Source organism: Dromiciops gliroides, chromosome 3, assembly GCF_019393635.1.
Source record: "Dromiciops gliroides isolate mDroGli1 chromosome 3, mDroGli1.pri, whole genome shotgun sequence".
Lineage (NCBI taxonomy): Eukaryota > Metazoa > Chordata > Mammalia > Microbiotheria > Microbiotheriidae > Dromiciops > Dromiciops gliroides.
In genome coordinates, this window is record NC_057863.1 from 399,416,866 (window position 1) to 399,561,044 (window position 144,179).

At 37.5% G+C, this 144,179-nt stretch overlaps 1 protein-coding gene across 2 annotated transcripts; it reads left to right on the forward strand.

Moving 5' to 3' along the window:
- The first annotated feature begins 2,263 nt into the window (after window positions 1–2,263).
- UGGT1 (UDP-glucose glycoprotein glucosyltransferase 1) lies at window positions 2,264–110,114 on the forward strand. Of its 2 annotated transcripts, XM_043991840.1 has the most exons (41): window positions 2,264–2,684; window positions 15,725–15,854; window positions 27,083–27,165; window positions 30,682–30,812; window positions 31,808–31,920; window positions 35,055–35,229; window positions 36,331–36,427; window positions 37,445–37,523; window positions 40,600–40,700; window positions 41,368–41,467; window positions 42,969–43,029; window positions 43,986–44,077; window positions 45,517–45,667; window positions 48,788–48,907; window positions 51,158–51,243; window positions 56,742–56,877; window positions 58,720–58,851; window positions 61,307–61,471; window positions 63,419–63,539; window positions 67,227–67,325; window positions 68,032–68,055; window positions 68,553–68,647; window positions 71,170–71,376; window positions 72,165–72,296; window positions 74,384–74,514; window positions 77,037–77,132; window positions 80,176–80,278; window positions 81,468–81,547; window positions 82,212–82,401; window positions 85,732–85,890; window positions 87,113–87,198; window positions 91,687–91,771; window positions 92,960–93,048; window positions 93,487–93,591; window positions 96,299–96,383; window positions 97,669–97,851; window positions 99,424–99,584; window positions 100,366–100,480; window positions 102,825–102,941; window positions 103,528–103,696; window positions 104,757–110,114. In XM_043991840.1, exons 1-41 carry the CDS (start codon window positions 2,384–2,386, stop codon window positions 104,780–104,782), a joined length of 4,911 nt encoding a protein of 1,636 aa, XP_043847775.1. In that variant the 5' UTR covers window positions 2,264–2,383; the 3' UTR covers window positions 104,783–110,114. The 2 variants fall into 2 exon arrangements, with proteins under 2 accessions (XP_043847775.1, XP_043847776.1); XM_043991841.1 differs by lacking the exon at window positions 68,032–68,055.
- Window positions 110,115–144,179: the final 34,065 nt, after the last annotated feature.

The window sequence follows — 144,179 nt, forward strand, 5'->3', positions numbered from 1 at the left end:
ATGGGCAGAACTAAGGGAAAAGGGGAACTAAAGCAAAACAATATTGTGGAGAATAAAAGCCATAGTGTTTTTTGACAGTTCTCAGCCTTATCTACTTATTATATTTTAAAATCATCTTTGGCTTTATCTACTCCTTTTTTCCATTAAGTTGTCTCCCTCTTTAACTCTGCAGTACTTCACCTCCTCCTTTTCTTTTGTCATCACTTTTTTTCATGGATAGAAGGTCTAAAGTTAGTTCTACCCCTTAGTCAATAAACATGAAGTGCCTACTGTGCTTCAGAACCCAAAAGAATAATTTAAATTCACTGAATAGGATGTCTCTCTGTAGAGTATCCCATATTCTCATAATTATTTTTCATAAGTTAATGATCAAGTTTTCTTCACTATTCCTCTTCCATTTTATTATACAATGCAGATGACTACTCAATTTTCCTCATGTTCCCACAGGGTTTCCATAGGAAAAAATTGCTTGCTCGGATAAGTTGCTTTTTCAGCTTAGATTGTTTTGATTCTGTCATTTAATCAGATCCCAACCATCTTCCACAATTATTTCCTTAAGCATCTGTGGAGAGAGAATTGGCTCATAAGTCAGGAGACCTGAATTCTGGTCCTAGTTCTATTAAAAACTTACAAGTTTAGGATTAAAAAAAAAACAACCCTTCAAACGAACCAGGTTCATCTTTTGGGAGGGAACTATAGAATGTGGGAAGGGCAGCTGGGTGGTGTGGTGGATAGAGTGCTGGCCTTGGAGTCAGAACCTCAGTTTAAATTTGGCCTTAGACACTTAATAGCTATTTGACCCTGGGAAAGTCACTTAACCATTTGCCTCAGTTCCTCATCTGTAAAATGAGCTGTAGAAGGAAATGGGTAAACCACTCCAGTATGTTTGCCAAGTAGGACACAACTGAAATGACTCAACAGCAATGTAGAATGTGGTTCTTATACCAAGTTATTTTAGTTTCTTTCCAGTCCCAACATTTTTTGCTGTGTCCCAACCCCAAAGGACCAAACCCTTCTCTTAACCTTTATTACTTATTCCTACTCTGTCACAGCCATTTCCTATTAGTGAACCCCCTTAGTCTTAGCTTTCTTGCTAGGCTTATTAAGCTTTTAAAATGCTAGGTAAAAGGAAATGGGAGTATACTTAGCCCTGGCTCTGGGCAAATACATTCTTATCTCTGGCCCTCAGTTTTATTTGTAAGATGAGAATCTGTGATATTATTTAACATGACTATTTTATCATTCCCCAGCTGTTCCTGACTTAGCAGGAGGCTGGGAAGAGTAGCTCAAGTTTGGCTGTATTTAACTAGCTTTTATTTTTTTTTTCACCTAAAAGAGGCACAGTATCTACCTTGTTCACGACATAGCTTTCAGAAGAACGTCACTTCATCTCCCTTTTGTGGCTCAGAAATACTTATTTCATCCTATAATGGCTGTGAGAAAGCACCACCAAATTAAAAACAAAGCCGTGTCATTGTTATGTGACTTTGGCCAAGATACTTCACCTAGTCTGAAATCCAGGCAGTTAGGGGTGGAAGCTTTCTCCCACCTTAATGATAATAATGACATTTATATAGTGCTTTAAGGTTTGCAAAGGGCCTTGCAAATACCTGTCTCCCGATACCCTGCATTTTCACTGGCTGACCCTCATGCTTCTTTCTCCCCACTTCTCCTTCTTGTCTTCTAAAAAGTCTCTGCGGAAGCCCCACCTTCCGCATGATGCCTTTCCCAGTCCTCCTTCAATCTTGGTCTCTTCTTTCTGAAACCACCCCTGATTTATCTCGCCTACATCTAGTTTGCACATAGCCGTTTGCATGTGGTCTCCCCCATTAGACTGCGAGCTCCTCGAGAGCAGGGATCCTGTTTTTGCCTCGCTTTGTATCCCAAGCGTTTAGCACTGTGCCTGGCACCGATGCTTTGCAAGCCGCCTTATTTCATTTTATCCTCAACAACTCTGGGAAGCAGGTGCTTTTATTATTTCAATTTTACAGATGAAGAAACTATAAAGCCTAGGAAACTCGGGTGGGGGCTGGGGTTTGCCGAGGCAGAGACGAGAGGAGGCAGTCGGCTGGGATGAGCTCTGGCACCCGCCTCCAGGCAGCCTCATCTCGGTGGTCCAGCTCCGGCCAGAAAACGAGGCGAAATCTTGTAACCTGAACTCGACTCCCCCCCCCCCCAAAAAAAAAAAAAAAAAAAAGGCTTGTGGGGGTAAGTGAGGCCAAGGCCACTCAGCCGGCAACAAGAACTAAACACGCGAGCACGTCCGTAGCCAGAATCAAGACTCCTTCAGGGCCGAGAAGCCGATCGAGCGCGCGAAAATTCCCGGATTGAAGATGGCGGTTGAGCGACGCTCTGGCAATTTTGGGCCCCGCGCTTCCACTCGATGGTCGGAAGTCCTCCGGACATGCGGAAGCGGAAGTTAAGGTGGTCGGCGACCCGGGTTGTTTGCTGCTGTCTCAGGCTAGCCTTGGAGAGGAGCCGGTGCCGCTGGACGGGGCAGAGTGGGGCGGGACAGGACGGGAGCGGAGGGCAGCGTGTCGGCTGCTCACTGGAGCGGCAGCCACAGCAGCTCCCGCCCCCCCGAGCGCCGTCGTTGTCGCGGGCGGAGCGTGAGTCCGGCTCCGGGATGAGCCGGAGGAGGGAAGGAGGCGGCGGTTGTGCCGCAGTTGCGCGACTGGTGACAGGTACTTGGATGGGGGGGGGGGTTGGAGGGGGAGGTGTTAAGTGAAGGCTGGGGAAGATCGGGACCGGGACGGGACGGGGCGGGGCGGGGCGGGGTGGGAGGGAACGGGGACTGCAGTGCCGGAGCTGGGGCTAGAGATTTAGGCGGCCTGGTTCCTGGCCTCAGTTTATTCCCTCTGTAGAATGGGCGTCTCAGAGGGTGAATCAAGTGGCCGCTTGATAGTGGAAGCGAACGAGATTGGTGTTTGCACGTGCTCCCAAGGCTGGGGGTAGAAGGAGTGAGAGGGTTAGGGGACTCTGCTTTCTGGGTCACCTTGAGCGTGTCCTGTCTCACTGTGCCTCAGTTTCTTAAGCTGTGAGGTGGAATTAGTAAGGACTTTCTACTTCTTACCCAATTCTGACAGGAAGGAATGGTTTCCAGGCAAAACTCTGGGGAAATGTTTTGAACCACTTAAGTGCTGTATAAGTAAGTTGGTAACTGTTAACGTTTTATGTTTAATAATGCAACTCCTTTTAAGCAGCTTTGATATCCACAGTTGAAAGTACAATAGAAGTTCAAAAGTGGGGAAAGCCGTATTAGCTAACATTTCTATGGCAAAGCTTATGCTGTTGCCTTTGAACTTCATAACAAGTCTGTGAAGTAGGTGCTTTACTCTCCCCATTTTACCAATGAGTAAACTGAGGCTGAGATCGGTTAAGTGACTTTTCTGGTGTCACACAGATAAGAAGTGTCCTGAGTCACAGTATGAATTCAGATCTTCCTGACTCCAGGTCCATCACTTCCGTACCTGATTTTAGACCCAACTTTATATAAGCAGATGGTGAGTTCCAGGGGTTTGAGGGCTGTACTTGAAAAGGTCTCTATCCTTTGGAAATGATGAGGCTTTAAATAAAACTGGGGATGCATACTGCTTCTTTAATCCCATAGTTCGTTAGCCAGATGTTGGATAATGAGGTTTCATTTTCATATTGCAAAGAGCTGGCAGAGGCTCAAGGTTTACACTGCTAAAGAGAGTCATTTCTGTGATCTGGACTTGTCTGTTGGCTCAGATATAAACTTCATAGTGTTTTGCATCTTTTGCCAAGTTTGGAAGTTAGCATATCTTTTCTGCGTATTTCAAGTTCCGTATTATTATTTCATTAAGTACAGACACAAAAGGAGATTTTCATTCTGATAACAGTGAGTGGTGTAGTTTTGATCCCAGAATGGCCTTGTAAAAAGTGTTAATTTTTCATGAAGAATTTTTGAAAGCCTACATCTTGTTATAGTGATTGTACTTCCCATTCTACTTGCTTGTAGTCTTTAGAATTAGTCTTAGTGATCTGTAGTACTACCAGTAATCAGTCTTTTTACAGCAATTGAATATCTTATTTTCAGTTTCCTTCAATACATGTTTGTAGAAATGCTGTGCATGGGGGCAGCTAAGTGGTTCAGTGGATAGAGCACTGGCCCTGGATTCAGGAGGACCTGAGTTCAAATCCAGCCTCAAACACTTGACACTTACTAGCTGTGTGACTCTGGGCAAGTCACTTAACCCCAATTGCCTCACCAAAAAAAAAAAAAATGCTGTGCATGTAACTTTTCACTTTTCATTGAAATTGTAAGGCATTTTAATAAATGTTTTTTGCCCATTATTCCAACCCCTCCCCCAACACCACCAAATTTACCAATTAAATAACACTTTTAATTTTTATTTTCAGAAAACCAAAATTATGACTTAAGAAATAACATGCACTATAGTGTTCTCTTTCTTCGTTTTTGTCGAAACCCAGTTAATAAAACAAATCTAAGTTGTATCTGCATGGTTTAGCATTACTGTTTAAATAAAAAGTCTGCGATAATTGTAATATTAAATTTTTATACTTCTATTCTTCAAGGAATTCAAAGCACTCCACCTATTTTTTTTTTTAAATTTTTTTTTTTGGTGGGGCAATGGGGGTCAAGTGACTTGCCCAGGGTCACACAGCTAGTAAGTGCCAAGTGTCTGAGGCCGGATTTGAACCCAGGTACTCCTGAATCCAGAGCTGATGCCCTATCCACTGCACCATCTAGCTGCCCCCCCACCTATTATTATTAATGATAAAAAATAGCTATTTATATAACAGTGGCCTACAAAGTCACTTGTAGCTCTGAATTCTATGATTATAAGATGTCTTAAGGTTCAAAAAGGTGACAGGGCAAATAAGTGTCAGAGCCAAAATTCAACTTCAGGTCTTCTAATTCCATATCTAATGCACTTTCTATTCCACCAGGATAAATCTCTGTCCTCACAGTATCTCCCTGTACATTAATAGTGGGAAGATACTACTTTCATTTTCCAGATGAAATAATTGAACTGTAGACCTGTATTCTAGAGAATGTGATCTGTTTATGCCCAGAGTTTGTCAGTGCTTTTCATTTACTAGGCCATACCACTGTAGCATTCTCAATCCTGTTATGCCAAGTTGCAAGTTATTGATTGATGAGAAAGCTTTATGTTTCTAAGATTGCACATGTTGCCACCCACACTTATGAGAGGACAAAAAACTACTTAGTAGGCTGTGTTTTTTTCCGCCAACTTTTTACTGTTATTTGTGATAGTAGGAACCTCCTCTTTCCATCCCTCTTCCCTTCTAAGACGTTTTTACTGTCTTTTTGTTGGAGAATCAAAAGAGTGGGACAATGTCTCCTCTGAGAACCATTACTCTGTAATTCATACCTTTTCTATTCATTTCTTTTCCCCCTCTCCTTTCTTCCTATCTTAGTTTATTAAAGTACATGGACTATTTATTATAGTGTCAGGGAATCTCAGGGTAAAAACTCTATATAAAATAGATACATTATAGATACATAGTATGGCACAGGTTTAAATCATTAATGAAGTTTTATTCCAAAAATCTGTCCATTTTCCACTACTTTCATTTTTTCCCCTAACCCTAGCCCCAGTCCTTTCTTGATAGTTTTTCCCATTTCCATTCCTTCTACTCCTGCTGTACCAAGTCCTCACTTGAACTTCCTTTTTAAAATGTTCTTAGATTGTCTGTCTCATTTGACCCCTTGAGGAGGTCATAATTGCTTATCTCTTAGGTCCTTCTAGTCCAAACTTGTTTCCCCCATTTTCTCCAACTATTTTTTCAGTTAGCACAACCTGGGCTTCTCTTATTCTTTCTGAACCCATAAGTACCTTAAAAGAATTTGAATGTCAGTGGTAGTAACTATCTCATGGCTCTCAATTTCCTCATTAGTATGTATTGACTTTTAAAAAATTCAGTTTTATAACCCTTACTAGCTGTGTGATCCTGGGCAAGTCACTTAACCCCAATTACCTCACTAAAAAAAAAAATTTAAATTCAGTTTTATTTTTAGTTCCAAATTCTCTCCCTCCCTCCACACACCCTTACTCAACCACTAAGAATGCAAGAAGTACAATACCCATTCTACATACAAAATCATGCAAATGCATTTTTGCATTAACTATGCTCTGAAGAAAGAAAAAAAGAAAAAGGAAGAGAAAAAAATATATACTTAATTCTGTACTGAGTCGACCAAATCTCTATCTGGGGGTGGATAGCATTTTTTTATCCTGAGTCCTCTGGAATTGTTGTGGATCATTGTATCGCTCAGAGTAGCTAAATCTTTTACAAATGATTATCTTTGGGGCAGCTAGGTGGCACAGTGGATAGAGCACTGGCCCTAGATTCAGAAGGACCTGAGTTCAAATCCGGCCTCAGACACAACACTTACTAGCTTTGTGACCCTGGGCAAGTCACTTAACCCCAATCACCTCACCAAAACCCTCCCAAAAAACCCCATAAAAAACAAATGATTATCTTTACAGTATTGCTGTTACTATATAAATTGTTCTCATTCTGCTCACTTCACTTTGGATCAGTTCCAGGTTTTTCTGAAACTATCCCCATAATTCCATCACATTTCCATTCCATAACGTGTGTGTGTGTGTGTGTGTGTGTGTGTGAGAGAGGCAGTTGGGGTTAAGTGACTTGCCCAGGGTCACACAGCCAGTAAGTGTTAAATGTCTGAGGCCGGATTTGAACTCAGGTACTCCTGAATCCAGGGCTGGTGCTCTATCCATTGCACCATCTAGCTGCCCCTCTATTTCATAACTTGTTCAACTATTCCGATAGATGGACATTGCTTCAGTTTTCAGTTCTTTGCCACTATAAATATTTTTCTAAATATAGGTAGGCCCTTTTTTCTTTGATCTCTTTGGAGTATTGTTATAGGAATATTATGTGCCCAGGTTACCCCAGAAGTTGTCTGGGGAGGTCAAGGAACCTTCTCCTTGAAACTAAACCAAAGGATAGACACACCTAGAGGATAAGCAGTACTGAATCTAGACTGCGATAACCACCATCACCCCCCCTTCCCTCCCCCCCCCCCCCCCCCCCCCCCCCCCCGTGGCTGCACCAGGAGGGGATAGAACAACCACCCCTCACCAGACTGCTTTCAATCCATCGCCCAATAAGGGACATTTCACCCTCACTTGGATGGTAACACCATCTTAGCCCTATAAAAGGGCGCTCCCCAGTTTAGTCAGTGAGGAGTTTTAAGCTTTCCTCCCGGCCAGTTTCTCTTGTATCAAATAAAACTGTTCTTTTATTTCTAAGTAGGACATGTGCAGGAGTGTAATTCTTTACGGAGGAATCCTAAGGACCCACATGCTTTCCCCATAACAGTACCAACTTTTTAAGGTTACATATCCAGGTTTTCATTTTTGGGCTATTGTTTCTTCCCCATTATTTCAGGCCTAGCACAAAGCTTTGTATATATTAAGTACCTTGTTCTTTCCTGAATTGAATCTTCACGAGAATGGCATAATATTAATATCTACAATTTAATTATAGTATAATCTTTCTGGTTTCAGCTAAGCTAGTTATGTTTTTATTTAAGGAAATATAAATTTGTTGCATGGTAATGACATAATTGACTATATAACAGGCAACAAAAATTATGATTGTATCAGTAGATGCAGAAAAACTTTTGACAAAATATAGCATGTATTTCTGCTAGAAATTTTATGAAACAGAAATAAATGGACCTTTCTATAACATGGTAAATAATATATATCTAAAACCAAGAACTACCAGATCAGCCATTTACAAATCTGTACTAGCTCAAGGCAGAATCTTCTACCTCCTGCTACTAGCCCAGTTTCCCAATGGAATGTGGAGACTCTCCAGTGCAAAGAAGAGCAATCCTCACTTTGACTTGAGGCTTTCCATCTCCTGCTGTCCCTGTCCTTTGAGGCTCTCCAATTAATGATGACCATTTTCACACCTGGTCATGCCCTTTACATGCTAGTAACTCTGAACTCCGGTAGATCATCATCCAAACCCCACTTGTGGAGTCATACTCCTTACAACCTGATTTTCTCATTCCCAGCCCCTTCAGTCCTTCTGCCCCAAAGTTTTATCCTAACTCCACCTGGCCCTTCCACTGTGCCCTCTGGAATGCCTGTTCATAGGCAGCAAACTTCCTTTCATCTTAAATCTATTCCTTTCTCACTCATTCCATCTACTAGCTCTTACTGATACCTGGCTTTCCCTGATGATACAGCTTCCCTCATCCTTTCCAGTACTGATTGCACCTTCCCTCATTCTCGTTTTCTCTGTGGCTCATCAGTCAGTTGTAGTTAGAGTAGTCCTGTTCCTCATTTCCACTTTCAGGTTCTTTCCATACTTCTATCACTCAGTAACCTCTCTCCTTCCCAACTCCTGCCCTCATAATCGGGGTCTTGAACATACATATTGATTCTCCTTCAAATATTCTAACCACTTGGTTTCTCAACCTATTCATCTCTCATGAGCTAATCTTCCACCTCATTTCAACCACACACAAAGATGGCCATACCTTCCCTTGATCTTTCCATCACTCAGTCCATGTTCAATACTGAAATTCCTTATCTTGCCACAATCTATTGACTTTTCACCTCTCCCTCTGTCTTCCTTTACATAACCCTACTCTTCATCTACACTGTGACCTCTAGTTCTTTGACCTCTCAATTCTTTCCCACTCCATCTCTCCTGCTAGCCACTCTCTCTTCTTTTCCCCATCTTGACCCCTTGGTAAACGAATTCAATTCTACACTGTCCTGTTCTCTTGAGTCCCTTGCCCCCTTATCATATCTCAGATTATACCCAGCCAAGCCTTCACCTTGGATCACTCCCACTGTTGCCTTCTTTCCTACACACATGCTACTAAATGAAAGTGGATTAAATCACATACTCTTCTGACTAGATCCACTCTAAATTTATGTTCTATGATCCCAACTGGGGCCTCATTGTTGCTAGGCAAGCCTTGTGCCTCCTTCTCTCCTTTGACACTGCCACCATTCTAGTACAGGCCCATATCATCTCATGCATTGATTACTGCTATAGCCCACTGGTGAGTCTGCCTGCCTCAAGTTTCTCTCCATTTCAATCCATCCTCCATTCAGCTACTAAAGTGATTATCCTAAAGAGAAGGTCTGGTCATGTCACTCATACACACACACACACACACACACACACACACACACACACACACACACATCCCTTTATACCCCCCTGTCCCTCCATAAACTTCACTGGCTTCCTATTGCTTTCAGGGGTACATATGGTAGAATACTCTGTTTGGTATTCAAAGTCCTTTATAACCTAGCCCCTTTCCTATCTTTCTAGTCTTCTTTTTTAAAAAATAAAGTATTTTATTTATTTATTTTTCCCGTTACATGTAAAGATAGTTCTCAACTTTTGTTTATGCAAGCTTTCCAATTCCAAATTTTTCTCCCTCCCTCCCCTCCCTCCCCTCCATCCCCCCTCCCCTAGACAGCAGGTAATCTGATATAGGTTTTATAAATATATATAAAATAACATTAAACATTTCTGCATTAGTCATGTTATAAGAGAAAAATCAGAGCAATGAGGGAAAACCTCAAAATAGAAAAACAACATCACCAAAAACAAAAGAAACAGTATGGTTCATTCAGCATCTATACTCCACAGTTCTTTTTTCTTTCTAGTCTTCTCATACCTTACTCTTCAACACTTACTCTTCAATCTAGTGACACAGACCTCTTGGCTGTTCTACAAACAAGACACTCCATCTCTAAGTTCTGGGGATTCTCTCTGGCTGTCTCCCATGTCTGGAATGCTCTCCTTCTTCCACTCCAACTCCTGACCTCTCTGGCTCTCTTGAAGGCCCAACTAAAATCCTACCTTCTACAGGAAACCTTTCCAGACCCTTCTTAATTCCAGTGCTTTCATTTTTTTACATTATTTCGTATTTATCCTGTATATAGCTTTGTTGTTATTCAGTCATATATCGTGTCCAATTCTTTGTGGCTGCATTTGTGGTTTTCTTGGCAATGATACTGAAGTGGTTTGCCATTTTCTTCTCAAGTTCATTTTACAGATATGGAAACTAAGGCAAACAGGGTTAAGTGACTTGCCCAGAGTCACACAGCTAGAAAGTTTCTGAGGACAGATTTGATCTCAGGTCTTCCTGACTCCAGGCCTAGTGCTCTACTGTATCACCCAGCTGCTCCAAAGTATATAACTTACTTAGTATATATTTGTTTGAATGTCAGTTCTCCTGTTAGATTGTAAGCTCCTTGAAGGCAGGAACAACCTTTTCCCTTTTTTTTTTAATCCCCAGGGTTTAGCACAGTGCCTGGCACATAGTAGGTGCTTAGTTAATGTTTATTGAATTGGATTGAATTGATTAGAATGTGTAATAGGTCTAAACTAGAGTTCTTTCCAATAAGATCAGGGTAAAATATGTCTATTGTCATTGCTCTTTTACATAGTGCTAATAATGCTAGCCATAGTAATACAAGAAAAATCATTCGAGAGAATAAGCATACGTGAAGAATAAAAAAAATTATCACTTTTTTGCAGATGATATGATAGTGTACTTTAAGAACCCTAGAGAGTCAACTGAAATTCATTGAAACAATGATTTTAGCAAAATTACAGAAGCAAGTGAACCTAATAGCTTAATGTTTGATAAATCACAAAACTCCAACTGCAGGGGTAAGGACTCTTTATTTGCTAAAATCTCCTGGGAAAACTGAATTGTAGTATGGTAGAAATTAGGTTTAGACTAGCAACTCTCACTATATACTAAGGTAAGCTCCAAAAGGATGAATGAACTAGCTGTTGCTTTTAAATTCATAGTTACATCTGGGAAGTTTTTATTTTTTGTCATAAGTAGCATATTTTGAAATGATGATATCTATAGCTGTCTGAAGAGATATCAGTGGAAAAATACACTTTGGAGGAGATAGATATTTTGAGTTCTATAAAGTAAGTAAAATTGATAAAGCATTTCATTTAAACAGTTTTTTGTAGTTTTTTCATTCTTTCACTTTCTCATGGGTTTTGTTTTCAAAGAGCTAGTTCTGTCAGTACTATCCTTTTTCAGTTTCTTTTGTGTATTTGTGTGTGTGTGTGTGTGTGTGTGGCAGATTCTGTCTGTAATAGTGAGATTTCTAGCCTAGATTTTTCAACATCTCAGAATATCTACAGCCATTTCAAGGGGTGTTATGAAATTATTTAGAAAGAAAAAATAATAAAAATATAACATTCACCACTTTAAAAAATAGGGTGATGAATGCTGGGAAATTATATTAAACTCTTAATGAAAAAAATAATTTTGAATATATTGCATTGCGTTATTAAAGTTTTAATTTAAGCATCCCTCTCTTCATTTTGAAGAATTTGGTTTTGTTTTTATAGAATTTAATTTTTTTACAAGTTAATATTTATTAGATAGATGCCACTTGAAGTTGAATGTTAACACATTATAATATAACCCTTGAGAGAGTGAGTCCATAACCAGTGTTTCTCTGAAATCATGTCATCCATGTGTAAAAAAAATTTTGGTTTGTGTACCCTAATCACGTAGCTGGGTTGGGAGGGTAGTTCTGACCATACTTATTTCATGCTAGATCAAGAAAGCATGTCATAATGCTTCTCATATATAGTGATGACTGTTGACTAGCTTTCCTCCAAAGTTTTGTCATGGCTGAATTATTTTATGACCATGAAGATAGACACTGCATGGGAATGTTGATTAGAGTGCTGTTTGTTATTTTAGTTTTAGTTTTTGGTGGGGCAATGAGGGTTAAGTGACTTGCCTAGGGTCACACAGCTAGGAAGTGCCAAGTGTCTGAGGCCGGATTTGAACTCAGGTCCTCCTGAATCCAGGACCAGTGCTTTATCCACGGCACCACCTAGCTGCCCCCCAATTTTTTTTTTTTTTCCTATCTCAGTCTTGTTTTTCTGTAATCGTCAAAATGAAAGTAATGGATAAGGTGGCCTTACTTCATTATGCTACTGATAATCCTTTTCATATTCATAGCTGGTATTTCATAGTATCCCTTTGAAATTAAGTGATGTATAGCAGGAAAAAAGTACTTTTATTAATGACTACAGCACATAAATGAAAACATTAGGGAAAAAACCTTATTAGTTTCCTTGCCTCAAGTTTCTCCCTACTCCTCCACCCACCCGCCTTCTACCCATCTGTCAAAGTGATCTTCCTTAAGTAGATTTGACCATGTCACTTCCCTTTTTTCTTCCCCCCATCCTAATAAGTTTTATTGGCTTCCTATTACTTCCGGAATTGAACAAAATCCTCTGGATTTTATTGTTTTGTTTTGTTTTTTGATTGGGCAACGAGGGTTAAGTGACTTGCCCAAGGTCACACAGCTAGTAAGTGTCAAGTGTCTGAGGCTGGATTTGAACTCAGGTACTCCTGAATCCAGGGCCAGTGCTCTATCCACTGCGCCACCTAGCTGTCCTCAATCCTTGGATTTTAAAGCCCTTCAATTCAATTTAATAAATTTGTATTAAGTGCCACTGAACAGAGCAGGGGCTATAAAACACACAGGGGGATGTATTCAGCCACCCCTTAGAAATCAAAGAACTCTCCCTTCCCTGATGATCACCAAGTGGGACCAGTCTAGAAGGGTCTTTTGTGAAAGCAAAAGCAAATGCAAAAGTAAACACGATCCCAACCTCTCAGATCCATTTTTCTTGGGTCAGGGAGGAAACATCCAAACAAGACTTTCATGATGCATTAAATGACCACCTGGGTTATAGGCAGCTTCCTACAACAGCCCCTGAGAAGGCCGCCCTACTGGCAGGACTGGCTCATAGGAATAACTGGAACAATTGCTTCTTTCAACTCCCCACATTGGTCACTTTTTACTATGTCCTCATCCCTAACCCCTAAGCAGGTCCTTATTGGACCAAACCACCCAGGAGGCATTTTGGCTAATGTGGCTGAGGGCAGGGGCAACAGGAGAAAAATAAATTGCTCTGAAATAGAGAGGAAGAAATGAGAAAAGGAACCATCAGTCCCCACCTGCAGCTATGTGTTGTGATCCCTAAGGCGATGGTCAGTGTGTGGAGCAGGCATGGGAGAGATGTGGAGAGAGTGAGAAGAGAAGGACCTGGCTACTGCTGGCACAGGCTGGTAGCCTGCTTTCACTTCTTGGCCTTGTGTCGGGCTGCCATATCCTCCATGGCTTTGTGAACAGTCTCTTTATGGGTTTTATGGGTTTCAGATTAGTATTAATTTTTAAAAAATTAAATTAAAAATTTCTGTGGGGCAATGAGGGTTAAGTGACTTGCCCAGGGTCACACAGCTAGCAAGTGTCAAGTGTCTGAGGTCAGATTTGAACTCAGGTCCTCCTGAATCCAGGGCTGGTGCTTTATCCACTGTGCCACCTACCTGCCCCCTGCATTTCAGATTCTTGTCCAACTCATACACAGTGGAAATGCCAGGGGGCAGATTGAGCTCCATGATTGCTTCTTCAGATAGACCCTCAAGATGTTTGACAATACCTCCAAGACTTATTGCCTTGGGCTGCAATCCCTGATCTGGGAGATGATTTCCTCATTCCAGAAGGCTAGAGCCCGGGCTATGGTGTCTTTCAGGCTCTCACTGGAGGGTAGCTGATCCTCAGTAAGATCTGCATAGTGATGGCTATGCAGTAGAAGGGGCGCTTAGCTCCACTGGAGATGGTAGGATGTTGTAGGATCAGCGCTAGATCTTTACCTGGGCCTCATCATGCTTAGCAGCTATCTCAGCTTTGTTGAGGCCTGTCAGACCTCCATAGAGCCGCTCATTCAGGCTCCAAGTCCTCACTACAGGCAACCACATCTGGTCAATGGCATCCAGTGCTGTCCGAAGGTTACGAATTGCTCTCTTCTGGACAGATGTGAAGCAGATATCAAATTCATAGCCAGCATCTCGCAGTGCTTGGCTGCCAAGCTTGGCCTCCTCATGCCCAGTGGGGCTCAGGTCTGTGTTGTACCAACCGCTGAAGCGGTTCTAAAGGTTCCAGGTGCTCTCTCTCCATGCTGGGTCAGCACTAACTTGTAGGCGGCCATGGTGGGGCAGAGGCTCGGGGCAGCCCTGCAGACAGGTGAGTGCGCACTGAGATTCAGGAGGAGCTCGTGGCCAGCCAGCTCCTCAGTCCAGGGTTCCAAGGAATTTACATTTTTATGAGAAAAGACAACACATAAAGGGAAGCTGAAAAGGGGAGGGCCACCAGGCAGTACCCTAGTGCTTAGGCAGACTGGTCCTGAAACCAAATAGTGTTGCTGATGGAAAACCCGAGAATTAACTGGAAAGTTCTGGAACTTCAGAGCCTTATATAGAGGAAGGCTTTGGAAGAAGTTTATTGTTCTATCTTCCAGCCCTACTATATGAGGGAGAGAGGCAACTGAGTGAGTTGGAAAAGGTAGGGACTATCAAAAACTGAGTCATTTAGTGTGGTGATGGGATTTCTATTGATCAACTGTTCTTGGGTGAGACATGCTGGTAGCTGCTGATGGAAAATAGAGAGTTACTTGGGAAGTTCTGAGAGAGAACCTGGCCCCTTCCTATTTTTCTTATATTTTAACTCCTCCTCCCCATAATTCTTTGATATGGTAACACTTGCCTTTTTGCTATTTCTTGCAGAGGACATATCATGTCCTGAGTCTGGGCATTTTCACTGGTTGTCCCAGCTTCCTTCTTCACATCTCACTTAATATAATCCCATGTTCTATAACAGGCCTCTTCCAGGCCCCATCCTCCATGCTTGTTCCTTCCCTCTGATATTATCTCCAATTTGTGTATATATTTTGTATATATATGTCATCTCCATTAGGATGTGACCTCTTTGAGGACAAGGACTATTTTTGCCTTCTTTTGTATCACTTTAAGACTTGGTGCAGTGCATGGTCCATAGTAGGTACTTAATAAATGCTTGTGTACTTGACTTAAAGGTTTCTGAACTAAAATTAATTGCAGTTATTAATTTTGGTTCAAGCAAACAGTGTGAACAGTACTCTACTTCTTGGTAGAAAGATGGGAGACTGCCATTGTTAAAGGTTCATGTTGGGTCAGACATGATTATTTTGGTTGGCTTTGCTTAATTGTTTGCTATTTGGAAGTGTCTTGTGGGGTAGGGAGTGAGGAAGTTATATTAGGAAATGACTGCATTATTTAAAAAGTTATTTAAAAAGGGGCGGCTAGGTGGCGCAGTGGATAAAGCACCAGCCCTGGATTCAGGAGTACCTGAGTTCAAATCCGGTCTCAGACACTTGACATTTACTAGCTGTGTGACCCTGGGCAAGTCACTTAACCCCCATTGCCCCACCAAAAAAAAAAAAAGCTATTAAGAAAACCACATAAGAAATATTTTAGATTTGATTGTGGGGGCAGCTACATGGCGCAGTGGATAGAGCACCGGCCCTGGATTCAGGAGGACCTGAGTTCAAATCTGGCCTCAGACACTTAACACTTAACTAGCTGTGTGATCCTGGGCAAGTCACTTAACCCCAATTGCCCAGGGAAAAAGAAAAAAAATTTGACTGTGTCAATTATTGGTCAAGCATTTGTTAACCATCTTATAGATGCTAAACACTATACTGTATTGCATGCCGTCCTTCACACCCATTCCCTTTTTTTGGCTTCATTTTTGTTACTTTTTCCTTCTTAAAATACTTACCATTCAAAACATGTGATTTTAAAATTAAATCTGATGCTTCTTTTTCCACTCAGGGATTAACTGCAGAATGGAAGTTCTGATTGCATTGTGCCTGTTCATCTCCTTAATAAAGGCAGATTCTAAAGCAATTACAACATCTCTTACTACAAAATGGTTTTCTACTCCATTATTAATAGAAGCAAGGTAAGATACATGGTTAGTTCTTTAACATGTTTGAGTGAAACAGAAAACAAATTTGACAATGAATGGACAGTAAACTATTCTAGAATTAGCAGCATCAAAAGCATTTATTAAGTACTTTCTCAGTGTGGAGCATGCTATATATATTATACAAAGGCAGTTGGTTATTGTCTTATGGAAGAAGTGATTACAGTGATGTGGCAGAGATATTAATAAAATATGTTTAAATGTACCAAATATATTGTTAAATTAATTACATTCTAACAAAAGTTTAGAAAAAATTGTATGCCACTGATTCCTATTTGGAAAAAATTTTTCTGAGAAAATAGTTGATTGATAAAGAAGGTTTGGAAGATGGACAAGGAAGTGTCCTGTAGCATAAATACTTGAAAGTCATAATGAACAAAGGAAAATTTTGTAAATTCCCAATTCTTGATTTATGCTTAATTCCACTGCTTTCTGGGTCCCTATGCTCTGCTCTCTGTGTGCTTAGTATTAAGTAATATCATTAAGTCTTACAGAAAGCCCTTTTTGGTGGGAGTAAGATAACTGGAAAGAGAAATGTAGGCATGTTGCCTCTTTAGAGGGGCTCACTGTGGTAGAGGGAAGATTATGAATTGTGAATGTCACAGTCACTTTATTTCATTCAAAGCATGGGATTTTTATTGTTGGATATAGTTTGATGTGATCATTATATTTTTTCTCAACTTAAACTCTTTTATTATTTCTATGTTTCCCCTCAGTCCCCAGAAAAATATGACTCACTGTGAAATACTGTGTTTATTTTATACACAGATACTTTCCTTGATAAAGGAGAAAGCACAATTTGGCTTTTTTGAGAGTCCTTCAGATTTGCTATGTGGTCCCAAGTCAGTCACTTGCTTAACTCTCTTGCCCCTCACCCTCCTCAGTTATAATATGATAATGCATACTCATTCTCTCCATGTCATAGTGATTCTATGACATTTCTTTTTTGTTTGTTTTTTTGAGGCAATTGGGGTTAAGTGACTTGCCCAGGGTCACACAGCTAGTAAGTGTTAAGTGTTTGAGGTCGGATTTTAACTCAGGTCCTCCTGAATCCAAGGCCGGTGCTCTATCCACCTCTCCACCTAGCTGCCTCAATATTTCTTTTTTCTTTTTGTTTGTTTTTTTGAGGCAATTTATGACATTTCAATGAAAAATCTCATTATATATACACACAAATCATGACCTATCCATGTTTTGTCATCTTATGTGATTCTTGGTCATGCTTCCCATAAACAAATCTTCCAGAGTTTTGGCCCAAGATACCTGAGGTCTTCTTCCAACTCTTTTAGTATTTGATGGTAGATAGTTCCTCCATCAATCCTCTTTTGTGAGACAAAGGTCTCATATTTAGATCTCTACCATTAAACTAGTATTTATATTTAGTCCAAAAATTGTGTTATTTTTTTTAATAGCCCTATCCCTCTCCTACCCCCTAACACCTTCTGCTTTCCTTTTCACCATTCTGCCAATGCCAGTGAAGAAGCTGAAGGAGGGATCGTATCAGACAACTAATTTTTATTTTTGTTTCATGAATTGAAAATTAAGAATTAATCACCTGCTGACTGCCTGGCTGGTGGTTGGTCTTACTAAATTTATCCAGGTCTTTAGACAGCAAGCATAGTACTTCCCAGACACTGTTCTTGATACCCCTCCAGTTGGGTGGAATCTGGCAGAAGTCATATTTAATTGGCATAGCCTTCAAAAAGCCAGAGCTCTTTCCATGCCTTGATGGTATAAAAGGAGACAACTTGTATGCAGTATAGAATAGTGATGAGAGAACTAATGGATAAAATATTTGGAGGGGTTTGAGCCCTTCAAGAACAGGAGGTATATTAGATATAAAGTATTCTTACAAACATTTTCCAAATAGTGCTATATGTTGTTCTGTGCCATATGAATAGGGTGTTTTGTGAGCAAATTTTGATGCTGACATTTTTCCCTCTATAAAATAATTATTGTGAAATTGTGTATATGTTAAAAATGGTTGCTATAATTTTTCTTTATAAAAAAGCTTAATTTCCTTTACTTTGCTTTAAAATTTTCCCACCATCCTTTAGTCCATGGCATATTATAACCCTCAAGTTTCCTAGAACAGCATTTTTGTCTTCTGTTGGTAGAGTTATAGGCAGGAAGTGTTCTTTGGGGTTTTTTTTGTTTGTTTTTTGCTTTTTTTGGTGAGGCAATTGGGGTTAAGTGACTTGCCCAGGGTCACACAGCTAGTAAATGTTAAGTGTCTGAGGCTGGATTTGAACTCAGGTCCTCCTGACTCCAGGGCCGGTGCTTTATCCCCTGTGCCACCTAGCTGCTCCTCACGGAGTGTTCTTTGGACGAATTAGTTTGAAAAATACTCTTAATAGAGTTTTTATGTAAGTGACTTAACTTAAGATCCCTGGATATCCTTGACATAACTAGATTACTTCTTCTTTCTTTCTTTTTTTTTTTTTAGTGAGGCAGTTGGGGTTAAGTGACTTGCCCAGGGTCACACAGCTAGTAAGTGTTAAGTGTCTGAGGCCGGATTTGAACTCAGGTACTTCTGAGTCCAGGGCTGGTGCTCTATCCACTGCACCACCTAGCTGCCCCTAGATTACTTCTTTCCTTTCTTTCCTTCTTTCCTTCTTTCCTTCTTTCCTTCTTTCCTTCTTTCCTTCCTTTCTTCCTTTCTTTCTTCCTTCCTTCCTTCCTTCCTTCCTTTCTTTCTTTCTTTCTTTCTTTCTTTCTTTCTTTCTTTCTTTCTTTCTTTCTTTCTTTCTTTCTTTCTTTCTTTCTTTCTTTCTTTCTTTCTTTCTTTCTTTCTTTCTTTCTTTCTTTCTTTCTTTCTTTCTTTCTTCCTTCCTTCCTTCCTTCCTTCCTTCCTTCCTTCCTTCCTTCCTTCCTTCCTTCCTTCTTTCTTTCTGTGAGGCAATTGGGGTTAAGTGACTTGCCCAGGGTCACACAGCTAGTAAGTGTTAAGTGTCCGAGGCTGGATTTGAACTCAGGTCCTCCTGACTCCAGGGCCAGTTCTCTATCCACTGTGCCACCTAGCTGCCCCTACTTCTTTTCTTAATTCCTTATATTATAATTTTAAGGACTTTGCCTAGTTTACTTCCAAATGAGTGAAATTTGCCAACATCTTGTTGATAATTCTTTATTGCTATTCAGTTATCCAATGTTTCTTTATAATTTGCTGGAAAATTATGCCAAAACCTGTATTTCATTACTCATATTTTGACTCAGTGTAACCTCCAGATACTAAATAGTATCTTGTTAGCCATTTTTTCTTAGAAACTTGGGGTGGGAGGGGAGCTTATTTATAAAATACTGTGTTCCTGACTTAAGACATTTTTGCTTCTGAAGTGAAATCAAAAGCCTTTTTACATTTTTTGAAATGCCTTAAATTAATTAAATTTAAGAACATAACCTGCTGAATAGCTTCAAACCACTTGGTACCCATTGTTCATAGACTGTGCCCAGCCTGACTAGAAATTTTTTATTTTCATATTGTCATCAATTTTTGGGCTTTTCTTTTAGGGTATTAAGAAGGGAGTATATATGTTGTGGTTGTCATTCTTGGTATGTGTGTGTGCGTGTGTGTGTGTGTGTGTGTGTGTGTGTGTGTGTGTGTGGGTGTGTGGGTGTGCACGCGCGTGTGTGTGTGTGTGTGTATACACAAAGGCATAAAGAATATTTGTGATGGCAAAAGAAATAAAGGAGAAAATATAGATATGTATTTTATATCTATATTGATATAATATATATCTATTATATATATTTTTTTCTAATGTCTAGAAATCGATATTTTCACAAATATTCTTTGGCCTTTTTCTCCTCCCTTCTCCCCACAGTAATTTCTTCAGTTATCTTTACTCTTTGGCATCCCGTATTCCATCCCTATTCCAAACTACCACTTCACCCATTTGTAAACTGAGATATTGGTCAAGCTGGTTGAGTTTGAAAGCTCAGTGGATGAACTCTGTTCACTCAAAGTTATCCCATCTCTAGAGGCTGGTCCTAGGTTTTTGAAACTGAAAACACTGACCCCCTCCCCCCCCCCCCCCCAGGTTGCTGGCTGGGCTTGGCCCAGAGTCTTTAAAGCAGACTTTAGTGATTATTAGTCTCTCCAAGAACTTGTGTTCTTGCTTGATTGAATTACAACTCTGGATATGTTTTGAGAGACTTTTGCCTTTACTATAGAAGAAGAACCGTATTGGTTAGGAGCATGAAATAATAAGTTCTTTTTAACATCCTTGTAAGAAAAGATAGTTTTCATGCTAATTAGTCTCTTAACTGACATTTCAAATCCTAAGAAAATGTGTTCTCTTAAGGTAGAGCCTTGTCCCTCTTTTTAATTTGACTTAAAAGAATTACTTATAAAGGATGCCAAACAGTTTTCATTGGTTTTTTTGTTTGTTTGTTGCAAAATAAGTATCATGGAGTCATAGTTTGGGCTAGGTTGTATTAAAATTTCTCAGCTATAACTTAAAGCTTAATTGAAAACTTCCATTTTCTATGATTAACCATGTAGAAAACTTCTTGTCAGTTTTTATGTCCATATCTGTGTACAAGTTAATTATTACAACGTATACAACATAAAAGATAGTTAGGTTCCGGGGAAACTAATTTATTATACTAGGAACAATGTTAAAAGCAGGTTGTAAAAGTAATACTTTAGGTTTATGCTTGCATATCTTTTAATGAGTGGCTATAGATAGCCATATTACTTTAATTGGATAGCTATAAACATTAGAGATCCCTTTTAAAAGATTTATTATAAATATGAAATATCAATACAACCAATTAAGTTTGCTTTGCATCCACTTAAATTTAAACAAATTAATTTCACTATATTAATATGCCACTTCTTAAGTCTCTCAAGAATTTCCTTTTTTGCCTTTCCCATTTGTTTTTCCTTATTATGATTGTGAGTATTCTGTTCTTTTGTTTCTGCTTTTTTCCTTTGTATTATCATAAAGGTTCTTAAAGATTACTTTTTATTCCTCATAGAATTCCATTATATCAGTGTATCAGAATTTATTTAACTATTCTATTGTTGGACACTGAGTATACTTCCAGTTTTAGAAATATATTTTTATTGATATATTTTGTTTATACTTCACCTTTATTTCCTAATTTAGGTACTTTTCCCCCTTATATCAGCCAATAAAAACATTGCAAAGGTAGCTTAGCCAAACTAATCAACATGCCAAAAAATGCTTCCAGTTGGGTTTTTGTTGTTGCAATTACAAATAATGCTATTTTTTAAATCTTTGAAGAAGTAGGCCCCTTTTTTTCCTTTTCGATAACATTCTCAAGGTATATTACCAACAATGTCAGAGGATGCATTAATTTTTTTTAACTTAATTTTTTTTTTTTTAGTGAGGCAATTGGAGTTAAGTGACTTGCCCAGGGTCACACAGCTAGTAAGTGTTAAATGTCTGAGGCTGGATTTGAACTCAGGTACTCCTGACTCCAGGGCCAGTGCTCTATCCACTGTGCCACCTAGCTGCCCCAAGAGGATGCATTAAAAGGATATTTTTGTAACTTTTTAGGGTACACTGTCAGGTTACATTCTCAAAAGATTCTAATAATTTATAATTTCATTAGTAATAAATGAATGAATCAATGTATCCACAATCCCACCAAATTAGAGTTTTGTTGTTCTCATTTATTTTTGCCAATTTTGAAGGTATCTCAAAGTTATTCTAATTTTCATCTCTGAAGTTGAAAACTTTTCCAAGTACTAACAATTTGTATTCCTATCCCATAACTGTTTAATGGGGAGTGGGAACTGCCTTTGTAAATTTTTTAATAGTTCCTCCTGTGTTTTAGATAATTTAATCTTTATTTCTATTTTTAGATTTTTATTACTGTTGTAGAAAAATTTAATATATTCAATCATCTTATCTCTACTAATGTTCTCTGTTTAAAGGGGGAAGGAGTTACCTGATTCTACAATTGAGATAATCACATTGCTCTTTTTAACAAAAAATTTTTAAAATCCTTTTCTTATACTTAAGTCTCTCATTTATCTGGAATTCAATGAGGTATATGCTGTGAGATGTAGAAATTTCCTTTCAAATTGTAAGCAGTCTTTCTAAAAGTATACCAGTTTCTATTTTCTATATATGGAAAAATGTAATACTAATCTCCTATATGTATTCAGCTCCCTGATATCTCTGTTCTGTGTCATTGATCTATTTCTCTGTTTTTTGACTGATAGCAAATAGTGTTGATGATGGTAATGCTTTGTAATATATTTTAAAGTCTTGGAAGGGTTCCTTATAATCATGTATTGGTCTCTTCTACCTAAACAACTCTAGACTGAACTTTTGGAAAGTTCTGGACCAGAGTACATGGAAGCTAATTTTCTTAGGCCTACTTGACATTCAGTACTCATAAAACTTTACAATACATAAGCCATACTTGTTTGGTGAGGTGAATGAAAAATCAAATTATCAGAGAATATCTTCTGTAATTGTATGAAAGACAGATATTTGTTCTTTATCTTGATTGCATCCTGCCAACCTACAGGCCTTATATTTCTTAATTTTAATTTTATTTTTTTTTGCAGGGCAATGAGGGTTAAGTGACAAGTGTCTGAGGCTGGATTTGAACTCAGGTCCTCCTGAATCCAGGGCTGGTGCTTTATCCACTGCACCACCTAGCTGCCCTCAGGCCTTATATTTCTTGTTATTATGCCCTCTTTCTGAATTGGTACTTTATACTCTCTTTGCTTGTGCATAGAGTAAATACTTATATACTTGATCTGTATAGTTAATATTTATAGGTCCTTCCTGTGTCTGAATCCCTGTTATTTTGGATGATAGGGATTATGTTAAACTTGTTTGATGCAATGGTTAAAATGGTTCTGTGCTCAAGGAGGCTCTTAGTAAACGAATTTTTATGATGGTTACCATCAAAACCTTTTTTTATAGAGAAACTATGTGAATTACCAGACAGAAAATGTTCTTTATTTTTCTCATATATTTGGATGTAGTGGTGGAGTAGATGAGAGTTGTACTCTCACAGTTATGGCACGTAGTGGGAAAGTATTCTTTTTGCAAGGTAAAATGAGATTAAGACTTGAAGCTTGCTGTAAAACTGCATTAAGAAAGTGACAGATTGGGGCAGCTAGGTGGTGTCAGGAGGAACTGAGTTCAAATCCTACCTCAGACACTTGACACTTACTAGCTGTGTGACTCTGGACAAGTCACTTAACCTTCATTGTCCCACCCCCCCAAAAAAGTGACAGATCACTATAATGTGAATAATATTCTGCCTTGGTAGGAGAAAAAAGTCAATTAGCTTTAAACTGGTTAATCCACAACAAGATATTGTCTTTAAAAGTGAGTATTGCTTCAAATAAAATTTGATTAAAACCCAAGTTTTGCACTCTTTTAGTGAGTTTAAATTGCTTTATTAATATGAAGGAGATTTTGAAAACTATTTTAGGTGAGTTTAAAGTTGGGACAAATGTAAAGAATATATTGAATTCTACAAATAAATTACCTTTTAGATCAATATCAATTTAAGATTTATGCTTGAAAATTTGTATTGAAACTTCAACCTTTAGATAATCTGTGTTATTGGTGATATAAATTATTCTCTCCACCTGTTCAGATTGTAATCCAGTCACCATTCCTCCCCATCCTGTGCAACTCTTGTCCTCCTATACATCCTTCACTGGGGAGCCTAGTCTGCTGAGGCCAATCTTCTAGGAAGGATAAAGAGAGATATTATTTGGAAAGTGCTTAGTATAGTGCCTGCTATGTAGAAGGTGCTATATAAATATTCACTATTATTATCTCTTGACAGCTATTAATAGGGGAACTTCCCTTCTTCTCTCTCTGACTGGCCAGCTCTTCTCTTTTTCCATGAATACATTATCTAACAATTTTTTTTCCTGCACGTCTTAATTTATAATCTATTACAACTCATTGTATAATTCTCTTTTGCTCCTTGGGTGACCCTCAGTTTGAATTCTTTAGGGTCTATGGAATTCTATGACATAGCAATACTGCATAACCACAATAGTGTTGTTTAAAAAAAACCAAACCAAAACAACAAAACCCCAAGTTGAATGTGAGCTCCTTGAGAGGAGGTACAGTTTTTCTTTTGTCTTTGAGTCCTTGGTACCAAGGACAGTGCCTTGCACAGAAGTAATACTTAACAAATGTTTGTTGAATTGGTTTGGATAGAAATATATGGACTTTTGCTTCAGGGAGAACCTTGCCATCATTAAAAACACTTCAGTTTCCCAAAGTCTTTCCAGTCCACTGTCTTCCACTTATTCAACTCTGGATCCAATTTATTGTCTATTTTCAGTGTTTGTTCTAGATCAACCAGCAAATATTTGTTAAGCATGTATTATAAACTAGACACTGTGGTAGGGACCAGGGCTATAAAGACAAAAATGAAACATCATCTGCCCTCAAAAACCTTAATATTCCCCTCTTCTTCTCATTACTCTCTTCTCTTTTTCCCACCCCCTTTCTCTCCTTCCCTTCTATCTCTATTTTCCTCTGTTCCTCTGTCTCCTCTTTATCTTGTACACCAACTCTCTGGATTGACCTGCACATCACAGCCTAGGGGAAAAGCATTCTTCATCTTGAAGCAGCTAAGTGACACACTGGATAAATCACTGGGCCTGGAATCATACCTGAATTAAAATGCAGCTGTAGATGCTTATTAGCACTGTAATCCTGGCCAGGTCACCTACTTCTTCCTGTCTCAGTTTCCTCATCTGTAAAATGGGGAATAGTACCTACCTTCCATGGTGGTTGAGATAATGAGATAGTATTTGTAAAGTGCTTACCAGAGTGCCTTGCACTTAATGAATACTTATCCTCCTTCATTCTCTTGGTTTTTTCTCTTTGGAAAATAGACCAAATTCTTTTGAGTAATAATGAATTTCATTTAGTATACTTGGGCAGTTTTCTCGGCCTTAATACAATTAGCCTAATGCATCCACAAACCATGAGCATCTTGTGGGCCTCACCATCTATGGGTTATCCCATACATTTGGCCTTTTTCCTTACATCCTCTGTAATGGTGGCAGAGACCTTTGGCAAGGTTACATGTCCTATTATATATCATTTACATTTAATAATCAGAAGGTTAATGGACAAAATTAATCCTGTTGTATCTTTCTACAGATTTTGTAGGATTCTGACATTTGCATGGGAGACACCTTGTTGGAAGAATCTTTAAGGCAACATTTGTCTCTCTCTCTTCAAATTCTGTTTTATATTCCAGTAAATACAGAAGGATCTTGTAATTTCTACACTTTTCATTCGTTTGTAGAATATAGTTTGTGAAAGATTGTCCGGGCCCTTTGCAAATCTTCTTGCTTTCAATCCATGTATATTATTTTCCCAAAGTTTTTATATGGTTGGGAAAGTAGGCACATAGTTTTGTAGTTAGTTATTGATTTTCTCTTGGTCTCTTCCTGTTTTTTGGTTTTAAGGTTCTAGTTTATTTCCATCTTTTCCTCCCCTTTGTCACATACTTGGAGAATTGATCCGTCAATGCCCTCAAATTTTTGTCTTGTCCCTCTTTGATTTGATCTGATTTAGTTCTATGTATCCTTGTTTTCTTCATTGCTATTTTCACTTTAACATATAGTGCATCTAGAACTGTGATATTAGAGTCCAAATGTCGTGACACTACTGTCATTGATATTTTTAGAAGTTTATTATAAAAGCTTTATCATTATTCATGGCTGCCACATTTCTAGTCTTGGCAAGGAGTTACTAAATTTTAAAAGTATATCTTGATTCAGTGTTGAGGCTTTTAAAAAAAATGATTAATACCCCATTATCTTCCACAAGGAATATTAGGACATTTACTGTAATTATTTTCATGGTGGTTTTCTTGCTATTACTTATCATGAATCTTGCAAAACAAGATGACCAAATGTCCTATGAAATGATATTTCTTGTTGCTTTTTGTTGCATGATAAAACCAGCTATGTCAACTCCCTTATTTCTTCCTTCAGGGAGAACCTATGAATTCTCCTTCCTTTTGGGTACAAATTCCCTTTCTGGATTCATTTATAGCAAGAATATTATGTGATCTAGGTCTTGAAGTGATATGCCTGGTCTTTGGTTATTAGGCAGTCATTTGATAATATCTAAAAATATTTATAAACGATCTAACAAGTGTGATTTTTAATATCATAAATCTTATTTCCCACTGCTTTGTCAGCTTCATTGCAAAAACAGAAGGGGGTTACATAAGACTGAGTATTTTTAAAGTTATTTTTGGTTTTATGGGTTGTCATGACCAAAGGATTTATGGAATATGATGCTTTCTGTACTTTAGACAGATCTTGGAAAAGCATACCTGGTCTGTTGCTTATATTTAACTACATACACATATGCATACATATATACATATGTCTGTATGTACACATGCATATATACTTCATATTATGTGTATAGATATATATACACATGTTTTTACATGTATTTTTTGTCTTTTTGTTAGAAGGTAAGCTTATTGTGAGTAGATTCTTTTTTGTTTGTTTGTTTGTTTGTTTTTTTGCTGGACAATGAGGGTTAAATGACTTGCCTAGGGTCACACAGCTAGTGTCAAGTGTCTGAGGCTGGATTTGAACTCAGGTCTTCCTGAATCCAAGGCCAGTGCTTTATCGACTGCGCCACCTAGCTGCCCCTGTGAGTAGATTCTTAATAAATGCTTGCTGATATATTGGGTTATACTTAAAGCCTCATCCAGCATGGTAGAAGCTGTTAGAGGCTGCCTTCTGCTAGTGTTGTCTGGTGTTCACGATGAGACATTCAAGTAGGATTTTAAAAACATGAAGCAAAATACTGACTTGAGAAGTTCTCATAGCTTACTATAGTTCTCCATTGGAGAAATTTAAGAAATGTAGATGCTTATCTTGTCTCAGATCTCTCAGCAAATTCAGTACACAGAGCCAATACCAGAATTGAGTATTTCTTATTCTTTACCTCATGTTCCTACTGTATAATGTTTTGACTCTCTGGAGTTCTTTTTTAATGAGCTTCTCTACTAACTTCAATCATTTCTACTCTTATTCCAAACTTTACAATTATTGACTATTCAGTGCATTTACTTGCATTAGAATTGGAATTAGGAAACTATCAACTTTAACTGTTTTGTTTTCTTTATTACTGCAATTTTGGGTGGTTGATATTAAAGGGTTTTTTTTCCTCTCCTTTTGACATTTCTTCCTTTTCTCCCAGTGAATTTTTAGCAGAAGAAAGTCAAGAGAAATTTTGGAATTTTGTAGAAGCCAGTGAAAATATTGGATCAACGGATCATGATGGTAAAATTGCAGTAAATGCTGCTTTGACTTTTTTTTGTCTGTTCTTTCTTTCCTATATTATGGTTTCCTTTGTTGTATATGAAACATAGAAGATAAAGAAAAAATACTTTTTTGGTTAAATGACTTAAGTTGAGAAGTAGTAGTCAGGACAGAGTAATCTTAGATACCATTCATAGCAATTGTGTTAGAAGTGATTTCTTTGTCTTTGTACTTTTGTGCTGAATGGCTAAAGCAAATGAATGTTTAAATATACCCTGGTGATGAAATTTATTGTAGATTATTCAGTAAATAACAAATAAGTTTTTGACTTGAATATGATTCAGCCCTTAATCTGGGAAATGTAGTAAGAGAAAATGCACTTTAATTTGTTAACTAACTATTTAGTTAGTCACTCATCACCATTGTTGTGTGCCATTATGTATATTTATGAACATGAGTATTCTTTGTACACAGCCAAAAAGCTCATGTAGAACTTGAGTAGCAGAATATCAGATTCAGCCCTGAAGGTATATGGTCTAAGCATTGACAGTCTTTAGGGATATTAAAATATACTCAAATGTTTGAAACCTGCACCATCAAATTTTACTTTTATGACTGAGAACTAGCTAGAATTGTTTGAATTCTCAAAAATCAGTTTGCTTTTTATTAGGACAAGTTTTATATAATTGTGCTTTATAATGAAATTTGTGCTCTTTTGTGTTGTAATGAACAGTTGTAGTAGGCATATATTATTACTTGAGGCATTTTTGACTGGTAGAAATTGGTTATGAAAATATTTCATTTCCTTGAACAAATCAAGAAAACTTTTTTAAGGAATAGCTCTTTTTTATCAAATACTGAGGCCCTGTGGGTTTTTTAATGTTTCTTATTACTTTTTTTATTTAGTATTTTATTTTTTACCTGATTACATGTAACAACAATTTTCAACATTTACTTTTAAATTTTCGAGTTCCAAATACTCTACCTCCCTCTTTGCCCCCCTCGTTGAGAAGGCAAGAAGTTTGATATAGATTATAACTTGTGTAGTTATGCAAAATATATTTCTATATTAGTCATGTAAATTGTCTTTTTCCATTGCACAGCTCTCCCCAAAACTTTAAAAGTAGCCAATACCCTTTTGTACTTTTCCACTTTCATTTATTATGTCCATTATTCCTTTCTTCCACTCTCCACTAAGGACTTTCTTAGAATAGAGACCATTTTCTATGAGCTCCTCCTTCTCCCCTTTTCTATTTCTCTTATACTCCCTAAACACCCTATTCTCTCTTCTTTTGCCTTCTTAAAGAGGTGACCTTTCTTCCTTCTAAGGATAGCTGCTCTTCATGTAACCTTGATTCCATTCATTTCCTTTTTCTTCATTAGGTAACTGACAATTTATTCCCCCTCTCTAATTTTTTATCCTTTCCTGAAAGTAACTAGGAACCTAGGAACCCACCCAAACTTCAGTCCTGGGGAAAAACAAACAAACAAGCTGTTTGTTTCAAGCTGTTATCCCATATAGATCTTTTCTTTTGCAATTAAACTCCTAGAAAATGCAGTGTGACTTCTGACCCTCTTTGTTAACTGAAGAGTTTCTCTCCAAAGTTATTGATGATTTTTTAATCGCCACATCTGTTTTCCTTTTCTCAATCCTGCTGCCTTTGACACTATGGAACCCTATCTTCCTGGATACTTTCTCTTCTGTGGGTTTTTATGATACTACTGTCTCTTGGTTTTCCTCCTACCTGTCTGACTCTGACTTCTACTAGATCTTTATCCACACCATGCTCCCAAACTGTGGACTCTGTCCTTTTCTCTTCTTTTTCATCTAATGACATCAGCTTTCATGGCTTTATAATTATTGTCTCTCTGCAGATGACTTTTAGCATCTTTGGATTCAGCTCTAGTCTTCCTCTCTGGCTCTAGTCACACATCCTCAAATGCTTTTTGGGTATTCCAAGCTTGGGCAGCTAGGTGGCACAATGGATAGAGCACCAAACCTGAATTCAGAAGGACCTGAGTTCAAATCTGGCCTCAGACTCTTGATACTTACTAGCTGTGTGACCCTGGGGAAGTCACTTAACCCCCACTGCCCCGAAAAAAAACAACCAAAAACACCCCCCAAAACAGAGGGGTATTCCAAGCTTAATATCCCTGAGGCATTTCAGACTCAGTAGATTCAAAATATAACTCATTATCTTTCTCCTCAAACCCAGTCCTTTTCCAGACATTTTTTTCTGTTTAATACACTACCATCTTTCCAATAATACTGGTATTGTCTTGAACTCTTCATTTTCCCTCACATCACATATCTAACTAGTTTGCCAAATCTTGTCCTGTCCTTCTCTCTATTCAAATGACCACTACCTTAGTTCAGGTATTCATCTCTTTTTACCTAGACTGTTGTCATACCTTCCTAATTGTTTCTCTTAACTCAAGTTTCTCCCTTTTTCAGTCTGTCCTCCATACATTTGCCAATGTGGTTTGCTTCATGTAGGTTTGACCCTATCAGTCCTTTACTAAATAATCTTGATCATTTCCCTAGTGTTCCTTTGATCAAATATAAACTTCAGTTTTGGCATTTAAACCTCTTCATGACCTGGTTCCAACCTATCTTTATAACTGTGTTGTCTATTGCTTGTCTTCCTTCATACTACTGTCCATTCAAACTGGTGTTCCTACTGTTCCTCTACAGGATGCTCCTTCTCTTATCTCTGTGCTTTTGCATTGACTCTCCCCTGTGCCTCTTGGAATTCCTTGTTTATTTCGAGATTGAGCTTAAGCATCATTTTCTACATGAAAGTTTTCTTGATTCTCCCAGATGCCAGTGCCTTACTGCTCAAAATTTCCTTGAATTTATTTTGTATCTGTTTTATACACTTATTTACTTAGACATTTCCTCTGATGGAATGCGAGCTCCTCAAGAGCAGGGATTGATTCCTTTTGTCTTTGTTTCCCCAGAGTCTTACACAGTAGCTGGCACAAAGTAGGCCCTTATTAAATGCTTATTGGTTGGGGGTAGCTAGGTGGCGCAGTGGATAGAGCACCGGCCCTGGATTCAGGAGTATCTGAGTTCAAATCCGGCCTCAGACACTTGACACTTACTAGCTGTGTGACCCTGGGCAAGTCACTTAACCCCCATTGCCCTGCAAAAAAAAAAAAAAATTAAAAAAAAATGCTTATTGGTTGACATAGTGCTTAATAAATGCTTGTTGGTTGAATAACACAGCTGTAATATGTAGCTATCATGTGATAACTCCATCATTTCATTCATTCATTCATTTATTTAATTTTCTTTTTTCCATGGGGCAGTGAGGGTTAAGTGACTTGCCCAGGATCACAAAGTTAGTAAGTATCCAATGTCTGAGGCTGGATTTGAACTCAGGTCCTCTTGACTCCAGGGCTGGTGCTTTATCTACTGTGCCACCTAGCTGCCCCAATATTTTACTTTTTTTAAAGTAATTTTTACATATAGTAATTGATTTAATCATTTACAATCAAGTACAATTTTTGATTCTTTGTGTTCTTCTTTGACAGGTAGTGATTACTCCTATTATCATGAACTATTGAAGACAGCATTTCATTATCTGTCACCTCTTCAGCAGAACTTGCTGAAATTTTCTCTGTCTCTTCGCTCCTATTCAGCTACAGTTCAAGCTTTCCAACAGGTTAGTATGTCCCAGTACCTTTATACAACAACTTTCAGTAGAATCATAATATGTTTAATCTGTACATTAAGTATATACAAAATGCCTACTTGGGATCTCTTGTTTAAATTAATTTCTTGTTCATACATAATAATCCTTATTTTTAGCTGTTAAATCATAAATTCTCTTTGAGAATTCCATTTCACCCAATTTGGATAAAAAAAGCTGCAGAATATATTTCACCTAAACTATCCTTGTCCCAAAATGCCACACTCCCAAACTCCTAAGACAGAGAGCTTTGTCAGTGTGCCTTTTCCTTTGCTCACTTTATTTCCATATAGCCATGTAATTTTTCATAAACAGATTAAATTACAGAACTATAAGTGATCTTACAATACCTTTTCCTTTTCCTATCTCATTACAAACAAGCATGTGAACCTGCATTTAATTAAACTTGCAGACACGCATATCTCATTAAGCCTTTATATTTATGTCTATCATTATACATCCATTGAATTTGTGCATCTTATTTTGTCTTTCCCTTAGAACATTTCATTATACTCTTTATATAATTAAACCTTTTTCACTTAGCCTTCCCTTAGACCCTTTTCTGCTTGCTATAGTTTATTTTTTTTAGGGCATTTATCATTCTTTCCCTTTGCATTCATATTACATTTCATGGCTCATTTAACTAAAGTGAACTGCCTATACCTTCGAAGTTAAAATTAATGTTTTTAATATTTTCAAGTTATACTCCATTTTGTAGATATCTTGTTACTGCTTGAAACATTGAATCAGAGTCATAGAATGTTAGAACTGGAAGATACTTTAGAAATAATCTACCCCAATCTCCTCATTTTACAAATGAGGAAACAAACTTAGAGAGGCAGCACCTTTGAATTTAAATAATGGAGTTGGGTATTTGGAAGTAGTAGGATTTCATCCATAGTTGGACTATTTTATTTTTCCTTTGGCTAGAAATTATTTTAAAAAAATATTCTTGTTTTATCTGGCAGATAGCAGCTGATGAACCTCCACCAAAAGGTTGTCACTCATTCTTTTCAGTTCATGGAGAGAAAACTTGTGATTTTGACACACTCGGAGCACTTTTACAGACGGCATCTAAAAGGTAGAGTGTGTGTCTCTAATATTTTCCTCTGCCAATAACATGTAATCTTAGGATCTTAGATTATAGATTTCAGACCCCATCAAGTACAAGCCTCTCTCTTTATAGTTGAGGGAACTGAGCACAGAGAGGTTTAAATGATTTGTACAGAGGTCATATAGCAAGTAAATGTCTGTAATGAGATTCAAACCCAAGTCTTCCTGACTTCAAGTGCAGTGTCTTACTCATTGCACCATGTGGCATACTCATATATAAATTATGCCATAATGTGTTATTTCTCTTTTAAAATTTATTCTTTCTTATTTAATGTTTCCAGTTTCCATGGACCATTACACTATTATTTGTATCTTAGAACAGAGTACCAGGTTTTGTTAACTTCATTTTAAAATATTATGATTTCTTAAAAAGCACTACATATTAGGGATGTTTCTGATTTTATTCTTTAAAAATATGGTTTTCAAACAATTAAGAATATTTAAATAATTTAAATTAAATCTAAATAATTTAAATAAAACTTTTTAGAATATTATATCAGTAATTAAAAAGCTATTTTTCCTACAGTTAGGTTATTTGTGGAAGCTAAATGGAAGAGGTGGATATTTTACTACATCTCTAGGGCATCAAGTTTCATTATCTTCTGTTAGTTTTTGATTGTAATATTATTCATTTGTGGTGTTGTGTTTATTGTACATGCCTTAGGTATTGAAATGTCAAAATGAGTACTGGCTACATATTAGAGTTCTCTCAAATTGTTTATATGTTCAATAACAGATATTATTTTATTTGGCTTTGACATTTTTCTAAATTTAAGAGGTAACTTTGATTTCATTCTTTTCTATTGTTGACAACCTTTGACAACTTACCTAAACTCTCTGGCACCTAGTTTCCTTGCCTTTAAAATGAGAGGGTCTCCGTTTCCTTTGTGGGGGCCTCATCCATGTCCTCTTCTAGTGTATGAGAATTCTGCAGGGTTCTGTCCTGAGGTCTTTTCTCCTTCCATATTATCTTTAAGTTCCTCAGTTTTCGTGGGTTCAGCCCTGTTCTCTGTGCAGAAGGTTCCTGAATTTTTACATCTAGTCCTGTCTTCTCTCTTCTGTTCCAGTCCTGCAACATCACCAACTATTAGGCATTGATCTATATTGGACATCCCCAACTGGATATTCTATAGGCATCTCAATCTCAACAGAACTCATTCTATTTCCTTTAAAATTAAAAAAAATTATTTACTCTAATCAGCCAAAATCTGCCTTTTCACCCTCCTATCCCCACCCTCCCCTCCTGTTGAGAATAGGAGAAAAACAAAACTCATTATAAATATATTTATAGAACTCATTACATTTCTCCCCAAATTTATTCCTTTCTCAAACGTACTTATTTCTGTCCAGAGGCCCTCCATCTTTCAAATTCCCCAGGTTTGCTTCTTCAGAGTCATCATCTATTTTTTCTTTCTCATACCTCATATCCAGTCAGTTGTTAAATCCTGTGGACTTTAACTTTAAAACTTCTTAAAAATTCCTCCCTTCTCTCACCTTCATAATCACCACCCCAGTTCATGCCTGCATCACTTCCCACCTGCAGTATTGTATTAGCCTCCTTATTGCTTTTCCTGTTCCTAATCAGTCATCCTGACAGTTGCCAGATTGCTCTCTCTAAAAGGGTCTGACATGTCCCGTACCAGCCTACTGAAGAGCTGTAAATATCTGTTTGTTGTCTTCACTACAAAATACATTTTTTTTTTCTGTTTGGCATTTAAAGCCCTCATAATTTGGTTCCACTTTACCTTTCTGGGTTTATTATAGATTACTCTTCTTTGTGCTATGTTCCAGCCAAATGGTCCTTTTGTTTTCCTTTGTACATGCCAATCACCAAGCATTTCTTAAGCTCCTACTGTATATCAGGTGCTGGGCTGGCTGCTGGGGAAAAAAGAGAAAAACCAAACAGTTCTTCCCTTAAGGAGCATATCTAGCAAGAGGAAACACATATACATATGTAGGCATGTCCAAAATAGTTACCAGGTAATTATCTGGGGAAGGAGCTTGCACAAGCTGGGAGAATAGGATATTCCCAGAACTGAGCTTTGGAAGAAAATAAGGGTTCTGGGAGCTATAAGTGAGATGTGAGCACATTCTAGGGATGGGGAACATCTAGTACAAGAGTATGGGATGGAACCAGATTTTAAGGGCTTTAAATGTCAAATAGAAGAGTTTTGTATTTGTTTTATCAGGTAATAGGAAGCCATTGGAGTTTATTGAGTATAAGGGATTTACCTGGTCAGGCCTGTGTTTTAGGAAAGTCACTTTGGTAGCTGTAAAATGTCTGAAGAAGTGCTGTGTGCAGGAGGAATTAGGTTTGTCCTGTTTGGTCCCAGAGTGCAGAATCAGGAGCAGTGGAGTTGCAGAGTTAAAATTTAGGCTTGACAGGATAAACTTTCTAGTAATTGCCCCTTTCCAAAAGTGGAACGGGCTGCCCCAAAAGATGGTAGATTCCCCTTCTTTTGGGATCTTCAGACAGGTTGGATGACCACTTGTCAGGCATTATAGTAGAAATTCACTTGGTATTTAGGTTGGAATAGATAATAATAATAATAATAATAGCATTTATTTAGTGCTTACTGTGTGTCAGGCACTGTGCTAAGCACTTTATAGTTATTACCTCATTTGTTCCTTCCTCACAGCAACTCTGGGAGGTAGGTGCATTAGTATTTTCATATTACAGTTGAAGAAACTGAGGCAAACACAGGTTGTGTCTGAGGCCAAAGTTGAGCTCAGGTCTTTCTGATTTGCAGGCTTAGCACTCTATGGCAGATGGCTCTGAGGTCGCTTCCATGATTTTTGTGGTCATATAGGCTTTATGTGCCACGTAAGCCTAGTTAATATCCATAAGTAGTGTCAGTATCATACAACATATTAGAAAACCCATATGATTATAACAGTAGATTCAGAAAAAGTATGTGATAATAATCCAACAGTGATTCATGATAAAAACAAACAGTAGAAAGAATAGAAATACAGGGAATTTTTCCCTCATGTTCTTGGTATTAGAATACTTAAATAAAGTTAGTAATAGTAATTAAACTCTTTTGTAGAAATAGAGTTGATTTGAATTGTCTTATTACAACTTTTGATGTTTATTCCCAGACCCAAACCAAATTTGTTCAAAGGGGATCACAGATATCCGTCCTTAAATCCTGGAAGCCCGGTGGTGATATTCTACTCAGAGATTGGCTCTAAAGAATTTTATAATTTCCACCATCAACTTGTAGCAAAAAGCAGTGCAGGGAAAATAAATTATGTACTCAGACACTATATATCAGTAAGTATTATTTTAATTTTTAAACTTTTATTGGTTGTTAGTTTGGCCTGGCATATATATTTATGTTGTTCTTTTGCGTCATTTGATTATTTATATCATTCTTTAGTATTTTCATTTTCATCACACCTGGCTATATTTTCTTTATACATTTGTGTAGAAGGATTGCCTACCTTTCCAATAAAAATTAGAAAGAAAGTAGTGTTCAGGGTGGCCGAATGAAGTTATTACATTTTTATTCCCCAAACCCCATAGATAGCATTTTCTAAATTGGAATTAGTGAACTGATACTTCCCATAGTTCTTGATAGTTCCATATTTCCAATAATGCTTTTCCTTTCTTTTCTTTTTTGCTCCAAAGTGATGTTAAGAAATGAAGTAAAATTAAGTTTAATGATTTTAGACCATTTGTAGCATCTGGCTAATTGTTTTTAAAGCATTTTTTATATCAACACATTTGTACATGGATTTTCCAACTTACAAGCATCTCATATATAATTGACTGCCTCAGCTTGAGACTGGCCTCTTCATGACAGCTCTAAGAGATCCCTATCGATTTTCTTTATGCTCCAGCTGAGAATTCTTGGGACTTTTTTCCCCTGCTTCCACTAGAATCTTTGGAGTCTCATTACTACCTACTGCCTCAGTTGAGAGAGAGAGGAGAATATGTTCCTGGCATCCCAGGTGGAAAGTCTGAATGAATATCCTATGAAACAATATCATAAATAGTGGTTATGTTTAACTGATATATTATTGGCCAAATGGGCTATTTTGGATTATTCTAGGGATCCAATCATTATTTGTAATACTCTGATTCTGTGGCAAAATGTGTTATGCATTCCAAGCAGTCTACTTATGAACTTCTGGAACATGGCTTAATTATTAGATTGCAACTATTTCTATTTAACTCAACACATATATTTTTTAAGGTCCTATAATGTACAAGACACACACATGGTATGTATATGTATGCACATGTGTATACATTTATGTACACACATGCAGATATGTATACATGTATGTGTTGCTACATAATAACATTTCCTATTTTAGGAAACAAGTTCAAAAGATAGGATAATAATGTATGTACCTATTTTACTTTTAGAATCCTAGTAAAGAGAAAGTCTACCTTTCTGGGTATGGTGTGGAATTGGCTATCAAGAGCACCGAGTACAAGGCCAAGGATGATACTCAGGTGAAAGGTGAATTCTTAAAATAGAACAAAAGTTGTCCTGTTTCTCTTCTTTTTATAATTTTACATTTTAAACCAATCCATTTTCCCCTTTGAGAATTTTTTCTTCTAAATTCTTTGTAGAGATCTGAACCTCATTCCTTGAAATTTTGTTTCCATCCTTGTCTGAGTATTTTATGTGATAACCAACATCTTTCTGGCCAAGAATGTTAGATGAGATGCCTTTCACAGCTTATCCATATCACAGTTTAATTAGCTAATGGAAGGAGTGCTGAACAACGCAAATCCATTTTTCTTTGCCTTTCTTTTTTGTGTTTCATTTGTAAGAAAAAATGTTTTGTTTACTTTCATCCAGAATGCATGTGGATATATTTTCTTATACCACTCTCCACCCATTTAATTTTTTAGTTATTTTATGAATTTTCTTAATTGCGTGATTTAAATGAAATATTTTTTAAGAAGGAAAGGGGAAGGCTAAAAAATGGTCTTCTAAAAGGAGTTGTTATGTTGTGTGTTTTTTTCAAACACATCAGGAAATAATAAAGATGTGGTTTAGAAATCATCTAATAACTTAGTTTTATTTGGAAAATAACAGCACTTACAGTAAATAATATAAACTTTTACAGTCACTGTCAATACCCCTGTGCATTGTTTTTTTTGTTTGTCTAGTTGGTAAATTGGAGGAGCTGCCTGTTATAATATTGCTGCTTTTGATTTTGGGAGACTTCCCATACTTTTTTCATGTTTATGAATGTTTCAATTCATTTGTAAAATTTTCTAACATTTGAATAGCAAAAGCCTATTCTTACTTTATCAATAACAGAAAATATTTGAAAAAATTAAAATCCCCACCACCCCCCAAAATGTGCTAGGGCTAGCTAGAATTGAAAAATTAACAAAAAAATAACCAACTATATATTATCATTTTCATAGACTCAGGTTGACTTTTTTGGACATCAAACAAAATGGATGATAATATCAGTATTAGTGAGTGGTAATATGTATGATACTTACTGTGCTTTTGTAGGAACTGACATGAATGCTACAGTAATAGGTGAAAATGACCCTATTGATGAAGTTCAAGGATTCTTGTTTGGAAGATTAAGGTATGACTACCATGTTAAATCTGAAATGATCTCCTTGGTCAAAATTTCTTAGTTGCTTGCTTTCCAAGCATCTTAGGTTCATAGGATTATCTCTGACATATTTATCTTCCCTAAGTTTCAGGATCCTTGAATGATTGAATTTTAATAAAAATAGTAATTGTTTATTCTTTATAATGCTTTGTGCTGAGCACTAAGTGTACAGATAGAAAGAGGAGAAAGAATAAGCATCAGTATACAAAGAGACCCATGACAAGCTTTCTTGTGTTTAATCTAAAATGCAATTGCTCTTGTCCTTATTTTAATGATTGTGTTTATGATTTTAAGTAAAGGTAAAGCATAATCACTAAGGCATTATGTGTCTGCCTGATTTCTTGCTCTGGACCTATGACTTGGTTTCATATCAACATAGTAGATCTCAGATGAACATTAGGAGAAATTGGACTATTTCCCCCAATTTTTTTTGGTCTGGTAAATAGTTTATTTTAGCTTGAGGAAGTGATGGTTGATGCCCAAATTTTTTTTTAAAAGATTATTTGGGGAATTGCAGGGATAAACTATGATTTTACAAGTTTTAAATCCAAGAAAAATATTCTTTTGTAGAAATAGGCTTTATCTGTAAAAATGAAGGGATTGGATTAGATGATTATCTTTGAGGTTCCTTCTAGCTCATAGTACCATGGTTTTATAATTCTGAGTATACTCAGTATGCTGAAGCATGTTAAGGTCACATAAAGGACCTTATAGAGCAAACAAACTTTGTTACCATGTCTATCATAAATTGGTAATTATGTATAACTTTATCAGAACTCCTTGTAAAATTTTGTCTGGGCATTATTCACTTCTCATAGGATCATAGATGTAAGATCTAGAAAAGGACCGTAGCATCTGTTTTGCCCATTGTTCCATTTTATGGATGTAGAAACTGAGGCCCAGGGAGATAGTGTCTTTTTGTGTGTGTGTTTTTTTTTTTTTTTGGGTGGGAACAATGGGGGTTAAGTGACTTGCCCAGGGTCACACAGCTTGCAAGTGTCAAATGTCTGAGGGCAGATTTGAACTCAGGTCCTCCTGAATCCAGGGCTGGTGCTTTATCCACTGTGCCATCTAGCTGCCCCCAGTAGTGTCTTTTTTAAGGTCACATACCTTACTAAATGATAGAGCTAGGATCTGAGACCAAAACTTGTGCTCTTTCTACTATACCATATATCTTTTCCATTTTCTTAGGTGTGGAAAAAAGAGATGAAGTAGGAATCATCTTTGCTAATGGCTAGTATGAATGTTTTATTTACTTTAGCTTTAATACTTGATAGAGTTATATATGACTAAATCACTAACAGATGATTTCTGCCCTATCATATTATATACTTTAAAATTTTTGTTTAACCTCAGCACTGATTAAACCATTATATAGTCAAGATCAAAATTTTTTTTTTTTAAGTGAGGCAATTGGGGTCAAGTAACTTGCCCAGGGTCACACAGCTAGTAAGTGTTAAGTGTCTGAGGCCAAATTTGAACTCAGGTCCTCCTGACTCCAGGGCCGGTGCTCTATCCACTGCGCCACCTAGCTGCCCCAAGATTAAAAAAAAAATTATTTTTGCAGGGCAATGGGGGTTAAGTGACTTGCCCAGGGTCACACAGCTAGTAAGTGTCAAGTGTCTGAGGTCGGATTTGAACTCAGGTCCTCCTGACTCCAGGGCCGGTGCTCTATCCACTGCGCCACCTAGCTGCCCCAAGATAAAAAAAAAAATTATTTTTGCAGGGCAATGGGGGTTAAGTGACTTGCCCAGGGTCACACAGCTAGTAAGTGTCAAGTGTCTGAGGTCGGATTTGAACTCAGGTACTCCTGAATCCAGGGCAGGTACTTTATCCACTGTGCCACCTAGCTCCCCCAAGATCAAAATATTTAAAAAAAATTATTCATCAAGCTTCTAACATATCAGATTTTTCCTCATTGGTCTGATTATTGGTTGTTTACAATATAAAGGTACATTATGGAAATTATAGAAAACAAAAGTGACCCCTTCTTACCAAGGAGCTTATTCATTTAAAATAATTTTTAAAGTAACTAGTATAAATTTTAAGGTAACTAGTCTAAATTAAAGAGTGATTTTCTCTAGATAGTGAAGTTTCCAGAATCTTATGTTTGTGGATCATATTATGTTATTTTCCTCAAGCAATGGAGCATTTTAGAGCTTCCTAAATGAAATATTTTTTTTTATCAATTTGATTTTTCCTATGGGCTTGTCACATAGCAAGAATGAGGCATAACAGAAGGGTATTCCACATGTGGATCCATTGGATCCATATTCTGTCAAAAGATACTGAGGAATTCCCCATCATAATAGATTTTATCTTATGGATAAGAGTTGCCCATGTGGGCACATGTGGATGTGTTGCAATCTACTTTGTTAGAAAGAGATGAGATGGATGATATACAGATACAAATAGCAATTATTTGATAATTTCATTATGATGAGTAGTGGATCTACTATAGAAAATAACCCTTGGAACTGAGGGATCCAGAGTAGTACAGTAAGTACATTTTTTCAGTTCTGTATATTGGTGTACAAATTTACTTCACTTCCACTACCTGTTAATATAACCTTTTTTCTTGTAGTTAGGTAAAAAAGGAATGCTATAAGGACACGGCAAATCAATCTTGGTTTAAGGACAATTTCCCTTGCTTATATATAAACTTTAGATTATCAGATGATAATTTCTCAGAACACAAATGACACTTTACTCTGTTTAATGTCAGCCCAGTTGATGAAAATTGTCTTTGTTGTTATTGAAGTGTTTGTTGAAAGAATATTTTGGTGAGACTTGCCACTATATATCAACCATCCATCTGTTTTTGAATTTTGTGTTAACTTTTGTATTCATTTACAAATAGGAAAGAAATGGGTAAGAGGAATTATATCACTATTTGGAAACTCTTAGTCATAAAATTGAACAGAAGCTTAAAAAACAACAATCATATACCAGATGTTAACATAAATTATATTTGTATGTAAGTATGTTTTGAATAAATAAGAGGTAATCGACACTTTGAATCTGACTTTCCTCATATTTCTGTCAGAGAACTCCATCCTGATATGAAGGAACAGTTAAAGGAACTCCGGAAGCATCTTGTGGAAAGTACCAATGAAATGGCACCTCTGAAAGTTTGGCAATTGCAGGGTAATTCCTACCTGTAATTTGGTTTAATTTTATAATATAGGAAACATACACTTTGGAGCCTGTTAAATATACCTGATATTTCCTCTGTGGTATTAGAGTTCATCAGAAATTTTAATAGTTTTAATAACTGTGATAGATAATAGAAAAAGGCATTTGCAGTATGTAGCCCTGGGACCAAATAGTTGCAGAGAGGTATAGCAATAATGTAGAATTGTAGAATGTGTATAGTAGTTAGCAATTCAGATACATTCACAGTAAGTACATTTTTTAAATGTACTTATGTGTGACATATATAAATTATTTACGTTGCTAGATTTTCCACTGGCCTTTGAGTCAACTAGTAGCTCTATTCCTTAAGAAAAAAATTTTCACTTTTGGTTTAAAGAATACTATTTTCATTAGGTAGATCCTAAAAGAACCAAAAAATGCTGTGAAAAGATTAAACTTGTAATTGTGTCTTCAAAATACCATCCACTTGAATGATTTCATTTGAGGTCTTGTCTTTTACCAGTGAAAGAATATGAAAGGTTTGTCAATTGTGAAGCATTTTGTGTCTCTGTGTGTCTGTTTGCATATGTACCTGCATGTGAAAACTAGTATACTTTGTAACAATAGTTAACTTTTAGTATCTGGGTTAAACTTTATACTTTGTTTCATTTTTTTATAGATCTAAGTTTCCAGACTGCTGCCCGAGTCCTGGCTGCACCTCTTGAGGTAGCTTTGGTGGTTCTAAAGGATCTCAGTCAGAATTTTCCTACCAAAGCTAGGTAATACAGAAGAAAGCACAGGGAAATGTCCCTCTTTAACATAGTATTCAACGATAACCTGTCTTCTCATCTTGTTAAAATTCAAAGTGAGGTTTACTAAATGTAATAGAACTTAGAAAAAAAGTGCTACATCAATCAGTGCAAGGTGGCATTGTTTGAAATATCAGTTCCAGTATTTGCTTAGATTAGCATTTAAAACAGAAACACATATGAAGTGTTAGGGAAATTCATGGAATAAATCTTGTTGTGAACAATTCTTACATAATGTGTACCTACTTCCTTATAAAAGCATTAAAATAAAAAAATTGACATGAAGTGTAAAAAATAAGGATGTTTTATTTATATTAAAATGGCATTTTGATTGAAACAATACTGTGTCTTGAAAGGGAAGAAATCTCTATATAAAAAAGATCAAGACCCTTATTTTCTTGATTCCCATGTTCTCTTCTTTATTTGATAACTATACTAATAATTGTTCAACATGAGTTTTTCCTCGTTGATTCAAACCAGATACTATCCTTATACATTAATGTAGAATCAACATTTAAAAAATCTTAGTTGGTGTTCCCCAAAAGACCCTACTGTGTTTAAACTACATTATTTTTCTGCATTTAAATCAGATTATTATTGCTTATATATAGTAGTGGGTACATTTTTCTTAATTCTAAAGCTGTATGCAAGTTTGTATCAAAATTCTGAAGTCCTCATTTTTTATACTTATTAATAAGCATTAGTCTTTTGTTTCATATTCTTGCTTAAGTGTTTTACCAAGGGGTCAAAGTTAGTTCCCTTATACATTGTACGACTATTTAAAATCATAATAAGGTTAGTCTAAGTTATTTTGAGCTCTGATATATTTGTTTTTTTTTTCTTTTTAATATAGTTTAGTATAGAATTACCTGACAAAAGCTTACCATAAATCTCACAGTAGATTCTCAGTCATATCAGAGTTATTGAGTTGAGCACATAAACACTACCAGTGAGTACTTAAATATAATGCTAAATTTACTTATAGAAGTTTTTTATTCACTTTATAGGCATTAGGAATAAATTCTATTGTTGACAATAGTATTCTATTTTTAGCCAAGAGTCTGGAAGCAACAATGCTACTTTAGAATGATTTAGAATGATTGTAAGTAGAGGAAAATGTGCTATTAAGCAAGGGGCTACATACTCATTTGTTTGTTTGTTTGTTTTTTTTTTTTGCGGGGCAATGGGGGTTAAGTGACTTGCCCAAGGTCACACAGCTAGTAAGTGTCAAGTGTCTGAGGCCGGATTTGAACTCAGGAACTCCTGAATCCAGGGCCGGTGCTTTATCCACTGCACCACCTAGCCGCCCCCCTACATACTCATTTTTAAGGACTGTATGTTTTAAAAAACCCTTTTAGTAATAATTTACTTAGCACTTAGTAGTGGATTCTTCAAAATCTGGTCCCTTCCCATAAGCGAATTTTTATTTAATGTTGAGCCAAGCACCCAATTAACTTTTTTGTTTCTTTAGAGCAATAACGAAAACTGCTGTTAATCAAGAACTCAGAACTGAAGTAGAAGAGAACCAGAAGGTAACATCTGCCAGAAAACATCAGCTTTTGCTTCTTTTTTGGGGGGGTGGCGGTGGTGGTGGTGAGATGGGAAATCTCTTTAAAGTAGATAAATGTTGAATTAAGTATCTATTTAATCTTGGTGCTACACCAAGGATTTTCCAAATATCCCTTCCCCTCTCTCCCCCTTTTAAAATCCAGTGCTGTGAAATTTTTTTTCCCCTATTTTGATTTAAACTTTACCTTGACTTTAGGCCTTTCATCCAAAGAACTTAGGTGTGGCCGTTGTCCCAGCCATTTTTATAGTAGAAAAATTGATAGAACTCACTGGGGCCTTAAGTCTCTTAAATCAAAGCTTCTTAAATTGTGTGTTGTGACCCCATATGGGGCTATATAACTGAATGTGGGGGTCACAAAAAATTTGTCAACAGTAAAAGGTTATGTATACCTATTTTATTTACCTATGTACCCAGGGTCCCATAAAAATTTCTTGGGCAAAAAGGGTCTCAAATGGAAAAGCCCTATCTTAAATAAACTACATTTTATAGTTGCTTTAATTAGTAAATAATCCAGTAGTGTTTTTTGCTTGATAATTCCTCACTCAGGAATCAGTGCCTACTGATATTGTTTCACTGAGTAATTCAGATGCACCTTAGCCCTCTCTTTGTTCCACTGCTAACACTAGCTGGGCAAAATAGCCAGTGGCAGTGCAGGGAAAGCTACCACCACCACCATCTCACATCACTGCCTTTTATTAAGTACTAGAAGCTGTTGCTTCTTTCAGTTAATTTCTTATAACAAAGTAGAGACATAGTTACTGGATTCTCCCAGTTTCCTAAAAATTGTAGGAAACAAGATTCAGACTCCCGTCAGCTAAAAGGTGACGGTAGAAAAGAGAAAGATACAAAATTGGAAGAAGTTCTTCTTTCGAATGTCCTTTTGCATGTCAACAATTTTTTTTCCCTTTAAATTTTCAGTATTTCAAAGGAACTTTAGGATTACAGCCTGGAGAGTCTGCCTTGTTCATTAATGGATTACACATTGATTTAGACACACAGGACATATTTAGGTATGGATATCAACATTCTTCATTTTGTGAAAAATTTTTCTTATTTCCATGTCTTAATAGGGTTTTTGCTCAGATGTTACTATGTATTAGAAGGCTTCCAGTGTTGGATGAGGTTTATTCAAAGAATAATTGGGTATAGGCAGTTTTCTGTGTGATTTTTCCACATGAAATATTGCCTTCTTGTAACACACTATCACCTGCATCTGGTTTTCATAATTGCATTTATGGAGTCCATATTAATAAAAAGTAACCCATTGCCCTCTTACCACTGAATATTTGTGTTGGCCATCTCAGTCAAAAGGTCTACTGGGGGTAGAACTGCATTTGCCAGTGAAGGCCCTTTGTTGTGACTCTTACGGAAAAAAATGTTTGGTTTCATTCATGTCACTGGAATGCTTCCACAAATACTCCTGTTCATGTTCACTAAAGTACTGTCCAGTAATAAGCTATTATTTACCAAATTGTACAGAATTATTTCTTACAGCTATATTCTAATTTGCTTTGTTTCTAAATCGGAATTTATCCTTTGACTTATAGACTTTAACTAAAACATCTTGGGGCCTTAGTATTAAATCACAACGTTAGTAATGCTTTGTAGGAAGCAGTTATTCACAGTAAACTACCCATGTTATCAAAGTTAAACTACGAAGTCTACATAATGTTATTATAGATGGGCATAGCCAGTAAAATGTTACATATATTTCAAAGAGCTTGATATCATTAGTACTCTTTTGTCCTAGGTTGTCAATATGAAAATATATACACACAATTGAATAAATATTTAACTCAAGTTAAATGCTAACTCTTATAAACAAAGGATAAAGTACTTTGATAAAGTGGTGATTGCATTAGATTTGTATATTTTGATAGATTGACCTGAAGGCTACTTCATTAAACCCTGGCTGTCTTCTTGAAGCTGATATAACTGAAGTGAAGGTTCTGTCAGGTCTTACTAAGTAGTCGGAAAGCCTTCAAAAAGGGCCTTGACAGTGGACTGGGTTCCTGTTTGGAGTTGTTGAGAGGGATATCACCAGCTGACCAACATTTCAGTCCTGCATATCCAAAAGATTGTACATTCTTTGTCAGTAGAGGGAGGACACACACTAATGACATCACGGGCCTTGAAAAGTACTGAAATCATAAAAAGAACTAAAATTTCAGTCACTTTAAACAATTTAAACCAGCTATGCTATAGAATCTATTTTTTTTTCTTTTTTAGGGGATTTTCATTTTTATTATTAAACCCATGCTATATTCCTCTACATTTTTCTAGAACAGTGATGTCAGACTCAAATAGAAGCACATCCCTGTAGGGTACATATTGACTTAGTGGTAGAATCTATACCATATTTTCTCTCTGTTTAGTCTACTTACCAGGATCAGAACTTTAGTAGCTTTCAAGTGTTTCTAGGAATAATGAGTTCTGTAATTTATTTCAGCTTGTTTGATGTGTTGAGGAATGAAGCTCGTGTTATGGAGGGACTACACAGACTAGGAATAGAAGACTTATCTCTGCACAATATTTTAAAACTGAACATCCAGCCATCAGATGCAGACTATGCCGTGGATATCAGAAGCCCTACTATTTCTGTGAGGACTCTTTTAATTCTCAAATATTCTCAAATTCAAATATCATTAATATTTTTTTCATAATTTTCTCATAAAAATTGCTATACTCACTACTCTTATTACTATAAATTGACAATGTGTTACAACTCTTGGGGGCCAGTTTTATTTTTCATTACTCAAGTTCGTATATAAATGAAGTAGGTTATTAATGAATATATTCTAAACATGTTATGTTTGTTCTTAATCCAGTGATTTATAACTTATTTGAGGATATCTAGTATTCAGGGAATCATGTCCAAGGGCTTCTTGGAAGAGAATATAGACTTTTTGTGTTCTTATAGTTGCCTTTACGCTTTATCCCACAAACTACCCTGAAGTGTTGTCACCCAAGGACAAATGGAACAAATTATAGATAAAATAGGTAGCTCTGAGGCCACACACACACAAAAAATAACTCACATTGTGAGAAAAAGTGTGTCTGTACAAAAATATTAATAGTTGCTTTATTTATACTAGTGAAAAACTGGAAACTATCAATTTGCCCTTTGGTTGGGGAATGACTGAACAAGTTGTTAGGGGTCAGCATAATGAAATATTATTGTTCGCTTTAAAAAGGCTCAATTCAATTAAACAAATATTACTTGCCTTCTGTGTGTGCTGGATGCTTAATATATAAACACATAAAAAAGAAAATAGCTCCTGTCTTCAGGGTACTTATGTTGATTAGACAAAGATGATAAATATGAAGCAATGTAGAAGCCCTGTTTGAAGGAGGACTTATATGTTTATAACTGTATTAAAAACAACTTCAAATACCCTCAGGAGAGAAATTAAAATTTTATTCATATGAATATACATGTTGGATTATATAAACATTGGATTTGGTTTTTAAATTTGTTTTTTGTTGAGATTAAGTCTATTCTGTTTTTATTTTAACTTAATAACCATCAACAAAAGCAAATTTTTAGATACAAAAACAAATGAAAAACTTAGTATATTTTCAAAATCTATATTAAACTTGGTAGAGTATTATTAGATGCATCTTGGTTGCAAATTTCCTCTCTGAATTATTTTTTACTAAAATTTCATAGATTTTCTTCTTATATCAGCAATGTTTATATTCTGATATCTGCTTTCTTTGCATTTTTTATATCTTTATATTGTAATTTCTTATGGCACAGTAATATTTCATTATATTTGATTCATTATTTCTGGTTAACATATTCATATACTATAATTTGTTTAGTATCTGTCATTTCTTTGCTAACTATTTGCTGAGCCCAATTAGTGGTCACATGGATTATTTCAATTTTTTTTCTTTTATGTATAATATTACTGTAAATATTTTGTCAGAAATAAAACTTTTTTTCTCATTTCAGTTATATTCTTAGTAGTAGAATCACTGAGTTGGAAGATAGGACCAATTTTATAGACCTTCCTTTAAATTTAAATTATGGGCAGGATCTGTGATCCTTTTATCTTTGGCAAACTGGGAATTCCTTCCACCAATGCAGACTGTAATCTGTCTGTGACTTAGTAGGCAAGTTCTAGAAGTTGCATGAGGTACATAGAGGTTTAATGACTTGCTTTGGATCTTGAATCTAATGCATATCAGAGGCAGGATTTGAACCTGATTCTTTCTTATTCTTTAGTCCAGTAGTCTATCCACTGCCAATCTACCTCTTATATTGTCATATTACTTTTCTTTTTTTGTGTCATATTACTTTTCAAAATGATCGCACCATTTTACACCCACACTGTACCCCTTCCAGCAATAAATTTTGTTATCATTTTAATTATTTTGAACAATTTAATGAGTTTAAGGTAGCATCCAAATTGTACTTTGTATTTTCTGATTATTAGAGTATTGGAACAATTTTTCAGATTTATTAGTAAAATGTATTTTTTTCTTTTGAAGCCCAATTTTTGTATATACTTTACCACTTAATCATGAAGAAGATGAAACTTTAAAATTTGTGTCAGACATTGATTATGACAGATTTAAAAAAATATATATATATATTATACACACACACACACACACACACACACACACACACAGAGACATCACCTCTCTGTCAAGGAGGTAGGTGGCATAGAACATCATGATCATCAGTTGCATTGATCAGAGATCTTAAGTTTTTAAAAGGTTGTCTTTATAAAGTTATCATTATATAAATGTTTTCCAGCTTGTGCTATTATCTCTGAATTGCTACATAGAAACAGTCCATTTGGGCACTCCTTACAGCATAAATAGTATTCCATTGTATTCATATACCATGATTTGTTCAACCATTCTTCAATTGATGAGTACTTCTTTAGTTCCCAGTTATTTGCCATTATAAAAAGAGGTGCTATACATATTTTTTTTTTATGTAAGGGACCTTTTTCCCTTTATTTGATCTCTTCGAGGTATGGACCATTCATGATATTATTCAATCAAAGATATGCATAGTGGCTTTTTGAATTATTAATGATTTGGAGCATATGTTTTCTTTTTGACTGTTGTTAACTTGGATTTCTTTCTTTGAAAACTTCCTATTCATATATATCCTTTGTTTATCAAATGGAGATTGACTTTTATTCTTATAAATTTTATTCAGTTCCTTAACTATCTTGGAAACAAGACAGAGCAGCTTGCCACAAAATTTTTTCCCAATTGTTTCCATTCTCTCTTTTTTTTTTTTTTTGCGGGGCAATGGGGGTTAAGTGACTTGCCCAGGGTCACACAGCTAGTAAGTGTCAAGTGTCTGAGGCCGGATTTGAACTCAGGAACTCCTGAATCCAGGGCCGGTGCTTTATCCACTGCGCCACCTAGCCGCCCCCTTCCATTCTCTTTTTAGCTGAATTGGTTTTATTTGTGGTGGTGGTGAAACTTTTCAGTTTTATGTAATCAGCTTTGATGGCTGGCCAGTACTTGAGTTCTGATTTAATAGCTTGTAGGAATGACTTACCTTTCATACTTAGTTTTATATTTATATTACAAAGTTCTTCATTAGAAGGTCTTCAGGTTGCTGTTTTCCTTTTATTTCCTTTTAAATATATACATTTTTCCCTTTAAAATGATTTAAAGCTCTTGTGAAGTTTACTGCAAATTCTTATAGGTTAACATTGTAATATTTAGATTTTTATCTTTTTCAGTGGATCAACAACCTTGAAGTTGATAGTAGGTATAGTTCCTGGCCTTCCAGTCTACAGGAGCTACTTCGACCTACCTTCCCTGGAGTTATCAGACAAATCAGAAAAAATTTCCACAATTTTGTAAGCAATATGTTATTTATTTATCCTTTTATCCACCTATTTATTTATTTGTTTGTTTGTTTAGGTCACAGTATACTTAGTTGACCTTGATTTGATTTTTTTTCCCCTAACCTTCTCTGTCTTAAATATAGAGATTCTTTTTCCCTGTTCCTGCCTCTCTTTACTTGATGCTTTAAAAATATATTAATAGGGGCAGCTAGGTGGCGCAGTGGATAGAGCACCGGCCCTGGAGTCAGGAGTATCTGAGTTCAAATCTGGCCTCAGACACTTAACACCTACTAGCTGTGTGACCTTGGGCAAGTCACTTAACCCCAATTGCCTCACTAAAAAACCAAACCAAACCAAAAAAATATATTAATAAAAGATTTTGAGAAAATAGGATAACTTTCAGGGTTATAAATATTGACATAGAGTTGTTGTAGTTATTGGCTGGAGATATTGATTTAAATCAATAATATAAAGTTTGGAAATATGTGTCTTAAACCTTTTCCAGTGCCAAGAAATTAAGTAGCTTTATGTTCAGCATAGTCCCTTTTTTAAATTCAGAAAAAGCATATACATTATGAAGATTGTATTATAATCATTTTACTTGGAAAGTACTTCAAATCTTTATAATGTTTAGTTCTAGAAGAACTTGGAGATATTTCTATTCTCTTTTTTTTGGTAGAAATTACTTTTTTTGGAAAAATGAATTTTTTCCTTAAATAATTAATTTTTCCAATGGTGTGCTTCAATTTCTAATAATTATCATTTTGCATCATTTCCATGTTTGTAGGGAGATAAATCAGGAGATTTTATTAGTTTTTTCCCTTTGTTACTCTTTTTTTTTTTTTTTTTTGGGTAGAGCAATGGGGGTTATGTGACTTGCCCAGGGTCACAGAGCTAGTAATTGTCAAGTGTCTGAGTTCAGATTTGAACTCAGGTCTTCCTGAATCCAGGGCTGGTGCTTTATCCATTGCACCATCTAGTTGCCCCAATGCTGTTACTCTTTTACATTACCCTCTCCTTCCGTAGAATAGTAGCCAGAAAGCTATTTGATACCTTAGCAAATAAAACTTCCCTAAAATGTGGGGGGGAGGGGGGGTGTACAAAATCCTTTGACTAAAGTCTTCTCATTTTACATATTCCATTCCTGAAACTGCTTCTGAACTTCCTAGTGTGAGATTTAAAATTGGATACAAGAGCATTAAACTCCCTTTTAACCTTTCCTTTATTTATCTCCCAGACCAGTAAGTGGAAGAAGCCTCTGATCTCTAATTGGAGCTTTTATTGTTTGGAAATTACAAGGTGATGTTGATTAGAAAGATAGGAAGATAGAAATACAAACAAATAGTCTTAGATCTACACTTAGTCTATATTCCGTATAGAACTCACCAAAAACCCAAGGCCACCTCTGAAGCTGAGAGCTGCGTCAAGCATGTGCTGTTACGGAGAACGGGGCCGAATTGAACCTCATTCAGCGTCTGTGCGTGCAGCTCAACCAGCGGAGGAGGAGAGCAGAAAAAAAAAACCACCTCGCTTCCGTTCTCTCCTTGCCTTTTAAGCTCGCACCCCAGAAGTGGAGTGCTTAGCAGACGGACTGGAAAATTTAGCAGATGCATGGCCTTTTGTCACGGTCTCCTCCCCGAAAGGGTGGTCCTTCAAAAACTGGCATACTTTTTAACACATTAGCCAAAGTCCACTTACCTTCTTTCTATTTTTCTCTTTGTTCTCCACACTTTGGTTATTTGGTACTAGATGAATATTTAATGAATAATTAATTGCCTTTTTCTGGGCATAAAGATTATTTGTTTTTTAAGCTGAGAAAGTTGGATAAGACACTGAAATAAGACTCAACCTGGCATATGTTTGTGGCCTTGGGAAAGGGTGTAATGAAAAGAGCATGATTTAGAGACAAAGGGTTTGGGCTTAAATCTTGAATCTTCTTCTATTTATTATTTAGGTGGTATTGTTAAGTTCCCTTCTTGAACCCTCGTTTATTTATCTGTAAAATGTGGCTCTTGAACCAAATAATCTCCAAGATTCCTTGCAGTTCTGAATCCTGTGATCATTTTGCCTTACCCTTCCCCCCTACCACCATGAATGGAAAATGGAGTGATTTCTATTTAACTACTTTCTGAGATGTATGGTTTAAGAATAACTGGAGAAAGGCAATCTTTAAATATAAAATTATAATAGTATTTTCATTACACAGTCACTTAGGTATAAATGCCATTTCACGAGTTCTTTTTAATTTTTCATTGCCTACAGATTATCATCGTTGATCCAGCTCATGAAACTGCAGTAGAATTGATGAATGTAGCTGAAATGTTCCTCAGTAATCATATACCACTAAGGTAATAATACTATGTGTTGATTTTAGTATATGTATAACTGAGTTAAAATTTTGTTTCTCATTCTTAAATGATTTGATTAGAATCTAATACCTAAAGATATGAATACAGTGGGGTTAATGAATTGTGACTAATTGGTCATTGAGGAAGAGAATTCGTATCTTTTTTAGCATAGAATATTTGATACTTTTTTGAGCAAAAACTAGTTATTACTAGATGATTGAAAAATAGCCTACCTGAAAATGTTTCATAGGTTTAGCCTGCTGTCTCATAGACATTCACATCACAAAAGATATTAATATATTTGTAACAGATTGAGGACTTTGTTAGTGTCTGTAGGACCAAATATTGTTCATACCTGTTTGCAGAGACCTGTCAAATTAAGTGAAATGCGTTTATCTAGAAACTTCTACTGGAAAAAAAATGAGTTCTGTAAACAGGTAGCTTACATATCTGGTTTTTCAGTATAGTATTTTTAACTTTACACATTATTGGGGCTTCTTTTTATTAATGCATACATAGTTATGTTTGCTAAAGTTTAATTTTTTAGAAAACATGAAGGTAAAGTGAGTAATCAAGTTCTTGTTCAACCATTTATTGTGTGTCTAGCTAGCACTGGTACATAACCTTGGTGAGAACCCAGGAATAAAAGACAGTCTGTGCTTTTCAGGAATTTACCATACAGTTGGGAAAAATAGATTATACACACAAAAGAAACAGAGAACAATAAAGGATGGTTTTTAAATTATTTCCTAGCTCACACACTCCCAGGTGCTATCAGTATTCATGTTTTAAAAAACCCAACAGCAACAGCATTTTAGATTGGAGGACTTTGGAAAGGCTTTGTGGAAGAAATAAGATGTGTGTTGGCTGGGCCTTAAAGAAAATAGCAGATTTGGTGCCAAAGAGAAGGAGTAGGGCTTTGGCAGATGGATATTTAATTACTGTGTTAACACTGAAGTGAAGCAGGGTCCTATCTAAAAGGAAAAGCACGAGGGAAAGGCACAAGGGATCACTCAGTGCACTGTCCTATGCACATTCACATCTTTATTGAACTGAAGTATTCAACTAAGTTGTAGTAGTATTAGTAATAACAACAATAATAAATATCTCATTTTATCATTTTATCTTTACAACAACCCTGGCAGATAGGTACTATTATTATTTTTATTTTACAGATGAGGAAATTGAGGCTGAGAGAGATTGTGAGTAGCTCAGTGTCACACAAATTAGTGTCTGAGCCAAGGTTAGACCTCTCCTATCCTCTTGACTCCAGGTCCAACACTGTGTACTTTACCACCTAGCTACCCTTATTGTTTGAGCAAGTCAACCAATCAACAGATTTTTTAGTAAGCGATTATTAAGTGTCAGGCACTGTGGTAAGTTCTGGGGGACTCAAAGAAATGCAAAAATAGTCCCTGCCATCATGGAGTTTACAATTTAGTTGAGGAAACAGCATTGTAAATAATTAGGTACATAAAAAGTACAAGTAGAATAGATGTAACCTTTGAGGGGAAGCCTCTAGCATCTAGAGACCTGCCTGACTGTAACAAACACTTTTTATTGGGAAGTGGTTATTGATTGATTAGAGGTTTTAAATCTTTCAACATTTTTTTTCTTGTAATTTTGTATTCATTGTATAAATTATTTCCCCAATTCTTTCCACTTTTCAGTTCACAGGAGTCTCCCCATTTTCCTCTGAAATGGTCCATTTCTTCATATCTTTTAGCACTATAATATTCCATTACATTCACATATCATAATTTGTTTAGTCCTCCAATAAGAGGGTAGCTCCTTAGTTTTCCATTTTTGATTACTATGAAAAGAGCTGTTATAAATATTTTTGTGTATATATAACTCTTTTTCCACTTTTTTTTTGGATCTCTTTGGAGATATAGACTGGTAGTCTTGTATTGCTTGGCCAAAGGTTATGTGTTACCTAGTGAATTTTGGTGTATAGAGATTACAATTTAATAGGGAAAAAAGACATGCAGAAATACTTATAATGCAAGGAATAATGAGATAACTATATGGGAATGAAGAAAAGGACATTAATCATTAAGTGGTCATGATTTGCAAGCCTTGTACTAGGGCCCCAGCACTACAAAGACCATGATGAAACAGTTCCAACCTTCAAGGAGCTTACTATCTATTGGAGGAGACAGCATGTACACACATAATTATAAAGAATACAAGGTAATTTTGTGGGGAGGAGGCTCTAGGAGTTAGAGGAATCAAGAAAGCCTTGTAGGAGGTAATATTTGATCTGAACTTTTAAGAAAACTACGGATTCTTAGACATGTAACTGAGGAGCTACTGTATCGTAAGCCATGGTGTTAAATTTATACGGAGGTACCAAGTTATGAAATGGATTGGGATATCTTGTGTGAGAAACAGCAGAGTCAGCTTGGTTGGAAAGTAGAGTTTATGAAAGAGAGTAATGTATTAAAAGCCTGGAAATGGAATTGGGATCAGGTTGTGAAGTTCTTTAAATGCTGAAGTAAGGAGTTTGTATTCAATCTTAGAGTTGACAGTGAGCCACTGGTTAAATTAGATATTTTAAAACAGTGAATCAACAGGATTTTGTGAGGGATTGGGTATAAAAGATGAGTTAGAGTTTAACTTGTGAGAAATAAAGTCTGGTAAAGGTTTTAGGCATGCTAGTTTGAGGTAACAGTTGAACCATATTTCTTATTGCCAGTATATTTTTGGGCAGAATAAAGTGTGATATTTTGCATGTGTTCCTTAAGTCACTAATTGCTATACAAATTGGAGTGAGGGGGTTATTTTTCAGTGTCTCAGTATGGGAGGAATATTGTTCCACATTTTATTTTGCATAAATATGACTTCTTTGTGAGGTTTTTATTCTTCCTTATTTGGTGTGAAACTATTGACAGTCCAGTAAAATGTGTTTGTAAAGAACTTTGCCATATTATGAATTTGATTTATGCTCTAGATCAAAATAGGAGACCCACTTTGCAGTATAATGTAGGCTACATTTCTTTTACCATAATATTGAAAGCCTGTAAAGTGGGTTTTATCCTTGTTCTACAACATTCACTTTATATGATAGAGTAACGAATTGGACAAAATTATAGCGGTTTTAAGTGGACAGGAAATTGTCTCATTCTAAGCTTCGCTTCCTGATTACTTTCACTGTTCTTTTATGATTCAAGTATACTACCTTACTAGTTTTTCCCCCCCGCTGAACTACTGTGAAATGTGTGGTTTTTTGTCCGAGTTCATCCTAAAAAGTTTTTACTAGTTGAAGATAACAAAGCCATGAAATCATGATGTCAAAAGAACTTGACTATTAAAATTCCAGCAATGTCTTATTTAAGGAAATAGTTATTTTGCTTGTTGCAGATAAGAATATATTGTAATGCCAAGAGAATATTTGTCTGCTCAGCCTCTTATATAAAAGTTATCTTTAGCTAGGAACAAAAAATATATATATATATATATATATATATATATATATATATATATATAATTAGAGTTTGTTTTTCATATCTTCTGAAAGTGCTGGTTATTTCTAAAGTACCACCATTGCATATACCAATCCTAGATTAAATTGTTTTATTTGTATAAAGTATCAGATATTCCTGTTACCAGTAAAGTTATTTTGTTTGTTTGTTTTTTTGTTATTTGGTGAGACAGTTGGGGTTAAGTGACTTGCCCAGGGTCACACAGCTAGTAAGTGTTAAGTGTCTGAGGTCAGATTTGAACTCAGGTACTCCTAATTCCAGGGCCGGTGCTCTATCCACTGCACCACCTGGCTGCTCCAAAAATGTTACTGATTTTAAATGTGGTCATAAGAATGTTATTTAGGCTATGTCTGTTTTAAAAGGTTCAACAAAATATTATATAACAGAGTAAGTTAAACCTAAGATATTTCTTATTTAATCTTTTCATATTCTTTCTTAGAAATAGTTCTTTAAATTATGAAATTGCAAGCAAGATAATTTTACATTGGAATAATCTGGTACTTTATCCACTGTACCACCTAGCTGCCCCTAAAGTCATTTTTTAAAAAATAGAAATGCACAAACTTGCCTACTATTCTTTGCAAATGTTTAGGATCATAGATTCAGAGATTGTTTTAGTCCAACCTCATTTTACAGGTGAGGAAAGTATGACCTCATAGTTAAATAATTTGTCTTCCATAACACACAGGGAGTGAGTGATAGCACAAGAATTTGAGCCCAGGCCCTTTGACTCCAAGCCCAATACCCTTGCCACAGGACCACATGATCTTTTGTAGATTACTCCTTTGTTATAGGCATGGTGGTGTTTGGGAAAGTTTAGGGGACTAGGAATCTGGAAACAGGTTCTAGGGTCAGCTCTTCTACTTCCCAGCCTTAGACACGGCACAGTGTCAGTTTTCTCATCTATCAAATCGGAATGATATATTTTTCACCATGCCTGCTTCATAGAACTGTTGTGAGATTCAAATGAGATAATGCTTGAAAAAGTGCTCTGAAATGTTAAAAGCACTGTATAAATAAGGTAGTCACTATTTCTTAGTAATAGAATTGCTTTTAGAGTAGACATAACTGGGGCAGCTAGGTGGCGCAGTGGATAGAGCACCGGCCCTGGAGTCAGGAGGACCTGAGTTCAAATCTGGCCTCAGATACTTAACACTTACTAGCTGTGTGACCCTGGGCAAGTCACTTAACCCCAACTAAAAAAAAAAATAGAGTAGACATAACCAGTACAACTTTCCCCTTTATAGCTGTATTGTATAGCTTTAAGCAGGGCAGCTAGGTGGCAGAGTGAATACAATGCTTGGTAGGCCCAAATTCAGGAGAACCTGAGTTCAGATGTGGCCTGAGACAAATACCAGCTGCCTGACCCTGGGCAAGTTACTTTGTCTCAGTTTCCTTAGCTATAAAATGGGAATAATGATAGCACCTACTTCCCAGGGTTGTTATGAGGATCAAATGAGATGATAATTATAAAGTGCTTATTAGCACAATACCTGGTGTAGAGTAAGCACTATATGAATGTTAGCTATTTTTATATTATTATTAAACAATATTCCCAATATAAGATTGTTTTTTCCTGTAGAGGACTATATTCTTGCTTTTTAAATGGAAATCCTTCTTGTATTCTGTAAATTCAAAATTTAATCCCATCCTCATTCCAATGTAGCTCAATTGCTGAGCTCTCATTTTGAAATCCTTTATACCCTGGTGAAGACTCTTCAGATCTATACTTTTTGTATGTTTTCACCTTCAATAAATACTCCTTGTTCCCCCAAACTTTCACAGCCATATTTCTCCTCTCTATTCCCCTCCTTTCCAAATCTAATCCTAGCTTTGAATGTGGCATAGTATATGTTGTATGTTCATAATGGCAAATATAATTCATTCCCAGTAAGTTTTCTTAAAGAACGTATTTTCATCATTGGTTAAGTGCAGTCACTGATTAGATATAAAAGATATGCTTTACAAAATATTTGACTTCCTTGAGATAAATACTTATTTCCTTCCCCACAGAATTGGTTTAATCTTTGTGGTTAATGACTCCGAAGATGTTGATGGCATGCAAGATGCTGGAGTGGCCGTTCTTAGAGCATATAATTATGTTGCACAAGATGTGGATGATTATCACGCCTTCCAGACTTTGATATCTGTAGGTTTTCATTTAAGATGATAGAGTTTATTGTCTAATGTGTAATTTTTAAAAGTCTGTAGTATAAATGGATACTATATTTCTCAAATGAGAAAAGGAAAGTTTTGCTTTTCCTGCAATTACTTGTGAAGTAATTGTTCTCATGGAAATGCACCCATATGCCATTCCTCAGTGCAGAAATTTAAGATCATAGTTTTAGAAGTTGTCTAGTCCAATGCCCACATTTTACAGGTGTGAAAAATATAAATTGCTCTTCTTCTGGCAAAAAGGGTACCTTCCCTTTTGAAGGTTCATCCATCTGTGAGGTACCATGTTATACTTTTTTTTCTCGAGGGAGTAATCATATTTGACTGTGGCAAGTGGTGGTGGTATTTTATGGCTTTAATAGCAAAGATGTTGAGAAACATTTTTTCCCAATAGAGAATTAAGTTTTAGGCTAATAAATTATCTATTTTGAGAAATGTCAAAAAACATGATCTATAAAGATATAGCATTGCTACCATCTGATTTACCTAACTTAATCTGAATGCTTACTGAAATAATAAAATGATATGTGGTAAACAATTTTTGAATTCAACTCAGCAAGCATTTGGGTGTATATTAAGTGTTTGGGATACAAAGACAAAAATAAATAGCTTCTGCCCTCAAGAAACTTATTGCTTGGTGTCTTGTGCAAATGTTATCATTTTTCTTTATATGTTCATATTTTAGTGGCTAATTACCATATCCAAGCCAGGCTTCATTCTCTCAGACTGGCTTTCCTCAGCCAAGTGGCATTTTAGACATGATGTCAAATGTGTATACTTGCTTATTTAGAAATAAAATATTCATGATTTGTTCTCCACCTTTTCTTTTTTCATCATCTGAAGTATCAGAAAGGCATCAGTAACTATTGTTTATGGCTTAGCAGTAACTTAATTGGGAGATGTCATAGCATATAAACCATTAATTTGGCTTTATCTGTAGCTTATTTTTTTTTCCTTTTTTTTTTTTAATGTATAAGGTATTTTATTTTTTCCGTTACATGTAAAGATAGTTCTCAACTTTTGTTTATACAAGCTTTACAATTTCAGGTTTTTCTCCCTCCCTCCCCCCTCCCCTAGACAGCAGGTAATCTGATATAGGTTATATCTATATATCTCTATACATATAGATATAGATATATACACACACATATATACACATAATAACATTAATCCTATTTCTGCATTAATCCTGTTACAAGAGAAAAAATCAGAGCAGTGATACAAAACCTCAAAATAGAAAAAAAAACAACTGTAGCTTATTTTTAAGTGCCCTGGTAGTTTAATGTTCAGATAGTTATACTTTAAAGAGTCATTAAAATTGGTTTAGAAGTGCCACTTAAAAAGATTCCTGAAGTAAATAAATTTATAAATAATTTATAATAATACTTTGCTTGAAAGTTTTTTTTTAACTTTGAGTTTGGTCTTCCCTTCTTAATGGGACAAGAAACCAATTAATTAATTATTTAATTTCTAGGAAATTTAAGAAAAATTTCATAGCAGATAGCTCAATTTTTTATACCTGCATGTTTTGTTGGGGTTTTTTATAATTATACTACACAACAATTCCCATAAATTTGAAACCTGTCATTTTGGGAATTTTCAGTGTTTAGCCTAAAGAAGGAAACTTTAAGGAGATTGGGAGAAAGGAGAACTAAGTTTAATTGCTAACCTCAAAATTGATCATTTAAATGTTTATACAAAAGGGACACTTTTCTCACTTTCCTGTTGTAAAAACATTGGCCTGAGAATGACATTCACTCGTCTTTAAATGGTTATTTGTAAAGTATATATAAAGTAAGTTTTTTTTCCTCCTCAGATATATAACAAGGTAAAAACTGGAGAAAAAGTGAAGGTTGAACATGTTGTCAGTGTTCTGCAGAAGAAATATCCATATGTAGAACTGAATAGTATTTTGGGGATTGACTCTGCCTTTGATCAAAATCGGAAGGTAAAAGATTTATTTATGTTTCTCATGTAACTTATTTTATCTTTTTTTTTCATAGAAGAATTTTATAACAGCATGGAGGACAGAAAACTTGATAATGGTTTTGCATGCATCAGAATGTAAATGTTGTTTTAAATTTTTGTCTCATGAAGGAAAAAGAGACCATTCTAATTTAGGTGGCACCATCAACAATAAATACCGTTTGACTATGAAATGGGAAAATATTCAATTTTGTGCAAATCAATAGATAACTTGCTTAGTATGTGTAGATTGTAAGGCTTTCTCCACAGTTCTCTGTTGAATGTTTCAAAAAAAAATTAGAACATAAAGTTTAAATAAAACAGCGTAGAAAGATTATAGAATTTGATGTAGGACTTTAGCTGAATATGCTATTTTGGTGATTGTGTAGTCTTAGTCTAAGAATGAAATCTTAGGGATGAAGGAAGCCACTGTGTTAAGACAAGTAAACTATAAAACACTGAAAAAAATTAAGGTTACAAGGACACATTTTTTTGTTTAAAGTTACTAATTTTCATTTGGTTATTCGATAAGCATTTTAAAATCACTGCCATGTGCAAAATACTGTGCTACAGTTCAGCCCTCAGCCCTGAAGGGTTGAACATGGCACCCAGGAATGGGGTGCCACAGTGAAAGTTCCCTGGGAGTGCCAGGCAGCAGTAGCTGGAACACATCACAGGCCAATAGAGGATCACAAAGGGGAGCATGGGGTTGCTAGTCACCAGAGAAGAAGTTTGTCCCACCTCATAGGAAGTAGCCCTCCCCTTGTTAGCATCTTAAGACAAAGCCCAATTTGACCCCTCCTAGTTCCAGTTCTTTTGGTAGGAGTCTAAACCCAGAGAAGGGAACAAATTAAATTATTTTTCCCCAGATGAAGAATTAGAAGAACTTCAATAGCCATTATCTCCAGATTTGACATCTTTATGTCTAAAGAGCATGACATTCCCTCCAAATTCTTTAAAGGTAAAGAAGTTACCTAATAGTAATATGAATTTAAAATTTAATTTATTTGGGATCATTTAACCTAATTTTAATAGCCTGAAAAAAATATTGTGCTAGATGCTAGGGTTAATAGGAACTTATATAGATAGGTAGATAGATAGATAGATAGATAGATAGATAGATAGATAGATAGATAGATTGATTGATGATAGATTGATCTACATATATGTATATTATAATTTGTAGATACAAACATACATACATATATATATTTAAGGTTTGTAAGATGTTTTACATGCTTTTAATCATTTGATCTTCACATTTGGTCTTCCTGTGAACTAGGTACTACAGGTATTATTGTCCCCCTTTTACAGATGAAGGAAACTCAGGCTTAGCAAAATTAAGTGTTTTGCTCATTGACATATGGGTAGTAAAATCAGAGGGGTGGTTTGAACCCATATGTCTGCTAGTTTCAATTCTAGTACTCTATATGTTGCATCATTCTGCCTTCATATATCATGGGGTTCAAAAACAAAAGGAAAAAGAGCCCCCTCAAGGAATTTACATTTTCTTGTATATCTGTGAAATTCATTAATTTTTCAGGTAGTATAGAATGATCATAATGGCATAAGTTAGATGTCCAAGAAATAGAAAAACAAAATACTTAGGAGTAAGTGGAACAACACAAAATTGTGTAATGTAATATCAGTGTATTTTATATTGGCAAATTCCTGAATGTTCTATATAGAATATGTATGGTACATTTAAAAAAAAGTTTTAATAAAGTTTCATTAAATGAAAGAAAATTAATAGGGGCAAAGAGTTGATGTCTAGGTAGTTGTAGATTAAATTGATCTCTCTAGATTGCCTACTGAAAGCCTATACTCACACACTGTAGAGGTCTATGAATTCACTGGTTTAAGGAACACTATATATAAATTCTATCTGCTAATATCGATGAACAAGTTGTCTATAATTTGTAATCTTAGAGGGTTGCTTGAGGCACTGAAAGGTTAAATAAGCTGTTCATGGTTGCATAACTAATATATGTCAAGAGGCAGGATTTGTGCCCGGGTCTTTCCAGCTTCAAAACCAAGCCTCTTATGCACTATATCAAGCTGACTTTTAGATCTATTCTAAGAGACCACAGATACTGCCTCCAGACAAATAATGGGTACTTTCCTCAATGACGCTGTTGGGGCCAGGCTAGAAATAGCGTTGGTGGTCTGGGATGTACTTAAAGGTCATAGGCTGTCTTCATTCAAGTTGGAGGGGCAGTGGTGGTGGTTTTACTTACCTGACACATAACTAACTACCTTTTGTCTCCCTGAAAGATGATTTTAAGCAACTGGCAATATGTTTGTTTAGTACCATACGTACAGTCTGTCTTGCCTGTTTATAAATTGTTGATTGTAGATTTGTAGATTGAGGGTAAGTTTTTTTCCCCCCTTTTGCCTCACAAAAGCCTAAAGCTTTCTTGTCTTGTTAATTATCATAGGAAGGAAAAGCTTATTATGAGCAGACAGGGGTGGGTCCTCTGCCGGTTATACTGTTTAATGGCATGCCATATGAAAAAGATCAGCTGGATGCAGATGAACTGGAAACAATTACAATGCATAAAATCCTGGAGACCACAAGCATCTTCCAAAGAGCAGTGTACTTGGTATGTGAAGATTCTGAGTTGGGTTTGGGTACAGTGCGATCTCTTTTTTTTATTAAGTTCTAGTTTTTGTGGTTTGCCATAAAATTCTTCAAGCAGTAGAGTTTTACATAGCCCAGTAACAGTTGTTTTTAGACTCCCAGCAGAATGACTGTTGTTAATTGCTTCAGGAGCTTTCACTAAGAATCTTGAATTTGAAATGGCTGATGCTATGGGATTTGGCATTAGTTAGCATACTAAAAATACTAGTTTTCTCAAAGGTTATCTCAAAGATATTTTTTTCCATACTATACAAGCTTTTTTATTTAGGACAATTGCTTAAAAATTAGAAAATAATTAAAAACTAAAAGTAAAATTGATATAGTATGAGTAGTTGTCATAAGGATATTTCAGAAATGGTATAATTATTGTGTTCAGATTAAAAAATTGTTCCCAAGTAAAATCTATGGACCTCACCAAATCTGAGTAAGGTAAAATTTTGGTGAATATATTCTATCAGAATTTGCTCTTCGTGCTTACAATTCAATGTATTTCATCAAATAATTGATTTCTTATTTTTAGGAACTGTTTTTGGGTTGAGTTCATGATTCTCTGCTGAGTGATAATTGGTTTAGTTGCTCAAAGTCAGAAGTCTAAATTTGAGGAATAATCTTATCACTGCTTTAAGGAAACACAGTAAAAATAGTTGGAATTCTTCAAATATTCATTTAATTTTGTGTGTGTATATCAGTTTTGTGGAGCATGATAGTTCTGAGGAAATAAGATTTGAATTATATAGAATAATAACCTTAATATCTCTAATTGCCATTCTTTTTTTTCACCTCTTATTTCTTTTGTGAAAAGTTTGTGTCAGGCTTATTTTAATTTGGATCAGCTCATCTGCAATGATGAGCCAGAGTGTGTGTGTGTGTGTGTGTGTGTGTGTGTGTGTGTGTGTGTGTGTGTGTGTGTGTGTGTGTGTGTGTGTGTGTGTGCATACCTGCATTCTCTCCTGCAAAGGTTTATTTAGCCTTTGATGGTCAATGACTTTGAATAGGAGAGCAGGTTCAGTTTCACAGATTGTGCTTATTACTGTGCTACCTCAAGAATTTGTTCTTGGTATTGGACTAAGTAGATAGAAATAGCGCTTCACAAAGGAAAAGGCTAAACTAGAGTCTTTTTTGTACCTCTCTATATATTTGAATTATATTATTCTTTCTTTTAAAAAATGTGCTAGTAAATTTTTTTAAAACTTTCCAAACATTTCTATGACTGTGGATCCTACTTTTTGGAAATTTCCTTAGTGAACATAATTATTGTAGTGAATTAATAAAAATATATCTGGAAAGGAAGAGAAAACTATTTAGAAGAAGTTAAGTTAGCCATTTTTTTCTCTCTTAAAAATAAGACATTTACCAGAGCATCTTTTCTCCAAAAATAATACTTTAACAATTCATTTCACACCAAGTCTTTAAAAAGTTAAAGACCGGGACGGCTAGGTGGCGCAGTGGATAAAGCACCAGCCCTGGATTCAGGAGTTCCTGAGTTCAAATCTGGCCTTAGACACTTGACACTTACTAGCTGTGTGACCCTGGGCAAGTCACTTAACCCCCATTGCCCCGAAAAAACAAAACAAAACAAAAAAAAGTTAAAGACTAAGATCATAGTTCAGTAGCTTTCTGTTCTCCCCAGTTTGTCCTTTGACTCTCCTCTCCAGATAAAAGCTAAAAAATCCCCAAACTCTACTGTCTCTTAAATTCTTTTAACATCATTGTAGTGAACATGGACTTAACTAGGGCAGGGGGCAACTGCTGCTCAATAGATTTTTCTACAGTATGGAATTTTTATTCTATTACAGTCTAGAAGGAGTTTACTTATACGACAAGTTACTTATAAGGTTTTCCCATCTTTGATTTTCTTGTAAACCTCCTATAACGGCAGCACTTTAACTGGTCTTTATCTTTTCTCTAGGGTGAACTGTCTCATGATCAAGATGTGGTTGAATATATCATGAACCAACCCAATGTTGTTCCACGAATCAACTCTAGAATTTTGACATCTGAGCGGCAGTATCTGGATTTAACAGCAACTAGTAAGGGGCATTTTCTTTAACAATTGTAGAATAAGAAGAACTTTCAGAATCTTACTCTGATTAAACTGAGGACCTTTTAAGTTGAAATTCATTCTCATTTTAGTGCTGAAGTTACTGAAATTTTAAAAACAAGGAGTGGTGACTTCTCGAATACAGATCTCTGTGCTTTTGCCTATCTTTTTTTCTTTGTGAGCGAAGAAGCTTTTCTTCAGGGGCCTATAACAGGGAATGTTCCAATCTCTTACTAAAGACAGATTGCTCTACAGTATGCATGGATAAGCATTGTATCAACTAGACATAGGAATAGAATATTAGATTCAGGCCTGATTGACCATGGTTTCTGCCTTGTATTGGCTAGTCAGCTTTGCCATTATTTGAATATGACAGATTCAATGCTACTCTTCACTGAGGCAGGGATCATCAAATAGTGTTTAATGTACACTGAAGTTTTGTCCTTAAAATTTTAGTGGAGTTTGAGGCTAATTCAAGAAGCTTAGGTCCATTTTCCTCTGTGCTTCACTCAGTTCTGAGACTCGCCATTCTGAAAATGACTGACATGATGAAGTGATTTCAGATTTCTGAAGTAACAATATTACAGTAGGATTTTGTAGTATAAGAATGATCAAATTGTAAGCTGTAGTGTGATACATTAATACAATAAAACTTACTCATTTGTACAGCATAACATTCTTTTTAAAACAAGTTTTACTGATATGTTCTATTTCTTAATCATAATTATCTCAAATATTCCTCTCCCCTCTCCTTCCTTTCTTTCCCTACCCCCTCCAGCCCCCAAGAGAGCCATCACAAATATCAAATAGTATGTTTTAGAGAGGAAAAAATCAGCACCAACTGATCAGTACATTGAAAAAAGTCCAAAAATATGTGCAGTGTGTAACACCTGTGGACCTTCTACCTCCATAAAAGGGTGGGTGGGTTGGGGGTGTCTTCTCAGTCTCTTGGTCATGTTTTGTTGCCAGCCTATCGCTCTGCTAATGCAGCTTTGCCAGTAGCATGAGAGAGGTAGGGGAGGGGTGCTGAGTGAGCTCAGGATCAGTGATCGTCAGTTTATTTCTTTTGGATTCTGAGTGTCCTAATATGTGGAGACAGCTGAAATTGCATTATCTTTGGCACACAATTTCTGTTTTGGAAAGTTTTGAAGTTGTGGTGATATCTAGTCCTCTGTTCATTATCTTAGCCTATGTAAGGTAGCCTTCTGTCTTTCTCTGCATATACATATATATGTAAAATTAAAGTTTATATACAAACAGTACTATACAAATAATAATCCTTCATTTATGTTGCCCATTACTACTTACAAAGTGCTTTTATACCAATAAATTTGTATAGTAGGGAGTGCAAATAATATTATTTTCTTTTTCTTTCTTTCTTTCTTTCTTTCTTTCTTTCTTTCTTCCTTTCTTTCTTTCTGTGAGGCAGTTGGGGTTAAGTGACTTGCCCAGGGTCACACAGCTAGTAAGTGTTAAGTGTCTGGGGCCGGATTTGAACTCAGGTCTTCCTGACTCCAGGGCCGGTGCTCTATCCACTGCACCACCTAGCTGCCCCATATTATTTTCATTTTACAAATGAGGTAACAAGCTTAGTTAGGTTAAGTGACTTATCTAAGCCATACACCTGAGTGGTGAAACTGGAAAATGACCCTTCTGGATCATTCCAAGATCTTTGACAATCAACAAGCATTTATTAATCACCTACTAGGTACTGGGGGTACTAAGAACCAAGGTAGTTCCTGACCTCAAGGAACTTATATTCTATGGGGCCACTAGTAAGTACTCAATTAATCCTTGGTAAATGAATGAGTTAATAATTTTAGTTTTTCCTTAATTTAGCCTATTTCATATTTAGGAGACATGTGTTTTCTAACAGACTTCCTCATAGGGAAAGACAACTGCTGGGTACAGAAGCTTAGGGAAGAAAAGAATCTACAAAAGATTCCTAAAAAAGCTCCTAATTCCTATAGGGTGTTAAGGGGCTAAAATTCTAGCTAAACTATCTAAAATATCTAATGAGTGGTTGCCAATAAATTATAAACTTTAGCAAGAGTTAGACTTTTAAGCATTTATTAAGGAGAATAAGAATTTGGTAAAGAGAGAAGAAAAAGGCCTACATTCATCTATCTATTAAAGGGAGAGCGCATTTCTAGCTCCGCTCTCCACCAGAGTCCCCAGGAAAGAGCCCCAGTCAGAGCACCAGGCTCCTCCATTCTTCCTCCCACATGCACAAGTCACTTCCTGATGCCAAAGATAAGACTCCTGGTCTTGCCCTCAAAGACCTTCACTTCATGGGGAGCTTTTCTACAGTAAGTCTCCAGCAGGTGGCATCATTCCAATCGTTACAAGGGGAAAATTGAGCTAAGGAGTCTTCTGCGCATCATTTTGGTTTCAAAGGGGGATCTAGCTTAGGAATTCAATTCAAGTAATATAACAAGCCTTTCCGTTTTTTGTTTTGTTTTGTTTTGCAGGGCAATGAGGGTTAAGTGTCTTGCCCAGGGTCACACAGCTAGTAACTGTCAAGTGTTTGAGGCCAGATTTGAGCTCAGGTCCTCCTGAATCCAGGGCCAGTGTTTTATTATCCACTGTGCCACCTAGCTGCCCAATATACAATATAACAAGCCTTTGATATGTCTGCAGGACCTGGTTAGGTGTTGAGGAGATGTCTGGGAAAGGCTAAGCTGAATGCTGATTGGTGAAGGGTTTGGGAAAGTAGAAGGGAATGGCAGTATTTCAACTGGGATAAAAGAAATAGAACATTTGGGGGAGGGGTGCTTGATTGGATACGTTAGTGATTAGAGAAGAATTGACTAGTCTCAAGGTTTCCAGTTACCTGTCCAGTCCAACTCATTGCCTCACAACAGGATTAATTCTATAATTGCTTTTTAAATGATGTCAGCCATTCTATTCTTCTCACTCCTCTATCTATCTAATACAGGGCTTCTTAAACATTTTTCCACTCATGACCCCTTTTGGCTTGAGAAATTTTTATGTGACCCAGGGTATATAGGTATCTAAAATAGATATACATAATCTTTTACTGTTGCCAAATTTTTCACGACCCCCTCATTCAGTTACACGACCCCATGTGGGCTCACTACCCATAGTTTAGGAAGCTAGGATCTAACACACTGCAACCAAACAAATCTTGAGACACTAATTTCCTCATACTGCTACTATTCCCTTGCCAAAAATCCTTCACTGATTCCTTACTGTTTAAAGTGTCTTTCTCGGGGGCAGCTAGATGGTGCAGTGGTAAAGCACCGGCCCTGGATTCAGGAGTACCTGAGTTCAAATCCGGCCTCAGACACTTGACACTTACTAGCTGTGTGACCCTGGGCAAGTCACTTAACCCTCATTGCCCTGCAAAAAAACCCCAAAAAACCACAACAACAAAAGTGTCTTTCTCTTCTCCCTCCATGTGTGTATTTATGTGTTTGTGTATTTATAATATTATATGCTATACGTGGTTTTATTTTATCTTAAAAGAAAAGCCCTCTGAGAAGGTGGAGACCATTTTATAGGCATGTTATATACCTCTTATATCAAGTAAACACCAAATTCTTATGTTAGCTTAAGACAGTGTAAATCAAGTTACTAACTGGATATTAGCATTATAAGAAATATCTGCATGTGTCATAAGCGTGTAAATCTCTTGTTATTTCTCCCTTTTCAGATAACTTTTTTGTGGATGATTATGCTCGATTTTCTCTTTTGGATTCACAAGATAAGACTGCAGCTGTAGCTAATAGTATGACCTATTTGACAAAGAAAGGTAATCATTTTGCTTCTTATCTTTGATTCAGTATATTTTTGGTCATGGAGACAATATAGTTTTTATCATCTCCTGGGAAAAATGCTACGAAATTTCATTTGGTAACATTTCAAATAATACTTTTGAGTTCATTGCAAAAATTGATTGATGGATTGAAAATTGGTTAATTCATTCTTGTAGTATATTATCTATTTCCCAGAATTATTTAGAGAAATTCAATCCTTGAAAGCTTTATTTGTATTTATTGTTTATGGTTTTTGGGTAAGGTTATTTCTTCACTGATGCTTGACTTTATTTATAAAAATCTTCTGTTGAGGTCAGAAAATGACTGTCTTTATTTCTGGGGAAGTTTTTCTTAAGATCTTGTCATACTTTAACTGCCTTTTCACAGTACTAGATATCAGCTGGAAAAGCTAATTTTGTCTTTTCTGAATTGCTCTCAGTGAGAAAATTTAGATTTCAAAGCATGTGTATTTAAATTCAAGAATTTATGTACCATCTGGTTTCCCAAAGAAATAAATTCTTCAGATTAGGATAGTGGGGCTGTACTCCCCATACTGATACAGAAATTCTGAGGCCCTCTCCCATCATATCTTGGACCCAACGAGTTGTGTTTAAGCTTCTTTTTCTTCATTTGTGCTTTGATATTATTTCCAAAATGAAGTTTCGTTCTCTCCCACTCATTTGCTCCTTTCCTATTGTCCAGGAATGTCTTCCAAGGAGATCTATGGTAACTCATAATTTCAGAACTTCCAATTCCTTTGTTTTAAGTATCTTGTATCTTTTCTGGGACCCTCATAAATGGGAATTTACTGACACTTTATAATGAGGGCCCTGGAACCTGTGGGTAACAACAGCCTTATAGCAGTGAAATTAATTTTTGTTTAAATTGATGTAAAGTTTAATTACATGTCAACAGACTACAATTTAAAAAACAGAACAAAATGGTATGTTACTTGCAAGTTCAAAGGTTCCTTGTAAATTCAGGTGTTAATGGTGCCACTTACACACTGTAATGGAATTAATCAGTGCATGTCTGGAACTAAGCAGTTATAAACTCTTTTACCTTTTTGCATGTAAATACCAATACTTTCACTTTGTCCTTACTAAGAGCTTTGCACTTTCTAAAATCTTGCATGGGTTTCAGATGTGCTTTTCAATGCATTACCAGTACTGTACCATATGGAATTTCTTGCCCCTCCCAACACTACTTTCATTTTTCCACAGATGATTCTTTTATTAGACCAGTAACCTTTTGGATTGTTGGAGATTTTGACAGCCCTTCTGGAAGACAATTATTATATGATGCTATCAAACACCAGGCGAGTCTATGCAAGTTCTCTTCTATCTTTATTTTATTATTATTATTTTTTTCTTTGCAGGGCAAAGTGTCAGGTGTCTGAGGCTGGATTTGAACTCAGGTCCTTCTGAATCCAGAGCTGGTGCTTCATTCACTGCACCACCTGGCTGCCCCATTATCTTTGTTTAGGGCTAGAATTAAGCTCTACAAGGTATATATTTCTTCTTTTAGCAGAAACAGCACTAAATTGAGAGTCAGAGGACCTGTGTTTGAACTTTAGCTCTGATATTTAATACCTCTGTGACCTTGCACAAATCACTATTTTGTCATTGTTCAAATGAGGGGAATTGCACTAGACCATAGCTTCTTAAATGTGGATCTCGACCCCACATGGGGTCACATAACTGAATGTAGAGGTCGTGAAAAATTTGACAACAGCAAAAGTTTATGTATACCTATTTTATATGACTATATATCCAGGGTCACTTAAAAATTTCTTGGGCAAAAAGGGGTCACGAGTGGGAAAAATTTAAGAAACCCTGGACTAGGCAGTTTCTAAAGTCCCTCCCAGTTCATCTTCTAATCCTGTAATGTATCTGGGTTTGTGGGAAAACAGGTTTTTTATTTCCTTATTGGTTGAGTAAAAGGAATATAAGTATTCCAGAGAGCTGTCTGTTAGCTGGGAAAGAGAGAAAAGACTGTTGTATGCTCCATCTTACACAAAAGAATAGGTAGCTTTAAAAAAAGAAATGAGAACCTCAGTAACTTAAATGTATTTATTTAAACCCAGTGAATAATATCACTTTAGGGGATGCATTTGGTATGGTGAAGAGAGGTTTCTTACTTTTAAATAGATTAAAATAAAAGGCAGGGGCAGCTAGATGGTGCAGTGGATAGAGCACTGGCCCTGGAGTTAGGAGACCTGAATTCAAATCCGGCCTCAGACATTTGACACTTACTAACTGTGTGACCCTGGGCAAGTCACTTAACCCCAATTGCCTCACAAAAACAAAACAAAAAAATAAAAGGCAGATAAGAAAAGATAGATAAAACTATATCAATGAACCCTCTAATGAATATATAAGCATAATATTTGGCCCTTCTATCAAAATTCCTCATTTGGCATAACAAGAGATACAACTTTGTTCATTGATCCTCTTACTAATATTAAGGAAAGCACAAAAGAGGCATTCTCAATGTGTTCCCCCATTATCATGGAACATGTCTAACAGAGTGTCCAAATGGAAGAGGGAATTTACAACTGATGACGTTCTCCAGATGTTCCTGTTTGTGAAAGACATTGTGCTTATTGCCTCAAGCAGTGGTATACTGTAACCTCTTTTTTGATATGCAAAATCCCAAATAATATACACACACAAAGGTATGTGGCCTATTTCTACACGGCAAGAACCAAGTGGATGAAGAATATCTGTTTCTAGACTATGATATGTAATTGGATGTACAACCCATTGATTTGAACCATCATTACACAAATCTTAGATACAACAGGTGGACAGTTAGTCCCAGAACAGAATAGAACAGAGAGAGACTAGGTTGCATTTGGGAAATTCTGTATGGCTCTCAACAATTCCTAGAAACAGAATCACATCTTTTTAAAACAGTGTTCTTCCCATGATGCTATATGGCTGTGAACTGTGAAATATTACAAACTGGGAATAATCAAAATTGTGGTTGACCCAAATGACAATGAACAGAATTACTAAGTATAATCGAACTACAGAGTGGCTCACAAGAAATGGTGTAAGAAGATAATTGTATAGAAAATGTATATTCAGAAAAGGAGGTGGGTCAATCACGTAGTAAGAGTGAGAGAGGACCTAATACTACTCTTGTTCTTGTGTTAGAAGACCTAGAGAAAGGTCTTCTAGCAATTTGGATAGACTCTTTATGGAAGATTTTATGAGAAAATATGGACAAAAGTTCCACAGGAAGAGAATGAATGGATGACTTGTAATCTGTAGTGTTAGATTTCATACTTATGTTAGATGAGATCACAGGTCCTTTGAAGTACATGAATATGTGCGAGTAGACACTAAGCAAGTACAGACACAAGTACAGATGTTGGAACACAAGAGGATTATAAAAGAGGAGAAAGAGATGATTTAAAAAGTAATTGTTCTTTGAAAATAAAGTATTGTATTCATTCCCTTGAGTTTTGTCACATGGATTAGAAAATCCAAGGGGCAGCTAGGTGGCACAGTGGATAGAGCACTGGCCCTGGAGTCAGGAGGACCTGAGTTCAAATCCAGCCTCAGACACTTAACACTTACTAGCTGTGTGACCCTGGGCAAGTCACTTAACCCCAATTGCCTCACCAAAAAAAAAAAAAGAAAGAAAAGAAAAGAAAATCCATGTCTGAATCTTTCTGGTTATATTAAACTTTTCTTTAGAATAGTCAGATTGCCTGTTACTTTCCTTTTTAGTCATCATTTGTAGTATATTGCAAAAATGTGCTAGTATTATTGCTGCTTTTTGTTTAATCACATCCACTGAATCACTTTTAACCCTCATTTTTTAACACAGAAATCCAGTAACAATATTCGAATTAGCATGATCAATAATCCTAGTGAAGAACCACGTTTTGAGAACACTCGAATCTCCAGAGCTCTCTGGGCAGCTCTCCAAACACAAACATCTAACTATGCCAAGAATTTCATCACTAAAATGGTCAAGGAGGAGACTGCAGAAGCTCTGGCAGCAGGAGTTGACATTACAGAATTTGCTGTCGGTGTAAGTCTTTGTGCCTTTTCTACACTTGTTCCGTTCCATTGCTTGCTATCCCTGTGCACTCCTGAGGGGCTGATGCATCTTGTTCATTATCACATCAGCTTGTAAAATTCTCTTTCCTGGCCTCAGAGGGCTCATTTTTGAAATTGTGTGAATCCCTCCTGGAAAGAACAATCCTGAAACACTTTTTATGTTTTTGAAACTCACTGGGTTTCATAAAGCATATGAGGTAAATCCAGAGTCCTTTGCTTCATACAGTGCTTTTATCACTGTGACAGAACACTGGATTTGCACATTTATAGGACCAAAAAAGCTGTCATTTGAACCATACATTTTTGGAGGTAGAAGCTTGTGAGTTCTAAGTGTGTTGGTTATGTGAACTCATGCTGTAAAGTTAATTCATTTAATTACTCTGTTCAACTTTTTGCCATTTAACAAAGTATTCTGGTTTTAAATGTGCTTTGAAAATAAATATCAGTTCTTAAGAGTATACATTTCTTTAGGAAAAGAAATTAATTGAAAACAAAGTGGACAAGATTGAGAAGTACAAACTATAAGTTTGACATTGAATTTTGAGAAAATGTATGGATTTAATTAAATTATACAGTGAAATAACCAAGGATTACTAGCTTATTAGAGCCAGCTACATTATGTGCTATATGTTAGTGATAGTAACAGTGAATCATATTTCCTCATCAATTATTCAACCCCAAGATTGTTGTTTCTTAATCCTCCAATTTCAGTTTATTCGTTTTGATTTTTAATAAAAGCAACTCTAATTTTTCTTTCAGGGCATGGATGTTGGTCTTTTTAAAGATGCCTTTGATTCTTCCAAGGCAGATTTTATTTTGTCTCATGCTCTGTACTGTACAGAGGTTCTGAAGTTAAAGAGGGGAGAAAGGGCTGTGATCAGCAATGGACGGGTAAGGAATTCAACCAGATTGAGGACAACACTATTTCAAAGTAGAAAAATATGAGATTGTTGGAGTGTCTCCCTCTGAAGGGTATAAATTCTTCAAAACAGCATTTTCCCCCCAAGGAATATTGTTGCATGTCAACCAATAAGATTTATTTAAAGGTCACTCTATGCCAAGCATTGTGCTAAATCCTAGGGATACAAATACAAGAAAGCAAGACAGACCCTGCCCAAAAGGAGCCCACACTTATATAGGGGAAGACAACACATCAAAGGAAACGAGAAATATGGGGAATGTTGTGGCGGGGGATGGTTTAGAAATGGCTGGGAAGGTGTGAGGAAGCTTGAGTCAGGGAGATAAGGTGAAAGCGATCCCTTCAGAGCCCAGAGTCCTTATATTTGCAGAGTCCAGAGAGGTAGACTAAGAGGATGGGGTTAATGGAAGGGTATGAGTGGCATAGTTTGGCCATGGCCAGAACACAAACAAAACAGTATTGCTCTCAGGGAGCCGTCTAGCCAGGGGAGAGAACATGTACATATCTAGGTATACACAAGAAAGGGACATCTAGTGTGGAGGGGGTCCAGGTAGCTGGGGAGAACACAGAAGTCTCCACAGAGAAGATGTTGTCGGAGGTGAACTTTAAAAGAAACCTGGGATCCTAAGAGGCCTCAGTGCTGGGCGTGTACAGTCCTAGTAAATGCCAGTGGATTTTATATTTGATTTAGGAGTCAATAGGGAGCCATTGGCGTTGAAGGAGGCTGGGTGTGTGGGAGGAACACGGTCAAAACTCGTACTTTTCAAGATCAGTTTGACCGCTGAATGAAGGATGGACAGAAGTGGAGAGAGTGTTGAGGCAGGGAAACTATCCAACAGGCTATTGCAGCATTCCAGGTATGAAGTGATGAGAGCCTGGACCAGGATAGTTGGTAGTATCAGAGGAGAAAAGAGAGTATATTCAGGAGAGATTACAAAGGTAAAATCAATTTGTCTTGTCAACAAATTGGATATGAGAGTGAGATGACACTGGAGGTTATATTCTTGGGTCACTGGGAGTAATAGGAGATTTGGGAGAGGGAAAGGTTTTTGAGGAAGGCTAATGAGTTCAGTTTTGGATGTGTTGAGATTAAGATGTCTATATTACATCCATTTTGAGATATCCAGTTGGAGGTGCAAGACTGGAGGTCATATGGTTCCAAAGGACTCATGGTAAAAAATGCTGTCCACCTCTAGAGAGAAAACTGATGGAGTCTGAGTGCAGATCGAAACATACTTTATAAACTTATTTTATTTTTCTTGTTTTTCTGTGTGTGTGTGTGTGTGTGTGTGTGTGTGTGTGTGTGTGTGTGTGTGTGTGTGTGGTCTTTTGCAGAATTGCTAATATGGAAATATGTTTTGCATCACTTCACGTGTATAATCAATATCATATCGCTTGGCTTCTCAGTGGGTTGGGGAGGGGTGAGAAGGAAGGAGAGAATTTGAAATTCAGCATTTTAAAAATTTAGTGTTAAACATTTTTTACATGTAATTGGAAAATATGTAACAAAATACATTTGAAAAAGAAAAAAAAGACGAGCTCATAAAGAAGTTAAGGCTGAATAAATAGATCTGAGAATCATCTGCCAAGAAATGATAGATGAAAGCATGTGAATTGATGCAATTACTGATGGCAATAGATTTGCCATCTTCATAAAGGTGATTGTTGAACCTATCACTTTGTGAAATGACAGAGTAGAGATCAAGTGAAGGGGAGAGAGAAGGAGACAGACCAATTGACAGAGGGAAGGTGTGAGGGAGAATGTGTAGATGGGTGTAGAGAGAGAAAAGAATGCAGCTTATAGTACTTGGGAATACCTTTGCAAAAGGCGTGAAATATTCTTAAAATGTGTCCACAAAACTAAATTTAAGAAAAAAAAAGTTTGGTGTGACCTGAACAATGGGAAGGACTTTAACTTCCTGGGTTTTGTGCACTCACATCATTGTAGCCTATGTTTGCATTACTTTGTTTTTTGATTATGTATCATACTAAAATTTCCTCATTATATACAAGTATTTAGATCATATGACTAAACATCATGTTCCTATTTTCTTCACAGATTATTGGGCCACTGAAAGATGGTGAACTTTTTAATCAAGATGACTTCCACCTACTAGAAAATATAATTCTAAAGACCTCGGGGCAAAAAATCAAATCTCATATTCAACAGCTCCGGGTAGAAGAAGATGTGTAAGTTTGAGATGAAAGGAATTAATAGATTAGTTTAAAACAGAGGACCTCTATTAACAAAATCTTTTCTAACTAAGTTCTTTTTTGTAGATGTGTACTTTGTACATATGCTAGTCATAAAAACATACTTTATTTCTAGATTTAAAAAATACAGTAATATTCCCTAATTGTGCATTTTATTTGATAATCTTTTTGGGGGGGAAAAAACAACAGTGTAAATCTCAGTAGACAAAGAATTGAATTTGTTATTTTCTTCTCTTTGTGGAAGAAAATAAGTTATTTTTCTGGACTGAATGTATACTGTATCTTGAAGCCATGTGATCATGTATGCATAGATGCTGAATTTCATTACATCTTGCATACTCTAAAATTCAGAAGGTTCTCTGTTATTATTTTGGCATTCTCTCATGCTATGATGGAACATTCGAGATAAATGTTAGAGATTCAAGTCTTGACTCTAGTGGCTCCTGGAATTATTATTTAGCCAAGATGTTTGTATAATATGTGAGGAACTCCTCAGGTCAACTTAACAGACATAAAGGAAGGTATTCCAACAAACATATGTCTTTCAGATGGTACTTAATATGCCAGCATTTGCTAGCTATAGTTAGTTGCATGCGTTATGGGATGCCCCTGAGCCAAACTTCTATCTGCTGAGGAGACTTTGGAAGTTCCTTGCAATATCTGCATTTTAACCAGCATATCTAAGAGACTTGCCTTATATTTGAACCACCAGCTGTAGATCCATTTCTAGCTGGGTCATCCTTGAAGTTCACTGGCAGCCAGGGAAATTCTCTAATCACAGATTCCAGAATAGTACCAGATGTGGGAGGGCAGCTAGGTGGCACTGTGGATAGAGTGCTGGGCCTGGAGTCAGGAATATCTGAGCTCAAGTCTGGCCTCAGACGTTTACTAGCTATGTGACTTGGGGGAAGTGGTCTAACTGCCTCAGCTCCCTTATCTACCTTCCTTCCTTCCTTCCTTCCTTCCTTCCTTCCTTCCTTCCTTCCTTCCTTCCTTCCTTCCTTCCTTCCTTCCTTCCTTCCTTCCTTCCTTCCTTCCTTCCTTCCTTCCTTCCTTCCTTCCTTCCTTCCTTCCTTCCTTCCTCCCTCCCTCCCTCCCTCCCTCCCTCCCTCCCTCCTTCCTTCCTTCCTTTTGCAGGGGGCAATGAGTGTTAAGTGACTTGCCCAGGGTCACACAGCTAATAAGTGTCAAGTGTCTGAGATCAGATTTAAACTCAGGTCCTCCTGAATCCAGGGCTGGTGCTTTATCCACTGTACCACCTAGCTGCCCCAACTCCTTTATCTTTCTTTTTGTGTGTGTGTGTGAGGCAGTTGGGGCTAATTGACTTGCCCAGGGTCACACAGCTAGTGAGTGTCAAATGTCTGAGGCTGGATTTGCACTCAGGTCCTCCTGAATCCAGGGCTGGTGCTCTATCCACTGTGCCACCTAGCTGCCCCAGCTCCCTTACCTTTCTTTCTTTTCTTTCTTTTTGTTTTTTTTTGTGAGGCAATTGGGGTTAAAAGTGACTGGCCCAGGGTCACACAGCTAGTAAGTGTCAAGTGTCTGGGGTCAGATTTGAACTCAGGTCCTCCTGAATCCAGGCTGGTGCTCTATCCACTGCACCACCTAGCTGCCCCCTTCCCTTATCTTTCAAGGAGAAGGAAACAACTTGAAGTATCTGCCAAGAAGACCCCAAATGGGGTCACAAAAAGTCAGACTCGACTGAAAAAGCTGAACAGCCATCTAACCAGAATTACTTTAGGTTTCCCAGAATTACTTTTTCCTCAGGGTCTTTCTAGCTATGGAGCTCTTAGTAGAATTCTTTCTGTCAGCCACAGATTCCTCTCACTAAGACTTCTATTGTCTGTACCTGTAGCCTTAGAGAGGGTCTCCTTTGAGATATCCTGGAGTGATAGCATCTTCCATCCTAATTTTTTTTTTTAGATATTTAGATTGTCCTTCAGAGGAACCCATTTGTTTGCTGGCATGTTTCTGGCCCTTGTTCCCGTGGAAAATTCCATGTAGCTGGGTACCCCTGATACCATGTGAATCATGAGAGCCACATCCCCTTCTTGTAATGATTCTATTATGCCTATATTTAAAGTTAGAATCAGAGACTTAAACCAAACAAAGCATCAGTTTGGAATATTTTTGACTCAGTTTTGTTTGGTTCATTAGTTTTAGGAAATGTCTGTATTCAGTTCTACTTCATATTCTTTCAGTGAATATGTTTCTATTTTCTATTAAATCTTCACTCATTTAAACAAAAAGTATTATTTATTTTGGGTTCAGTATAATAGTTTGCTGTTTTGGTTCTTGATTCGGTTTAGTTTTTTTAAACTCAGTTTCAGAAATGGAACTGGTGTCACCATGTTATTTTAAATAATAATCTTGGTAGAGGTCTTTGTTAAACATCCCTCAACGTTTCAGATTGTTTCTGGTGTTCCAGATATGTAGATGTATATTTGAAAAGCCTTCCATAAGTGGAGCATGCTGATATCTAAAAATTTCCCTTTTAGGGCAAGTGACTTGGTAATGAAAGTGGACGCTCTCCTCTCTGCCCAACCTAAAGGAGAGGCAAGAATTGACTACCAGTTTTTTGAAGACCGACACAGGTATAAAAGTCCTGTTAACATTTCAGTACATACTATAGAATAAGTTTGCTTTCCTTATTCCATGTGATTTTGAATTAAATATGCATCACTTTAATTTTTTATTGTAGACTTTGAGTAGTAGACTTATGTGTTGGAACAGGAAAGTCATCAAGTACTTCCTTTCTAGCTTAATCATTCACCACCTTCTTCTGCTTTTGTAAAAGTTGACAGTTGTTCCTAAATGAATTCATGCCATTTCTCATTTTGGCCTTTAGAAAATACTAAAGATTTAATCAAATGGATCAAATGATCTTGTCAGTTCAGTTCAACAAATATCATGTATATATTCTGTAGCTTCTTATAGCTTTTACTCTCAGGAACCTTGCATTCTAATGATAGGAATACCAAGTACCCAAATAATTGTGACACAGTGAAATAAGCATAAAAGAGAGACCATTTTTACCTTGGGGTGGGAATGAGGGTGATAAAAGTCAGAACAAAGTTCTCAGAGAAGGTGGCATCACAGTTGGGCCTTGAAGAAAAGGAAGGGAATGGAATTGCCATTGCATGCATGGGGGATGGCATGGCAAAAGGCATGTGTAAAGGACAGGGTGAGGATATGCAGTAGAGGATACAGTTGTCTATTTTGGTTGTTAAATATAGAAATCTTGAAAGGGAGTATTATGAAATAAGGTTGGCTGCCTCCTGGAAAAGTACTCTCTGTGTGCTGAGATCACATCGAGTTTGGCCTCTGGGGCAAGGGCTGGCAGGGCAAAGTTCATTAGAACTTGTAGAACTGTATTGATTTTTGATGAAATCTATGTGACACTATCAGGCATTGGGTAAGGAGAAGGACTCTTGCTGTCTGTACTAGGTCCTTTTTTCTCTTTACCTTGCTAGGTCAGTTATTAAACATAGTGGTTACCCATTTGGTCTAGTTTACCAGGGGTTCTGACTGACTATAAACCACAAAATGGTAAAGCTAGTCTTTAACAAGTAAGCATTGTGAGGATGCTTATGGTGGATGGGCATGAAGAGCACAAGAGGGAGGGGCATCTCAATTCTTTATGTGACCTATAAAATATGGGCACCTGATTTCCTTGGCAGCCTGAGTTTGATTTTTGCATAATTTCAACCAGAAGCTTAGTCTAAGCCTGCCCTTCTTCCTATCTTTTGGAACATCTAATAAGAAGTAAAAGATTTTAGAATATAAACCAAGGCCTAGACCAGTTATGGTTCTCCATTGTACGTAATTTACAAAAATTATATTTTTTCTGATATTTATCTATTGATCCATGTACAGATATGAATATGCCATATATCTATCTACATATATATGTATACATAATATCAGTATATATACTCTATAAGTGTATCTATAAATATTCACACACATGTCCACCTAACACATATGTGTGTGTGTGTGTGTGTGTGTGTCTTAGATGTCATATAGGTGTGTCAGATGCTAGCCTAGTCCCCTGAAATATAACTTTAAGCTAATTTTGAGTGAGCCCAAATTGTTAGAATTTTGCCTTCTCAGAGGAATGAGGTCCATTTGGCAGTACACCATGCATGCTGCATAAAGGACACCACTTCTGGTGTGCATTTTGTACTGCTACATATGACCCTCTGACCTTTTGGGTGAAGCTTCTGCTGTGTTCTTATTGTCAGCAAGTGGGGTGGAGAATGAACTCTAAACATAGAATGCCTTGTTTTATGATAATAATTTCATATCTCTTCATCTGTTGCCTTCTATCATTAGTAACCACTACCTTTTCATAGAGTACATTAAGGTTTACAGAGTACCTTTGTCTCTTCTATGTCCACATTATTGCTTCTTCTGTCTCTGCGCCTCTGCACAGGCCACTGTCACTCCTCTTAAATAAAGCTCAGCTCCAGATCCCTCCTATGCGAGCCCTCCAAACAGGGTGACACCCCCCCCCCCAAGTCACTTGTGTGCAATCTGCATGTACTTTGTTATTTCCCTTGATAGACTCTTAAGCTTCTTTTGAGCTGGGAATGTCTTGCTTTTGTCTCTCTCCACAGCCTAGCATAGGGCGGGTGCTTTAATAAATGCTGCTGCTTGATTACCAGCCCAGTGAGGGGGGTGGTGCAGATGTTATCATCCCTATTTTACAGAAGAGGAAACAGAGGCTCAGAGGGTGAAATAATTGGTTTGTGGTCACAGGGATTATGCCAGAGTTGCGCCTTCACACAACCGCTAATGACTGGATTCCAATTGAACCAACAATGTTAACTTTGGGGGTGGGGTGGGCGGGGAAATGAGGGTTAAGTGACTTGCCCAGGGTCACACAGCTAGTACAGGTCAAGTGTCTGAGGCCTGGATTTGAACTTAGGCCCTCCTGAATCCAGGGCGATGATTTATCCACTTAGCCACCTAACTGCCCCCAATGTTAACTATTAAACAAGATTTTCTTCTAACTCTGCCTCTTGACTTTGTGATTACTGAAGGTTGTTACCCACAAGTCGAATTAATAAAGGATTTTTAGATTTAAAAATTGTACTCAAACCAGTTATAACCCTCCACAGTTTATTAATCACAAAAGCTCTTTGCTCTACTCGCTACCTTTATCTGTATACGTGTAGAGATATCTGTTCAACATATATTCTACTCTCTCTGATACAGAACTGCTAGATGCTGTCTCAGACCTGAAAACTCATCACTTTAGCTCCTGAGCCTTACTCATGGGTTTTAGTTGGAAATGTTTTAGCTAATTTATAGTGAACCTAAATTGTGAGAATTTTGCATACCTCTAGGAAGAAGGCAATTTGATACTTGATCATGCCAAACGACACTGTCCCTGAAACTCAACAGTTGAGACTAGGGGTTGGCATCCTGTGACCTGCAGGCTAAATGAGGCCCATTGCTTGTTTTTGTGTGGCCCAAGACTTAGCTGGTCTAGACTAACACTTGTGAGGGTTTTTATATGCTGTAAAGATTCACAGAGAGAAAAGCCAATATATGAAAGAAAGGTCTAAACATTTAACATTATGTTCTATTTCCTTCTGGTGAATGTTTTTTCCTTATTTTTCTTTTTTTTAGTGCTGTTAAACTCAAACCAAAGGAAAAAGAGACATATTTTGATATAGTGGCCATTGTTGACCCCGTTACCAGAGATGCTCAAAGACTTGCTCCACTCCTTATGGTATATTCTTTTTTTGCATATTCTTTAGCACAGTGCCTGGCACATAGTAAGTGTAATAAATGCCTTTTCCATTCATTCATTCATTCTTTCATTCATTCACTCATTCATTCATTTCCTGGTGGTATGCTTAAAACAATAGTGCTTTAAAAATAATCTTTGGTTAAAATAATTTGTTTTACATCCTATAATTATTTTAGTACTTTAACCATTCTGTATTAACTTATTTTGATTAGTATGGTATTAGAAAACTAGAACTTTTTGGGGTGTAGAAGAATATTTAAGATTGAGAAGGACTTTATAGACTTTGAAAATTAATATGGATTTGGGTTAGCCTATGCATCTTCTTGCAATACAAAAATTATGGGAAAATTATGCTGGTTTATTAACCAAAAAAAGCCAGAGAAGTACTGTTCTGAAGTAATTCAGTTTGTAGCATGTTTTACTCCATGATGTAAAAGTCAAAATAAACAGAAAGCCACCTGTCTCATCACTTTCTCTTTCATAGTTATTATATGAATGCATTTTTATTGTAGTATTATATACCCTAAAATGGAAAGAAACCTAATTTTAATTCCATAGACTACTGAAGACATTGCAAGAATTTTTGTCAGTGAGTCTAGCTAGCTTTTATTGCATATTGTTTAATGATATAAACTACAATTAGTACACTAACTTTTTAAAAATGTGCATTTTTCCTCTAAGTGTTTCACTGCCCTTTTTGGTTTAAAAAAAAAAGATATTGACATATGTTCATGTTTGTTCTTCTCTAAGCATTGGGGTGGGGGAAATCTGTGATTTTGACTGGAGGCTCACTGCAAGCATGGGGCAGCTACTTAAAACTTAAAATCTGTGTGGGAGATATGTATCATCTTTTATCAACCCCTTATTCATTCTGCTATGGCCTGAAGTTCAGCTCTGTGCATAATAAAACCAGTAGTAGAAGTCAGACCACATAAAATTCTTTATGAAAATGTCTTTGTGCCAGATAGTGCATGGCAGCTCTGTTTTTGTGCCAGATAGTGCATGGCAGCTCTGTTCCTTCCATAGATTAATAATGAAAAATTCCCCCAACTCAGTGAGTCTCTCAGTTTATAAAGTTTTGTGAAAAATAAAAATTAAAACCTGTTTCCTAAAGTCAGAGATGTTTTACGTAACACGAATTTTCTTTTGCCATTTAATTTCCTTTTAGGTTTTGACCCAACTAATAAATATGAATCTAAGAGTGTTTATGAATTGCCAATCTAAACTTTCAGACATGCCTTTAAAGAGGTAAGTCAAACTTTTTAACAAAAGAATCCCTATAAGTGATCACTGTACACAAGCTGTCACTATGTCTTGAAGTGACAATAGAAATCACCATCACATTGGGAAGAAGTAAGCTGATATGCATTCACATTTTAGAACTTCTCCACTAGTCAGAGGTCCAGAGAATTCCATAAAATGTTCAAAGACTTTAAGGGAGCTAAACTAGGCTATTTCTTGTTGGTGTTCCAAGTTCCCCATCTATTTTTGTTAGTGGGACTAGGTACGGTTTTAACAGTAATTTGACTCTTTGGTCCATTCAGCTAACAAATTTGTCTAATCAGACTTTAATGTTTATGTACAGAAAATATTCAAAGCTTAAACTGTAGGAAGTTCCTAGGTTACAAACAGGTTATATTTCCAGTTTGATTTTATATCTGCTTTTTGGAATGTGGTACATTTTTTCACTGTGTGTATGAAAAGACAGAAATGAAGCCAGTCCTGAGGAAGTTTGCCCTTTGGAGCTGGAGCCGCAAACCCCTCCCCATCTTAGCACAGTAGAGTAAAGCAATTCATGTATATGAGTATTTGTACTTTGAGTTTTTATGTATTTGGGACCAGTGTTACTCACCTAGGGAAAAAAAGGCAGTGTGTACTAATTGTCCTTATAAATCTTTCTTTGCAATTTCAGCTTTTACCGTTATGTTTTAGAACCAGAGATTTCTTTTACTGCAGACAATAGCTTTGTCAAAGGTCCAATAGCCAAATTCTTGGATATGCCTCAGTCTCCTCTGTTTACACTGAATTTAAATACCCCTGAGAGCTGGATGGTAGAATCTGTCAGAACACCTTATGACCTTGATAATATTTATTTAGAAGAGGTAAGTATTTCATTGCTCCTAAATGTCTAACAGGTATGTAAAGGTTGATAGAATTTAATAGAATGGTAAGAACAAGGAATAGCACATTGAATAGAGGAAGAATTTTAGAAAAATTCAAACCAAAAAGGACCTAAGAAGATTCATCTCAAATGCTTCTATATATTCCAGCCATCTAAGGTAAATGATCCCTTTTCTTAGATATCTAAGGATTGGGATTGTATTCCTTTTGATTCAGAAAATATTTATTGAGACTTTTCAATATTTCCAATACCTTTTGGATTACAAACAAATAAGAAGCCAGTCTGTTCAGCCTGAAGCAGCTAGGTATTGCTGTCTGTGTAATTCTGGGCAGCTCACTTACTTAACCTCTGCTTGCCTGTTTCCTCAACTGTGAAATAGGTATAATAATAGCACTTACCTCCCTGAGTTGTTGTGAGGATCAAATGATGTTTGTTATTTTTCCTGGAGTCAGGAAGATCTGTGTTCAAATCTGGCTTGGGCAAGTCACTTCCTTATCTGTCACATGAGCTGGAGAAGGAAATGCCAAACCATGCCAGTAACTTCATAGAGTTGTGACTGAACAACTCAGAACAATAACAACAACAATAATATAGTGTGCTATAGAGTAAGTGTGTAATAAATGTTTATTCTTTGCCTCCCTCCTTCCCTCAATTTCTCCCTTCCTTTCTCCTTCTCTCTATTCCTTCCTTCCTCTCTGCCTCCCTCCCTCACTTGTTCTCTCTCTTCTTTCACTTCTCATTTCCTCTCTACAACTTAGAGTCTTAGAGAGTTGCCTATAGCAAAACTTCTTAAACTCTGGGTTGCAACCCCATATGGAATCACATAACTGAACGTGGGGTTGCAGAAAATTTGGCAGTAGTAAAAGGTTATGTATTCTTGTTTTATATACCCATATACCCAAGGTTGCATAAAAATTTCTTGGGAAAAAAGAGGTTGTGAATGGAAGAAGTTTAAGAAGCCCTGGCTTAGAGCATTGAGAAAGTTACACAACCCACCTAGGACTGCAACTAAGTTCTTCCTGTTTCGAGGACAACTCTACCCACTATTCCCTGATGTGCCTTTCACATCATACATTACACATGATATTTTGGTTAATCAATCCTAATATCAGATTAGAGTTTTAAGCTGTGACACTGAGTTGTTGACATTGGGCAGGGTTACAAAAAGCAGGATGGTAATGCAGCTGGTATAAGACCCCCTTATCACTTGAAGTTACAGGTCAGACTTTGGTTTCTTTTGTGACTAGAGCTACCACTTGGTAATTATAGATCCTTGCATTTATAGAAACTTTTCTCCAAGGAACACTCAGGCAGACCCTTCCAGCAAGTTAGGCATTTGGTGAAGAGTATAAATGATTTTAGGCCACTATAGTACCATTAAATACATTTGGGGCATTATCACTTAGAGTATTAGTGCTTTAAGCTATAACCAGAGAATTCCTGCATTTCCCTAACTGATATTATCTTGTATTCTTAAGTAACTTAAATTCCCACAGATTCCTTTATTATTCCTTTTTTCTTTCTTGCATATTTGGTCATTCACTAAATTCTTTCAGTTCTTCACAGTGTGTGTCTATTGCATACATCCTTTTTCTTCCCCCCATGCTCATTCCCATCCTCTTAGTTCATCTCTTCATCACTGCAAACCTAGAATACTGGAATAGCCTCCTACCTTTTCTCCCTCCGTTCTGGTGTGTGACTATGCTAATCTTAAATTATTGCTTTTATCAGTTCACCGACTTAGACAAACATCTTCAATGGCTCTCCACTCTTTCTATAAGACCCTTCACAGTGTGAACCTAATCGATTTTTCCAGCTCTGCTCCCTTACTATATATACTGTGCCAACCTGCTTCTGTCCAAGCAGTCTACCTACTGTCAGCCTGCATTGGGCTTTCTCACATCTGTGCCTTTGCTAATACTATTCTTTCTGCTTTGAATTTTTCTCCTTTTCATTTGTCTAAATCCTGTCCTTTCTTTAAGGCATAGTTTTAAATCTTACCTTTTCCATGAAACCTTCCCTATCTCCCTTAGCTAGAGCTAGATTCCTACCCCTCTGTACTTCCAGCACTCATTTTGTTTATTAGCCATTTTATACTGTAAGGAATTAATTGTGATTTGGAGTTTTTATAACCCCATCTTTGTTTCATCATGGTCAGACTGAAAAGATGCAAGCTTTAAAAGCCTAAGAGAAGATGGGTGTGTACTTTAAGAGATTATAGAAAAAACAACACAAAGAATGGTTATTGAGTCAAAGTATCAAACTAAAGTACCTAACCCCCACCTAGGAGTTCCTCCATGCCCACATGGGCCTAGCCAAATTATAATGGGGACAACCCAGGGGGTATGTTGAACCTATTGGAGACTCAGCATGACTAAGAACCACCCTGCCTGTGGGAGAGGGAGGAGGAGAGAGTATTAGAAAGGGACAATGAAGGAAGGTAGAGAGAGAGAGGAGCTGGTGTATGTATGTTTGATCTTTGGACCTAACCAGGAGACACTGCAAAGCTGATTCTCCTTAGAGAAAATTTGTGTTCCTTCCAGTGAGGCTGGCTCATTAAGCCAGCTGAGCTGGAAGCAAGTTTAGTGTTTGAGTTAGTTTTTGCCAGACCCAAGCTATTCTGAGTAGCTGAGGAAGCAGAGCTTATTTGAGATACCTAGGGGCCTTTTTACCCTAGAGATTTAGACTCTAACTATCTGTGAAGTGGGTCATAATTTTCCTTTTCTCTATCCCCTTTCTCATTGTCCCTAGCTTTATTAACTCCACTTGTGTTGTAAATTTTGTTACCATTAATAAAACCTTATTTTTTTGTGGAAAAGAGGCTGTTAATCTCCTTTCTTATTAGTCTGGAAGACATAACTGAAAAAGAGGCAGTTTGGACAAGGGGAAACTCTGGATCTAGACGTCCCCCATTATTTTCTGAACCCCAATATTACAGCGAGCCACCCAATGAACTCTCCCCATACTAAATTTGGCCCCAACAATACTAAAGTTGTACTGCCTTATGTTGTTATTTTTGTGTCTTCTTTCCCTAACTAGATTATAAACTTCTTAAGTGCAGGGATTATACCTTGTATATTTTTTTGTTATACTCTAGTAGCAGTGACAAAGCAGTTTTTTTGTACCTATTAGGTGTTTAATATCTGTTTATTCACTGCCAAAGTTTGACAGACTATCTCCCCGGCTTTAACAACCTTTCTGTGAATTAATTCAGAAGCATGTGGGTATCATATTAATAAGAAACCATAATTTATTTTTTAAAAAGGCCAATTCAAAGATGTTGAAATAATCCCCCTCCTTTTTTTGATAGGTGGATAGTATAGTAGCTGCAGAATATGAGCTTGAGTATCTCTTACTGGAAGGACACTGCTATGACATCACAACAGGACAGCCTCCTCGGGGGCTACAGTTTACATTGGGAACTTCAACAAACCCAGTTATTGTTGATACCATAGTTATGGCCAATCTGGTAAGTAGTAAAAATCAGATGATGAAATCTGATGTAAGATACTTTGAATGGTCTAGAAGTTAGGAAAGAATTTCTGAAGATTGTGGCTTGATTAAAATTTATAATTAATACCAAATTGTTTTGTCAGTCATTAGATCAATGGTAAATTTGTTCAGGAAATTCGAATGTCACAGTAACTTTTTTTTTAATAAACATTTTTATTTAAAGTAAAAATAAAATAATTAGGTGGGAAGCAGCAGTATAGAAGTAGAAACAATGGGTCCAAATTTTGGAGAGCAGATCAGTTGTTATAAAGAAAATAACATATATTAACATGACAGAATGGGATGCTTTGGAAAGCAGTAGTTTCCTAGTCACTAATGGTCTTCCAAAAAAGCTAAATTATAACTTGTGTGGGTTTTAAAATTTAATGCTACTTTTAAAAACCATAGAGAATTTCCATACATAAATCAAAACATGCAAAAAATAGGATCGTATATGAAATTATGAATTCTATCTTATATTAGTTGCTCTAAGGATATAATTCTATACTTTCATTATCACAGTAACTTTTATTTATTTATTTATTTATTTGCGGGGCAATGGGGGTTAAGTGACTTGCCCAGGGTCACACAGCTAGTATGTGTCAAGTATCTGAGGCCGGATTTGAACTCAGCTACTCCTAAATCTAGGGCTGGTGCTTTATCCACTGCGCCACCTAGCTGCCCCCACAGTAACTTCTTCCCCCCCCCCCCCCCCAGTAAGGCAATTGGGGTTAAGTGACTTGCCCAGGGTCACACAGCTATTAAGTGTTAAGTGTCTGAGGCCGGATTTGAACTCAGGTACTCCTGAATCCAGGGCTGGTGCTTTATCCACTGCGCCACCTAGCTGCCCTCTCCTCCCCCCCCCCCCCAGTAACTTTTAAAAACTCCAGTATTGTACTGTACCAGGTATGGGCTGTAGTAATACTTTAGATTCTGAAGGATATTTTCACTAATGATGAGACTTTGTTCATTTGTACATTTTCTCCTCAGAAACACAGATATGAGGATGATTGTATGTTTGGAAGGTGTGTTTTGCCAGGAGTTGCTTAAGTATAGATTTTTGAGATTTGTACTGATACGTGTTAGTTTCTCTAATAAGGTATCAGAAACTACTGTTTTTGATAGAGGTAAGTATCCCTCAGAAACAGCATTTTTATATTTCCAAGTGTACTAATAATTGATTTCTCTTCATTTTCCAGGGCTACTTTCAATTAAAAGCCAATCCAGGAGCCTGGATTCTCAGACTCAGGAAGGGACGATCTGAAGATATTTACAGAATTTATAGGTAGGACCCATTGACACATTTGCATTTGCATAAGAAGGTAATTCTTATGAACATCTATTGAAAGTTAGTTTAACATTCACTGACAAAAATAACTGGTTAATAAATATATTTAATATTGCCTGTTAGGTTTAGTTATTTTTTCCAACAGAAAATTAAATATGCAAGTGGTCAAGGCACAATTGAATGATGAGTCAAGTTCATTCTACACAGAGTCCTTTATCCTACCAGCATCATGTAATAAAATCATTGTACTTACAGGATGAGAAAAACTGCCGAGAGAGAATTGAGTAGTTTGAGTAGAGGGGGGAAAAAGAATGAATATCAGTTAGATTTTTAAAACTATGCTTTGGGGGCAGCTAGATGGTGCAGTGGTTAGAGCGCTGGCCCTGGATTCAGGAGTACCTGAGTTCAAATCTGGCCTCAGACACTTAACACTTACTGGCTGTGTGACCCTGGGCAAGTCACTTAACCCCCATTGCCTTGCAAATAAATAAATAAATAAAATTTAAAAACAAAACAAAAAAACCCTATGCTTTGAAAATCATGTTTCAGGGGCAGCTAGATAGCGCAGTGGATAGAGCACTGGCCATGGAGTCAGGAGTACCTGAGTTCAAATCCAACCTCAGACACTTAACACTTACTAGCTGTGTGACCCTGGACAAGTCACTTAACCCCAATTGCCTCACTGAAAAAAAAAAAGAAAATCATGTTTCTAGAATATGTAATTATCAGATCAAAGAGTAAATGAGATAAGACATATACCCATGACTTTTTCTCTTTTTAAAAAATTGTGTTGATATATCTGGAAATGAAGGTAATGTGAAAACAAAAAATACCCCTCCTCCCTCCACTACTTAGAGACCCATCTCTTGTAACAAAGAATTTAAAAAGAGAGAGAGAGAAAAAAAAAAGAAAAAATTAGTTCAGGAAAACTACCCACCATGTGAGTTGAGTCTAGACAAGCTATATAAAGTTCCACAGCCATAATCCCTCATCTCTTCAAAGAAAAGGAGAAGGTTCATTTTGTCATCTCTTCTTCAGGGCTGTTTGGTCAATTACCCGGTTTTATTTTTTTTCTTTCCATTTACATTGTTTTAGTCATTGTGCTTATTGTTTTCCTGGCCCTGCTGACTTTACTTTGCCTGAGTTCATATAAATTATTTCATGCTTCTCATGATTCTTTACAGTCATCATTTCTTATGCTGTAGTAACAGTTTGTTACTTTCATGTAGCACAGTTTGTTTAGCTATTCCCCAATTAACAAGCTTCTACTTTGTTTCTAGTTCTTTGTCTACTACAAAAAGTACTGTTGTAAATATTTGCGTGCATATTGGACCTTTCTTTCCATCTTGGACCCATATGCCTAGCAGTTCAGTCTCTGAGTTTGACTGAATTGTAATTGTATCTATCACTCTTGACCTGATAATTGGGCAAATATCCTGGAACTATGGGTAAAATTTAATGTTTATTTTAAAGTGTAGTATGAGTTATAATTAAATATAAATTCTAATACTTCAAAAAACTTGTTGACCAATACTATTGGCTTATAGAGTATTTACAGAGCTCAAGTTTATGGAGTATTTTTCTTCTTTTGAAAGATGAAACACTTCATGTTTATTGATAGAAAAAGAGAGGAGAAGGTAGTTCTGGTGATCAGCACAAGTGATTGGCACAGGCTAAATTTCAGAGGGCTATATTTGAGGCCAAGCAGGCTTCTCTTTTTTTCCTCATTTCCCACTTCAGTCAACCACAGCAGATCCTTTCACCATTGCCAAAGGCGTCCTCTGTGTAGACCCCCTTCCCCCTACTGGAGAGTATTTTTCTCAGACTCAGTTTGTATCAAGGGCTTGCCAGAGGAGGGCGTAAGGGGTCAGTATATAGTACTTTTCAACTGAAACACTTTCCCCATAATAACCCTGTGAGGAAGGTAGTATAAATATCATCTCTATGCTTTTTAGATGTGGAAATTGAGGTTCATAGAAGTTACATGATCTTCTCAGTGTCACATACGTAACAAGTTAGGGGCAGAGCTAGACCTTAAACTTGAGTCTTCTGATTGAGAGTCTGGAGCTCTCACTACTATTTATGTTCCTGTTGTTGTTTACTACTAATAATAATAGCTAGTATTTATATAGTGCTTTCAGGTTTGCCAAGTGCTTTACAAATATCTCATTTTATTGTCATAACAACTCTGTGAAGAGGGCGCTATTATTATCCACATTTTACAAATGAGACACTGAGAGGTTAGGTGACTTGCCCATAGTCACACATCTTAGAAGTGTCTATGGCAGGATTTGAACTCAGGTCTTCTTGACTCCAAATCTGACACTGTCCACTGTACCTAATAGTCACCCATACCATGCCATGAAAAAGTACTTTATTCCTAATAATTTGTAATAGGCATTTTTGGAAGGAGTATCCAAATGAATATGATCACATAATCCACATGGATATTTGAGAAATTTTCACCAAGGTCTAAATTTAGTTTCTTTAGTTTTACTTGAGAATGAAAACGACTTTTTTTTCCCCCCCACTTCCAGAAATTCTGTAGTTTTATTCAGTACAAATTTGAGAGATGTTGGCATAAGGATATTTCCTGAATAGAAAATAGTATTTGGGACTAGCACTAAGGATAGCTTCATTGTAAATAATTAGAAGGATACAATTATCCTGAATACAGTATTTATATTTACTTCTTTTGGGCGGGGGGGTGGGGGGGTGGGGGGGGAGTGGGGGGGGTGGGGCATGATTCAGACAGTGAGGGTTAAGTGACTTGCCCAGCATCACACAGCTAATATCAAGTGTCTGAGGCTGGATTTGAACTCAGTTCCTGCTGAATCCAGGACCGGTGCTTTATCCACTACATCACCTAGCTGCCCTTTCCTCATTTTTTTTTTAACTCAGGACTAGACCCGTATAAAATTGTGAAAAAGCCTAAAATTTACCCACTGATTGTCTTTGCTATTCTCCTTCTTATCCTCTACTTCTCAGAAGAACTGGAATGTTCATTCTCTTCCTTGTTTATCCAGGTTTGACCCTCTGTGGGTGCCACACCAGGACTTATTCATACTAGTCAGTGTCTTCTGCTTCAGACCCTAAGTCACCCATAGAAACTTTTGCTGCACTGTGTCCCATTTCCTCAGGGTCCCTCTGTGTGCTAGATAATAGTATATGTGCTGAAATCTTGCTTGATCTTGTGTTGATGTGATCCTTTTGGAAACTAGCTTAACCCAAGGAAAGACATTTAATGGTTGAATTTGTGGGTACTGAGACAAGACAATAAGGAAAATAACTTCGAACACGGAGCCTAATCCAAGCCCTAGCCCCCTTCCCCAGTGAACCCATGCATAGACTATATTGTGTTTCCTATTATGTAGTACAGATATCACATTATTTTTTAGTTCTAGTTCTGTGGTGGCTACGTATAGTCAAATAAGGTTGGGAAATGCAACCCATTTACATAATTAATTAGTGACAGAATTAAGAAGTGAAATGAGTCTAATCAAATATCTTATAATGACAAGTTTGTTTAATGTTTTTGAATCCATATTATATTAGATTCTTTGGACTCAGCATTTCTTACTATGTTAGAGTAACAGCTATGTTTATACTGACAGTGGCTTCCATGAGAGCCCCTAGAAGAAATATGACCTTAGGGGCAGCTAGATGGTGCAATGGATAAAACATGGCCCTGGATTCAGGAGTACCTGAGTTCAAATCCAGCCTCAGACACTTGACACTTAGTAGCTGTGTGACCCTGGGCAAGTCACTTAGCCCTCATTGCCCTGCAAAAAAAAAAAAAGAAAAGAAAAAAATGAAATATGACCGTAGAAAGATTAGACAAGTCAAGTCAGCAAGCATTTATTAAGCTCCTGTTATGTGCCAGACAGGGTAATTAGTGTCCTGGAGTCAGGAAAAGTCCTCTTCCTGAATTCAAATCCAGCCTCTGAGATTTTCTAGCTGTGTGACCCTGGGCAAGTCACTTCACCCTGTTTGCCTCAGTTTCCTCATCTGTAAAATGAGCTGGAGAAGGAAATGGCAAACCACTCCAGTATCCTTGCTGAGAAAACCTCAAATGAGGTCACAAAGAATTGGAGCAACTGAAAAATGAATAACAACAATCAATGTGGCAGACATTGCTAAAGCGCTAGAAATGGAAAGAAAGACAAAAGACAGTCTCTGTCCTGAAGGAGCTTATAGTCTAATGGGGGCAGACAACATTCAAACAGTCATGTCCAGACAAGTAATATACAGGATAAATTGGGAATAATCTAGAGAGGGAAGACACTCGCATTAAGGGGGATTGGAAAAGGCTTCCTTCACAAGGGATTTTAGCTGGGATTGGAAGGACACCAAGGAGGCCAGTAGGCGAAGATGAGGAGGGGAGAATATACAGATGCTAAAACATAGATCCTTGATACCTTCCCAGTCCATCTGTGTTCTAATAGTGTTTCCATATTTAATAATTTCTTTTATTTTCTTTTAAAGCCATGATGGCACAGACTCGCCCCCCGAGGCTGATGAAGTTGTGGTTGTTCTCAACAATTTTAAGAGCAAAATTATCAAAGTCAAGGTGAGTTTGAAGAACTGGGAATAGCCACTCTTCTGTAGGTTCTGAGAGGCAGGTACCAGGTTATATCTGACATGTAAAAAGAGCAGCCGAAGACTTGGCTACATCTTATAATCAGGCGGTTGTAAGTTAACCACAGAAATACTGTCGATCACATTCTTTTGCTGAAAGTAAGAGACATTTGTTGTGAATTTTGTTCTTAATTCAACCCAGATCTCACCTAAGACAAGCCACTTTATTCAACCATTCCTCAATTTCCCCCTTTTGGAAATTTAAAAAGTCTTTGAATATCCTGTAAAAAAGGAGGTGAACTGGTTCAGTAGTGAGACTGAACAGACAACTCATGGTGTGTACTGCTGTTCATGAGATATTAAAAGATGTAGTGGAAGACTTTGGAGTCCATATTCAGGAATAGGTCCTCAATGGAGAATTTATGGGAATTCATGGATGAGAATCACATAGAATAAGAAGTTGTGGATAGATTGCAATGCATACTGATCGAAGAACTGCCCACATCAATGAGATCATGATGGATCCCTCAAAATAGTGAAGTCTTTGCTTTATTGCAATTTGTTGAAGTGTTTTCACTTAGGTGTGCTAAAATAACTATGTGAGGAAATAGTTATGATGATTGATTATAATGGCAAAACGTATGGTATCTACTTTGCTGGGCTTTTATGAAGAAAATTATCTGTCAAGCTTAAGGTTATCTCAATTGCTTCTCACAAGGTAAATGCCCTCTTTATTTTTTTTTTTAATTTTTATTTTTTTTAGGGAGGCAATTGGGGTTAAGTGACTTGCCCAGGGTCACACAGCTAGTAAGTGTTAAGTGTCTGAGGCCGGCTTTGAACTCAGGTCCTCCTGAATCCAGGGCCGGTGCTCTATCCACTGTGCCACCTAGCTGCCCCCCCTCTTTATTTTTATCCTCCCCTATAATTATTATGTATTTTTAACATTCTTCTTTTTAAAACTTAGAATTCTGAGTTCCAGATTCTCACCCCTCCTCCCCAACACATTGAGAACCCATAGCTATTTTAATTATAACTTTTGATTTTTTTTTTTTGGCTCATAGAAAATAACCAGTGCTTTAAAATGCACTGAAAAAGAAAATTATCCCAGGGAAAATATGATGTCATTTTTTTTGCCTTACAGACATGTTAAATAATTTTGTTTATGTGCTTATGTTTACAGGTTCAGAAGAAGGCAGACATGATGAATGAAGATTTACTAAGTGATGGAAATCATGAGAATGAGTCTGGGTTTTGGGAGAGCCTTAAGTGGTAACTTTCTTCTTTTACTTACTTGGGGTTTTTTTCTTTTAAACTAAAGCAGGTCATTCAAGTAAATTCACATTAATTAGAGAGTCTTTTAGATTCTTTGTATATTTTTAAATTTCAGGACATAGGTAGGGTAACTTAATGTTTTCCCACTAGAGAAGACTGTTTTTCTTGAGATTATTTGAGAAATATGGTACCACATAGAGAGCTTCCTCTTTGCTGACTCATTTATGTGGTTTATTCTGCTGTTGAAAGATTTCTGCCTCCTAGGGGATTATCCCCTTGAGTATCTTTTCCATTTTGAAACCTGCTAGCCAGAAGCAAGTTGAATAGGAAAGCAGGCTCAAATGGCATTTTATCTTTATAATTTCTCTTTGGTATTGCATATCTACACCAGCAACTTAATAGTTCTGTTGCTTCTTCTTCATCTTTATGCTTTAGGGGCTTCACTGGGGGCCAGAAGACTGAAGAAGTGAAACCAGATAAAGATGACGTAATTAATATTTTCTCAGTAGCATCTGGACATCTGTATGAAAGATTTCTCCGGTTAGTCTTTTCACATTTTTGCGTGTATGTGTGCATATGTATAGGTTTATCACAGTACTCTTTTTATTAAAAAGTTTGAGCATTTTGAAGAAGGGATTTAGGGAATGCATCAGACTTCATGACCTCCGAGATCTTTTATGATACTGGTATTTTGTGTTTCTGTGAAGTAAAACATTATGAGATTGTGTCCATGAAATTTTACTGTCGTTTCTGATACAAAGCACCTTTGGAATAAGCACCGTGCTAGTCACTAGCCATCCAGAAAATAGAAATGAAACATTCGCTCCTTCAAGGAGCTTCCTTTCTGTAAGGGGAGACAGTTTGTACACAAACAAAGTAAATGCTAGGTAAGTTTTTAATAGATGTTCTAGTGACCAGGAGGATCAGGAAATGTCTTATGTAAGAGATAGTCTCTGATCTGAGCTTGGAAGGAAATTAGGGAGTCTTTTAAGAGGTGGAGGTGAGGACCAAGTATAAGACCATTTAATAGACTACTTAGAGTGATTCATGGTGGAGCCTTTTTCCACCAGCTGAGTTGCCAACTCTTTACTAGACCATGGTAAACATCGTGATATAGGAGAAAGAATGTCGAATTTGATGTTAGAAGACCTAAATTCATAACTAGATTAGGCCTCTTAGTAGTTTTATAACAGATTTACAACACTTCTCTGGGCCTCACTTTCCTCTTTTTTAAAATGAGGAGGGTGGGAATGGGTAATTATGGTACAATATGTAGAGGATAGAGCTTGGGGCCTCATCAGACTTGGAGACTTGAATCTCATCTCTAAAAAAAAAGACAAGAAAAAGTGAATCAAAAAAAAAAAAGTGAATTAGAATTAAGTAGACTTGGGAATGACAAAAATTTTAAAATTAGTGTTAAATAAGATGAGGAGGGGCTACTAGATGATCTACATTTCCCAATTCTAACTATCCAGTGATGCATGATTTTGTCTGTTTGGAATTGCTTTAGGGAAAGGAAAGTATATAACCATAGAGTTGTATACATAGTATAACTACATCAACACTTAATATTATCTGTTTATATAGGTATTAGGAGGTGAAAGGGGAGGCCTGAGACATGTAACAGATGCTATTTTCTTGTCTTACGTAGCCCAAGTTGTTTGAAGAATTGGGTATAGAGAGTGGGAAAAGGCAACTGGTCATAGGCAGAACTTAGGAGAATGGTTGACCTCTCTGTGTGTGCCTGACTGTTATTTAAGAGAGCATTAATTGGGACACATAAGCCTTGGAAAATGAGATAATGCCAACAGACATTTTAAATTTTAACTTAATTCATGCTCCAAATTTTCCTAGTACTGCAAATGATCAAAATGATATTGGAAGAGTTCTTTTAAGCCCTCTTTTCTTTAATAAAAACATAATAGCACATGTAATACTTCCACTAGACTTCTCTTCTGATGTCCTGTAGCTTCATGGAGGTAACCAAGGTTTCTTGAAGACTGTGATATTAGAATGCAAGCTCTGAGAGGTCCTGTCACATTGGAAAGATTTTTGAATGGACTGTGTCTATTGTGCCAGGACTAGCTTAGCAGGATTGAGGGACACTTCTCACTGGGTTTGCCCCAGGGTGGTGGATTTTTCACCCTTAGAAGGTCTAATTATTTACTAAATAATACTAAATTCTGCTTTTGTGGAGGGAGTATCAATACGAAGTTAGTTACAGATCATTGAAGTATCAAAGATGCTATGGCTCATGGGTTGCTTATAATTTATGTGGCGCCTACTGTAGAACAAATTCCTCACAACAGTCCTGTGAGATGGGTGATGCAAGTATTCTTATCCTCATTTTATGAATGAATGAACAAGTTTAGAGAAAGGAAATTGACTTGCTCCAGGCCACACAGATTGTAACAGTTAGAGATTGAACCTGATTAATTTCAAGGTTTAGTATTCTTTTTTTCTTTTCAATTTGCGCTGACAAGAATATTGTCCAGTGCTACTTAATACCTTTTGTCTATTTAGAAAAGCTAAATTTCATAGAACAGAATCAGAATTTTTTAGAATTGAAATTTACAGAAGAAGAAACTGAAGTCCAAAGAAATGAATTGAACGATTTAAAAAAATCTCCTTGTTGAAGTTCGTGAACTGACTTTCTTTAAACATCTCACAGAGATTTGTTTGGAGGTTGAAATGATATAAAGCCACGTGGGAAAGCTCTTTATTGATGCAAATGAATGGGAGAATTGGCTCCCTTCCAATCTGCTTTCCATGCAAACTTTTGGATAGTGTGTTGTGGTTGCCCTTTGTTTACATCATCCTTAAAAGCTGCTCTGACTTTATTTTTTTATCTGGTGGAGGGTGGTTGCTGCTATAATTGCTAATTTGGTACTCAGATCGATGTTTGTATTGTGCTATACATCTCTTTCTCTCACTTGAATAAAACAGGTATTTTTAAAGTATACCATAATTCAAATAGACATGCAGAGGTTTTTTTAGTGGAAAAAATGATTAGATTGGGTGATAGTTTCTATTTGGCTTAGTGTAGTATAAGAGTAATTTTCAGTCTGACATTATTTAATAGGGAGATTAGGAGGCTTTCTGGGTTAAATAGTCTTTTGCTTAACTGAGCTGTCAAATAACCATCTCATACAAAGTCTAGTGGTCTATTTTAGATAATGCTGTGTGATAGTATTGATGTCAAAAGCAGTATAAAGTGTTTTTTGTTTTTTGTGCTTTTGTTTGACAGTATAATGATGCTCTCAGTTCTGAAAAATACTAAGACGCCTGTGAAATTCTGGTTCTTGAAGAATTACTTGTCACCTACATTCAAGGTTTGCTCATCAATGAAAGGCTAAATATTATTATAACAGGGGCACCCCTAAACCTCCAAAGGTTGTTTTACCTACTTTCTTCCATGTCTATGTACTTTCAACATGATTTTGAGGGGGGGTTATTTTGGCCACTGAATTATACACGTTTATCTTTCATTTTGTCATTTTGTCATTCTATTGGGAACCCCCCCCACCGAAGCATTTCTATATACAAAGAACAAAAAGAAAATGTTTATGAAACCACTTGTCTCCATTATGTCCAGCTTATTTTCATTTTTATCATACACAATAAATTCAGCATGTCTGTTTCTAAGACATTCTGTCTATGTCTTACTCTAAACTTCCATCTGTTCTCTTCTATACATCATTTTTAGGGAGCATCATTATTAATAATCTTCTTCCCTCACAATTCTCTAACCTACACCCCCTACCCCAATATTAAAACCTGTCTCAGTCCCTTCTTGGTAACAGATAAACAAAATAAATTCACACATTTGCCAAGTCTGAAAATGACTATCTTCATTTCTGTTGTATCACTCTTATGTCAGCAGGTGGGAAGCATTCTTACTTATCTGGCCTCTGTGGTTGTACCAGTAAATTTTAAATTGTTTACAATTTCCTGATTCTAACCTTATTCATGGCCATTTACTACCACATCAGAAATTATATGGAATGCCTCATAATTCTCTCTAGGCTAGACCTGGATCTAGAGTAAACTTAAAGTTTATCAAAACCATTCAAATAACAGTTTTCCTGAAGTATAACATAGGAATGTCTCCTAGTGTGAAATGGCCTTCTTTAAGTTTAAATTATAACCAACCATATAACTTTTCTTAAAAATAAGCAATTTAAATCTAATTTGCACTAATTTACTAAGCTGGCAAAGTTTTAAATATAAGCCTTATAATAGACTGTATCTGCCATCTGAGAACTGACTTAGATAAATTTAGAGAGACTTACCACCTAGGGAGGTCTCAAGGTGATGAATTTTTTAGTTGTGGAGACTATGAAGATGGCCTACTATAAAAGGCTTGCCATCTGTGTTACTTGAGGGTGTATAGCCTTAAAGTATTAAAGGAATTTACATAAAAGGCTTCAGAATTGTTAGCTATTTCCACAATTTCAAATTATGACCAAAATTGGTTTGCCTGAAACAACTTTAGAACTGGGATTAAGAGTATTTTTAAGACAATTCTTATGCCTAACTGTGTTTTACTGATGTAATAGTCAATATATTTGCTTGATTCTAAAAAATGACTTAGTATGTTTCTTTTATTTATAAAAGGAATTTATCCCATACATGGCAAAGGAATACAATTTCCAGTATGAGCTTGTTCAGTATAAATGGCCTCGGTGGCTTCATCAGCAGACAGAAAAGCAACGCATCATTTGGGGCTACAAGATTCTCTTTCTGGATGTACTTTTCCCTCTAGTTGTTGACAAGTTCCTGTTTGTGGATGCAGATCAGGTAAGCTATTGAGGTCCTAGCTTTGGTAAATTGAAAGAAATAAAAATTTTAGAGTGTTGACCACCATCTTCTAGTGAAGGAGAGGTTTTGTGTGGATAATGAGAACCTAACCTAACCCAGCTGGGTTGCTGAGCACTGATAAATGATGCAAATAATCTATAGAGAAAGAGGATTTTTATGGATAGCAATTAAAGGGTACACACCAAAGAGAACTGAAACAAGAAAAACAAATGTACTTTTATTTACCAACTTCTCCCTTAACCTAACAAGTCCCCCTTCCCCCTTTTCTCATACAATATGAAGAGGAGGGGCTTTTGGTAAATAATGTATCTGATATATTAGAGTATTTATTTGCTAGTAAAATAATGAAACAAAAAATGAAAGAAATGAGTTATATTAAGGAAAGCTGAATTTTGAATAGGAAGTGATTTGAGTTCTCCACAATGGTTTGTGTATGATCAATATACCTTTTTTAAGTCAAATTATTTTCAAAATTGTGAATGAAATGTATGCATTATCATCTTTTGAAGTTCTAGTAAATCCCTTATTGGTGCAGCCCAGTACATAAAATCTTTAAAATTTGCTACATCCACTCAATACTTCCACCAGTCTGCATTAACCTATTTGAGCTTAAGATGATAAGAGCTTTTCCTTCCCATTCACCCTCTATATGTCTTCCCTTCTCTCTTCCAACCCCCCAAATACTCCCACCCCCCCAGTAGGTAAGTACTGATTGAGGAGAAGAGGCCACAGATCTGTTAAAAGGATATAACAGAGGGGGGTGGCTAGGTAGCGCAGTGGATAAAGCACCGGCCCTGGATTCAGGAGTACCTGAGTTCAAATCCGCCCCCAGACACTTGACACTTACTAGCTGTGTGACCCTGGGCAAGTCACTTAACCCCCATTGCCCTGCAAAAAAAAAAAAGGATATAACAGAGACTTGGTTAGTGTATTGAAAACCCTCTGTAGGTCTTGAAACAGAAGGTGGAGTCCTTACCCTCAAAAAGTTATAGTCTACTTAAGAATACAACATATTCCAAGCATTCTTAAACTTTTTTATATTGTAGACCCCTTCTAGAATGTTTTTAAAGACATTAAATAACGTAGATGCGATCACAAAGGAACCAATTATGTTGAAATACACTTATGAAAATATTGAAAACAATTTCATGGCCCCCCCATTTAAGAACTCTTGGCATATACAAATGAAAAGACTTCAAAACAACTTACCTATTAACATTAGGCAAGTCTTTTTATTTTGATCTGAGATACTTTGCAGTCTTTAAAGTTGTAAAATTTCTTTTGTTTTCAGTTATTCTATAATGCTGATGTTTTAGTAATTCAAACTTCCTTTTCCCTCAGTCAGAATTGGTAGGGTCTAACTTTTATTGGAATTCACATGGTAAAGTGAATGGCTTGTAAAATAGATCTTTATTCCAACACTGTGGAACCTCAAAGGTTCATTTCCTTCATTTTTTTCCTTCCTAAAACTTTTGTTAGATGATGTCTGTACCAGCTTTATAGGTGTGTTTTTAAACATGATTTTTGATTTCCTTTTTTTTTTTTTTAAAGATTGTTCGGACAGATCTGAAGGAATTAAGAGATTTCAATTTGGATGGTGCTCCTTACGGTTATACTCCATTTTGTGATAGCCGCAAAGAAATGAATGGGTACAGGTTCTGGAAGTCAGGATACTGGGCCAGTCATTTATCTGGACGAAAATACCATATCAGGTACTTGTGAAAGTGACTCTGAATATTTTTTTTTTTAAGTGAGGCAATTGGGGTTAAGTGACTTGCCCAGGGTCACACAGCTAGTATGTGTTAAGTGTCTGAGGCTGGATTTGAACTCAGGTACTCCTGACTCCAGGGCCAGTGCTCTATCCACTGCGCCACCTAGCTGCCCCCTGAATATATATTTTTTAAAATTACCATTGCAACTACTACTAATTCTTCTTTCAGAGAAGTGACTAAGAATATTTTTTATTTTGGGGTGGGGGGAGAGGGATAGTCAAATGGGAAGGAAGAAGAATGTTGCTGTAGGAAAATGAAATCAATATCCTTCCAAATTTTGTCCTTGAATCAGAGGAATTACTGTATTTCTATTTTGGTTCTTAATTGACTACATTGTGACCTCTGACAATGAGCAAGATGCTTTTGATCTTTCAGAAGTAGTTATGTTTAAGTTAACTACAGTTGTTATTACCTAAATTGCTAGAAATCTTTGGTCAGATGTTTTGTTGTCTTTTGAAGATATTTAAGTAAGCAACAATGATGACAATGAGAACTAATAATGACTAATATTTTTTGAAAAACTTTCAGAAATAATAACTTTCCCTTTGAAATAATAAATACTTGTGACCTCTAGTTCCCTTGGGAGAATTCCACTTAGGTGAAACTATCTTTGCTCTCCAGAAGTAAAGTTCAAATGTTTGGCCACTTAGTTATTGAATGTGATGAATTGATGCTTCTGACATATTCCATGACTTTTAACAACTGGGTCTTCTCTACTTAGTGCACTCTATGTTGTGGATCTGAAGAAGTTTCGGAAGATAGCTGCTGGAGACAGACTCCGGGGACAGTACCAAGGTCTGAGTCAGGATCCCAACAGTCTTTCAAATCTTGATCAGGTAAATGGTCCTTTTCATGATTGAATGTATTCTGTCATAACATTGTGCCTGGCCTTAAAATGTTGGGTCAAGGCTAAAGTGATCCTTTCCTCCCTTCAAGCTTTTCAAGTTTTATGACAGTTCTTGTTGGGGCATGTTCCATTTTTCCTTTACAAAAACTTCCTGAGTTGTCCTAAAGTGAGAACAGAGTCAGAGTAGGAGAGAACAGGGGAGACTGAAAACAGAGTCACTTTAGTCACAGGGCTGCCTCTGAGAATTTGTCTTTGGTGTATTTGTTTTATTTTTTTGCTTCTCAGACATGGTGAGAATGAGTCATTTGAGGTTGGGGGGGTGGGCAGAGGGGAATGTTGAACACTTTGGGATCACCTGCTTGTTTGGTTCACCAATTTTTTGGGGGGTGGCTTAGGTAATATATTTTACTGAAAAGCCATATAAATATGGTCCATCACCAATTTAAGTGACTTTGCATGTAATACCGTGTTACTTTTTCTTCATTTGTAAGGTTGGAATAAAAGTACTTGTAAGAACTGACTGATCCTCACCTGGTGTCCATTTCCAGGACAGTGAATTGCCTGTGGCTGACTAGACTTTGTCAGTTCTAGACTCTGATTGTTTTATGGTGTCTTAAAGTGCTATATTTTTTTTTTTACTACTACTACTATCTTTAGGGTAGGAGTTGTCAAATATATATACACACACATATATATGCCGAATACATATGTATATATTCAGCATATGTGTGTATACACATGCATGCATGCATACATACATACACACACACATATGGGTGTGGAGACTAAAATTCTAACTGTGATGTTTAAAATCTAATGAATGGTTGCCTTAAATTAGAAGCTTTAGCAGCAGTCTTTGGGCATTAAGCATTTATTAAACTATATTAGGGGTCAGGAGAGAGAGAGATTGGAAAAACAGCCTTCATCTAGCTATCTAAGAGAGAGAGAGTGTCCCTGCCATCAATAGCTGGTTCCTGAATGAAAAGACCTTGAGCCTTCTCTGATTCTCCCAGAAGCCCCCTGTGAAACAGGAAGCAGGGCTGTCCTCACACACAGCTCCAAGCTAATTGGCTGGTAGCACTGATTGACATGACTAACAGTTGGTTCTATAGGTTTGACTTCTGGACGCCAGGCAACTTCTGGATGCCAAGTCACATGTTTTCTTTTCAGGGGGGCGCTCTGATTCTCAAAATGTCCCTCTCAGCAGGGTGGTGGTGCTCCAATTCTCACACTGGTATGGAATACAGTCTTGTCTGGTAGCAAGAAAACTAGATGAACCCTTATAAGTCTCTTATTAAAAACAACATGAATTGCCACTTTTGGACAAGGAACAAAGTTATAGGTACCAGAAAAACCTGTACATATCTTAGTCGACAAATTAAATTAAAAGAAAAAATTTTGTAGAGAAGATACTGTAGTTTGTGTTAAACTTTAGGTTTCTGCTTGTTTAGTGGTTAGATATTTTATGAAATTTCTATCCCAAGGGTTGATGGGTGTGTGTGTGTGTGTGTGTGTGTGTGTGTTTAATATTATAACTCTCTTTTGGTGATTTAGGTTTGACCCCATCTAAAGCTGGGATTACTAAATGAACAAACTTGCCTTCCTGTGTGGTATAATGGAAGAAACATTAGACTGTTCATTTTGTCTGTGCTCTAAGCCTAGCTCAGCCATTCTGTTTGTGACCTGGGCAATTCACTTATATTGATCTTATATTTCATCATCATTGAGAGGTGTTGGGGAGGGACCCAAAAAACTGGAGGCTTATCATGAATCTTGTAAAATAAAAAGATTAGGAATGGGGAATATATGGTCAGGAGACAGAATCACTGTGGAAAACTGTCTCACTGGGTAAGAGAAGACCTGGTCTTTTTTGTATGTTTACAAAACAAAGAATGGGGAGGAAATTACATAGCAGCTGGGAACTTTTGGGAAGGACCAAAGACCTGGGAGGGGATTTTGAATGATGGGGCATCACTGAGATGTGCAGCACTCCTCCTTATCTTCCTTGATATTGCTTGTCAACACACCAGGGTCATGCTCAGTCACACCTTATTTCTGAGGTGGGGGGGGTAGAGCTGTTTTTCCCTTGGGAAAGTTTAAGGATTCCTTGGGGGTTGGCATCCTTAGGTTTCTTGGGGTCCCACTACAAGAGGGTTAGACTAGATGATCGCTAAGAGCCTTCATCCCCAATCTTAAGAATCTAGAATTGGGTGATCATTTAACGGGTTAATTACCACTAACATTATTGCTGTTAGTTGTCCAGACATTTAAAATTTTTCCTCCTTTAGAAGTTTAGATTCTCTTGTTTGAATTTTATTTTCTTCACCAAACAGGATTTGCCCAATAACATGATACACCAGGTGCCAATTAAATCACTCCCACAAGAATGGCTTTGGTGTGAAACATGGTGTGATGATGCCTCCAAGAAAAAAGCAAAAACAATTGATTTGGTAAGCTACAACTGATGTAATAACTGCATTTTAATTTCATGTTGTATAGGGCTAAATAATTTTAATGCAAAATTTGTTTATTTTTGATCAGTTTTTTTTCCTATGGTTCCATAACTTATATCAATACAGATTAGTAAGAAGAGGGCTGTTTTACTATAATTATAACTTTTCTCCTGGCAGTTTGGAAATGATAGGAGCCACAGTTTCCCAATATGATTATCATAATTGATTGATTACTGAAGAAGGGAGAACTTGCTTGTAACTATGCTGTCCCTAAAACCATTATCCTGATTTAGTACTTGAATGCAGTGACTCTCCATTCTTCCCAGAAAAAATACCTCAACTTGGATTCCTGACGCTTCATCATAGTTATCTTCACCTCTGTTAATTTTGTCATATTTCCCCCATTCTATAGCTTCATTCTTTTTGTCTAATCCACTGTAACCCTCTTACTCCCGCAGTTTTAAGTTCTATATTTGGTAACTTTAAGAACAAGAAGAACCACTTTTTAGATTGTAACTGATATCTATTTTGAGCCTTTCAGCTAGAAGTTATTCTTTTTAATACCGATCCCCATCTTTCACAGTGTAATAATCCAATGACCAAAGAGCCAAAGCTGCAGGCGGCTGTCCGGATTGTCCCAGAGTGGCAGGACTATGACCTGGAAATCAAACAATTACAGGGTCGTTTTCAGAAAGAAAAGGAAATGGGAATTAGGCATCCAGAGAATGAGACAAAAGAACCAAGCATAGAAGGTAATCTTAAATTGTTACATTTAGACTACAATCTTTTAAAAGTGATTAGTGTTTGGGTTTATCTTTAAGTATTTAGAACATTGTGTATAGAGGTTAGAGATAATGAAAATTTCCCTATTCATCTGCAATAATATGTGAATAAATAGCGACATAAATACATGGTGATATTATAATTTTGTTGCTATTTTTGATTCATTTTAATGATGCATCTACTTAATCTAAAATTTTCTCTAAGAGCACCTGCTTTACCTCTGTTTTTCCAAAGATAGTAATGAATGGATTTAAGTAGAAATCTGCAAATTAATGTAAAGTTGCAGTTAGCAGTGTTCTTTGAAAATATGTATGTATGCATGCATGTAATTCAATATAACAAACATTAATTGCCTACTATGTGCCAGGCACTATTCTAAATGCTGGGAATACAAATAAGAAAAAGAAAGACCTTGCCCCTCAAGGAGTTTTCAGTCTAAGGGAGGAAGACAAAAGAAAACTATGCTAAAGGAAGCTGAAAACAGGAGGGGCCCATAATGATGGTGGAGTTGAATCCCAGGAAGGCTGATGGCCCTTTTTAAAGGGAGGCTTTGGAAGGAGTCTTTGTTTTTCCAGCCTCCAGCTCTCTAATCAAAGGAGGAGAGGCATACTGAGGCCACCATGAGTGCCAAGGCTGAGGCCATCTCTGGGATAATGAGTTTCCTGTGATGAACTTTTCCTGGGAGCATAAAGATGGTGGAGTTTAATCCAAGGAGTAAACACCACACACAGCCAGAATGTAGTTTTGCACTGTCTTACTGTATAAAACCTTTGGCCATTTAAAGAAATTATATCAAGATGTATAAATGCCAAAATTAAAGTTGTTGATTAGTTGAGCTAATGAATTGGGGTCCTGCTTTCAAAGATTTAAATAACAAGAAAAAACAAGAAATTGTGGACTGTAGCTTTCATTGGCTGAATTTCCCTAATATATCAGAATTTCTTATGCTTTTTAAGGAGCCTGCCAGATCTGTGTAATTATGTCTTTAGACTTTCTGCTTCATTTTAATTTTTTTCTCCTTTTCCACAGGCCTTCCAGCACATGTAGAATTATGATCCCTGAAGGAAGAAATGAAGTAACACTGTTTGAAAGACAATTTTTATATTAAATGCTAGGTTTTTTTCTGGTATGTCTACACAACTGCTGATAAATTGGATAGGAGGATGTTTCCAAGCCTTTTAAATCCTGGAATTTTGGGTTGCTGTATCCAAATGAATTATTTGGCTCCAGATCATTGGAATTAAGATTATATTGGATTTGTACTGATGCAGAATAGCTGGTTGGTCGGTTCTAGAGTTTTGGAGAATGAATCTTCCAGGGGTTTCTTCGAGAAGCAGTTATGTAATCACAGAGAAATACAGCGGCAGATGAACAGAACACATGTTCTTTGGGATCCACATCACCTCAGTCAAGAGCACACCCACAATACCTAGTCATGGGGAGCAGAATGTCCAAAGTGCACGAGTTCTTACCTCAGTTTTTGTGTTGTTGCTGGAGTTAAGTTCTACAAGCTATACTGTAGTGTGCTCTGAATGGATCTTATTTTGTAAGAGTGATGTTCACATGATCTGTGTGGTTTGAGGTTTACAGAAATTTGTTCCCCGTTTCTGAATAGCAGATATGTTGTGTAGTAGAGACTTGACTTATAGATCATCTGTTTCCTCAGGACTAGCTCAATACAAAGGCTAAATTCAATTGGAAGCTACCCAGTGTTTTGGGGGTGTGGTTTGGGGTTGGGGTGAGGTGGCATCCACTTGCAAGTTGGTCACCATCTCTTATGACCCAACAGTACCACAGTGTCTTTTTAAAAATAAAAATGTCCCATCCCCCAACCATATAAACCTTTTGGTTCATTGTTTCATAAATTTAATTTTTATAGTTTTTCATTTAATTTTGAGGGCAGGGGGAAAAGTCAAATCTTACAGCTGATATATTTAACAAAAACCAAGGTACATGAAATCACCATAATCATATACCAGGTTATTACAATAATAGGATTAAGAGGGAATTCTGAAGGCCTTCTGGGCAGCTCACCCACCCTATGTGTTGGTAGGGTTTTATTTAAGTAAACCTAGTGATGATACCTGTACTTTTGTCAAGGGTTAATTTCAGAACCTCAGTACTGGTTACCCAAGAGCTTCATTATTGTGATTGTCATCCCTTTGCACATTACCTTGTGTTGCTTTTCATTTATTGTTTTGTTTTTATGCTCTTGCAGATGTTACTTGAGAAGACAAATACTTTGAATCCACATAGCTTCATTATCAGCTGAAAGAATCCTAAACATGGCCAGTCCAGCAAATGCCTTCTATGTCTTAATTTTTATACAGCCCTGAATCACCCTGATGTTTTTTCCCACAGAGGTGACTCTCTCATGAGACTGACCATAGACCTGTGGACAAATACACCAGGTGTGTGACATGGCAGGATAAACTTTGGGGCACCCACCAAGGCAGTGTTGAGCTCTTTATGTGAATCTCAGTAAGCTATATGTGAACATGACACTCGTGCATATTGCTTATTCCAAGAGAGGTAGGAGCTATCAAACCTGCCTTTAAAAGCACAGCAAATTCTCATGTTTTCATATTTCACCTGCTTAAAAAATTTTTTATATTTTTCTAAAATGAAAAACCAGCCATCTCAAATCTGATGCTGATTTTCAGTCATGTATTCATTTGAAATCTTTCTAAAAAGCAAAAGTTCATCAAGCATTTCTTTTATAGAAATTTGGGAAATTGCTAAAAGAGCTCATTATTCACCTTGTGCAGAAGTAAAAAGTAGATTAAAGATCTGTACTAGCAAAATGAATTTAGCAGTTACCATTCACTTTTTAAGTAGTATTTTGGGGCAGTCACTTCTGGTTACAGGTGCTTTGTTTTGTTTGTATCATTCCCTCCTTTTACCCCTAAAAACATAAAGGAGCAGGAGAGAATTTGACGAAACCCAGGTCTGTAATACCTTTGCCACTAGCAGTTGCTGCAACATAACTCCTTCCCCCAGAGCTTCTGAAGACTTAGTTGAAGGATTATGAACAGTAATGATTTAAGCACTCTTACTATGAACAAGCAGGATTGTCTGTACTTCTTCAATTAAGTTTTATTTCACCGTCAGAGGTTACCAGCCCCATGGGGGAAAAATCATGTCCAAAAATATATGTTCTATGTCTCCTCAAAATTTTGGTATGGCAGTAGGAAATAACCAAGTAAACATGATATTAATTTTTTAAACTTCTTTGTGGTGATGATTTTTTAAAAAGAGGATCTACACTTGAGGATTATTTAAGGGTACCAGGTTTCATCTTTCTCAGTGTCTTCCAGTCAAGTTTTCTGTTGACATAACTGCTTCCCATAAAGAGATTGAAGTACAAACCTTCATGTAGAGCAAATGCTCTTTCATCATCCTTATCATCTCTGTAGATAATCCATCTTGTTATAAAAAAGATGGTTGAATAGTTTACCTAATATGCAAGAAGGTGCCTTGGAAATGGTTTTGTTCTTCCCAACCAATCATTCTTTTGCTGGTTAGCACAGCTTAAATATTTGATTAATATTCAATGCCTCAGAAAATGTTACTGTTACTTGAACAATGGGATAAAGTCATCTTTGACTTTGCCTCCAAAAAAAAGGGTATGGCAGAATGGTTAGGAAATAGATCAGTTTAGAAATTGAGATTGATTGTACTGAATCTCATTTAAGTTAGGGAAATACTGTTCAGTGTGGTTTTTTCTGATTAGTGATAGAAATGTTCAACAGCTGCTTTTGAAAAAAGGAAAAGCCAACATTTGTGTGGAATTGATTTATTATTTTTTTGTATTGTTATACCACGTGGAAAATTTTCTTTCCAAAATAGTTCTGGAGAGAAATGATTTGAGCTTGTAACTATCTTATGTTCTATGAACAGTGGTATTTATTTGACTGGGATCTGAAAACTCTGCATACAGCCTATATGTGGGAGAACTGTGGAGCATATCATATTTGTGCATAATATGGACTTAACTTTGAGCCACCCCCTTCCCCTTTCATCAAGAGTAAATAAGTTGGCTATCCACAGTTAATGGAGTTTTGAAATGTGATAAAATAGTACATTTTAAATCGAATCAACAAAGATCAAATACTTACTTTGTGCAAGGCGCTATTTATCTGATGTACAACCTCACCCCATGGGAATGCCAAAATATATGTATTAAAATACTGCTGCCTTTTCTTAGCCACTGGGCTAGATTACCCTTCCTTATCTACACATCAACATGCTAAAGCAAAACAAAGGCAATAGTCCTAGTCTGAGAGGCAATATAGTATGGTGGAGAGAGCACTGAATTTGGGGTCAGAAGCACTGGGTTCAGATTCCCCCCATGCTACTTTGACTATCTTTGTGACTTTGGGCAAGTCACTTATCCTCTCTCTGTTTCCTTATCAGTAGTTGAACTAGATTGATTTTTAACTACTTTTGCTTATAGGAGGACCAGGAATCAACTAGAGGACTCCAAGTGGAAAGATGGCAAGAATCAGGAGTACCATTTTTCTTAAACCTTAAAAGTGCTATATAAATATAAATTGTCATTAGTGTTCTTAACGAACAGATGTGGTTCACTGAGGAAGAGGGCTAAAGTCCCACAGTTTAAACAGGGATAACAATTTGGTTTGAGGGTGGTGGTTGGCATATCCTAAATGATGCTGCTGGTTATAACAGTGTGTTTGAAATGCCAAGCCGTGCATAGTTAATTTATCATTCTATCTTCTGTAATTTAACATAGCTTTTTCACCCATATCCGACTCAGTCTGAATGCAATCTTTCAGATTATTTAGCCTGAAAGAGTGCAATTAGGAACGTTTAGTATATATTGTTTGAATGCTATATTGGTCACATACTAATTGGTGAAGTATAAAATGGTTGCAAAAACCACTTGATAGCAGTCTTTCTTTTGGTAGAAGAATGGATGGTGAGGATTTTTTTCTGTGTGCTACCCCAGGACAAGGCCACACATAAATATTGGTGTGCTGTTTTGTCATTTGGGTGACTTGCTTTTTAAAGACCTAGATTTTGTGGAACTACTTTATAGGAAGACTGGAGTAACAGTTTATAAGCTATTTGATGGAAAAAGACAGCCCTAACTTAACGAAGTAGCTGATGATTTCATTAGTCTAACTAGGGTGATATTTTTAATTTCAATCTGTGTTTCCTAAATCTGATGTGTGTGTGTGGGGGGGCGGGAATTCCTTGGCAGAGTGTTTGTAATGCCAGTATCTGGTATGCATTGAAGCAAATAGACCATATTCTGTCAAATATCATTTAGATTTCAAAACACTGTGCATCTTTTGGGATTCAGAATACATTTGGATTTCCTTTCTGTACTTGGTTTTTTGAATTCTGTAGTTGATATAGAAGTATCACAGGTTTGGAAAAAGAAAAGTTTAGGATTATATTACATGGTGATAATTCTTGTAATTTCTATAAAACTACAGGAAAGAAACAGTCTCTCAGGATTTCAAGTGTTTTTCTATTTGGATTGTGCCTTTTAATGGAAAACCCCTTAGGAAACCTAGACTCCCCTCTATCCCCAAATATTTTTCACTGTTTAAACTACCTATTATCAATAATGGTTTTGCAGACAAGAATCTGAAGGGAATCCAGTTGTACTCCAGTTACAGAGAAGGTGTTTGACCAGCTTGATCAGTATTTTATAGTAAAAGTTGATTGCTTCTTACTGATATGTTGTTATCACTGGGCTTTTTTTTTTAAGCTTTAATTTGATTAATCTTATGACCAACCTTAACAGCATAGAGGCTAAAGAGAGGAGCAAATTGATTTGTAAAATGAAATTCACACCCCTGTTCTACCTGTCATAAATAATAACAATGGCATAGCTATTTTAGAACATTCCAGATGTTTTTGTTTGTTTGTTTTAACATTTATTAATTCGAAATCCAGGTTTAATTTATCCTTTGCCTTGCTTCTCACCATCTGAGTTTCCTGAGATAAGGGTATGATTCCCTCCAAAAAGAAAAATATGGGGTAAAATGATGAAAATTCAATAGAAGTTGACTGTTGAGAAGTCTTTAGAGGAAGCAAAAGATTCTTAAGATTTACTATCAGCTACTGGAATCTGTGGTAATGAAGAGGCAAACATGTACAAAGGGAAAAAAGGGTGTTAGAATTTTAAAGAAACTATGTACTTTTTTAATCTTTATAAATATTCTATTTTACTGTAATTCTGTTAATTAATGCAATGCAGAGTTCAGGTGCTGACACTTGCTTGGGAGCAAGCTTTGGGATTTTAAATGTCTGCAGAACTCTACAGCCAGAAGTGAATTGAAAATGAATTTCCTCTTACTGTAATGCAAATGAGGCCCGCTCAACACAATAAATTGTTTCCTCCCTTCTTTCAAACTGCTGTCTACTCTTCCTGTCACTCACACTTTACATTTAAGAAGCACTTTAGGACCATGGAATGTTAGAACTGAAAGGAATTTCAGATCATCCTGGTTTTGTTTTTGTTTTTTTAAACATTTTACAGGTGAGGACTTCGAGTCTCAGAGAGATTAAGTGACTTGACCGCGGTCCCAACAATTATTTAGTGGCAGAGTCATAATTAGAATCTATGTCTCCTAACTCTTTACATTATTTTTTATTGTAGCATGCACTTGAAGATTTAATTAACAACTGAATTCTTCACCTTTCCATTCATAGCTAATCTTACCTTTAGGAATGGGTATGTTAGGAGAATAACTATGTAATGGGTTTTTGTCTCAATGATACTTTCTAGACTTGGAAAGTGTCCTAGATAATAGTCTTAAAAATAATACTAATCTGCAAATGTCTGAAAGCCCGGCAGTCTTCCCATTCGTCTAATCTTTCTATTGTCTCCTTGCCCCTTCATCTCGAATCCCAATGAGAAATTGACCACATAAGATCTGATGTAGTGGGAACTACATGACTCCGGAAGTCTCTTCCATTTTAAAAATTCTATGATTCCATTGCTTTAATTATGTACATTTATCCCTACCGCTCTGGAGATGTCCGGTTGGGTTCTGCCTCTGGGTGTCTGGTTCTGGATCCCTTTCCTTCTAGAAATACCAAATTTCATAGTTTAGTTCAAAGCTTCAAACACCCTACCATACACTACAGTCAACCTCAGTAAGCACATAGAGTGCATTTAATAAATGCTTATGGATTCCATTTCTGAAAAACCAAATTCTGAGTTGAAAGAGATGTCAGAAGTTTTTTAATGACCCAAGCCTCTGTGCAAGGAGTTTAGAGAAAACTACTCTAAGACCCTCACTACTTTCAGAGTTAAATAGCCTTAAATAATCAAGAGGTTGTTGCTCATTTTTGAGTTCCTTAATCCCATTTCTCTTTAGAATATAGATCGTAGTTTTCTGTTCATCCCTGCCACATAGGTGTATATTATGATGGCATCAGTCTATAGACAAAGAACCTTCCCAGCCCAATGTCTCCTCGGGGCTGACTTTATGAAGAGTTATTGGAAGGGACATAGACTAAATTCCCAATTTTACTACTGAATCCCAGAAAGGAAAAGCAACTTGCCTAGGATTACACAAAGAATTGATCACAGAGCTGGGATCAGAACTCAAAACTCCTGATTTTTTTCTCAGCAGACTTTCTATGACCTCACTGCCTCTGATGCCAAAGAGCCAACATCCTCTCCCAAAGAAAGCAATTTTGTGCCTTTTCAATAGTCAGACAGTGGAATGGCCATAGTATTTGACTATGGAGGTACAGAGCTGCTGGTAGATGACCCCTGGCCTGAGACAAAAATACATGATGCACACACATGTGGCACATTGGGGTCCATGATTCTAGGTGGAGGGTAAAACACCACACAGGAGATAGTCCCTGGCCTTAAGGATCTTACAGGGTATAGCAGAGGAGAGTAAAATGATACAGTTGTATGACAAATAGTATTCGCAGTCCTCATTTCTGTACAAACAATCCAGATGTGCAAATCCTGGGATTCCTCTCTGCTCCTGCCAGACTTGGTGACTTGATTTGAAAGGGGAGCCTCTATAAGCAAGGGAAAGAATTGTGTCATGTCATTGGACAATGGTGGGGGGTGTCCTTAGGTATTCCTCAATAAAGAATTACAGCCTCACACATAGTCTGATTAGAATTAAAGTGGTCCCAGTGGGAAGTCAAAGACTTCACCTGCACCCATGGTTTAGATACATCCTCCCCTTCTTAGGTGCGTCCTGATAGCTAGTTGGTTAGTCTAAACTTTAATACTCCCTTAATTCCTTGATATGTTTGTCCTGTTATTTGGTCATCTTTGATTTTACTTCTCACAGGAGAAACTTCTGAGTTATCCTAAGCCCCATGTCATGTCAGATAGGCTTAGTTTTAGGGCAGCTACTCCAGGGAGCAAACTGTGAGGACAGATCAGCTATGTTAGCCTCCTCGATCCCCAAATGTCTGAAATAATAAAATCATAGAGTTAGAACTGGAAGGTACTTGAGAGGGCAAGTCTATCCCTGACATTTTATAAATGATGAAAGAGGGTGACACATTAAGTGACTTGCACAAGGTGATGCAGCTAGTAAGCAGGGTTTGAAAGCAGATCTTGCTGACACAGGGTCCAAGTCTCTAGAATAATAACTAATATTTATATAGTGCTTACTATGTGCCAGGGACTGTGCTAAATGCTTTATAATGATCTCATTTGGTGCTCAAACCTGGGAGGTAAGTGCCATTATTATCTCCATTTTACAGATGGGGGGGGGGGGGTTGGCGAGTGGCAAATAGAGATTAAGTTAATTGCCTGGGGTCATACAGCTAGTTAGTGTCTGAGTCTGGATTTGAACTCAAGTCTTCTTGACTTCAGGCCATGCATTCTATCTCTGCCCTTCTACTTCATGTCAAATCTTTCGTTTCCCTCAGACAACACTGATGAGGTCTCCTTTAAAAAAAAAAAAAAAAGGAAACACAAACCAGTACAATGACATCAGGGAGATTTAAGAGGATACCAAGGATTCATATCTTAGAGTAGTATAGATCAGAGGTGTGAAACAATCCACAGATATTTTGGCCCAAATGCCTTGAACCAGATTAAAAAATAATTGGGAAATATTTAACAAAATAAATAAAAATACAATACAACATAGATGATGTTGATTTTTGGTTTTCTAAGTCAATATGTGACCTCCAGAGATACTTAGGTACAAATATTTCTATTGCGTTTGACTCCAAGAGACTTTAGAAGTCATCTAGTCTAATTCATTTTTCAGATGAAGAAAACAAGGGCTGACCGGGAAAGTGACTTGTCTAAGATAGCAAGTAGCAGAGCTCAAATTCAAACACGGGTCCTTTGACTCCAGAATCCAATTCTTTTTTCTACTATACTGCATTGCCTTAGCGTAAATTAATTTACTTAGCTTGTTTTCTTCCTAAAAAACACTTATAAATCAATGTTTCTTTTCCTGGCTCTTGCTTCCAACTTTCCACATTTCACCATCATGCTTTGTGGGTATTTTTACCCTATAATTTCCCTTGGTGCCTGTGACCTCACTCTGGAACATCCTTCTGCCCCTAGGCCCCGCCCCCGGCACTTCCCATTCCCATTGGTGAGTCCCTTCTGAGGCCTTTTTTGTTGTTGAGGAGGGGCCCAGGCTGGCCATCCTTCATTCCTTTCCCAGCTTTGCTTTTAAGTCTGGTCTTTACCACTGTGCCCCGACGTGGGTACCTGCTCCACTTGTCCTCTTGTTATGTCCAATGCCACCTAATTCTTTTTTTGAAGAAAGTATTAATGATGTGTACATGTGAGGCATCTTGAAAGTTTATAAACCTTTGGTCTTTTTTTTTTTTTGAGAGGCAATGGGAGTTAAGTGACTTGCCCAGGGTCACACAGCTAGTAAGTATTAAGTGTCTGAGGCCAGCTTTGAACTCAGGTCCTCCTGAATCCAGGGCCAGTGCTTTATCCACTGCACCACCTAGCTGCCTCTGTCTCCTTTCTTTTTTCCTGGACCATATTTTTCAACTTCTTTTTCACCATCTTTTCTTATGGTCACATCTGCATTGAAGACCCTGAGTATTAACATTTATTGTGATTTAATTTGTAATATCTTGTTGAAGTCTTCATAGAAAATCTGCCTTTGATGTACTGTCTTTCCCTTATTAGGAATTCCTTGAGAGCAAGGACAGTCTTTCCTTTTGCTTGTGTTCCTATCCCTAGTGTTTAGTACTACTTTTGTTGTTGTTGTTGTTGTTGTTGTTCAGACATTCAGTTACATCCAACTCTTCGTGACTGTGTGACCAAAGCATACCAGGCACTTGACCTGGGCGGGGGGCATCTATTGATGTCATGTATTTTAATACTGTCCATGGGGTTTTCTTGACAGATACTGGAGTGGTTTGCCATGTCAGGACTCTCCACTATGACCTGTCTGCCTTGTGTAACCCTGTACAGCATAGCTCTTAGTTTCATTGAACTGCTCAAGCTTTTAAAATGCTTGTTGATTGTTAGCTGACTAATTTTGGCAAATAGGCCTATTGAATTCTTCTAGGTATTGGGATAGGATAATTCAAGATGTCTCCATGGGTAGCCAGATTTTTTTTTTTTTTTGTAGCCAGATCTAAGTAGGCATGATGTAATGAGCACCAGGGAAGATTTCTTGACCCCAAATATCTCCGTCAGCACCCTGTAAGGGTGTTTGAATTTTCATCATTTTAGAGCAGCTAGAGGGTACTAACAATTATACAGCTTTTAGATCACCTATAAATGGATATTAAGTTAGTAGTTTGTATGAAGAATGAGAAATTCTTGTCCAGTGACCAAAGGAAAGTAAACCCATTGATCCTAACATTCTTGGTATAAGTAAAAGTGGAAGACAAAAGGAAGTTATAGCAAAATGAAAGAATAGTTCTCTGGTATTCCACTGAGACAAATTAATGGGCTTGATAAAATGGGTTTTATGATACATCCAAGAGCAACCAGAAACATAATTTCATGGGATCCCTATTCATTTCATATTCAAGTGCTTATGAGAAGCATTTACCCCCCCCAAAAAAAAAGGTCCATATGAAATTAATTGCATTTTGTGCATCTATTGCAAAGGATTAAGAAATTAAGAATTTCTATTAGGATTTCAACAAGACATTCCAAATTAAAGAATAATAAATGTTAATGTTCAGTGTTTTCAATGCATTGGCCATAAGGAAAGAAGGTAAAAAAGAAGTTGGAAAATGTCCTTCAGGAAAAATGAAATGAGACCAAAGGCTTATAAACTGTTAAGGTGCTTCACATCTATATATCATTAATACCTTCTTCAAAAAGAGAATCAAGTGGCATTGGACATGACAAATACCATATAACATAATTTAAAAAAAAAGAAATTGATTCTATTTTAACATACTTGAAATAATTGATAACCATATGGTAATCATTTCAAAATGATCAGTTTTGGTACAGTCAGAACTGCACAAAGGTAGAAAAACAAATTGGGAGGACACTGCAATAGTCCAGGCATGAAGTGATGAGGGCCTAAACTTAGGTGGTGGCTATGTATAGAGAGAATGAGTCAGATGTGAGAGATCTGTGGACACAGAAACAAGATTTGTCAACTGATTGCTTATGTGGCATGAGTGAGAGTGAGGAATCAAGGGTAATTTCAAGGTTGTAAACCTGAGGGACTGGAAGAATAGTGGAAGCCTTGGCATATGTCATTTTGCCAACTGGAGAGTAATATAGGTAATAGTAATGCTGGCTTATGATGTAAATTCATTTTTTAAACTACAGGAGAATGGAAGATTATTATGAATAGTTTTAATTGAATTGGCAGTTTAGTGGTATAGAACAAAGCTTCTTCAACTTTAGGTCACTACCCCATATGGGGTCATGTAAGTGAATGTGGGGGTTGCAAAAAATCTGGCAGTAAATGTGTATCTATTTTATATACCTATATAGATACCTGGGTTCAAGTAAAAATTTCTCAGGCAAAAAGGGGTTGCGAGTAGAAAAAGTTTAAGAAGCCCTGGTATAGAATAGATAGAATGCTGGGTTTGGAGTCCTGAGTTCAAATATAACCTCAGACACTTATTAGCTAAGTGATCCTGGGCAAGTCACTTAACCTCTCTCTACTTCAGTTTCCTCATCTGTAAAATTGGAATAAAAGTAAAGCCCACTTCTCATGGTTGTTATGAGACTCAAAGGAGATAATATTTGTAAAGTACTTTGCGACATTAAAGCAATATATAAATGCTAGCTAGAAAGGAAAAGTTTACAAAAAAACTTAGTAAGAATAAAAGGCAGTATAATATAGTGGTTAGAGAGCAGGCTTCAGAGTCAAGAATACCTGGGTTCAAATCCCAACTCTGACACAGATTGTCTGTCTTCCTCCAGGCAGTAATTAACTCCTCAGTGTCCCAGCAATCCCCAGGGTGCTTTTCCGCATTGGTAGAGATGAAGTTAAATCGAGTCATCAAACATTTATTAAGCTCCTACAATGTGCCAAGCACTATGCAAAGCACTGGGGATTCAAAGAAAGACAAGAAACCAGCCCCTGCCCTCAAGGAACTCACAGTCTAACTAATGGAGGCAAACAACTTATTCTTAGTCTTGTCCAATTCTCTGTGACCCCATTTTCAGGTTTTGGCAAAGACTGACTGGAGTGGTTTGTTGTTTCCTTCTCCAGCTCGTTTTTATAGATGAGGAACTGAGGCAAACAGGGTTGTATCACTTGGCCAGGGTCAAGAGGCAGGTATGCCTCTGAAGCCAAATTTGAACTCAGGAAAATGTCTTGATTCCAAGCCTGTCCCTCTATCCACTGTGCCACCTAGTTGCCCCAAACAACTATATACAAACAAGATATAGGAAGTAATCTCAGAGGGAAGGAATTGAGATTAAGAACTGGGAAAGGTTGCTTGTAGAAGGTGTGACTTTAACTGCCAGCAGGTGGAAATGAGGAGGGAGAGAGTTCCAGGCACGGAGGACAGACAGTGAAAAGGTAGAGTCCGGGGACGGACTGCACTGGAGAGTAGGGATGGGTTGGTGGGAAGGAAAATGTAGGAAGACTGGGAAGGTAGGAAGGAGCCAGCGATGGAGGGTTTTAAAGCCAAACAGATGATTCTATATTTGATCCTGGAGGAGAGATTTCCCTATACCCCTCCCCCACCAAAAAATCATAAAGCCAGTCCAAAAGGGAAAAAAAAACAATTCCAAAAAACCTCGTCAAGAGACCCAACTATACAATTTAATCTTGAGGACATTTTAGGTGCAAATGGAAAAATATCAGTAAAGGGTTTTTAAAAGTTTTTAAATTTAAATTTTTTTCTTTTTCTTTTTTTTTTTTGGTGAGGCAATTGGGGTTAAGTGACAGGGTCACACTGCTAGTAAGTGTCAAGTGTCTGAGGTCAAATTTGAACTCAGGTCCTCCTGAATCCAGGGCCAGTGCTCTATCCACTGTGCCACCTAGCTGCCAAGGGGTTTTTTAAAACAATTTTTTTTTCTCCATCAATGACAGTGGAGCCACCACATTTGAACTCTGTTATGATCTCCAGTGCATGACTACATCAGGAAGGAGTCACAGCATGAAAGGAACAAGAAAAGGGAATGAGCAGCTGGACGTGAACCAGTAAATCTATACAGAGCAGGGCTATGTTGGGGACAGCAACATTTTGAGGACATTGAGGGATCAGTTCTTAATGTATAACAACAGCAACAATAGCATTTATAAAGTGCTTTATATATGTTCTCTCATCTGATCCTCATAACAACCTTGGGAGTTAGGTGCTATTATTATCTCCATTTCATCGATGAGGAAATTGAGGCAGAGAGGTTAAACGATTAGCCCAGAGTCACACCTGAAGAAGGAAGTGGAAACCAAATTCTTAGGGGGGGAAAACCCCAAACCTCAGACCTCATTATTATTATCCCCCTGCCTAAATAAACCAAGAAGATATTGGTAACTGCTGGCCCACATATGAAGTCATAACTAGTTCTGAAGCTTGAGGTGAGCATAGAAAACCATGCCTGGGACAGTTGGGAGAATGGGTAGAAAGACCATAAAGAAAAATCTCAGCTCTCAAGACACAAGGCCTCAGACTGACGGTGCCTGACCCTTTTGGCTAGAACACCTTGAAGGGACTGCTGAGGAAGCAGCCTCTGTGGACAGCAGGGAGGCTGGGAACTAGCTCACCTGCGGTGCCTCAGGGAGAGAACATGCCATCTGGTAGTTTCCTATTTTAACTAATTATTCTTGCTAATTAGACACTGAGTCAGTTGTTTCCACTTGCTCAAGAAGGCATACAAGTACTATCAGTACCTTCTAAATTTTTTTGTCTGGGTGATGTCACTCTGCCCTCTCGATTCCACCAACTGTGGGGAATCCCTTTTCTGCTTGGACTCTGTGTTGGAAGTTCTCCATGATAGAAGCAAACACTTTTGTTGAGCACGTCTCCCTGTTTTATGCCTCACTTGATATTAAATATAAATGAATAGGGGCAGCTAGGTGGCAAAGTGGATAAAGCACCAGTCCTGGATTCAGGAGGACTTGAGTTCAAATGTGACCTCAGACACTTGACACTTACTAGCTTTGTGACCCTGGGCAAGTCACTTAACCCTCATTGCCCCACGAAACCAAAAACAAACAAAATATAAATGAATGAAAAAACTTTGATTAAGTGCTGAGGGCTGGAGATAACAAACAGAAAAATCAAGATAGTCCTGGCTGTCAGGGAGCTTACACTCTTATTGAGGATAACAACACAATACATGAAGGGTCAGCTGTAGGACAAATAGAAAGGTCCCAAAGTCCTAAGGGTACAGTGACTGGGCAGATGGCAAGGTTTCCAAGTGCTTTTTTTTTTTTTCATCACAAACTCAAAGTTACATGATGTTACTTTTTTTTCTTTTTTTTTTTGCGGGGAAATGAGGGTTAAATGACTTGCCCAGGGTCATACAGCTAATGAGTGTCAAGTGTCTGAGGCCAGATTTGAATTCAGGTCCTCCAGATTTGAATTCAGGGCTGGTGCTTTATCCACTGCACCACCTAGCTGCCCATGATGTTACATTTTTCAAGGAATCTTAATACAGTTTTAAAATATGCATGAGAGGGGGCAGCTAGGTGGCACAGTGGATAAAGCACTGACCCTGGATTCAGGAGGACCTGAGTTCAAATCCAGCCTCAGACACTTGACACTTGCTAGCTGTGTGACCCTGGGCAAGTCACTTAGCCCCCATTGCCCCGCATAAAACAAAAAACAAACAAACAAACAAACAAAAAATTTTAAAAATATGCATGAGAGAATCCTGGAGGGAGAAAAGAAAAATGTGTCATTTTGTTCTACCAAATCTATTGTAGTTGGGTGACATAGTGGATAGCGAGATGGGCCTGGAGTTGTGAAGACCTCAATTCAATTCTGGCCTCAGACACTTTCTAGCTGGGTAAGCCTAGGTAAGTGATTTCACTTTTGACTGCCTCAATTTCCTCAACTGTATAATGAGGATAATAATAACACCTACTTCTCAGGGTTGTTCTGTAAATTAGATGAGATAATATTTGTAAAGCACTTATCATAATACCTGGCGCATAGGTACTTGTTAAATGTCTGTTCCTTCCCAAATCCCATCCTGTTTGTTTGTTTTGCGGGGCAATGAGGGTTAAGTGACTTGCCCAAGGTCACACAGCTAGTGTCAAGTGTCTGAGGCCACATTTAAACCCAGGTCTTCCAGAATCCAGGGCCGGTGCTCTATCTACTGCACCATCCAGCTGCCCCCCATCCTTTTTTAATACACAATAAACACAATGTCGTCCTTCATTTTCTTCATTTTTCAGTCAGTTGTGTGATTGTAAAAGTATGGTGTACCATGCAACAGTATGAGAACCTGCCAGTTCAATTCTCATGCCTACAACAAGGATACCCTTGAATACACATGTGTCTAATGTTCACAATAATCTTGTGGAGTTGGGAAGGAAGGTCTTACTTCTTTCCTCCTTCAGATCCATCTACATATAACTGCCAAAGTGATTGCCTAAAATGAGGGTATGACCATGGCTTCCTGTTGCCTCTGGGTTTAGCTCTCATTTCCTCTGTTGTGGACTTGGAAAGCCCTTCACAGTCTGGCTTCACCACACTTTCCAAACCTACCTTACCATACATACAAACCTCCTTCCTGCACACCATGTTCTGCTGTTCCTCACACATGTGTCCTTGCATAGATTATTTCTCATAACTGGAATCCACTCCCTCCTAAAATCCCTTGTTTCCTTCAAAACTCAGCTCAAGGGCCTCCTTCCACATGAAGTCTCTCCTGGTCTCCTCAGTTGCTAGTGTTCTCCCTGCTGTCCCTGCCCCCATATATATCTCTACCATATATATATACAGTATAAATTGTTGTTCAGTTGTTTCAGTCAGGTTTAATTATTCATGACCCCATTTGGAGTTTTCTTGGCAGAGATACTGAAATGGTTTGCCATTTCCTTCTTCAGATCATTTGACAGTTGAGGAAACTGAGGCAAACAGAGTTAAGTGACTTGGCCAGGGTCACACAGCTATAAGTGTCTGAGGCCAGATTTAAACTCAGGAAGATGAATCTTCCTGATTCCAGACCTGGCACTCTATTGACTGTGCCACCTAGCTGCCCTTTCATGTCCTTCTTCAGATCATTTGACAGATGAGGAAACTGAGGCAAACAAGGTTAAGGGACTTGCCCAGGGTCACACAGCTAGTAAGTGTCTGAGGTCAGATTTGAACTCAGATCTTCCCGATTCCAGGCACAGGGCTAGCTTCTTCCTGAAATATGTACATATATGTGTGTATGCATAATATATGTAGAACAGACTCTTATGCTTAGGAGTATACATGTTTGTTGAGTGAATGAATGAATTAAGGAATGGATGAAGCAGATGATGTGATGGAAGGAGTGGTAACTGTCATTCATCAAGTCTGCATCACTCTCGAATATGGATCCTTTGGCTTGCAGGGTTGTGCTAGGGACCAGCCATCAGCTGTTCTAATCCTGGGGTTTATGAATAGATTTTAGAGTGTGAATTTGGACGGGTAAAATTACATCTTAATAGAATGTTTCCTTTGTAATTCCATATATTTGTTTTATGCATTTAAAAACCTTATTCTGAGAAGGGATCCATCCATAACACCAAAAAGGTTTAGAACCCCTGCCTTAGAGGCCTGTTGATTTGATAGGGAGAGGTGGCACCTAGTGGCGGGACTCACCATTAACAGGTTCTTTGGAAGGATCAAAACATTATCTTCTTGTTGCAACCAGGCTTTTCCTCTTGCTACAACATTGGTTCTCAACTGTATCTCTGATGTTGGGGACAGGTTTGCACTGAGCTGTCCACATTCATTCTTGCCTGGTCCCCCTGATGACCAAGTGCATATATTTAGTTGGCAGGTGCCCATGCTGTTAACTCAAAGAATATTTGGGATTTATTTGATATAACTTGATTTTAATCATTTTGTGGTCACATACACTGATGTGACCCCACAGATTATTGTCCTCACTTCCAGCCTTTCAGGGTATTATTAATATCTGAATATGACATTTCTATAGTAATTAAAGCTGGAAGAGTATTTTACATACATTATATCATTTGAGCCTCATGACAACCTAATTAAGTAGATTTTTTAGGTACTATTATACCCTTTTTACAGATCGGTAAACCGAGGCTTAGTGAGATTAATTGACTTTCCCATGGTCTCACAGCTGGTATTAGAGTCAGGATTTGAATCTGTGCTTTCCTGCCTCCCAATCCAGCAGACCATGCTGTTGGTGTGTTGAGATGAAGTTAATCCAGCCAGTCAGGTAATCCAGTGAGGATTACCAATATTCACCTCAGTTTACCTCAAATTGGATGCCAGTTACTTATGGGAATTAATGTAATTAGCTAACAAAGCTCTCACTGTGTGCCTGTCCATTGTCAGGTGATATAGGAAACACAAGAAAGGTAGAGGGCATGTCTTCTACCCTCCAGGACCAGTCTAGTTGAAGAGATTAAAACAAACACATCATCCAGTCAATCAATAATTAAGTAAATCAGTAATCAATTTATTAAGCACCTACTATGTACCAGGCACAGGGAATAACAACGATAGTCCCTGCCCTCAAGGAAGCTCAGTCTGATAGGGGAGATAACGTGCAAACAACTATGTTCAAACAAGATCTTTCCAGGATAAATTGGAGACAATCAACAGAGAGAAAACACTAGAATTAAGGGGGGTCAGGAAAGGCTTCCCAGGGAAGGTGGAGTTTTAGCTGTGACTTGAAGGAAGCTGGGGAGGCCAGGGGGCATAGACGATGAGGCAGAGAATTTGAGAATTCTGGACACAGGGACCTCAGAGAACGGTAGTAAATAATAACCCATCAAGTGTATGCATGGAGGAGTGACTGTTAAGGTGGTGAAAGGAGGACATCATGGGCCAAAGTCGGGAAAGACTTGAATCTTTTGGGCCTTAGTTATTTTTTTTCTAGGTCTCCTTTTTCTTGCCAAAGTCGGCTTTAAGAGTTCAGGGATCAGGCACAGTGGATAGAGCACCGGCCCTGGATTCAGGGGGACCTCAGTTCAAATTTGACCTCAGACACTTAATACTTACTAGCTGTGTGACTCTGGCCAAGTCACTTAACCCCAATTGCCTCACAAAAAAACAGACCAAAAAAAAAAAAAAAAGAATTCAGGGACCAGTCACTGTGTCCTGTGGTAGAGTCGTTGAGAGTTGTTGGGACCAATGGGGGTCACCAACTTCCTCTCAGATATCGGAGCTAAGGAAGACACCAGGTCCCTGCTCACCACTCTGGTTCAGATGAAGCTGTTTATCAGTTAAAGGATATCAAATTTATACATGTATATTAAAATTTATAGATATTTATATATATAAAAAGGATATAAAATTTATATATAATTATATATTATATATAATTTTTATATATTTATATATAAAGGATATCAAATTTATATATATCAAATTTATATATATATATATATATATAATTTTTTTTTTGTAGGGCAATGAGGGTTAAGTGACTTGCCCAGGGTCATACAGCTAGTAAGTGTCAAGTGGCTGAGGTCAGATTTGAACTCAAGTCCTCCTGAATACAGGGCCGGTGCTTTATCCACTTTGCCACCTAGCTGCCCCCTCAAATTATATATTTTAAAATCATCTGGGCTACCTTAGGACATGCCAGCTAATTACCAGAGCTGGTCAGAAGATCACAGATTTGAAACCGGAAGGAACCTTAGCAATGAGGAAGGAAACAAGCATTTATTAGGCAATATCAGGCTCTGTGCTGAGAGCTTGACAAATATTATCCCATTTGATCCTCACCACAACCCTGGGAAGTACTGGTGATTTGGCTATTATTGTTCTCATTTTATAGTCATTTTACTCAGGGTCACACAGCCGTTAGGTTCTGTGAGGAGTACAAAGAAGTATTTGGTTATTTTTAATGAGCTCTTTCGTTTCTTCTTCTCTTCAGCTCAAAACCACTTGACATCCTTCCCCAGCTTGTTGAGACGACTGTCTGTGGCAAACTGATTACTGGGGTGGGGGGTAGGGAGGCACAGATGTGAGTCACACAGTATGGGTAGCCACGGATGGGTGGGGAAAGAGCAACCACATGGATGAGGGCACAGATCACAGGGATGTTATAAGGATAAAACAACACTGGGTATGAAAAACATTCTGCATCCATTAAAACGCTATGTGTAAGGGGCAGCTAGGTGGCACAGTGGATAAAGCACTGGCCCTGGATTCAGGAGTACATGGGTTCAAATCTGGCCTCAGACACTTGACACTTACTAGCTGTATGACCCTGGGCCAGTCACTTAACCCCCACTGCCCTGCAAAAAAAACCCACCAAAAAAACAAAAACAAAACAAAACAAAAAAATGCTATGTGTAAGTTAGTTTTTATTATTTCCTTTTGATACCCAACTTTTCAGGAATAGGGATGTTGGGGCACCTGTAGAGAGACAATCTGATGCTGACTGGTAGACTGTGCAGTACCAGCTGTGACCTCTAGATGGCGCGCTTGCACTGCCATACGACCTGGGGGCGGCTAAGCTTCTGCAAGCTTCCAGCAATGCTTAAGTGGGGGTTGATATTTGTTCTGGGCAAAATGCATCCAACTGGAATATTATGTTTTTCCAGTGCAAAGGGTGATTGACACATCAGCCTTTTTGCCTCGCAGGGTGTTAGGTCCCAGATGACAGGTGGCTGGCCAGCTTGCTCCCCTTGGTATTCTTTGGGTGTCTAACTTAGTGGGGTTAGGACATAAAATCTGCTGGGAAAAAACACTCCTCCCATCTCCAGAGATGGAGGAATAGCTTAGGTTAAAGAGGGGCAGGAGGTGACAGCTTCACCTGGCAATGACTCAGCCTGATGGATATGCAGGCCTTATAGTTTCTCAGAGCATCTCTCCACATTATCCTTGGACCTCTGAGTTAAAGGGGCCTCTGAGGTTGTCTAGTCCGATCCTTATTAGAGTAGAAATCATCTCCACAACATCCAGGACAAAAGACTTTTGTGGTAATGGTGATGATGGGGGTGGGGGGGGGAAATGATGATGTAATAGTTACCATCTGCCTGGCACTTTAAGGTCTACAAAGTACTTGATGTTATTATCTCATCTACATCTCACAACACCCTATAGGCAAGGTACTGCATTTTACAGGTGAGGAAACAGAGGCTTAGAGAAGTTTTCTGAGGGATCTGTGGTCCCACAACTATCAAGGATGAGAGGTAAAATAGAACATTATCCCTTTTGTTTCCAGAATAGAACAATAGTTGTTTAGCAGTGGGTTAAAGGCACCTTGTTGATCACCTGATCCAGGAGGTCTTAATCTGGAGTCCATGGAAGGTCCATGGGTGGATTTCAGGGTGGATTTCAGGGAGTTTGTGAACTTGAATGGAAAAAAATTATATCTTTATTCTCACTAACCTCTAACTGAAATCTAACTTTTCCTTCAATCATGAATTAAAAAAAATATATTCTGAGAAGAGAGCCATAGGTTTCACTGGACACTGGAGGGATCCATGCCTCAAAAAACTCAAGAACCCCTTAGGGAGTCAAATCTACTCATTTAAACAGACAAACAAACTAAGGCCCAGAGGGGTAGTGACTTGGCCAAAGTCACCCAGCTAGCAGAGCTTTAATTAGAACAAAGGTCCCCAGGTCTTCAGTGTCAAACTATTCCACTATACTGTAGATATATCCAGCTTTGCTGATGTAAGAGCAAATGAATAAGCTAAAATTTGGTGAACTCACACAATGTAGGTGACCCTGTGGCCTCTCTTACTAGACTTTAGCTCTTCTGGGGGAGATATCCAGAAGCAGATCAGCACGTGCCTGGTGGCTTGTGAACTAACCTGTCCTTTGTTTTTGCTCTCCAATCCTCAATGCCTATGTGTGGAGCTATGTAAGAGGTGGGATGGATGATAGAGAAAAAAGAAAGCATATGGTTCTTGTGCTTACGGAACTCATAGTATTCATATGTAAGAAACAATTCACAAACAGTACAAAACAGTATAAAATTAAGTGCTAAATTGTGTAGTACAAACAATTTGTTAGTGAGAAATTCTGAAAAGGGAGAGAACAGTGTGGGCTAAAGCAGTCAGGGCTTGTTTGGGAGTGAGGGGGAGTGTGAAGATTTGAGTGTCTGCAAATTCTTCTTAGCAGTCTGGAAATATGGGATTGTATGCTTTGGGTATGGAGTCATACTCTGGCATCAAGGAAAAGGACTGAGGTCAAGCATTCTTAGCGGCCTGGCCCACATCTAACTGGGGCTTCCATAGATTTCTTGGAATTCCTGAGTTCTAAGGGACCTCAGAGACCACTATTCCAACCAGTATCTGAACAAGGATGCCCTCTACAATACCTGACAGCAGGTCTCTCTGCACTCAATCGCTCCCCTCTCTAATTCATCCTTCATGTAGTTGCCAAATTGATTTTCTTACCGCATCACTCAAGGAGATTCAGTGACTCCCTATTGCCTCTAGAAAATATAATCCTCTCTTTATCCTTCTTCCTTTCTCTCCCCCTCTCTCCTCTTTCCCTCCCTCCTTCCCTCCTTCATCCCTATCCTCCTCTTTCTTAGTTTAAAAGCCTTCACAATTTGGGTCCAATCTATTTTTTTTTTGCAGGGCAATTGGGCTTAAGAGGATCACACAGCTAGTAAGTGTTAAGTGTCTGAGGTCGGATTTGAACTCAGGTCCTCCTGACTCCAGGGCCGGTGCTCTATCCACTGCGCCACCTAGCTGCCCCCCAATCTATTTTTTCAAGCTGATTTTATAGTACCCTTCTTCTAATACACTGTGCTCGAACCAAATTGGCCAACATGATGTTCCTTATACATGAAATGTCATCTTTCGCCTCTATGACTTTGCAAAGGTTGTTGCTCTCCCTCCTCATCTCTGCCTCCTTCAACCCCTAGCTCTCTCTTTGCCATCTCCTTCAAGAGATCTACCTTAATTCCCCCAATTATTAATTCTCTCCAGTAACTCTCTATGCATTTCTTTCGTATTTATCTCATATTTACTCACCTGTGAATATGTTGTATCTAGTAGGTAGACTATAAACTCCCTAAAGGCAGCAATTGCATTACATTTGAATTTGTATCCCTAGTGCTTGGTATAGTCCCTAACACATATTTTTCCTTTTTAAAAAATTCAAATGTAACAAACATCAGATAAAATGAGCATTTCAACATAGGTTGTAGAACAGAAGGAGAAGATTGTATGTGAAACTGTGAATCTTTATTATTTAGAGCTTGCTTTTCTTTTTAAAGATGTAATAAATTCAACATGTAAATTTCAATGCCGTCCTGCTTGTCTGGAATTCCTTCTGGCCTTCCTTCTGTTCTCTTCCCTTTTGGGGTGAAGGTGAATTCTGCTCCTAGTTCTCATCTCCTTTCCACCTACAATCCTGCCCTACTCCCAATTCCTTCCCCCCCATTAAAAAAAAAGAAAAAGAAAAACAAAGCTCTTATTGCAAATCTGAATAGTCAAGCAAAACAAATCCCCACATTGGTCACGTACAAAAATGTGTGTCTCATTCTACATTCTGAGACTTTTGCCCCTCTGTTAGGAACCTACATCATCAATGGCATGCTGGAATCATGATTGGTCATCCCATTGATTGAACTCAGGTATTTCAAAGCTGGTTTTCTTTATGTCTGTTGTTACTGTATAATGTGGTATTTTGTTTCGTTTTTGGAGTTTTGGTTTTTTGTTTGTTTGTTTTTTTGTTTCTGCTCATTTCACTCTGAATCAGTTCATACAAGTCTTCCCAGGATCCTTTGAAATCAGCTCTTTCATAATTTGTTACAACACAATAAAATTCCATCACATTCATATATCATAGCTTCTTCAGCCATTCCCCATAGGTTACCCCCTTTAATTTCCAGTTTTTGGTTGGCACAAAAAGAACTGCTATAAGTATCTTTGTACTATGCACGTATTTTCTCTTTGATTTCTTTGGGGCATAGACCTGGGAGAGGTATTGCTGGGTCAAAGGTTTATGCACAGTATGATGACTTTATTACAGTAACAGTGCATTAATGTGCCTATTTTATTGCAGGACTTCCAACATTTGTCATTTTTTTGTTGCTGTCATTTTTGCCAATCTGATACATGGTATTGTTGCTATGTAAACTCTTCTCCTACTTGTCATTTCACTCTGCCTGTTCATCAGTTTTCAAAGGAAGACATCCAAGCTATCAATGAAAAAAACATGAAAAAAATGTGCCAACTTACTAATAATTAGATATATGCAAATTAAAGCAATGCTGAGGTTTTACCCAGCATTCATCAGATTGAAAAAGGTCTTTAGAGCAAAACAGATACATTAGTGCACTGTTGGTAGAGCTATGAATTGGTACAGTCATTCTGGATAACAATTTGGAACTCTGCCCCAAAAGTCACTAAACTGTGCATATATACTTTGACTCAGTGATACCTCTTCTGGCCTACAACCTAAAGAGATCAGAGAAAGAGGAAAAAGAATTCCTATGTATAAAATAAAAATATTTAAAGAAAGCAACTTTGAAGACTTAAATTCTCTGATCAATGCAATGACAAATCAGGATTCTAGACAATAGATGAAGAGGGCTACCCACCTCCTGAAAGAAAGGTGATGGATTCAAGATACAAAATAAGATATACACTTTTGGACATGGTAAATGTGGGAATTTGTTTTGTTTGTCAATCCATGTTTCTTACAAGGGCTTTGTTTTTATTTTAATTTGGAAGGGGGAGTAGGAGGAGAGAAAATGAGTGCTTGTTAATTGGAAAATAAGATGAAAAAACAAACAAAAAACTTCCTGTTCATATCCTTTGACCTCTTAGAGAATGGCTCATGTTCTTATCATTTGAATCAGTTCCTTATACATCATAGATATAAGACTTTTATCAGAGCAACTTTCTGTTACAGATTTTTCTCCCAAATATCTCTTTTTTTAAAAATTTTTTTTGGTGAGGCAATTGGGGTTAAGTGACTTGCCCAGGGTCACACAGCTAGTAAGTGTTAAGTGTCTGAGGTCAGATTTGAACTCAGGTACTCTTGACTCCAGGGTTGTTACTCTATCCACTGCACCACCTAGCTGCCCTAACTCTTTTCTTTCTAATTTTAACTGCATTGGTTTTATTTATGCAAAACCTTTAAACTTTTATGCAATCAAAATTATCCATTTTACCTTCAGTGATCCTCTATATCCTTTGTTTTGTCATTACCTCCTCCTCTATCCTTAGTGGAAAAAAGTTATTTCTCCTTGCTCCTCTACTTCATTTATAATATTACTTTTTACTTTGTCACATCCATTTGGAGGTTATTGTGGTATATGGTATCAGATACTGGTCTATATCTAATTTCTTCCTGACTGCCTTCCAGTTTTCCCAAGAGTTTTTGTTGAACAATGACATGTAGGTGCTTAATAAATGCTTCTTAATTGATTGGTCATTCAGCTTTTGTTTGAAGGGGAACCTATGATCTCCTAAAGCAGCACATTCCACTTTACCATAGTTCCAAGCTTTTACTTATACCCAGCCAAAATTTGCTCCTTTATAACTTCTGCTCATTGCTTGTACTTCTGCACTTTGGGGTCAAGCACAAGAAGTTTATTTACTATTTTGTGTAATAACTCTTCAAGTACTGGAAGGCAGTTATCAGATCTCTTCCACACACCGGTCTCCCAGGCTTCTCTTCTCCAGATTAAACCACTCTATTTTCTTAAGCTGATCCTCATTTGTCATACGATGTGAATTTGTAGCTTTCCATGATTCTGCTTGTCCTACACTGGATGCTAACGAGCTTATCAGTGTTTTTTTCTTAAGATGTTGGACCTAGAAGTGGAACATTCCAAATGTGGTGTAACAAGGGCAGAGTTCAGAAGTACAATCATCTCCCTAGTCCTGGACACCATGTCTCTCTTCTGATGGCCTTTGATAGCAATAACTTTATTGGATGCCATAGCAGTCATATTTGATCTCTCCAACTAAAAGTCCAATATTCTTTTTTCAAACAAACTGCTATTGAACTATGCTTCTTTCAACTTGAACTTGTGAAGTTGATTTCTTGAACCCAAATTCTTGTGACTCCCTAGACTAAAACCCCCTTACCTTGCCACCACTACCCACAGGTGATTTTTCCTTATAGAATGTAAGTTTTTTGAGAGCAGACACTGTCTTGATTTTTGTTCTGGCATCCCCAGTTCTTACCATGGTGCCTGGCACAAAGTAAGTTCTTAAATGCTTTCCCATTGATTAATTAATTAACTAGTTGATTAATCGATTAATTAATTAATTAATTCACTCACTCACATCCCCTTCTCCAATTTCATATGATTTGTTTTGACCTTATATTCTAAACCTCTCAGTTTCATTGTGAATTTTGATTCTATCATCTGGTGTATTACCTATGCCTCCTAGAATTGTGTCATCTGCTAATTTGATAGGGTTGCTATCTAAACCTTTGTCCAACTCATTAGTGAAAATGTTAAACGGCAGAGGACTAATCACAGATGCTTTGGGTATTCCACAGGAGAACTCCTTGCAAGTTGACATTGATCCATTTGTAGCTATTCTTTGGGTTTGATCAATGAAAAATCTGCCCAATTTTATTATAGTCTACTTCATATAATTTATTGAGTTAGTAATCAAACACTTATTATGTTCCAGATACTGTGCTAAACACTGGAATGCAAAGAAAGAAAAAACCTTAATATATACTCTTTTTTTTTTTTTTTGCGGGGCTATGGGGGTTAAGTGACTTGCCCAGGGTCACACAGCTAATAAGTGTCAAGTGTCTGAGGCTGGATTTGAACTCAGGCACTCCTGAATCCAGGGCTGGTGCTTTATCCACTGCGCCACCTAGCTGCCCCCATGATATATATTCTTTTTTAAAAAATTTTATTTAAAATTTTATTTTTTTAGTGAGGCAATTGGGGTTAAGTGACTTGCCCAGGGTCACACAGCTAGTAAGTGTTAAGTGTCTGAGGCCAGATTTGAACTCAGGTACTCCTGACTCCAGGGCCAGTGCTCTATCCACTGCACCACCTAGCTGCCCCGATATATACTCTTAAGGAACTCATGTTCTAGTGGGAGAAACAGCATGTAAATAAGTGTGAATATGTAATATAAATACCATAAATGAAAGGAAATATAAGAGGGAAGAATTGAGGGGGGCATGGTGGGACCAGGGAAGCCTTACTACTGAACATGGACTTTGAGTCGAGTCTTTTTTTTTTTTTTTTTTTTTGGTGGAGCAATGAGGGTTAAGTGACTTGCCCAGGGTCACACAGCTAGTAAGTGTCAAGTGTCTGAGGCTGGATTTGAACTCAGGTCCTTCTGAATCCAGGACTGGTGCTTTAACAACTGAGCCACCTAGCTGCCCCCTTGAGCTGAGTCTTGAAGGAAATCAGGAGATCCAGGAGGTAGAGGTGAGGAGATAGATCATTCTAAGCATGGGGGGGATGGTCAGTGAAAAGGCAAATGCAAATGCATAGTCAGGGGATGGAGAATTATGTGTGTGTAACAGCAAGTAGGACTATGTAATGGGATTGTAAAGTGTGTGGAGAAGAGTGAAATGTAGGTAGACTGGAAAGGAAAAAAGGGCAGGCTCTGAAGGACTTTAAAGGTTACACGTAGGTTTTTATATTTCATACTGGAGGTAATAGGGAGCCACTAGAATTTATTGAGTAGAGGATGATATGGTCTGACCTATGCTTTAGGAAGGTCACTTTGGCAGCTGAGAAGAGGACTGAAATGGGGAGAGACATGAGGCAGGGACACCAATAAAAAAGCTATTGAAATAATTCAGGTTGAAATGATAAGAATCTGCACAAGGGTAGTGGCTGTGTGAGATGTTATAAAGGTACAAGGGACAAGATTTGACAACAGATGGGACTTGTTTGTCCTTTGTTCTCGAAGAGGACAGTGATCAGAAGGGTGATGTCTTGACTTATGAGTGAACTGAATTTAAGTGAGGCAGAATTAGACTCTGTTAGACTGTTAGTTAGACTCACTCTCTCCTTCAGAGTCATTGGTCCAGTAGCAAGGCATAAGTCAAGATGACTAGTGAGGGTCCCTGTTGGAGTTGTAGGGTGAATATTAGTGAGGAGTCAAGGAGTCAAACTTAGAATTTGAGTCTGGTTGACTGGGCAGATGGTAGTGCCCTAGGGAGTATTAGAAAAATTTAGAAGAGAGGTGGGTTTAGGAGAATGATAATGTAGTTTGTTTTGGAATGTTAAGTTCAAGATTCAAATTTGGTATTTGAGACATATTTTAGATAAAAGGTAATGAGTGATGTAGGACTTGCACTCAGGAGAGTGCTAAGAGCTAGATACCTGAGTCTATGGGAGCTGATGACATCATCAAATGAGATAGTATAGATATAGAGGTAGAAAGGAAGAGAACCCAGAACAGAGTCTAGGAGGACCCCCATGGTTAGAGGATATGATCTGGGTGAAGATCCAAGCAAATGAGATTGAGAAGTGATCAGACATGTAGAAGGAGAACCATGAGGCAATCAAGTCAAAAAAACCAAGAAGACATAGTGTCCTGGAGAAGACAGTGATTCATGCTGTCAAAAGCTGTAGCCAAGGGGGCAGGTAGGTGGTGCAGTGGATAGAGCACCGGCCCTGGATTCAGGAGGACCTGAGTTCAAATACGGCCTCAGACACTTAACATCAGCTGTGTGACCCTGGGCAAGTCACTTAACCCCAATTGCCTCACCAAAAAAAAAAAGCTGTAGCCAAGTCAAGAAGTATGAGGATTAAGAAAAGGCCCTTAGGCTCATCAATTTAAAGAAAATTGGTAACTTTGGAGAGAGCAGTTTTAGTTGAATGATGAGGTCAGAAGCCAGACTGAAGAGGATTTAAAAATGAGTAAGAGGACAGGAAGCATTGGATGTAGACTGCTTTCTTAAGGAATTGATCAAAAAAGGGGAGGATAAATAGGGGAAGAAGCAAACAACATTTAGGGATGCTTTAGTTTATTCTTCTTGGAGAGTAGATGCATTGTTGTTGTTTGTCCTTCATTTTTTTTTCTGGGGTGAAAAGGGGTCACCAGTGGAAAAAGTTTAAGAAGCCCTGATATAGTATAATCCTTTAATTTGGCAAATGAGGAAACTGAGTTTAGACAGAAGATGTGATTTTAACAAGAGGCAGAGGAGAGAGAGGGAAGTCCATCCTTTATGGAATTTAAAGAACTTCCTGATGCTTCACTAGGAGGAACGTATGTGGCAGAGTAGGAAGATCCCTAGACTAAGTGTGGGGACATCTGGGCTCTAATTCCTTTGCTGTCATAGTTCCCTATGTGTAAAATAAAGAGGTTTGTCTAGATCCTAGCTTCTTAAACTAAATATGGGAGGGGCAGCTAGGTGGCACAGTGGATAGAGCACCGGCCCTGGAGTCAGGAGTACCTGAGTTCAAATCCGGCCTCAGACACTTAACACTTACTAGCTGTGTGACCCTGGGCAAGTCACTTAACCCCAATTGCCTCGCTAAAAAACAAAAAACAAAAAAAACTAAATATGGGAATCATGAAAAATTTGGCAACAGTGAAAGGTTATGTATACCTGTTTTATAAACATTTATGCCTGGGGTCATGTAAAAATTTCTTGGGCAAAAAGGGATGGAGAGTGGAAAAAGTTTAAGAAGCCCTGTATTAGATGAGCCCTTAGGTCATTTCTAGTTCTGACAATCTCTGTGCTTCTGTATTCCCAGGAACAATGATCTAGAGGTCCCCTAAATGTTGCTCCAGGCCATGAAGTTTTATTTTAAAAATAGTTTTAAATTTAGTTTGTAGTGTAACGATTGGAATAACGGCACCTGCTGGATACTAACTGTAGAAGAGTTAGTATCCAGCAGGTGGCGTTATTCCAATCGTTACAGTAGAAATGATTAACAATTATTTCCCCTTTACTTTCTGTTTGCCTAAGTCATGGTCAAGAAGTAGTGTAGAAACTAGAAATTGATGGGATCAATTGGGGAATGGTTTAACAAGTTATGGTATATAATTATGATGGAATATTATTATGCTATGAGAAATGATGAGCAAGATGGTTTCAGAAAAACATGGGAAGACTTATTTGAATCGATGCAAAGTTGAGTGAGCAAAACCAGGATAATACTGTACGGTGACAACAATATTGTAAAAAATGTTCCACTGTAAAAGACTTAGCTATTCTGATTAATACAATGATCCACAACAATTCCAAATGAGTCATGATGAAAAATGCTATCTGCCCACAGAGAGAGAAATGATGAGCTGTGAGTGCACATTGGAGCATATTTTTTCACTTTGTTTTTGTTGCTTAATTTTTTTTTGCAGTGGCTAATATGTTTTGCCTAACTTTGCATGTATAATGGGTATCATATTGCTTTCCTTCTGAATGGGTAGAGGAGGGATCAAAGGAAGGGAGAGAATGGAACTGAAAATAAAAAAAAGAATGTTAAAATGTTTTTGTGGGGTTTGGGAGGGGGAAAGGTAATGGTTTTGACTTCTAAATTACTCCCAGGAAGGTTACATCAGTTTAATAAGCCATGTCCTGAAAAGCTGTGGGGCATGCAGCTCGTCTTCTCTGCCATTACGTGAGCCATTACCTCACAGAAAACTGGGCTTAGCAGAACTGAAGCTGTGAACTTCACTCTCTTTCAGACTACTCCTTCCTCAGCTTCCTCTTCTCCCTTCTTCTTTCTTTCTTCCCTTAGTTACATCCTCATTTTATACAGATGTAGAACCTGAAGCTTAGAGAGGGCAAGTGTCCTTGCCCAGGTCATCCTATAAGCAGAGTTGATATCAATTTTAACATTTAAGTCTTGAGTCCAAGGAGTCTAAATCAGACTCCTCAGAAGGACCCAGGGTTTCCTGGGACTTCGATGCATGCCCAGATGACCTAAGGTGATGCTACTCTCATGGCAGAAGCCAGGAACCTGCTTGTGGGAATCAGGACTGGCCCAGGTGTGGACATTCTACATGGTCCTGCCACTCGGTTGGAAACAGCCTCTTTCCATTGACTCTTTCAGCAGAACTATCTGCATCTTTACCTCTACCTGACTGAGGTATTCTCTCTTTTACAATATAACCAGGGATAAAGGACTTATTCGCTCACAGGAGGAACATTATGCAGTAAGGTGGGGATGTGCCTGAGGTCCACCTTCTCAGTTCAAAGTTTTGCAGGGAGTGGCATCCTTAACCTAGGAATTTGACTCCATGAGACAAGAGAAATATAAAAAAGGCAAAAGACTAAAAAGAATAGGGGCAGCTAGGTGGCGCAGTGGATAAAGCACCGGATTCAGGAGGACCTGAGTTCAAATTTGCCCTCAGACACTTGACACTTACTAGCTGTGTGACCTTGGGCAAGTCACTTAACCCTCACTGTCCCACCAAAAAAAAAAAAGACTAAAAAGAATAGAAGAAAATATAGGAAAAACAACTAATTTGGAAAACAAATCAAAGAGAAAGAAATAGAAGAATGATCAGACAAAGAAAAAGAAGACCAAACAAACCCCAAAACCCTATATGCATCATATTTCTTTTAAATTTTTTTCTTTTTTGTCATGAACCTGAAAAACAATAATATGGACATTTGCTTATACAAATACTTCTCGCTTTACATACATGAACCATTCCACAAAATGATTCCATAAAGCGATTTCTATGTAATACAAATTTACCAGCAGATATGGGGAAGAGAGGGAGTGAGGGAGGAAGGAAAGGGAATGCAGTCCATGGAGAGAGGGGACCAGCACACAGTTCAAGGATGCATGGAGGCCAGGGATAGAGAGACAAGAGCAGGAGAAGGAACACTTGAGGGCTGGGGCCAGTCCTGTGAGGTTCTGTCCAGAACTGAGACGAAGAACATGTGGGGGGCAGACACATGGGGGCAGGACACAGACACAGACAGGAGAAAGTAGGTAAAATGCAGGCACTGGGGACAGACTCAAGATACTCAAGCTCAGAAGGATGGAAGACAGACATGCAGGGGCTGGATACATGGGTGGGTGGGTGGGTAGAAAGGGGCAAAAGTCTCTTCTCTTGGTGCTGGAGATCCAAGCCTAGCCCCAATCCTGTGGGGGCACTGGCAGTGTCTCTCTGAATGTCCTGCTCTTATTTGGAGGGTTTTTCCCCCCAGGTTTTTGTTAGGGTGGGAAGGGAGGCTCTGGGCAGCCAAGGGGCAGAAGGGGAGAGAGAGAGAGCACAGTATTGTACAGTAAAGTTAACATAGGTGTTTTGGGGGTGAGGGCGAATGGGGATTTCTTTCAGAATTCTTTATATAAAGTTTAATTTGCATAATGCAAATTTACATGAAGTGAAAACTGTACAAAGCACATAAAAGGATTGTATGTGACACTATTGTGAAAATTGGATTGACGCCCACTGCTGGAGAGATACTGTAGGAAAGCTCCGCCATGAGGAGAAGGCATCTGAGGGCAAGCCAAGTGGCTTGTAAGGTCAGTTCCTTGGCGTCAGGAAGTGATGTTTGCTCGTGGGTACTGTCGATCAAAGCTACCAGCCAATTATCTTGGAGCTATGTGTAGGTAGATGGGATGTGTCTGGTTTCACAGGAAGCTTCTGGGACAAAGAAGGGGTGAGGCTTTCTCTCTCTCTCTCTCTCTCTCTCTCTCTCTCTCTCTCTCTCTCTCTCTCTCTCTCGCCCAGGACCTTGGTTCAAGTGGAGCTGAAACGCTGGCTCCCTGAGATAGATAGATGTAGGTACCTTGGCCTCTTTCTCCTCACCAAATTCTTATGCTCCTTAATAAATGCTTGGGGGCAGCTAGGTGGCGCAGTGGATAGAGCACTGGCCCTGGATTCAGGAGGACCTGAGTTCAAATCCGACCTCAGACACTTAACACTTACTAGCTGTGTGACCCTGGGCAAGTCACTTAGCCCCAACTGCCTCACAAAAAAATTAAAAATTAAATTAAAAAAAAAAAGAGAAAGTGGGAGACAAATAAAAGAAAAAAAAGAGAGAATAGGATGGAAGGAAATACACAATGATAATTAAGTGTTAATGGGATGAATTCACCTATAAAATGGAAGAAGGTAGTACAATGAATTAGAAAGTTGAATCCAACCATATTTTGCTTATATAAAGTATAATTGAAAGATAAATGTGCAAGTTTCCATATACTTCAAAATATTTATTGCAGCACTTTTTGTGATAGCTATGAATGGAAACAAAGAAAATGCCTGACAATTGGGTAATGGCTAAACAAATTGTGGCACATGAATGTTATGAACTAACTTAGTCCTTAAGAATGGATAGGTCAGGGGGCGGCTAGGTGGAGCAATGGATAAAGCACCGGCCCTGAATTCAGGAGGACCTGAGTTCAAATCCAGCCTCAGACACTTGACACTTACTAGCTGTGTGACCCTGAGCAAGTCACTTAACTCCCATTGCCTCGCCAAAAAAAAAAAAAAAAAGAATGGATAGGTCAAAGAACAAATAACAAATGATAGATAATTTTGTGAAAGATAATGTCAACAATAAAACAACCTACCAAAGTTTTGGAGATGCAACCAAAGAAGGCCTTAGGGGAAGATTTATATTTCTAAACACTTTCATCAGCAAAGGACAGAAAGAATATATCTACAAACTGAAGATTAAAATTTTTAAAAATCTAACATACCTGGTGCAGCTAGGTGGCACAGTGGATAGAGCACTGGCTCTGGAGTCAGGAGGACCTGAGTTCAAATCTGGCCTCAGACACTTGACACTTGCTAGCTGTGTGACCCTGGGCAAGTCACTTAACCCCAATTGCCCTGCCCCCCCCAATCTCAAACAACAAAATATAAATCTTGAAAAATTGAAGAAGGGATAAACAAAACTGAAAGCAACATCCCCACCCAAATACAACTTATTGAATTAAAAAGTTGGCAGTTAAAAATAAAATAAAATAGATGAACAAACTTCGAAGGAAAGCAGATTCTAAGAGGCTCCCCTTTAACTTCCCCAATCCTTGCCCAGGGTCACATACTTTTATTTGTCTCCCACTTTCTCTTTTTTTTTTAATTTAATTTTTAATTTATTTTGTGAGGCAGTTGGGGCTAAGTGACTTGCCCAAGGTCACATAGTTTTCCTCCATAAACATCCATCCTGACTATTGTCTATATCAACTTTATAGGTTCATAGGCTTTAGAGTGGGAAGGAATTGTAGAGTGGTAAAATGAGAAATATTAAGTCCTAGAAAGGTGAAATGATATGACCAAGGGCACACAGCTAGTGTGCAAGTCATTCAGTCTCTCTGGAATTCAAAACTGATTTCTTTATATTTATCTCCTGATACTCTTCTGTGCTTCAACCAATCTAGACAACTTTATATTCCTTTAATGTGCCCATCTATTTCATACCTTTACATAGTTGTTCAAACTGCCCATTTCCCATCCCTGAGTCCTGGAATGCTCTCTCTCCAAAACTCTCTCACCATATGTACCTTTTATAATCCTATTTATCCTTAGGTGTCTAACTCAAATCCCATCTCCTCCATGGAGCTTTTCCTGATGATGCAGGAAGAAATTATCTCCTCCCCCTCCCCCTCCCCCCTCTCTCTCCTATAACACCTTTTGTCTTGATCACATCTGTTAAAACCTAACTGAAATGTCATCTACTGTAGGAAGGCTTCCCTGATACCTTCTTTCCACCTGGCCTCCAGGATTGGTAACAGTCTTCTCTCTCAGGTCTGATACAGTACTTTATTTTGCATGGCAACTCTCTAGTGCACTTATCATATCATACAGTGTTTGTATTTATCTGTGTTTATATCATATCCCCCTACTGAACTGTAACCTCTTTGAAGGCAGGGGTCTAATTTATCTATTCTTTTGGTCTCCTTTTTTGCCTAGCATAACACTAGTGCTTAATTAATGTTTGTTGTTTGTTATCATTCATATAGACCTTTTCCCACACTATAATTGTTGGTTATCTTTATTGTGCCAGTTTGGCCAGTCAGGGTTCATAACTTGTCTGTAAGTACAAGAATATCCGTAGTGGTAACGATAGGTGAGGTTTATTTCAAGAATCCACAGGATCAGGAGACAACTACATCACCTCCACAGTGTCTCAGAATTGTGTAGAATTATTGATTCTTGATTGCCAAGTAGGAGGGGGCCCGTGACATTTGAGACAATGATCTAGAACTGAGTGACCTACCATTTTCTGGTGCTGAGTAGTTTTATATCCCCCCCCCAAAATGGTTAGAAGGAAAAGTACTAGTGGCACCCTTATAGCCCTAGCCAGGCCAATATTCTTCTGCCACAGTCAAAGAGCTGCCACAAAAAACCATTCTAGGGGCAGCTAGGTGGCGCAGTGGCTAGAGCACCAGTCCTGGAGTCAGGAGTACCTGAGTTCAAATCTGGCCTCAGACACTTAATACTTACTAGCTGTGTGACCCTGGGCAAGTCACTTAACCCCAATTGCCTCACTTAAAAAAAAAAACAACATTCTAAGACTCTTGACCTTCCTGGTGATTTGTGATTGGTGATTTCCCAGGGTTTGGTTAGAGGAACACTATATGGCTTTGCTCTATTCAACATTTTATTAGTGATTTGGATGAATGAATAGATAGTATACATTTCTTTTTTTTTCTGATAGTATACATTTCAAATTTGAAGATGATGTGAAAGTGAAAAGTTTACCTAATTTGGTGGATGACAACTGGGATTAAAAAAGAGCTTGACATCTAGTAAAATGAAATTTAATAGAGGCTAATATAATGTCCTATTCTTGGGTCCAAAAATCAATTACATAAGTACAGGATGAAGGAGATATAACTAGGCAATAATTCATGTGAAAAAGAACTTGGATTTTTTTTTTTTTTAGTAAGGCAATTGGGGTTAAGTGACTTGCCCAGGGTCACACAGCTAGTAAGTGTTAAGTGTCTGAGGCCAGATTTGAACTCAGGTACTCCTGAATTCAGGGCCGGTGCTCTATCCACTGTGCCTTCTAGCTGCCCCCTAGAACTTGGATTTTTAGTGGACTGTAACTTTAATAAGAGTCAACAATGTGAAATAGCTGCCCCAAAAATCTGATATTACTTTGCCCTTTTTCTTGTTCAGTCATTTCAGTTGTGTCTGACTCTTGGTAACCCTATTTGGGGTTTCCTTGGCAAAGATACTGGAGTGACTTGCCATTTCCTTCTCCAGCTCATTTTACAGATGAGGAAAGTGAGGCAAAGAGGGTTAAGTGACTTGTACAGGGACACACAGCTAGGAAATGTCTGAGACTGGATTTGAACTTAGGAAAATGAGTCCTCCTGACTCCAGGCCTAGCACTTTATCTACTGCATCACTCAGCTGTCCATTAGTCTGCCTTAATAGTGTCCAAAATTAGAGAAATGATTACCTCATTGAATTCTGCCTCAATCAGTTCTGGGGTCCGCATTTTAAGAAGGCCATTAATCTGGGTTGGTTCTAGAAGCAGGTATGCAGAACACTAAGGGGACAAAAATCCCACACCATATAAGGACTGGTTGAAAGACCTGGAGATGTTTAGGCCAGAAAAAAGAAGATTTAGGAGAAATATTATAACTGTCTTCAAATATTTAAAAAGCATTTAAAAGACTGTCATGTGAAGAGGGATTGGAGTTGTTTTGTTTGTTCCTGGAAGGTAGGACTAGGACGAGTGAATGAAAATTACAGAGAGACAGATTTCAACTGCATGTAAGGAAAAATTTCCTAGCAATTAGAAATATCCTAAAGTAGAACAAACTGTCTTATAAAGGGGAATGAACTGTCTCTCCTTGACTCTCTGTCTCCGACTCCCATTATCTCTCCATTCTCTTGGTGTCTGTCTCTCTCCCACCCTCCTTCAGCACAAGTCTATTCTATATTCCTCCTTATAACAGACCGTGGTGAAGACACAGTGTTCCCCTTCTAAAGAGAGATAGACAGGGGGGCAGCTAGGTGGCGCAGTGGATAAAGCACCTGCCCTGGATTCAGGAAGACCTGAGTTCAAAGCCGGCTTCAGACACTTGACACTAGCTGTGGAACTGTGGGCAAGTCACTTAACCCTCACTGCCCTACAAAAAACAAAAAACAAAACAAAAAACCAAACAAAAAAAAGAGATAGTTTCATCAGACACCTCAACTAAAACCACCTGAGCACATGAAGAAGTGGGGGGGGGGGGAAGGAAACAGAAGATGTCATTGCTCTAAAGAAAATATCTCATGAGTTGTTGGTAGATACATTATTTATTTCCCCTCCTCTCTTTATTTATGGCCTTTCATAATTCACTGGTGGCTCTGATTCACTCTGTCACTCCTGTGTTATAAGGTCATCAATAATGCCTAGAAATGAATGATGTTTCTACAATCAGGGGACCCAAATGGAAATCATAAATACACACACACATGCACATACAGTCCATTATAGATGAATCTATATTATACCTTGGCATGGTATTAGTTAATTTACTTCAAACATGGAAGCAGGGGAATTATACACAGTAAATTGAATTATATGCTGACATATGTGACGTATTATATGAATATACATTTATACATTTCATCTGTTATTGCTTTCTTATATTTAACTATGCTATGTTACATCATGCTACATCATGCTGTATCATGCTATACTATATCACACCAAACCACTCCACACCATGCCATACTACACCACATCATACTGACATGGGGGTTGGGACTATTAAAGTTTAAAGGATGGACACACCTCGAGAAGTTAGGGAGATAAGCCCATTAGGTGTGCCTGCTGCCTGATCACCACCAAGGGACAGAGATAACTCCAGAAGTCAGGGCCACCACCCCATTCAAGCTTTCCCTACCCCCAAAGGGAACTTTCCATAGTCAGGTGGTCACCCCATCCATCCCCACACCATCTGTCCTCTATAAAGGCTTTGGCCTCCCTCCTGGTCGAAGGGAAATGTGTCTCAGAGAATCAGGTCTCAACCATCTTCCCATGAAAGAATTCTTTGACTTCCTTCTTGTTCACTTTCTCTAGCACCCAAATAAAAGACTGATTTATTCTAATTGAATTGTTTGTGAGAGGGTATAATTCTTTTTTTTTTTTTTTCGGTAAGGCAATTGGGGTTAAGTGACTTGCCCAGGGTCACACAGCTAGTAAGTGTTAAGTGTCTGAGGCCAGATTTGAACTCAGGTACTCCTGAATCCAGGGCCAGTGCTTTATCCACTGCGCCACCTAGCTGCCCCGGGTATAATTCTTTAAAGAGGAATACCTAAGGACCCTCACTACCTATTTCCCCTGTGACACTACTCGTCCTCTTCCTCATCTTCACAACCAAGTCTTATCTATGAAGATATATATGGGCTACAATCGTCATAGCTAATAAATATTTAATGGAAGAAAGATCAATGAACAAATTCATAAATTATCAGACAGCCTTCATTCTATGCAATTGTTTGTTTAGCTAAGCGATTGTTACAAAGGATTTTAGTTAATTAATGACCATTAATAAACAATATCATGTTGAATTTTTAAAACCTGTTTGAACTTCTGGAATTTGTGGATTTAAGCCCAGCTATCTTTTTTAGGTGACACCATTTATAATACCCTCGATTAAGTTAAAAGTAAACTTACTAACTTAAACTAACAACCTTTGAAATTGAAATGTAAACAAAAAGAACATTCCTGAATCTGCTAATTGCTCTTTCCTGCTGAAGACTAGTCCAGGATCTTTGCTAAGATAACCCCAAATGTGGTCATGAACACAATTAAAAACAACTCAACAACAACAACAACAATCTGAAGGCTATAGATGGCATTCAGTCTTTGACCCTAAAACTTATCACAGACAGGACTTTGAAAACTAGGGCTGTTTTAAAATAGTAGCGTCTCTACTTGCCTCTCCCAGCCTCCTGTTTAAAAAACCATCTCCATGATAAAGATAATTAGACAACAGGGGAATTGTTGAAATGATAACTGGGTCCCCATTACCTATGAGTGTGTTTGAAAATGTGTATTATATGCAGTCTGGCATATCTGGAGAAGTACCAGACATGACAGGTAGTCAATATTCAATTTAAATTCAAAGAACTGAAATTTCATAGTAGATGACAAGCAAAGGTATATTACAGATTTCCATAAGCCTGTATGGGTAATAGCTAATCTATGTATGCCCGACAAAGGATGAGAGGATAAAGTAAGGAAAAATACTCTCCTGGAAATGCTTTTGTTCTCACCCTCAATCTCTCCATTCTAAACTGAGTAGAAGAGGAGGAATAGAGTTCTCAGGGGAAGGAATATTGATTGAGAGTCAGAAGACTAAGTAGCTGTGTGACTTTGGGCCAGTTACTTCTTGGTTCCCTCATCTATAAAAATGATGGGGTTGGATTAGAAGATTTGTATGGATCTTTTCCAGCTTTACATCCTTGTTCAAACCATTAAGGAAAGTCATTCCCATTTGGGAGACTTCTCAAAAGAGTGATTTGCCTGTGTGAGAAAATAATTATTAATAATGAATTTTTTCGGGGTGGGGGGAACCCAGAGATCATTTTTCATCCTTTTTCCTTCCACTCTAGAAAGTCCAGTTCTTGAGGAAGTTCACCTCTTGTCTGGGACAAGCCCAAGGGAATAAAAGAAATGGAGATTGATTCTTTTATCTAGGTAAGTGAACTGATGGGATCAAACTACACTTAGATACTGGACTTCACCTATGCCTTTCAGGAAGGGTCTACTTGCATACTCTTCCCTTATGTCATCTGTAGAGTTCGTTTTAATTTGGACCATCCTCAAGTCATGTCAACCAATGGAATTGAATGATGCTAACCAATTAGCTTTGATCAATGTATAATGACCTGCCTCTATCAAAAGAGGATAAAACCCAGGCTGGGGTGGAGTGGGGTGGTGGGCTCTCTTGGTGTCTGCTTTTCCTCTTAGGACAGTGTAGGTTTTGTAGGGCCTCTGAACTCTCCTGGAGACCACATGCTATCTCTCTAAGACAACATGAGTCTGGGGCTTTTCTCCTTCTTGTGCTAACTGCCACACAGTCAATTCTTTACTGGTATATATGATATTAATTAATAATAAATGCTTACTGCCAAATGGGTGCAATGGAAATGAATATATAAATAACAATTCATTTATAAAATACAGTAGCCACAATAATTAAAAAAAAAAAAACACCACACACACCTGGAAGTCTGGGTCCTGAAAGAAATCAAGGTGAACCTTAGGGAAACTGGCCCCATGATCTATTTTTTTGTTTGTTTCCCTGGAAATCTGTGTCTGAAGGAACTCTAATATTCTGGTACTTGGGTCATCTATACATTGGACTTTATGGCTTCTTCCTTAGCTGTTCAAACACTATATTCACTCTCTGGCATTTGTCCATGTTCTGGATAACTGAAGTTGTTGGATAAGTGACTGTTTATAAGTGTTTATACAGGATGACAGATTTAAAAGTGGAAGGGACCTTAGAGATCATCTTCTAGACCAACTTCTCATTTTTCAGATGAGGAAACTGAAGTATAGAAGGGTTAAAAGACAGCATTCAGAACTGGATGTACTGCTGTTGCTTGCTTTTTGTAGGAATGGTAAACAATTGTCAAACAAGGGACAGAGAGTGACAAAGGAAAAGGAGATGAACACTGTGAGGAAATGGGGATTGGTCTCCTCTCAATAAGAATATAATAGTTGGGGGCGGCTAGGTGGTGCAGTGGATAAAGCACGGGCCCTGGATTCAGGAGTACCTGAGTTCAAATCCGGCCTCAGACACTTGACACTTACTAGCTGTGTGACCCTGGGCAAGTCACTTAACCCCCGTTGCCCCGCAAAAAAAAAAAAAAAAAGAATATAATAGTCACCATTCAAATTGTACTCCTCCAGACCTATTTGAGGAAAAAGGTCTCCTTCCCCTCACCCCCCTCCCCAAACAAAATCACATGGTTCAGAGTAACCCTGAGCTGGTCACAATTAGGTCTGCTCCTGAGGTGTGTCCATATAAAAGAGGAATGGAAGAATTGTCCCTGTATCACCTCCTCCATTGGCTAAGAAATGTTGCATTTCGATTAGCTA

Excerpts from the sequence above, each read along its gene's own strand:
- UGGT1 (XM_043991840.1), top strand. The coding sequence starts at position 2,384 with ATGGTCGGAAGTCCTCCGGACATGCGGAAGCGGAAGTTAAGGTGGTCG. Across the intron at positions 43,030-43,985 it reads AAGTAGAAGAGAACCAGAAG|TATTTCAAAGGAACTTTAGG; the intron begins GTAACATCTGCC and ends TTAAATTTTCAG. Across the intron at positions 87,199-91,686 it reads GATATTTACAGAATTTATAG|CCATGATGGCACAGACTCGC; the intron begins GTAGGACCCATT and ends TTTCTTTTAAAG.